The sequence below is a fragment of the Theropithecus gelada genome, chromosome 2 (genome assembly GCF_003255815.1).
Source record: "Theropithecus gelada isolate Dixy chromosome 2, Tgel_1.0, whole genome shotgun sequence".
Classification (NCBI taxonomy): Eukaryota; Metazoa; Chordata; class Mammalia; order Primates; family Cercopithecidae; genus Theropithecus; species Theropithecus gelada.
The window spans coordinates 127,102,118-127,246,296 of NC_037669.1; positions in this window are offsets into that span (position 1 = coordinate 127,102,118).

A 144,179-nucleotide genomic window follows, 5' to 3' on the forward strand; every position below is an offset into this window, starting at 1 on the left:
AATGGCCATACTGCCCAAGATAATTTTATAGATTCAATGCCATCCCCATTAAGTTGCCAATGACTTTCTTCAAAGAATTGGAAAAAAACTACTTTAAAGTTCATACGGAACCAAAAAAGAGCCCGCATTGCCAAGACAATCTTTTTTTTTTTTTTTTTTTTTTTTTGAGACGGAGTCTCGCTCTGTCGCCCAGGCTGGAGTGCAGTGGCCGGATCTCAGCTCACTGCAAGCTCCGCCTCCCGGGTTCCCACCATTCTCCTGCCTCAGCCTCCCGAGTAGCTGGGACTACAGGCGCCCGCCACCTCGCCCGGCTAGTTTTTTGTATTTTTTTAGTAGAGACGGGGTTTCACCGTGTTAGCCAGGATGGTCTCGATCTCCCGACCTCGTGATCTGCCCGTCTCGGCCTCCCAAAGTGCTGGGATTACAGGCTTGAGCCACCGCGCCCGGCCATTGCCAAGACAATCTTAAGCCAAAAGAACAAAGCTGGAGGCATCATGCTACCTGACTTCAAACTATACTACAAGGCTACAGTAACCAAAACAGCATGGTACTGGTACCAAAACAGAGATATAGACAAATGAAACCAACAGAACCCTCTGAAATAATACCACACATCTACAACCATCTGATCTTTGACAAACCTGACAAAAACAAGAAATGGGGAAAGGATACCATATTTAATAAATGGTGCTGGGAAAACTGGCTAGCCATATGTAGAAAGCAGAAACTGGATCCTTTCCTTACACCTTGTATGAAAATTAATTCAAGATGGATTAGAGACTTAAATGTTAGACCTAAAATCACAAAAACCCTAGAAGAAAACCTAGGCAATACCATTCAGGACATAGGCATGGGCAAGGACTTCATGTCTAAAACACCAAAAGCAATGGCAACAAAAGCCAAAAGTGACAAATGGGATCTAATTAACCTAAAGAGCTTCTGCACAGCAAAAGAAACTACCATCAGAGTGAACAGGCAACCTACAGAATGGGAGAAAATTTTTGCAATCTACTCATCTGACAAAGGGCTAATATCCAGAACCTACAAAGAACTCAAACAAATTTACAAGAAAAAAACAAACAACCCCATCAAAAAGTGGGCAAAGAATATGAACAGACACTTCTCAAAAGAAGACCTTTATGCAGCCAACAGACACATGAGAAAATGTTCATCATCACTGGCCATCAGAGAAATGCAAATCAAAACCACAATGAGATACCATCTCACACCAGTTAGAATGGCAATCATTAAAAAGTCAGGAAACAACAGGTGCTGGAGAGGATGTGGAGAAATAAGAACACTTTTACACTGTTGGTGGGACTGTAGACTAGTTCAACCATTGTGGAAGACAATGTGGCAATTCATCAAGGATCTAGAACTAGAAATACCATTTGACCCAGTCATTCCATTACTGGGTATATACCCAAGAGAATTTAAATCATGCTGCTATAAAGACACATGCAGACATATGTTTATTGAGGCACTATTCATAATAGCAAAGACTTGGAACCAACCCAAATGTCCATCAGTGACAGACCGGATAAAGAAAATGTGGCACACACACACCATGGAATACTATGCAGTCATAAAAAAGGATGAGTTCATGTCCTTTGTAGGGACATGAATACAACTGGAAACCATCATTCTCAGCAAAGTATCCCAAGAACAGAAAACCAAACACTGCATGTTCTCACTTATAGGTAGGAATTGAACAATGAGATCACTTGGACACAGGAAGGGGAACATTACACACCAGGGCCTGTCGTGGGTTGGGAGGAGTGGGGAGGGATAGCATTAGGAGATATACTTCATGTAAATGACGAGTTAATGGGTGCAGCACACCAACATGGCACATGTATACATATGTAACAAACCTGCACGTTGTGCACATGTGCCCTAGAACTTAAAGTATAATAAAAAATAAATAAATAAATAAATAAAAAGATATAAGCTTACAGATCATACATATATATATATATCCTTCCTCTCATCCCTCTCTTCAGAACACAATTTGGTCTTTAGTGGAGTTTGTTTCCTGAAAATGCAATTCATAAAACCCCAATAAACATCTTGTCTTATGGCTTTGCAGTTGATCTTTCACCTCTAATTTGTTGACTCCTTCAAATCAACTAGGTTTAGAGTAATTTCCAATATACATATGATGAGGCTTTTATTTTCTTACTTCAAAAATAAAAAAATAATTTTATTAGAACAAATGTTTTAAGCAATCCCACAGATACTCAGATCTTCTAGGAGAGGTTTATTAAAGATCTCTTATTCAGATTGTGTGAGATACTGTGGAAACGGATTTTGTGTTTCACTTTAAACCTGCAGCTCATCCTCCGTGAAATGTAAAATCACATCTCAGAAAGCAGATTGAGCATTCATGATAATTTTTCTCTATAAAATGAAATGGTGACTGAAAATTAACTGAAGAGTAAACATATAGAATGACACATAAGCTTAAAAACAATATAATACAGCCAAATTACATTTATTTAATTATATCATTGAAATTAGGTATAAGAGTAAGTAATTATATAAATTCTTTAAAATAATTTCATGAGCATATTCCTTCTTCGAAAAAATAAGAAAAGTACTCTGTAGTATTTTATTTTTATTTTTGAAGTCTTTTTACAAGATTATGCATTTTGGTAAGTGCCCATTATCTGCTATCAAGACACCATTCAAACCTAAGATGACACATGCAGATAGATTTAATTTTGTTATTAAAAGAAAACATTTGTGGTGAGACGCTGAGGTTATATTTCTTAAATTCTTAATTGTGACATCATGTATTTATATGTTTTGAAAATGCTAGCTGAAGGAGGACAAAACAATAATTTCTTAGGCTATTAAGGATGTGGATTCAAGGTCAGACAAAGCTTTCAATACTTAAGAATAAACCAAAGCTGGAGACTCAGGCTTTTAAGAGTCATTAAGTATTTAACAGTTATCAGCCAAAAGCTTCTGGCAATTTTTTTTGCTACAAAGAACTTTGCTTTAGTGGCTCCAAACAAAAACAATTTTGGAGTTTTGATTGATTTATTAGGGTGACTTTGGTTTATTTAGAGAAAAATACAGTAACACAATGTCTGTATCTAGGTTATTGTTTGAATTCATTTGATGATACAATTATATTATAGCTTAGCAGTGGAAAATAAACAAATAAATACAGTAAAAGGAAATGATATAGGGCAGAAACTGTATCATATTGTTTTGCATTACTACACTATAAATTTGATGTTAAGATAAATTAAAAGTCTATATTTTAAATCTGCCTCTGAAACAAAAGTTGATCTGTGAGGTTAACACCAAATATGAGCAAGCACTGGAATAACGATACATCTTTTATCAATCACAAAGTATTCAACATTAGGCCAGGCGCGGTGGCTCAAGCCTGTAATCCCAGCACTTTGAGAGGCCGAGATGGGCAGATCACAAGGTCAGGAGATCGAGACCATCCTGGCTAACACGGTGAAACCCCGTCTCTACTAAAAAATGCAAAATACTAGCCGGGCGGGTTGGCGGGCGCCTGTAGTCCCAGCTACTCGGGAGGCTGAGGTAGGAGAATGGCGTAAACCTGGGAGGCGGAGCTTGCAGTGAGCTGAGATCCGGCCACTGCACCCCAGCCTGGGCGACAGAGCAAGACTCCGTCTCAAAAAAAAAAAAAAAAAAAAAGTATTCAACATTATACGAAAGTATCTCCAGTAAAGTGAATGCTTGCTCAATTGAAGGGTCCACTTACTTGGAAGTCTTTATCACAACAGAAAATGTCCACAGAAATGAACAATTTGCTCTTGTTCGAAATGGTGCATTTAGGAAAAGGTTTACTGGAGATCACTAGAGACTTTTGAGAATTTTGCATGTTAACCAGTCATCTTCTGGGAATAATGACCTAAATATTGATATGAACAAAATTCATGTGTCAATAAAATCTAATTGTAACTTCGATTACATACATATAACACTATGCTTAAGTAATAGCCTGACACTTGACTTCAGATTAAAGTGTCATTCTTATAATATCACCTATGTGGTGTATTTTTGCATTTAAATTTCTGCCTGTTAAGCTTGACAGATGTAACTTTATTATATTAATATATAATAAGCATGTTAATATATAATAATATGTGAATATATAATAATATATGTTTGTATACAATATATAATATAGTTTTACATAAAATTATGTATTTTAATTAAAGTATATCTTAAACTTTTATTCTTACTCTAATGAAAGAAAGAATTTCTTCATACTACAAACGAAAACAATAAATTTTTGTGATTGGTTGGTTTTACTCTTTTATTTTAATTGAACCACACTATTTAAAAATATTTCTTAGCACTGAGAATTTCAATTTTACTTTGAACTGAATTATTTTAATAAATAATAAAATACACAATTTTTAAAAATACTGACATATGCTATTTCTTCACTAAGAATTGTGAGCACAAAACAATATAAACTAAGTAGTTCAAACTCATATTTACAAAAATATTAGTTAAAAGGATGACTGTTACAGGCTAATTAATATAAATATTGTTAATGATTAAACTATTTTGTTCCTTAGAGAAAATGGTGCCACAGTCTGAACAGTTCTTTTCTTTTTTTATTATTTTTTAATACTTAACATCATCTTTGGTAATATGAGCCTACAACAGTAAGTCTGAACTGTAGTCAAAATAGAATTTTATTGATGGAAGTTCATTATGTACTCTACATCCACATTAAAGGAAGACAGATAGGAGGCATTATCAAAAGTAGAGAGAGGTTTTTTTCCCTCATTGCTGACATTTATACTATACAAATGATAAAGTAAAAGTGTCCTGTGACCTTTGGTCTCTCTCTTTTCAAAATTAAAAAGAATTGCATAGGATATCACAGGACCTACCGGGCTAGATTGAGGTCCATTTCTCTGCTTCAGGGGATGGATACCTGAAAGTTTGGCATACGGTAGGAATTTAACGAACGATTTAAAAAGTTAAGAGTAGGAAGAGATGTTCAGAAATTTAAAACACAATGCATCTGAAATTGAACTAATTACACGTGTCCCAAATTCTACTATCTTTTGAGTCATAAGTCAAATGTCCTGGAATCTCTAGTTGACAGACTTTTTTTTATTATTTTTTCTTCTAACACATATAAGCTCTCTGTGGACTTGCCAAAAAAAAAAAAAAAATCTGACCTGAACAGTAGTTAAGTGGAAAAAAAATAAAAATAAATAAACCTCAAAAACTACTGCAATAAAAGAAAAGAGACATCAGTATAGATCTAGCTCAATTCTGAATACCACATGAAAAAGTGACTTATAGCCCAGAAACACAGTTGGAGGGGGTCAAATAGTGGATGGAAAATTACTGAGAGAAATTTCAAGGATAAAAGGGGGTTCCTGGCTAAGCTGACTTAACAGGATTTTTGCTGAGGGCAGGCTAGAATGATGAGATATCTTGTTGATGATGGGGTATGAGAAATTTGATTGGATATGGGGAGTGATCAGGTATTGAGGGTGGGAGTCCTGGCTAAACCAACTGAATTGTTTTTTGCTAAAACGAGGGATGTAAAGATAAACATGGAAGTTCATGGGTCAAGGCCTACATGATCGGAGGATTCAAATAAAACTGAAGTTTGGCCAAAGAGCTGACCTTTGTCATACCCAGGGTGCTTATTATTAATAATGCTCTTATAGTACTGATCTCAATGCCATTATTATATGACTCTTTTCCTCATCACAGTGAAAGGTTACTATAGATCAGCAGTTCTAAATAGGGGGTGATTTTGCTCCCCATTGGACATCTGGCTGTACCTGAAGACATTTTTGTTATCACAACTGGGTGAATGTTACTGATATCATAGTAACATTCTGACATAGTAGAGACAACAATGTCACTAAACATCCTGCAATGCATAGGACAGTGCCTCACAAGAAAGAATTATCTATTTTAAAAAGTCAGTAGTGGTCAAACGGAAAAACTTTGCACCAGATCAAGAACAGTATCCCACTGCCACGTTCCTAAACTTTTGTCTGTGTGTGTGCTTCATATGAAGAGTACTTTCCAAATTTTGTAATCAGTGCATGAAGAGGCTAGGTAGTCTGTTAGAGGTAGCACATGACTTTTAAATACTGTAATGTATTTTATACAATAAAATTGTTTTATTAACCCACTAGATTTTTGTTATTTTATTATAAAAATATTGTAATAAAATATTCTTTATAAAACATTTTATATATTTATCAGTTATAGTACATGGCATAGGCTACAATAGAGCATCCAAATGTAGAGGCTTTAACAAGGAAGACATTTATTTCTTTCTCATTATAAAGTTCAGAAGCAAGTGATTCAGTAAATAGGATGGCTTCACATCATCCATACAAGTTTTCCTAAATCTAAGGTAGTGTCTCTAGAGCTCTTCACTTCCAACCAGCTATCAGGGAAAATATATGCATTTCCAATGGAAAACATCTTCTAATGCCTATTGGTCAGAATCTAGGACCAACTGATTACACTAAGGCTGAGAACTGTGGTCTCTTGATGGAAGACTCTGTGTGGAGCTGAAGTACAGAAAGTCTACAGTACTTATAAAGAATGGAGAATGGACATAGTTCAGAACTAGAAATCTCTGATGAGTGAAGTAAGGTAAAGTTTGAAAAATATGAAAAAAAAAACAATAACTCAGTTTTCAGAGTAGTGACTTCCAGTTTTCTAATGCTATTTTAACAAAATGTAACAGTATTATATGCAGACATTGTTTAATATTTTATTATGAATGTGCTTTTATGTAAGTGAATGCTCTTAAAATATAAAGAGCTTTGATTACTACAAAGTGTTTCATCATAAAGTTACCATATTATTTCTTAACCATTAATTTTTATAGACATTTTAATAGCTTCTTATGTTTCACTGTTGCAAAAATTATTAATGAACATCTTACACAGATATGGGTTCACCTCTATAATTATTTTCTTAAGGGTGATTCCTAAAAAATGGATTTGTGGATTAAATGTTATGAGTAAATGTTTTGTAAAACTCTAAGACACATTGGTTAATTGTGTTTCACAGTGGCTATAGCAATTTACACCCCATCAACATGTGAGGCTGTATATTTGACTCAATCTTTGCCAACAGTTACATTACTGCAAAAGTATAATCGTTGATATTGTCTTTTCTTCTGTGAAAATAAAATAAAGACTTGAGATTCCATTTTACTATGCCAAAATGAAAGTAAAGCTTAAAGCTGAGTTTTGCAATAATCTGCCTTTCCTTTTGTTCCTAGGAAGAAAGGTATAGATAAGGGATTAAATATCTTCACAGGCAGCTACTCTATGTTCATCATATTTTATGTAAAATGCTGATTCACTGAGTACAAGATGAATATATAATTGACTATTCCCCTACCTATTCCTTTTCTGTGACAATATGTGAATTCAGTAATGTGACCACACCCTCCCTTTGTCCCCTCCTGCATGCTCCTTTCCTGTAAATATTGAAGCCCTCAAAATTATCTTTAGATAAAGGCACTGATCTGTCTCCAAGGCACATCCTTACCCATGGCAAAATAAACTTCTAAATTGATTGAGACCTGTCTCAAACACTTTCTGGTTTATAAATTGGTGACCACAAAGGAACTCTGAGTGGAGGTGGTCCTGACCTTTGACAAATCTGGTATCAGTGCTTGACACTACCTTGAGTTATCTTGATTGCTCAAACCAATAGAACAATTTTCTAAGGCCTGGGAGCTCCTGCCTCCAGAGAATCCATGATCTCCCCAAATTTGTTTGACATCTTAAGTTTTATTTTCCTGTTCAACTCTTTTTCTGGAGTTTTAGTCACTTCCAACAAGGAAGGTGAGTTTTACTGCTTCTGCAATGATGGAGAGAAAGCAGGCAACTCCTTCCTGTAGTTTTACCTCATTTCCAACAGGGAAGGCAAGTCTGAGTTTTTTCCTGCTTCTAAGTTGGTGCAGAGCAGTCTTCAGCCTGGGCCCCATTCCTAGGTAAGTTGCTGAATTGGGGTTTATTCTTGGAAATTAACTTTAATGATTAAAAGTTAAGATTAACAACTAGCTGGTCTTAATTTCTACTTACCATTAAAGCATACAGTAATTGTATAAACTGTGTAATTGTTTGTTTTACTCAACTTTTCTTTATTTGTTTGTTTCTGTTTTGCTTGTTGTTTTTGTTGTTTCAGTCTTTTTTTTGTTGGGTTTAACCAATTCTACCTGACTTGATCAAATCTGAAGGAAAGTTCCAAATTACGAGGAACAAGGCCTCTCAATTTTACTAATTTCTTGCAGAGAGAGAGAGAAAGAGATAAATTTTGACTACCTGAGGGATTTTATTTAAATAACAAGGCCACCTTCTGTTAGCCAAGCAAACTGACAGAGTAATGGCAGTTGTTCCATGCTAGAATTCAGCAGCTAAGATTCTGCCCTTTTTTCACCATGGCAGCCTGGATTTGGATCCTAAGCCAAGTTCTTTCTGCTTGATATTTGTATTACTTTTGAAACATCAGCAGTTTGCACCAGCTACAAAATAGTAACGAGATTTAAAAAAAATTTTTTAAGAACTCAATAGTTAAATGTCGGCTTAATTAAAAAAATACATGTTCATGTACATACATGTGTGTATATACGTATGCACCTAAATACATACATATGTGTGTATATGTACATATGTGTGTGTGTATATATGTGTGTTTGTGTGTGTGTGTATATATATGTATGTATAAAAACCAAGATCCTGGGAGAGAAAATAAGCATAAATATATGTTTCAAATATATATGTGGTAAATAAATATATGTTAAAATACACATATACACATATACACAAAAATATGCATATATGAGATATATACACACACATGAAGATATATAACCCATATATTTAACCATTTATTTAATAAATAAATTTACATATCTATATGTATATGTACTATATATATTTAAAAGAAATTTATGCTTATTTTTCTTTCCTGGGATTTTAGTTTTTGAGAATTTTTTTTTTCCTTCTCAGTCAACTGAATTCTGTTTAATATGCCCATAAAAAGACTTCAGCTGGCAGAACATCACAAGTGGCTGACTGATGCAAGCAGTCAGGGAAACAAGCTGCTGAGCATTGGAGATATGAGCTGCTGAGTGTCAGAGACTATGGATAGACAGGTAGACACAGCTAACTTCAAACAGTGCAGCTTCAGGGAAAGAATACCTTCCTTCATAATCTCCTTTCCAACTGAAATCCTGCTGAGAGCCACTTTTATTGCCCAATAAAATCCTCCACACATATTACCCTTCAATTCATTCATGTGACCTGATTTTTCATGGATGCCGGACAAGAACCCAGGTACTGAGAGGGCAGGGTCTTAGATGCTGCTCCCACCAGAGAGGAGTGACTAGCCAGTTCCAGCATTCATTCCCTCTGGTTCCTGCACTTGCTTGCACACTCCCTTTTGTGAGGAGTGGCCAAGAGTGGGCTGAGTGAAACGAGTAACTCCAGTTCGCACTCATGAAGGGGGTTAGGGTCAAGAGAACAATCGTGTCTCACCTAGGGGCCCATATGGGATATCAGAAAGGATAAGTTAAAATGTGGAACTGTTGAATCTGTCTCTTCCAAGAAACTGCCACCTCTCTCTTTCTTTTGGTTCTGTTTTCCTTCATGGAAGTCTAGCTGGTCTGAACCGGGGGAGGGATACAGTGATTAAAGAAACCCATTTGCACAGAGCAAGAGGCTCTTTCTTCTCCCAGGTCCCACCCCACCCGCCCACCTTAGGCACTTTAAGCTTTCTTTTCTTTTCTAAGCAAGAGGATTTTCTTCCTACCTCAGCAATCTGCTTATGATAGGGAGGTAACAGAGAAGCAACCCCTGCTGGCTGTTAGTCATAACTTTGGAAAAGCCCATCTGGGACTTAGTCTAAATGAATTCCTGCAGCCCCTGAAATGCCTTTTTCTGTTTCAAAGGTAGTTCCAACCTTTAGGTTGAGGGCCTGTAAAGGAAAACCAGATCTGAGGGATCCAACGCTAGGCAACAAGCACAGTGTAAATGGGCAAGGCCAATTCCTGCCAATTAAACCCCTGCGTCATACAAGAAGGACATGTTTCATGGCATAAATGAGGCCCAGGGAACTCAAAGGTTGTCAACAGTAGGGGAAGTAGAGGCATAGGTGAGTGCAGATAATTCCTATTCTCTAGGCCCTCCCTGCCTCATGGGTGCAAGCTGCATTAGTACCCGTGGGTGGCACCTGCTAAGGTGGCCAAGACTGCAGGACAAAAAGACAGAAGGGAGAGGGAGGACTCCCACTTCCTCTCTCCCTCACAGTCCAGGTTATTACTCAAAGAAAGGAGGAAGTTGAGGAACACCTAATTCCCTGTCTTTCAGAATGGGCAACCCACAAACGTCACCACGTCCAGTTTATACTCAGAAATGGACCCTGGGACCAGATAGTACTTTACAGAATCTCCTGCAAGTGGTCACCTTAGTTTTTCTGACACAAAAGGGAACAGAAGCTTTAATAGCTAGGATGTAAGCCCATAAACCCCAGAATTTCTAAGGTTTGCCTGTTAACTGCTACAGATGTGGCAAGAACAGTAATCTGTATCACGAAGTTTTAATATAAGGTTTAACACAAGGTTTAATTTCCTTCCCCGTGGTGAGACAATTTGGGGTACAGTGTTATTAGTATATTTTGTTTCTTTTCTATAATCTTTGCCGCAAGATTCTTCCTTTGTCTAATACACATATTTGACACATGCACACTTAATCTTGTAAAGCTTGATTTTTTTCTCTCACCTAGAAGCCATCAAACTCCAAATGAACAGGCAGCCGGAGCCTCAGATGATGGCTACCTTTTACTGGGGACCCTTGGGTAGAGACCTCTGGGAGGAATCTAACTGTCATTTTTTCCCACACAACTCCCCCTCAGCAGGAAGTAACTAAGACCGGTTGTGGTTCATATTCTAATCGCAGTTAGATATGCCTCTTCAGAGGGGAGAAATAATACAGAATGGCTGGGCTCCCAGCTAAACTCCACCATTAAGTCTGTAACCACGGCCCTAAGAGAAAAGAGCTGACCCCGACTTTTCCACCCAAACACTGCTTTTTTGGCCTGCCATGCCTCTATCTTGTGCCCATAAAAAGAGTTCAGCTGGCAGAGCAACAGAAGCAGCTGATGCAAGCGGTTGGGGATACAAGTGGCTGTCAGAGACTATGGACAAATTCTGCTAACTTCAGATGTTGTGGCTTCAGGGAAAGATCACGTTTTACCCACACCATCTCCTTTCCAACTCCCATCCTGCTGAGAGCCACTAGTATCTCCCAATAAAATCCTCTGCATACCCTGCCCTCAATCCATTCATGTGACCTGATTTTCTCGATGCTGGACAAGATCTGAGGTGCTGAGAAGACAGGGGCTTGGACACTGCTGCGGGGCCAGCACAGAGCCTGCCCTCTCCAAAGAGGAGCCATCACCTGGTTCCAGCTTTTGTTCCCTCCAGTTCCCGCACAGGCTTGCTTGCACGCTTCCTCTTACGAGTAGTGGCCAGTGGCAGGCTGAGTGAAAGGAGCCACTCAAGTTTCTGCCTACAAAGGAGTTCAAGGTCAAGGTAACAATCCCATCTCAATACTGTGTATTTATATTTTATGTAAATGTTTCACTGACAAAAATATATAGAAGAACTCTAGTAAATTGACGTGAAGGAAACCAAAAGAAGCATTTAAATCAAATACTTCATCAGAAAAATGGAGACATTAAGCGCAAATACTTTTTAATTTCATGTGACATAAGTAAATCTTTAATAAATAAATTGCTTTTAAGATTATTGGTAAAATTAGAAATGTTTTCAGAATTTCAACATATATTGTTAAGATTTATTGGTCAAGCAGTTTTATGTTTATCTCTGCTACATATTACAAGGTGTCAACATTTTTCATGAGGTTATAAAACTATAAATACTGCCAAAAGAGACTTATCATTGAGTAATTTATTGATAAATAATTTATTTATTTAATAGTTTGGTTTAATGAAAACAGCTTAATTCTGAAGTAGTAGCAAAGAAAACTCATTTATTTAACCTTAAGGTTCTTACTAAGGTAAACTCCTGAAATTCCAGTCTATAAAAATAGAAAAGAGGGGAATAACTTTAAATGATAACTATCACAGTTTTCATAAGTAATCTAGGTCAACTTCTTAAAAAATAAATAGGTAAATATAATGAAATAATCCTAGTAAATGAACTTTTTTATAATTTAGAATAACATTATATTATACTAAATAATAGATATTTGTGAAATATTTGGGTCATTCCAATTATTTATACAATTTATTATAGGAAAACATTTTTCTACAAAAACTATTTTTTAAAGGAAAATAATTTTTGCTGAATTTAAAGGTTATTTATGAAACAAGATAAAAGAAACCAGTAAATAAGAGAGTCGTAAATAAAGTTGTGAATATAAAGATGTATATTTGGTAAGAAAGATTAAAAAGAAAATAATTTTATAGGAGAATCTTGATAGTAAATATTTGTTTGAAAATAAAATGACTGGCTATTTAGGAAAGAGAGAGGTTTAGGGTAAAACAGAAGTCCAAGCACGTGATAAACGGTGTGTCTAAGTTGTATTTTGAAGGCAATGGCATAAACCTTAATTACTTTTGCACCAACCGAATAATAAGGCTTGTAAAAAGAGAATTTATGAGAACAACAAAATCTTTACGTGTTAAAGTTGGCTACTACTAAAATAAAATTATTTATAATAGTCTTTCTAGTTATTGGTCTTTAATATTAAAAATAATACACTAATGCACTAAATAATTCATTAGAACAAGAAAATCTTAAGGTATTGATTTACTCTTAGTAAAATTACAAAGAGATTTTTAACATTTTTAACCCAAAAGTTCAATTTTTAATTACGTTTCAGTGTTTTTAGCTTTCTCTCCTCTTTGAAAACAATGCCTGAGATAACTCTTTTCCAACTTTTTCATCAGATACAGTAATTTTTTTCCCCACAGGTTCTAATTGTGGCTGTGGCCTGATGCTAAAAATGTTTATCTTCAAGATCTAAAGAGAATGTTTTATTCCTATACAATATTCTGTGCTCTTGGCTTTAAATTATTCCTTGAGGCTGGGTGTGGTGGTTCACGCCTGTAATCCCAGCACTTTGGGCAGCTGAGGCAGGCAGATCATTCGAGGCCAGGAATTTGACACCAGCCTAGGCAACATGTTAAAATCCCATCTTTACTGAAAATACAAAAATTAGCTAGGTATGGTGGTGCTTGCATGTATTCCCACGTACTCGAGAGGCTGAGGAGAATCGCTTTAACCCAGGAGGTGGAGGTTTCAGTGAGCAGAGATCACACTACTGCACTTCAGCCTGGGTGACAGAGCCAGATTCTGTCTCAAAAATAAATAAATAAATAAATATTCCTTGAAACTGAAAATTTTCACTCATAACCAAGGACACACTCTTCTTATGCCTAAATAGGTTCCCCATAGGGAAAAACAATCACACTATCATACTACAGAGGCCTTTTTCGTTTTCTTTTTTGGTAACTAGCCTAAAAACAATTTTACTTTTTATTAAAATAATCCTAATGACATTGTTACCAACTTTTGGTTTGCTTAAGAAAAGCAAGATTTTTTTTTTTAATTAAGCTTTTTTTTACATCTCTGTGACTTTCTTTATTGCTTTTAAAGTGCTTATGCTGTTAAGTTGCAGGACTTTGACTCCTATGTCTTAAAAGGACACCAACTCCTGCTAAATATTAAACACTGTCAGCAGTTAAAGCCTCATCTTCAAACCCAGGTGAAGATGACAATCAAAATAAACTGCTTTCATGAGACACAGGGCCAAAAATTGAAATTTTTGAACTCTTCCAGGCCCAGGGATTATCATGGAAGAGACAGACACAGGAGACTGTAAGGGCTGATTTTAAGACAGAAAATTGGTTTGGATTTTCTCTATAAATTAAACATTAATATCAAAGGCATACTGAAACAAGACAAACATCTGGGCCCCTGTGTCAGATTAACAGGATTTTCTTGGAGCATTAACCAACTTAAAAAATATCATAAAAGGTTATAGAGACATTCATGGAAATTATATCTTATGGTCAAGGTAATTAAAATTTAATAGCTTTGTTTATAACATTTGAGAGACAAAATTATTTGGCCTCATGCTGTCTTTATTAGGACTTACTGTTTGAAAAATTAAGTCTACTCTCAAAGAATAAAGGTTTTTTTTTCCTTATTTTTTTTGTTGTTAACTCTTTGGGTTATCACTTTGGCTAAATGAATGACTTATTTTACAATGGCCTGTGATCCTATTTTGTGATATCAGTGTTTTAAAATTTTTATACCTGATAAACTTTTAAATGAAATTCCAAAGTTTGTCCTTTAGACTTCATTACTTTTTTTTAATATCATGTTCCCTTAAGTCCAAAAGAGACATATTTGGTTTACTTGGTATAATAAAATCATGCAGGAGGCATTTTCAAATATGAAATGTTGTTTAATCTTCTTTGAATTAAAGTTATATGAATGTGTTAGTGGTATGTGTTTCAAAATTATATGTGATTTCTATCATTGTGATAAATCTTAGTATATTTTATCAGAAATAATTATGATTGCCATGTAAAATTGTTATATGCCACAGAAGTAATCAGATTTCTTTGATAACTATGTCTTCAACCATGGATGTTCTATAATTTTTATGATCCACAATTATTGTATCACTTTGATCCTTTTATAGGGCAGCTTATAATCAGCTATAGATATTATGGGTTTATACTCTTAAACCTGTAATACTCTTAATACAGGTTTCTGTACTCTTAAATACAGGTTTCTGATCACTTTAGAGACCGACTGTGCCATTAAAATAGAAAAAAAATAACTTTCAGGACTCTCATGGAAAGTCGATGTATTCATGAGGATTGTTGATCCAATACTGGGCAGAACAGAAATAAATTGCATGGGCTCAACTAATAGAACACTAAAATAATCTTTTCAGACTTTTTAGTTAAAAAATTTGCTAATTCCTTTTGTTTTGTTTTTCAGAGTCAGGAAAACTTTTTATTCTTTTAAACTATTTGCAATTTTTGACAATTGAGTAAAGTATACTCTAATGAGCAAATTTTAAAATATAATTATTTTCTCCCTACCAAATTTCTTCAAAATTCAGAGAGTGCGAATATTCTTAATTTTGGACAATATAGTTATTTGCATAAGTTTAATAAGAATCTGTTTTATAGACTGGGTGAGATGGCCCATGCCTGTAATACCAGCACTTTGGGAGGCCAAGATTGGTGGATTGCCTGAGGCCAGGAGTTCAACACCAGACTGGCCAACATGTCAAAACTGGTCTCTACTGAAAATATAAAAATTAGCCATGCCTGACGGTGTGTGCCTGTAATCGCAGCAACTTGGTATGCTGAAGCATGAGAATTGCTTGAACCCAGAAGGCAGAGGTTGCAGCAAGCTGATATCACACCATTGCACTCTGCTTGGTGACAGAGCAAGATTCCTTCTCAAAAACAAAACAAAACAAAACAAAAATATGTTTTCCTTTATAATAAAGCATAATTGGAGTCACTGGTTATATTATTAAGGCTTTGAGTAAAATGGAATACTTTTAGATTGCCTTGAGAAAATGAGTCTGACCTATAGAGCTAATAAAGGTTCTCTGGAAAAACTGGCCTTATACATTTTCCTTTATAGGTTCCTGACCTGTAGTAAGTAAAGAATGTCACTTTCTGGCATACCTAGGAATCCCAAGTTTTCCCCAGATCTCAAAAAGAGAGGAATTCACCCAATTCATATAGGTATCTGCATGCACAGATAAATCATTGGTCGGGCTTGAGACTTAAAAAGGTCCAGTCTCAGATTCCTTATGGAAAAGCTTCCTGCAAAGCCGATTTAAAGAGAGAGAGAAAGAGCCTATATGGCAAATATTGTTCTTGCTGAATCTTATGCAAATAATCAAACCAAGTGACAGAGCAGGTGCACCATCATCTTGGAAAAACACCGCCGTTTTAAGTTCCAACTCCCTTTCTAACCTCATGCATGTCAAATGAATCACTTCTAACAACAAGCAGCCAGAAAGAGCAGACAGGAAATCACAGATAAAACAACTCGGGTAGGAAGGAGGGGGCAAAGTCTCTTGGATAACCACCAAATTTCACAGTCAAACAGTGGGCCCCAGTAAAACAGTGGACCCTAATAAGCACATTCCTTTCCCTTTAGGTGCATTAACATAGGGAAGCTAAAAGCCTACTCAGAGAGTGTGCCTGCAGCTGCAGGAAAATGTATGAGAACTAACACACAACTCTCCCTCCCAGATAAGCAAGACAGAGACACAAAAATATTGCAAGCCTGTGGTAATCTCTTCTGAATTGAACCCTTAAATACTCTTAGTCTGTAAGAGAGAATGCTCCTGACCTAATTCAGCAGAAAGTCCCTCTCAAGTTTATTCTTTTTCTATTATTTTTTCTAATTTTTTTTATTGTACTTTAAGTTCTGGGGTACATGTGCAGAACATGCAGGTTTGTAACATAGGTATACACTTGCCACGGTGGTTTGCTGCACCCATCAACCCGTCATCTACATTAGGTATTTCTCCTAATGCTGTCTCTCCCATAGTTCCCCACATCCCGACAGGCCCCGGTGTGTCCATGCGTTCTTATTGTTCAACTCCCACTTATGAGTGAGAACATATGGTGTTTGGTTTTCTGTTCTTGTGTTGGTTTGCTGAGAGTGATGGTTTCCAGCTTCACCTGTGTCCCTACAAAGGACATGAACTCATACTTTTTTATGGTTGCATAGTATTCCATGGTGTATATGTGCCACAGTTTCTTTATCCAGCCAATCATTGATGGGCTTTTGGGTTGGTTCCAAGTCTTTGCTATTGTGAATAGTGATGCGATAAACATACGTGTGCATGTGTCTTTATAGTAGAATAATTTTTAATCCTTTGAGTATATACTCAATAATGGGATTGCTGGGTAAAATGGTATTTCTGGTTCTAGGTCCTTGAGGAATTGCCATACTGTCTTCCACAAGGGGTGAACTAATTTACATTCCCACAAGCAGTATAAAAGCATTTCTATTTCTCCACATCCTCTCCAGCATATGTTGTTTCCTGACTTTTTAATGATTGCCATTCTAACTGGTGTGAGATGGTATCTCACTGTGGTTTCGATTTGCATTTCTCTAATGACCAGTGATGACGAGCATTTTTTCATGTTTGTTGACTGTGTAAATGTCTTCTTTTGAGAAGTGTCTATTCGTATCCTTTGCCCACTTTTTGATGGAATTTTTTTTCCTTTTAAATTTGTTTAAGTTCTTTAAAATAAACCAGTCTTGGACAGTTGAGCCACTTTTCATGTCTCTTTCCTCTTTCTTTAACTCTTATACCACGTACAATTAGAATAAAAGTTATTGTACAAATGAATTTGTCCTATTATGAATTTGTCTTTAATAAAATTGGGAATTGAAAAGAGAAAAGTAGTGTTTCAAAATAAACTATAGTTCACCTGTTATTGGATTCTAGTCTCATTCAATGTTGTTTAATTCTTATTATTTTCTGCAGTTTAGACTGAATCCTAAAACATCCTGGCCATAAATAATGTTTTTAATTGTTTCCTTCTTTTTCTTTTTTCCATTTTTTCTGAATTTGAAATACTAAATCTAGACAATTTAAATGTCAGAAGAAAATGACAGTTCTATATATATATAAGCCATTTTCATACATGACAACTGGTTTATGGACTTCACAGTAATATGGCTTATATTAGCTTTCAGGATTGTTCTTCCTTTTTTGTTTGTTATTTCTCCTTTAATCTCCGCCTATTTTTTTTTTCTTCCCCCTATTTTAACTTCATAGGACCTTGTTTTTCTCACAACCTCCTAAAAATGAGTTTTCCTAACAATGTGGGATGTATTCATCCAAGAATAAACTGTCCTAGACATGAGAGATCAAACAAAAATCAAGATCAGAGACTCATTTTCTTCTAAAATGATTTCTACAAAAAATTTTCAAAAGAAATAATAAATTGCCTTTCCTTTTGTTCCCAAGCAGATAGCTTTCTCCACAGGTATCCATCTCCATAAGTAGCTACTCTATGTTCACCTTAAGTGATGATTTGCTGAGCATGAGAAGAATACATAATTGACTATTCCCCTACCTGCCCCTTTTCTCTTGTGACATGTGGATTTGATAATGTGACCACATCATCTCTCTTTCCCTTCCAGCTTGCTTTTCCCCTTAAATATTCAAGCTCTCAGAATAATCTTTGGAAAAGTCACAGAAGTGTCCCCTGGGCATGTCCTTAACCTTGACAAAATAAACTTCTAGATTCATTGAGACCTGTCTCAGATAGTTTGGGGTTTGCACTTCTCTTTAAATTACACTTTTAAGTTTTAAAGTTAGTATTTTAAGTATATTTATTGTTTTTTACTACTCTTTCTAAAATAATTATTCTTATCATTGTAGGTATTTTTTTTTCTCACTGCATGAATAAAAATATTGTTTACTTAAAAACTTGTATAATTACATTTATAATTTTAAAAGGCTGAAGGTCAATCAGTAGACCTTAAGAGTAAGACTGTAATTTTAAACTAGGTGCCACTTCCATCAATTTTTATTTTTTTTTCTTTTTCCCTAATTTCTAAATATCCAGTAAATGAGGGAATATATTTAGCAATGGTTTCTGATTTTACCACTCTCTCATTTTGGTTCCTCTGTGCAGCCTGCCTCCCCCATTCCCCATAGAGGGTTATTCTAATTAGTTTAATATAAAGAAACTCCATCGGGAAACCAGGAGTCAAGAGACAGAGAAGCTAAAGTAATTCTGTGTAAGAATTGATGATACCGTGGTGGTACTAAAATTGTGGTATCAAATCAAAGCAAGAGAAAAGTAGCATCATTTCAGAAACATATCACTAGAAACCCCATGGATATGCTCAATTTGCATTCTTGAGTTATTAGGTAGGTAGGGTTTGAATACCACAAGATTGCTTCACATATTTTAGAGTAAAAAAGAAACATGTCCTTACGTCATTAATCAACAGAAAAAAAGATGTTGCAGTTTGAATTAGAGTCATTTATGTTTGTTGTTTGTGCCAAATTTTTTCTCATTCCTAATATATAAAATAAATTCATTTAATATTTTAATTGGCTTATAGCATAGTAATACATTCTGTATGTGTACTAAATGCCACAGTAGAGTCACATTTTCAAATAAGAACTAGTACACAGATTACTATGAATACTATATACCATTCTGTACTTATTTATACTCATTTATTATTTTGGGCTCTTTAAGAAGTAATGTTTGCTTAACTGCGTGGCAATTTCCTAACAAAAAGAAGTTTATGGAAACTTTAATGCATACAAAGTCTGACCCAGTTCAGGCACATTCAGAATAAAAATAGTCAAACGTAGATAAACTAGTTATTTAAGATATTTAAAAATAGTATTTAAAAGCAAGTAATCATCACTCGTGATAAAATAAATTTTTATTTACCATATTATGAAATTAATAGTACTCATATTATATATACTTTGGGTCACCTTTTCTTTCTTTAAATTTTTTTGGTTTTTTTTTTAAGAACAGTTTTAGGTTCACAGCAAAATTGAGAGGAAGGTACAGAGATATCTCATTTAACTTCTGCTTTCTCTCATGCGTAGCTTCCTCTATTATTTACATCCTCCAAAAGAGGATTTAACTTTGGAACATTTGAGTAACATTTTGAGTTGTAACAATTTTTACAACTAATAGCCTACGTTGAAAGATTTTTGTCATTCAAACTCTGTAGCTTACATTAGGATTCACTCTTGGTACTGTACATTCTATGGGTTTGAACAAATATATAATGACCTGTGTCTACCATTATGATATCATGAGGAGTATTTTCTCTGCTCTATAAACCCTCTGTGTTCAGCCTATTTGCCTTTCCTCCTCTGTTAATCCCTCGCAACTACTGATTTTTTAAAACTCCCTTAAACTCACCAAGAAGAAAACAAACAACCTAATGTAAAATTGGGTGAAAGACTTTAACAGACACCTAACCAAAGAGGATATACAGATGGGAAATAAGCACACGAAAATATCATCTAGAAAATGCAAACTGAAATAACAATGTGATACCACTACATATTAGAATGACCAACACCTAACAACACCAAATGGTGGTGAAGATGTGAACAACAGAAACTGATTTATTGCTGGTGGGAATGCAAAATGTTACAGGCATTTTGGAAGCGAGTTTGACAGTTTCTTACAAAATTAAATATACCATAAAATCTAGCAATTGCACTCCTTGATATTTACTCAATAGAATTGATAACTTATGACCAAACAAGTATGCATATGACTGTTTATGGCAACTTTAGTCATAATTGCTAAAACTTGGAAGAAACTATGATGCCTTTAAGTAGGAGAATGTATAAACTGTGATGTATCCATACAAAGGAATATGATTCATTGCTAAAAATGAATGAGCTACCAATCCATGGAAAGACATGTGGAAAACTTAAATGCTTATTCCTAAGTGAAGGAATCTGAAAAGACTAAATACTATATAAGTCTAATTATGTGACAATTTTAGAAAGACAAAACTATGAAGACATTTTTATGTTGAGAAAAAGAAAGTGACTTTCCAGTATTCACTCATTTCCATTGATATTCTGTAAAAAGTCATTTTAATATATAATGTGCAGGTTGATTTCTAGATTCTCTATCCTCTTTCATTCATTTATTTATCTATCTTTTGTAATATCTCAACTAGTGTAACATACCAGTGAGTCCTGAAATCACAGTCTATTTTCTAGAATTTTATTATGTTTTTCCAAAAAAGTTTTGTTGTATATTTTAGGTCTTTTCTGTTTTATATAAATTTTTAAAATTAGCCTCTCAAATTCTATAAAAAGTCCTGACAGAATTTTGACAGTGGCTGAATTTCTTCTGTAGATTACATTGAAGTGAATTGACACCTTAAAATAGTGAGTCTGTTATGTTTTGTAAGAGACTTAGCACAACTTTTATTAAAAGTATTTCTAAGTGTTTTATATTTTTCAAATTATATATATATATTTGCTTTTATTAAGAAACACATTGATTTACACTTTCTATATAACTTTATCTTCTTTCACATTTACAGAAAAGTTGCAAGGATTACACAAAGAAGTCTTCATTTGGATTCACCAATTCCTTACATTTCCTCCCATATGCTTTATGGCACTGATCTTTTTTTTCTGAACCATTTGAGTGTATTCATGTATTGTCAGTTTATCCTAAATTAGTAGTGTGCATTTTCTTAATACAACAACATTATCTTACATTACCACAGTGCAATTATCAAAACTGGGAATTATATCATAGATAAAATACTAATATCTAACTTCGGTCCATATTCACATTTTGTCAATTGTCTCACTGATGTCCTTAATGGCTCCTTGTTTTCCTAGTCTAGAATAATGCATTTCATTTAATTGACAATTCTTTTCAGTCTCATTTAACCTAGAAAATTATCTGTGTTTTCTCGCCCTTGACATTTAAACAGTACAGTCAAGTTAATTTGTTGAATGACTTTTAATTTTGTTTTCTGTGATAATTTCTTATAATTGAATCCAGGTTATAAATTTTTGGCAGAAATACTACAGAAATAATATTGTGTTCTTCTTAGGGCACAATATCAGGAAACACATGATATTGGCTTGTTCCTATATTGGTATAGATAAAATTAGATCACTTGCATAAGATCGTGTCTGCCAAATCTCCTCACTGTAAAGTTAATATTATTTTTCTTAGTAATTGGTGTGTTTTGTAAGAGATATTTCAAGAATATAAGTATGAAATATTTTAAAACCTAAATATAACATACATGAAAGTGATTATAAATATCTGGTTATTCATCAAATGTTCACTAAGTAGTTTTAGCATCCACAGGTACCTTTCTAACTCCATTATTCTCTCCATCATTACCATTAGACGTTACACAGCAAGAAGTAGTTTTACATTCTTTTTATTTATGCATTTATTAATTGATAATCAAAAGGACTCAGGGAATCCTATTTTATCTAATGGATTATATTTTGTGATGATTGCTATTTATTTTAATCCCCTTATTGCCCCAGATTTGACCAGTAGGAATCCTTCAAACTGGTCATCATATTATTTTTATATGTCTCTTAATTCTTTGAATACTCATTTCCTTTTTGTTATAGCATGATTCTCTAAGCTCATTTCATAGTTTCCCTGACCCAGCTCTGCAATCAGCCTTTTCTCTGATTATTTTATTGTAGTAAGATATGGAATTTAAAAATCAAAATATAGGTCTATGTGTACTCATTGCTACTGCTATATGTGTGCTACTAGTTCTTTGCTGTCAAATATAATAGGTACATCAACATGTGGCTATTTTAATTTAAATATAAATCAATTACAATAAATGCTATTTAAAATCAGTTTGTCAGTCATACTAGCCACATTCAAAGTGCTTAATAGCCAGATGTGGCTAATAATAGGATAAACAGCACAGATAGGAAACATTCTGTCATCGCAGAAAATTTTATTAGATAATTCTGTTCTAGACTCACTCAGTAAAAAAGCTGGAAGATATATGCACAAACATATATAAACTAAACATATATAAGGATTGAGCATTCCTACTCCAAAAATTCAAAATCCAAAATGCTCCAAAATCTGAAACTTTTTGAGTGCCAACATTATGCAATAAATTAAAAATTCCACATTTACACCTTTATTTCTGATGGCTCAACATATACAACTTTGCTTCATGCACACAATTATTTAACATATTGTATAACATTATCTTGAGACTATGTGTATAAGGTGTATACGAAGTTTAAATAAGTTTCATGTTTAGACTTGGGTCCCACCTACAAGATATCTCATAATGTATAGGCAAATATTTCAAAATACAAAAATACCTGAAATCTGAAACACTTCTAGTCCCAAGCATTCTGGATAAGGGATACTATCCTGTTTATAATATACAGACATACATGTATGTGTGTGTGTATTTATCTCTCTCTCTCTATATATATATATATGTATGATTTCAGAGATCTTGTTATAACCTCAATTACATAAAACTTTCTAATTTTCCGCTTTTAAGTTTTAATTTAGAAATCCAGTAGTGAAAATCGTGTCTCCTATTATCGTCAACATATTTCATATTTGTTCAAACATGGAAGAGACAGAAAATAGTTCAGAATTTCTAACCTGTACATAGCAAAGACAAAACTGGGTAAGAGGAATTCAATGTATTTTTTTAAAGTTTTGAGGCAAAATTTCCATACGCTGGAGTTCTAGTTCTGATCTAGAGAGGGTAAGCTTACCATAGCCTGTCTTACCTGCTGATCAGTTTGGTGTTAAAATAACAGAGTTGTAACTAAAAATTCTGGTAAGAAAATAATCTGAGGACTCAGAAATTAAATAAAAGAAGGCAGCTTGTAAAGGGAAGACAGCACTTGAAGAAGTAATCTGTAGAGAGTTAACTTTATTTTTAGTTATTTTCTCATGACTTTGCGCCATGTGTGTGTCCTAGTGGCAAAGTTGTAAAGTGAGATATAAAGGTGGCTAAAACTCTGGCAGAAACTCTTTCTGCTTGTGGGCCTTAATCATAGAGCTACATGACAGCAGCAGCGTGGGTGATGAAAACTCCGAGATGATCATCATGTTTTAGTTAGAGGAACTGAAAAATGGTAGCCCTGTGGGCCATAGCACATGGGAGGGCATCTCAGGTAGTAGAAAGCTGGAAAAGGGAATCCTCTAATGCAGCAGTCCCTCAAGTTTTGGGCACTAGGGATGGAGTCGGAGGATGTTTTCTGGGTGAAACTGTTCCACTTCGGATCACCAGGCCTTAGAGCTTCTCATAAGAACTGCACAGCCTAGATCCCTCGCATGCGCGATTCACAGCAGGGTTTTCGCTCCTGTGAAAATCTAATGCTGCAGCTGATCTGAGAGGAGAAGCTCAGGCGGTAATGCTCACTCACCTGCTGCTCACCTCCTGCTGTGTGTCCTGGTTCTTAACAGGCCAGAGCTGCTACTGGTCTGTGGGCTAGGGGTTGGGGACCCCTTTTCTAATGAATTCTTACAAATCTCAAGCTTATTCCTGAGGTATGCCTATGTAGGACCGAACTAAATTAACATAGTAAAAGCACTGAAAATTGGATTCAGATGTAAATTACAGTCCAATTCTCAGAGTTGGCCTCGAGTGGCACATGCATCAGGCAGATGCAAAGTAATGCAATAAAAATGTGAAAGAATTACCTAGAAGACAAGATAGAACTTGCAATCTAACACCAATCATATTCATTACCTGCTAAGGTGAACAATAAATAAAAATTTTCTACAGGACTGCATAAAGACCCGTAGTCTATACAACTTAATATCCAAATTGTCCAGGATACAATCCAAAATTACACAACATACGCTAATTTGAGACATGTAGACATTTCTCGAGGGAAAAAAATAATCAATAGTTGACAATGCTGAGATGATGCATCTGTTTAAATTATCAAAGAGTTTAAATTAACTTTTATAAACATGTTTCCTGAGGTAAAAGTTCACACATTGAAATAAATAGCAAGGTAAAACTTTTCAGCAAAGAAATGTAAACTATTAAAGATAAATTTAAAAAAGGACAAAACAATACAATTTCTGAAATTAAAAAAAATTTTTTGGTAAGGCTCAATAGCACAATGGAGGTAGTAGAGAGGACAGGCATTGAATTTGAATAAGTCAATAATAAGTTATAAAACTGAGAAAAAATAAATAGAACACCAAAGACTTTGAAACAACTGTTAAAAAGGTTTAATATCCATGTCATTGGAGTATTTAAGGAACATTAACGTCAACCATACTCAAAATAGATAAAACTTGAAAACAACACAAATGTCTAACAGGACAATGGTTAAAAGAAGCATATACTATTTATTTAATGGAATACTTCTAACCCATAAAACAAACAAACAAACAAAAAACACTATGGAAATGCCAACTAATATTAGAGAATTTTAAATACATTATGTTAAACGATACAAGCCAGAAACAAAAGATTACATTATGGCTGGGCGCAGTGGCTCACGCCTGTAATCCCAGCACTTTGGGAGGTTGAGGTGGGCAGATCATGAGGCCAGGAGGTCAAGATCATCCTGGCTAACACGATGAAATCCTCTCTCTACTAAAAATACAAAACTTTAACCGGGTGTGGTGGCGGGCGCCTGTAGTACCAGCTACTCAGGAGACTGAGGCAGGGGAATGGCGTGAACCCGGGAGGCGGAGATTGCAGTGAGCCAAGATAGCGCTACTGCACTCCAGCCTGGGTGACAGAGAGAGACACGGTCTCAAAAAAAGAAAACAAATAAAATTAAAAAAAAGTTATATGAGAGTAAACAATATCAAAACTCATGATATTGAACACTTAAGAGGTATGTTACAGTGTGGTGCTTATATACCAACACAAAATTTAGGAGATAAACTGTTATTTATTTCACCTCGGTAATTGAAATAGTATACACTTGTTCAGTAATACATGATGATAAGCAGATTTTAGTGTTTCTTATTAGCCACGTGTATATTTTCCTTTGTGAAGAGGCAGTTCTCCCACACTCCACCATTTTTTTTCAACCATTAGTTTTAATCTTTTCATTGATTTGTAGGAGGTCTTTGTGTATTCTTGATATGCATACTTTATCAGATGTATGTTTTGTAAATACTTTCTCCTAATCCTTTATAGGGTAATGATTTTCCTAATAGTGAACTGATGTACATGAAGTTTTTAGTTTGCTAATATTTTGTTTTTATTTATAGATGTTGCTCTTTGCCTTGTGTCTCTAAAATATTTGCCTACCTCAAGATCTCAAAGATCTCCTTTATATTCTTTGAGTAGATTTATGATTTTACCTTTTAAATTTGGCCAAATGTAACCTCTAATTATTTTTTTCTATGATTAGGCCAGGAATTGTGGTTTCTTTTCCATGGATATCCTTTTGTTCCTAAAATATTTGATGAAAACTTTATCTCCTCATTTAATTTATAGTATAACTGTAGCGTCATTAAATTTTTATTTTTAGAATTTGCTTTGTGATGGTGGTAGAATGTTTATTTTAAAAATTATGGTTTTCATGGATAGAAAGATTATCAGTCATCCTTTTCTATCTTTATAACTTCTATATTTACATTTTTTAGCTTGTTATAACAGCTAGGACCTTCTTTTAAAAATTTTGAATAGACATGGTGAGAGCACATATGCATGACTTCTTGATCTTGGGAAGACAATATTTAACTTTTTGCTATTAATTTTGATATCTATTGTAGGTTTTTGGTAGATATTCATTATGTGATTTAGGATATAGCTTTCTTATTTCTTGATTTTCCCAGGGTTTTAAAAAAAAAATGTGTGTTAAGATTTTTCAGATTTTTTTTTTCAATCTATTGAGATATTACTGTTTTTGGCTGTTTTTTTCTCCTTTATCTGATGAATTGCATTCATTGTCTTTCAAATATTGGTCTGATCTTGCACTCTGAAGCACCCAGGTATTCAAACCCCATGATAATATGAAAGATTGAATAAATTATTAAATTTCTATACCTTTCTTGAATACTATTTTCTTTGTGATATATCACACTTAATCATGATGTGTTATACATTTGTATATTGCTTATTTAGATTTGTTAATATTTTATAAAGAATTTATGCTTTAACGTTCATGAGGTTATTGATCTGTGGTTTCATATAATATCGTTGTCAAGTTTTATTTAGATGGTTAATTTGGCCATGAAATGAGATGCTTAGTATTATTTCTTCTTTTATTATCTGGAATAATTTTATAAAAATTGGTACTTTGAAAATGTTTGATGTAATCATCAAATAAGCATGAGAGCCTTTAGTTTTCTGCGTGGGGTGCTGTCTGATAATTTAATTTGCTTTAGATATAGGACTTTTCTGATTGTCTAGTTTATCTTCTGTGTGATTTAGTAAATGGTGTTTTTGAAGTAATTTGTCTATTTAAACATAGTTGTTGAATTTATCGGTATAAAGGTGTTCATAATATCACACAGTTATCCTTTTTAATGTGCTCTGGAATCCTCTCTTTATTCATGATGTTGATAACTTGCATTTTCTTTTTCCTTACTTAGCCTCATCAGCTGTTTAGTATTTTAATGATTATTTTGGAGAAAAATGTTGGGCTTTATTAGTTTGCTCTATAGTTGGTTTTTAAAAAAACTTCAGTAATTGCTGCTGTTATCTTTACTATTTTCTAAATTCAACTTATTCAGGTTTGAATTTGTTTGTCTTCCTACATCTTCTCATGATAGAATCTGCGTCAAGTGTGAGTCTTATCTATTGGCTACTGTTTTCTTCTTCTTTTTGGGCCATATTTTCTTGTTTCTTTCATATATTATGTATTTTTTCTTGTTCCGTTACAGACATAATGTAGAAAAGAACAGTGGAGTCTGAAATAATATTGTTTGTGTTTTCCATATAGTGTAAGGCCTTTTGCTTTGGGGGTTATTGGCATAAACAAGAGTCCAGCTTATTTGGAGGCAGGACTGCATCTTTCCTCATATTGAGTTAATCTCTGGTTAAACTAACTCCCGGTCAACCCCTTTGATTTCAACAGATTTTAAGCCGGAAGGTGGTTGGGCAGTATTTCCATGAGCTTTTGATTTGCAGATAGCTTCAACTCTGAAGGGCCCAGGAATTCAAACCCCAAGATAATATGAAAGATTGAATAGATTATTAAATTTCTATTCCTTTCTTGAACACTGATTTGTCCATTTTTGAGCTGGGGAGGGTGAAAAATTGGGAAGTTTGTTTTTCTTACATTGAGAGTTCTATTCGATTTTAATCTGCCCTAACTGTCGACACTGTTAGTAGAATTTTCTGATTTCTTCTCACTCATGCAAAATCCATTTCCCTATTGCAGACACACTCCTCAAACTGTCTACAACCTGGATATGATTTACCCTAGCTTTTGCTAATGTGACTCCACAGTTAATTAGAAAGCTTTGAACTTTTCTTAAATTCAACTAATTAAGGCTTCTTTGCATCCACCAATTTCAGTAGTTTTATAGAAAAATATGACTGAATGGTTTTCTTGTGTGCTTATCCATAGAAGCAAAGCAATTTCAAATCTTCTTCCATACTTACCCTCATTTGAAGTTCAAAGCTACTTTTGCAAGTTAAACTGAAAGATCTCTATTAAACATTAAACTAATACTTAATTTGAACACAAAATATTACTATTATATTTTTATAATTATCAAGTTTCATGGCCTCTAAGTAGAAGTATTGCTATGTGCATATATTAAACACTTTCATATTTCATATGAAATTTCATATGAAATTTTATATTTCATATGAGGTATCTGGAAAATATCTCAAGTTTATATCATAATTTTTAACATTGTTTTTTATGGCAGAATTGAACCAAAATTATTTATCAAAAGCTAGTCTTAGTAGCATTGAAAATGGTGTAAGTACTCTTGTTAGTGACTGTATTTTCTAATAATGTAATTTAAACTTACCAATATCAGATTGTCTCTTTTGATAGACACACAATAAAAATATATTAGAAGCACACAATTATGTTTTAAACGTCTAAATAAGAACTATTGCCACTAAATTCAATAAAATTAAGAAGTCTATTTACATAATGGAATTTTCTGCTATAATGAAGTAAAGGAGATTCAAATATTGAAGTTACTTTCTAAGACTTAGAGATGCTGCCTTGACTAATTATATATACTAAATTACTTGTTAATTTAAATTTAAATTGACTTTTACTCAAATTTTATGTAAAGAGATAACTGAAAAGAACCTCACTACAACTTACCCAACATTTAAAACTCCACACTTTAAAAGTGACATTTGTCAGGCTAATTTCAATAAACAATAAAATATGATTTACAGTAAAAGTCATAAAACATTGTTAGCTAGTGATGTACTGGATTGAGTATCATTAAGCCTCCAGAGCATTTCTTAAATTCAATTAAATTGAGTTTACTGAATGAACATTTACTTCTCCCTCATGTACTTTTATTCATAAATTCTCAATACTTTTATTTAACATAATGTTCAACATAATCCATAAAAAACTTATGAATTATTCATGAAATACTACTACAAATATTTACATTTTAACCATTGTAGTAATACCAACATATATAACAAGAGAGTTAATCATTTTTGTACTCCCATCTTCGGTCTTCCTGTACTGTCATATCAAATATAACATTTTTAACAATCTGGCATATACACTTCTGTGTACAACCAAAGCCTTATATATATGATTACTTATATTTGTTCTTACTCAAATATAAGGTTTTAAAAAAAATCTAGTTAGTAGTACATTCACTGCTTAACTATAATATTATAAATCTGCAACTTGCTATTTTTATTTAAAAATATACCTGGGACATCTCCAAATAATTTATACATGGATCTAGCTCATTCTTTTTACATTTCTAATTGGTATGCATATATGCTATTCATAGATAATATTTATTAACCTATTAATTTAATTTTAAACTGACACACGGATACTCCATATAAATTGTGTGCATACACATAATAATACAAATTGTTATTACCTTAAAAAACAAGGTGAGATGTTACATACTTCACTATGCTTTAGATTTTTCTCTCAATAAAGGAGCATATTCATTTATCTAATCAATGAGTATATAATTCATTGACATGTTAAGTGACTAGATGATGTTCTATGCGTGTCTGTAACATAATTGATTAAAACATTAGTGATCTGCTAATTGATTAATAGATCTAGTAATCTGCACTTACTTTGTTCCCAGTATATGGTCACTATAAATAGCATTGTAATAACTTATTTGCATATATTTATTCACATAACAGCATTTTTAATAACATGAGATTCAGTTCCAGGAGTGAATTTTCTGGGTCAAAGAGTATATGGAAATTTAATTCTGAATAAATGTTACTCTATTGTTACCTGTAGAGTTAGCACCAGTAATATGTGACAACATACCACTTGTTTATCCATTCCAATATCTTAATTATTTCTCATATCAAATAGGCACATGAAATATTGTCTAATTATGCGTGAGTGAATTCTCTTAATAATACTAGCAAATATAAAATTCTCCATAGTGTTTCTTAAACATTTGAATTTAATTTTCTGAAAATTTCATATTTGCATATTTGGCTATTCTTCTATTTACTTTTTCTTTATAATTATGGATGTTGATACTAAATTCTGAGTTTATAGTAAAAATATTCTTTATAACTTGATAATATATCTATTATTTTGAGTCATATATTATTAATTAGTTCAAGTTTATTATTTTCCTAAAAATGGTATTTGCTTTCATAGTTATTACATCATTATTTACCATCCTTGAGATCACATTTCTGTTTTTCCAAATTGTTATTGTTCCTATTGTATTTATTTTTATTCTTTCATATTATGATAATTTCTGTTAATGAATTTTCATCTGATTATTGATATAGTCAGATTTCAATAAATTTTACACAAATATCTTTGTATTTTGCATTTCTAAATATTCTACAATTTCACTTTTGATTCTCATTTTGATAAAATAATTGTGTCATGCACACACATACAGCATCAAATATACTTGCCTGTAATTAACATGTGAATTTTTATTATGAATTTTTAATATTGTGTTTATTAGTTTCAAATTATATTGCATTTTGTCAGATAAATAACATGTAATCTTTGTCTTTTCGAAGATTATAATTTTGTCTCAGCAGAATGTTTGTGTTTAAAACAACAGAGATTCTTTACTTTCAGGGTATAAATTTCAACATATATTAGACTTAATTTATTACCTGTGATATTTACATACTGAACAGACTTAATATTATTTTTTCTTTCTAATGTTATGATCTCAGACAACTGATAGGTAAAGTTCTGTCAAAATGTTCTTATTCTTATGGGTTAGCTCTGTCTGATTTATATATTTTAATGCCACATATTTGGTATGAAAACATGCCATAGATCGATCACCTTTATGCTTTTTAAAATTTTCCTGCTTTGATGTTTTTCAGTGTTAACAACTCTTGCCTTTGGTATTGCTTATTTTCATTCATTAAATATTCATTCATTTATTAATGCCAGTAATTTAAAGTGGCTTTACTTTAGATGAATTTCTAGCAGTATTTAGCATTATTTTCTCATTAAGTCAGGGAATATTTTTGCCCCCACGTAACTTTAACTGATGACCAGCTTTAATATGACTGATTGGTTTATATCAATTTAGGTGCATATTTTATTACATATTCAGCTTTATTTTTGCTATCATTTCTTCTTTATTGGTATATGCTCTCTTATTTTTGTGATTTTAAAATTTATGTTATTTAAAGTATGCTCTTTTGTATTTGTTTTATCATAATTAAAAATATAACATAATTTCTGTAAAATACTCTTTCACAATTTATTTTCATTTGGTGGTACCTAGTACACTTACACTTAATCATATCTGTTCCATTGTCTATTGTTATGTGTATTATTTTATATGTTCAAGCTTTGCATCTATATTCTTAACTGTAATCATAATTATCAAAGATTATTATACTTATTTCTTCATTTACAGAATGCTTTGCATGTTTATCAACTTAGTAACTACTACACATATATATTAAAATCTGTATTTTTTAATTTTTTTTTACATTTGAAGTACAAAATATTTAATTGTAACATTCTTAGGTTTCCTTTTTTTCCCAATAATAATTTTTTTCTATTAAATATTTATACATGAAAATTTGAAACTTGATTTTCTCACCTATAAATGTCATTTTTTTCTTACTGCATGAATTTCCATACATTTCTTTCTTTACTTTGCATTTTAATTTGGAATTTTAAAGAATACAAATATATTGAAAGTATTTTTTCTATCATGAAGTTCAGTACTTTTCTGAAAATTGCAAACAAGAATAACTTTAAAAAAAAAAAAAAAAAACCTTTTAAGTTCAGGGATAAATGTGCAGGTTTGCTCCACAGCTAAACTTGTGTGATGGGAATTTGTTGTACAGATTATTTCATCACCCATGTGTGCCTAGTACCCATTAGTTATTTTCCTGATTGTCTCCCTCCTCCCACCGTCCACCTTCTCACAGGTCTCAGTGTGCATTGTTCCCCTCTATATCTCCATGTATTCTCATGTAGCTCCCACATATAAGTTAGAACATGTGGTATTTGGTTTTCTGTGGCTGCATTAGTTTGCTAAGGAAAATGCCCTCCAACTCTATCCATGTCTCTGCAAAAGGCATGATCTCATTTTTTAAAATAAATTATTTTTTAATTCAATAACTTTGTGAGAACACGTGGTGCTTGGTTATAAAAGTTATTTAGTGGTGATTTCTGAGATTTTGGTGCATCCATCACCCAAGCAGTGTACACTGTACCCCACTGTGTAGTCTTTTATTCCTCAACCCCCCTCCCAACCATTCCCCCGAGTCCCCGACGTCCATTGTATCATTCTTATAAGTTTCAGTTCTCATAGATTAGCTACCACTTATGAGTGAGAACATACAATTTTTGGTTTTACATTTCTGAGTTACTTCACTTAGAATAATAATCTCGAATTCCATCTAGGTTGCTGTGGATAGCATTATTTTATTCTATTTTATAGTTGAGTAGTATTCCATGGTATGTACATGTGTGTGTGTGTGTATGTATGTGTGTGTATATATATATGTGTGTGCGTGTGTGTGTGTGTATATATATATATCATAATTTTGTATCTACTCATTGATTTATGGGCATTTGGGCTGGTTCCATATTTCTGCAGTTGCAATTGTGCTGTTATAAACATGCACGTGTAAGTATCTTTCTTTGTATAATGTCTTATTTTCCTCTAGGTAGATATCCAGTAGTGGGATTGCTGGATCTAATGGTAGATCTATTTTTAGTTCCTTAAGGAATCTCCACACTGTTTTTCATAGTAGATGTACTAGTTTGCATTCTCACCAGTAGTGTAAAAGTGTCCCCTTTCACCACATCCATGGCAACATCTACTATTTCTTGATTTTTTAATTATGGCCATTCTTGCAGGAATAAGGTGGTCTTACAGAGTGAATTTGATTAGCATTTCCTTGATCATTAGTGATGTTGAGCATTTTTTCCATATGCCCATCAGACATTTGCACATCTTCTTTTGGAAATTGCCTATTCATGTCCTCAGCCCACTTTTTGATGGGATTGTTTGTTTTCTTTCTTGCTGATTTGTTTGAGTTCTTTGTATATTCTTGGTATTAGTCTTTGTCAGATATATAGGTTGTGAATGTTTTCTCCCACTGCGTGGGTTGTTTGTTAACTCTGTTGATTATTTCTTTGGCTGTGCAGAAGCTTTGTAGTTTAAGTTCCACCTATTTCTCTTTGTTTTTGTTGCATTTGCTTTTGGATTCTTGGTTATGAAGTCTTTGCCTAAGTCAATGTCTAGAAGGGTTTTTCTGATGTTATCTTCTAAAATTTTTATGGTTTCAGGTCTTAGATTTGTTTTCTAGGTATTTTTAGTTGATTTTTGTATAAGGTGAAATATGAGGATCCAGTTTTAATCTCCTGTGTGTGGCTTGCCAATTATCCCAGCACCATTTATTGAATAGAGTATCCTTCCCCACTTCATGTTTCTGTTTGATTTGTTTAAGTTCAGTTGACTGTAAGTATTTGGCTTTATTTCTGGGTCCTCTATTCTGTTCCATTGGTCTATGTGCCTATTTTTACCCCAGTACATACTGTTTTGGAGAATATGGCCTTATAGTTTGAAGCTGGGTAATGCGATGTCACCAAATTTGTTCTGCTTGCTTAGTCTTGTTTCGGCTATGTGAGCTCTCTTTTTGGTTTTAAATGAGTTTTAGGAATTTTTTTTCTAGTTACGTGATGAATATTGGTGGTATTTTGATAGGACTTGCACTGAGTTTGTAGATTGTTTTTGACAGTATGGTCTTTTCACAATATTGATTTTACCCTTTCATGAGCATGGAATGTGTTTCCATTTCTTTTGTCGTCTATGATTTCTTTCATCAGTGTTGTTTAGTTTTCTTTGTAGAGGTATTTAACCTTCTTGGTTATATATATATATATATATATATATATATATATATATATATATATATATATATTTTTAAGTATTTTATTTTGTTATTACTATTTTTTTGCAGCTGTTGTAAAAGGGGTTGAGTTCTTGATTTGATTCTCAGCTTGGTCACTATTGTTGTATAGCAGAGCTACTGATTTGTACATTAATTTTGTGTCCTGAAATTTGCTGAATTCATTTACCAGTTCTAGGAACTTTTTGGATGAGTCTTTAGAGTTTTCTTTGTATACAATCATATCATCAGCAAACAGGGACAGTTTGACTTCCTTTTTACCAATTTGGATGTCCTTTATTTACTTATCTTCTCTAGTTGCTCTCGTTATGACTTGCAGCACTATGTTGAATAGAAGTGGTGAAAGTAGGCACCTTTGTCTTGTTCCAGTTCTAAGCAGGCGTGCTTTCAACTTTTCCGCATTCAGTATAATGTTAGTTGTGGATTTGTCATAGATGGCTTTTATTACTTTAAATTATCTCCCTTCTATGCTGATTTTGGTGAGAGTTTTAATTATAATGTGATGCTAAATTTTGTCAAATGCTTTTTCTGCATCTGTTGAGATGATCATGTGGTTTTTGTTTTCAATTTTCTTTATGTGGTGTATCACATTTATTAACTTGTGGATGTTAAACCATCTCTTCATCCCTCATATGAAACCCACTTGATCATGGTGTATTATCTTTTACAAATGCTGTTGGATTTGGTTCGCTAGTATTTTGTTGAGAATTATTGTATCTGTGTTCATCAGGAATATTGGTCTGTAATTTTCTTTTTTTGTTATGTCCTTCTCTGGTTTTGGTAATAGGGTAATACTGGATTTATGGAATGATTTAGGGAGAATTCCCTCTTTCTCTATATTGTGAAATAGTGTTAATAATATTGGTACCAATTCTTTGAATTTCTGATATAGTTCACCTGTGTATCTATCTGGTCCTGGACTTTTTTTTTGTTGGCAATTTTTTTATGACTGTTTCAAACTTGATGCTTGTTATTGGTGTGTCCAGAGTTTCTATATTGTCCTGGTTTCATCTAGAAAGGTTGTATATTTCCAGGAATTTATCCATCACCTCTAAATTTTCTAGTTTATGTGCGTAAAGTTGTTCTTAGTAGCCTTGAATAATCTTCTGTATTTTTGTGGTATCAGTAGTGATATAGTTTGGGTGTTTCTCTACCCAAATATCATCTTGAATTGTAGCTCCCATAATCCTCACACGTTGTAGGAGAAACCTGATGGATGTAACTGAATCATGGGAGTGGATTTTTCCCATTCCAATCTCATGATAGTGAATAAGTCTCAGGATAACTGATGGTATTATTAAAGGACAGTTCCCTTGCACATGCCCTCTTGCCTGCCACCATGTAAGATGTGCCTTTGCTACTCCTTTGTCTTCTGCCACGATTATGAGGCCTCCCCAGCCATGTGGAGCTGTGAGTCTATTAAACCTATTTTTCTTTATAAATTACCCAGTCTCGGGTATTTCTTCATAGCAGTATGAAAATGGACAAATAGAATAAAATGGTAGTGTAGAGTGGGGTACTGCTCTTAAGATACCCCAAAATGTGAAATTGACTTAGGAACTGGGTAACATGCAGAGGGTGGAACCTTTTGGAGGGCTCAGAAGAAGACAGGAAGATATGGGAAAGTTTGGAGCTTCCTAGAGACTTGCTGAATGGTTTCGTCCAAAAACGTCCAGGCTGAGGTGATCTCAGAAAGAAATGAGGAACTTTTGGGAATAAAGGTAACCCTTGTTATACTTTAGCAAAGAGACTGGAGGCAGTTTGCCCCTGTCCTAGACATCTGTGGAACTTTCAACTTGAGAGAAATGATTTAGGGTATCTGGCAAAATAAATTTCTAAGGAGCAAAGTGTTCAAGAGGTGACCTGGGTGTAAAATTTTCAGAATGATGATGCGATAGAAAAGAAAGATCCATTTTCTGAGGAGAAATTCAAGCAGGCTGCACAAATTTGCATTAAGTAACAAGGAGCCAGATGTTAATTACTGAGACAGTACGGGAAATTATCTCCAGGGCATGTCAGAGATCTTCACAGTTGTCCTTTCCATCACAGGCTGAGAGGGTTAGGAGGAAAACATGGTTTCATGGGCCAGCCCCAGGGCCTTGCTGCTTTGTGCAGCCTTGGCACTTGGTGTCCTACATCCTGGTTGTGGTTAAAAGGAGCCAACCTTCAGCTCACATAATTGCTTCAGAGGGTGCAAGCTCCAAGCCTTAGTGGTTTACAGATGGTGTGGGGCACCTGTGGGTGCATAGAAATGAAGAATTGAGGATTGAGAACCTCTGACGAGATTTCGGAGGATATATGGATACACCTAGATGTCCAAGCAGAGGTGTGCTACAGGGGTGGATCTCTCATGGAGAACCTCTGCTGGCTTTATGAAAGGGCAGTTCCCCTGCACACATCCTCTTGTCTTCTGCCATGTAAGACACAACTTTGCTCCTCCTTCATTGTCTCCCATGACTGTGAGACCTCTTTAGCCATGTGGAACTGTGAGTCCATTAAACCTCTTTCTTTATAAATCACCAAGTCTTAGGTATTTCCTCATAGCAGTGTGAAAATGGACTAATACAAGTTGTAATGTCTTCTTTTTTGTTTCTAAATGAGCTTATTTGGATCTTCTATTCTTTCTTTGGTTAACCTTGCTAATGTTCTATGAATTTTATTTATCTTTTCAAATACACAGCTTTTGTTTTATTTATGTTTCCCTTCTTTTTGTTTCTTTCAGTTCTGGTCTGATCTTGGTTACTTATTTTCTTCTGTTGGGTTTGGGTTTGGATTGTTCTTGTTTTTCCAGGTTTGTGAGGTGTGATCTTAGATTGCCTATTTGTGCTCTTTCAGGCTTTTTGATGTAGTCATTTAATGCTATAAACTTTCCTCTTAGCACTGGTTTTCCTGTTTCCCAGAGATTTTAATAGGTTGTGTCAATATTATCATTCAGTTCAAATAATTTTTAAATTTCCATCTCCATTTCATTGTTGACCCAATGATCATTCAGGAGCAGGTTATTTAATGTCCAAGTATTTGCATGATTTTGAGGGTTCCTTTTAGAGTAGATTTTCAATTTTTTTCCACTGTAGTCTGAGAGAGTACTTGAAATAAATTCAATTTTCTTAAATTTACTGAGACTTGATTTGTGATCTATAATATGGTCTATCTTTGAAAATATTTCACATTCTGATGAATACAATACATACTCTGCAGTTGTTAAGTAGAATGCTCTGTAAATATCTGTTAAGTCCATTTGTTGCTAGGGTATAGTTTAAGTCCATTCTTTCTTTGTTCACTTTCTGTCTTGATGAGTTGTCTAGTGCTGTTTGCTGTTAGTGGAGTATTGAAGTCTTCCATTATTGTTGTGTTGCCATCTAATTCATTTATTAGATTTAGTAGTAATAGTTTTATAAATCTGGAAGCTCCTGTGTTTGTTTTGTGTGTGTGTGTGTGTGTGTGTGTGTGTGTGTGTGTGTGTGTATATATATATATATTTCAGATTGTAATATTTTCCTGTTGGACCAGTGGTTTTATCATTACATAATGTCTCTCTTTGTCTTTTTAAATTGATATTGCTTTAAAGTTTGCTTCGCCTAATATAAGAATAGCTATTCCTGCTAGCTTTTGGTTTCCATTTGCATGGAATACCTTTTTTCACCTCTTTACCTTAAGTTTATTTGTGTCCCTATGTAATAGGTGAGTCTGCTGAAGACAGCAGAAACTTTGCTGTTGAATTTTTATTTATGTTGCCATTCTGTCTTTATTAATTGGAGTATTTAGGCCATTTACATTCAACATTAGTATTGAGATCTCAGGTACTATTCTGTTTATTGTGCCATATGGTACCTGAATAACATTTTTTCTTTACATTGAGCTTTTGTTTTATAGGTCCTGTGAGATTTATTCTTTAAGGAGGCTCTATTTTGGTGTATTTTGATAATTTGTTTCAAGATTGAGAGCTTGCTTTAGCAGTTCTTATAGTGCTGGCTTTGCAGTGGCAAATTCTCTCAATCTTTGTCTGGAAAAGACTGTGTCTTTCCTTCATTTAGGAAGCTTAGTTTTGCTGTATACAAAATTTATGACTGAGTATTGTTTTGTTAAAGGAGACTAAAAATAGAATCCCAGTTTTTCCTGGCTTGTAGGGTTTCTGCTGAGAAATCTGCTGTTACTCTGATAGGTTTTCTTTTATAGGTTACCTGATGCTATTTTCTCACAGCTCTTAAGATTCTTTCCTTCATCTCGACTTTGACTATGTGCTTAGGTGAGAATCTTTTTGCGATGAATTTTCCAGGTGTTCTTTGGGCTTCTTGTATTTGGATGTTTAGATCTCTGGCAAGGCCTGGGATGTTTTCCTAGATTATTTCCTCAAACATGTTTTTCAAACATTTAGATTTCTCTTCTTCCTTGGGAACACAAATTATTCTTAGCTTTGGACATTTAACGTAGTCCCAAACTTCTTGGAGACTTTGTTTCATTCTTTTTAAAAGTATTTTTTCTATGATTTTGATGAGTTGGATTAATTTGAAAGCTTTGTCTTTGAGCTCTGACATATTTCTTCAACTCGCTCTATTCTATTGTTCAGGCTTTCCAACGCATTTTGCATTATGCAAAGTGTGTCCTTGATTTCCATAAGTTGTGATTGTCTTTTATGCTATTTATTTTACTGAATATTTTTCTATTCATATCCTGTATCATGTTTTTGATTTCTTTAAATTGGACTTTTACTTTCTCTGGTGCCTTTTTGATTAGCTTAATAATCGACTTTCTTAATTCTTTTTCTGGGAATTCAGAGATTTTGTCTTGGTTTGGATCTATTGCTGGTGATCTGGTGTGATCTTTCCAGGGTGTTAACCTTGCTTTGTCATGTTTCCAGAATTGTTTTTCTGGTTCCTTCTTATTTGGGTAGACTATGTAAGAGGGAAGATCTGGGACTGAAGGGCTGCTGTTCAGATTTTTTTGTCCCACAGTGTGCTCCCCTGATGTGGTGTTCTCTCTCTTCCTCTAGGGATGGGGCTTCCCGGGAGCCAAACTTCAGTGATTGGTTTTGCTCTTCTAGGCCTAGCCATCCAGCGGGGTTACTAGGCTTCAGGCTAGTATTGGGGAGTGTCTGCAAAGAGTCCTATGATGTGATTTGTCTTCAGGTCTTTCAGCCACAGATACCAGCACCTGCTCCAGTGGAGGTAGTAGGGGAGTGAAGTGTGAAGTGGACTCTGTGAAGATCCTTCTTTGTATATTTGCCTAGTGCACTGGCTTGTGTTTATTGGCCTCCAGCCAAGAGGTGGTACTTTCAAGAACTCATTACCTGTAGTACTATACGGAGGATGCAAACTTGCTCGTTGCTCTAATCCTTGCTCAGTTAAGTATTCAGGTTTCTCAGGCAATGGGCAGAGCTATACCGCCCCCAAGAAATTGTGTCCTTTTCAGGGGTGACACTGTGCTAGCAGCCTTCACTCTCAGCGCCTCCTTGGCCTCCGCGTCCACTCTGGTGGCACTTGAGGAATCCTTCAGCCCGCCACTGCACTGTGGGAGTCCCTCTCTGGGCTGGCCGAAGCCAGAGCCAGCTCCCTCTGCTTGAGGGGAGGTGTAGAGGGAGAGGCGCGGGCGGGAACCACGGCTGCACACAGTGCTCACAGGCGAGCGCCAGTTCCAGGTGCCTGCATGGGCTTGGCGGGGCGGGCCCCCGACTGGGAGCCGCCTGGCGGGCCCCGCGGGCCCAGGGCAGTGAGGGGCTTAGCACCGGGACCAGCAGCTGCGGAGGTTGCACTGGGTGCCCCAGCATTGCAGGTCTGCATGCACCATGCCGGAATTCTAGCTGGGCCTCAGCCGCCTCCCTGTGGGGCAGGGCTGGGGACCTGCAGCCCGCCGTGTCTGAGTCCCCACTCTGCCGTGGGCTCCAGCACAGCCCAGGCCTCCCTGATGGGCGCCACACCCTGCTCCATGGCGCCCGGTCCCATCTACCACCCAAGGGCTGAGGAGTGCAGGCGCTGCTCGGGACTGGCAGGCTGCTCTGCCTGCAGCCCCAGTGTGGGATCCACTAGGTGAAGCTAGCTGGGCTCCTGAGTCTAGTGGGGACTTGGAGAACCTTTATCTCTAGCTAAGGGATGGTAAACGCACCAATCAGCACTCTGTCTAGCTCAGGGTTTGTAAAAACACCAATGGGTACTCTGTATCTAGCTAACCTAGTGGGGACTTGGAGAACTTTTCTGTCTAGCACTCTGTGTCTAGCTCAAGGTTTGTAAATACACCAATCAGTACTCTGTATCTAGATAACCTAGTGGGGACTTGGAGAACTTTTCTGTCTAGCACTCCATGTCTAGCTCAAGGATTGTAAATGCACCAATCAGCACTCTCTGTCTAGCTCAGGGTTTGGATATACACTAATGGGTACTCTGTATCTAGCTAACCTAATGGGGGCTTGGAGAACTTCTGTCTAGCACTCTGTATAGCTCAGGGATTGTAAACACACCAATCAGCACCCTGTCAAAACGGTCCAATCAGCTCTCTGTAAAATGGACCAATCAGCAGGATGTGGGTGGTGCCAGATAAGGGAATAAAAGCAGGCTGCTGGAGCCAACCAGCGGCAACTCACTGGGGTCACAGTCCACACTGTGGAATCTTTGTTGTGGGGTCCTATTCCACAGTGTGGAACCTTTGTTCTTTGGCTGTTTGCAATAAATCTTGCTGCCACTCACTCTTTGGGTCCATGCCACCTTTAAGAGCTGTAACACTCACCGTCAAGGTCTGCAGCTTCACTCCTGAAGCCAGCAAGACCACAAGCCCACCAGAAGGAAGAAGCTCCAGACGCATCTGAACATCTGAAGGAACAAACTCCAGACACACCATCTTTAAGAACGTGTAACACTCACCGGGAGGGTCTGCTGCTTCATTCTTGAAGTCAGTGAGACCAAGAACCCACCAATTCTGGACACACTTTGTCTTTGGCAATCAGGTAGGTAGAGAAAGACCACCAGGTGGGGACAGGGAGAGGTGTGTCTGAGCTCAGACTCTTTGGGTGTGGCTTGCGGTACCTGCTATTAGGAGATTTGGGTGTGGTTTTCAGGCCAATGGAGTTATGTTTCCAGGAGGATTATGGCTGCCTCTGCTGAGTCATATGGGCTAGCAGGGAAGTGGGAGAAAGCCAGCAGTCACAAGTCTCACCCTACTGCCATGCAGTCCAAAGTCCTAAAAGGTGGTCTGACTCCCACCATTCACCTCCGACTGAGTCTATTTCCAGCCAGCTGGTGACGAGCACGGAGAACTTTCCCAAGACCACCAGTCTCCCCTCTGGGAAAGCAAGCAGACTCACATTTTTTTTTTTTTTTTTGCATCTCAAGGAGCCTGCAGTGGTAATCCAGTTGCTTCAAAGGATCTGTGGATTCTCTCAACTTTCGTGGTATGCTTCTGTGGTAGTTCTTGGAACAAAAGTTCATGATGTGAGTCTCCACATGCTGCTCTGTCTGAGTGGAAGCTGCAGCCTAGTCCTGGCTCCTATACCAATCTCACTATTTTAACAACTGCATAGTATTTCATGGTTTAGATGTACCATATACAGAATGGGAGAAAATTTTGGCAAATACTATGCATCTAACAAAAATCTAATATAAAGTATCTATAAGAAACTTAAATTTCCAAGAAAAAAATCTCTATAACAAGTGGGCAAAGAACACAAACAGACACTTTTCAAAAGCCTATATACATGTGGCCAACAATCTTTTGAGAAAAAGCTCAACATCACTGATCATTAGAGAAATGTAAATCAAAACCACAATCAGATACCATCTCACACTGGTCAGAATAGCTACTATTAAAAAGTCAAAAAATAGCAGATTCTGTCAAGATTGTAGAGAGAGAGGAACAATTATTATGCTGATGGTGGAAGTGTAAATTAATTCCCCAACACCCGTTGTGGAAGATAGTATGGTGATTCCTCAAAGACCGAAAAGCAGAAATATTTGACTCAACAATCCTATTACTGGGTGTGTACTCAAAGGAATATAAATTCTTATATTATAAAAACATGTTTTCATGTATATTACAGCATTATGTACAACAGCAAATGCATGGAATCAACCTAAATTCCCATCAATTATAGACTAGAATACAATTTTCTTTTTTTTTTTTTTCCCCGAGATGGAATCTCACTCTGTCAACAGGCTGGAATGCAGTGGCATGATCTCAGCTCACTGCAATCTCCACCTTCTGGTTCAAACAATTCTCCTGGCTCAGCCTCCTGAGTAGCTGAGACTACAAGCACACACCACCACATCCAGCTAATTTTTAATTTTTAGTAGCGACGAGGTTTCACCCTGTTGGCCAAGATGGTCTCAATCTCTTGACCTCGTGATTTGCCTGCCTCGGCCTCCCAAAGTGCTGGGATTGCAGGCATGAGCCACCGCGCCTGGCCAACAACTTTTAAGCACATGTTATTTCTGAAGATCATCAACCTGAACGCCTATAAATTACAGACTAGAATAACAATTATAAAAAATATATTATTTCCACAGGTCATGACTAATATCAACTGGAAAGTTAACAATATCTGGTTTTAAAAAGTTACATATTATGTCACTTAAGAGAGAATACAGCTACTAATAAGTACAAACAGCCTACAGATATTTAAATATATGTTTAATTTTTTCTTATAATGTATGTATCTGGAGGTAAGTGACTTAGTAGCTTAAAAAATTAGATTTGGTACCCAGATATTCTCTTATCCTTTATGTATGTTATATTATAGCTTTAAGATGGTAGCTGATGTTTTAGGTATAATATTTGAATTATGAAAGAAAGAATGGGAACACAAGGTCTGTCCTTTTTATTATAAGAAAGAAAAAACAGGAGAAGACAAAGGCAGTATACTTCTGACTTCCTCCATTGGGAACTGTATCAATTGGCAACCTTTACACACAAGGGAGGCCAAGACCGTGACATTTTTATTCTCCAGACTCAATTGTAAAGGTCAAGAAAGGACTATGCTGAAAATACATATTTGTCTAGCCAAAGAAAATTGTCTTCCTCATTATTATTCTAATTTGGAAAATGTGAATTGCTCTTTCTTAGCATTCTCTAGCATCTTTCTCAATTCCACAATTCCTCATCATTGATGATAATAACAATGATGACTCTGTTGAGTGTTTATTTCATATCATGTGCTAAGAACAATTTATTATTATTTAAACCACACAAATTCTTATTAATTAAATGTTGGTATTCCAATTTTGAATGCTAACTAAATGAGGCCCAGACACGTTAAATTCTTTAATCATTATACTGAATTAATACATAGAAAGAACTGTAATTTAATTACCAGTTCATATGTAAGATTTTAAAGACCAGAGTACTGATTTTATGGTGTTAATCAAATAAAGTATTTTTTGAAAGGATGGTATTTGACACCCAGACATGTTAAATACCTCACCTAGCTGATGAAATTAATAAGTGAGAGTCAACTGGCTCCATTATTAGTCGATCTTTTCCAAAAAATAAATATCCATAATACATATTGTGAAAAAGTTTTACAGTTCAGCATTGAATTAATGTATACAGTTTGGTCATTTATATCATTTTTATCAACAGAATTTTACTTAGTGACACATACCAGGTCCAGTACTTTTGAATAAATATGTGATTGCTGAAGAAACAAAGTGGCTGAGCCATTAGTACTCAATGTTAAAAGAAAAGCTATATCCAATTTTGGTTTGTCTTTGCTTTTCTATATTGTAAGTTTACTGATATCAGAAACTACCACCAGCAGTAAAACATTGTACCTTGGGTCCAACATAGAAATCGAATTTGGTCAAACAAAGGCCTTCCCCTCCTTCCTTATGTAATATTACCCATGGCAGTAGTAATACTTCCAATAATTCTGAATTTATTTCCTGTTTGCTTTAGTGATAATTCTAGTTTAAAATATAAATAATATACACTTCCAATATTAACTTTTATCACGTTCAAATTTCGTAATATCTTCTCCATTGTTGGAAGGATTCTGAATTTGAGATTCATCTTTGCACGTATTTGCATTTTGTATATATGTATGCATTTTGTATGTATGTAATTGCATTTGTCTGGAGGCTTGCTAATGCACAGCATAAATGAGTTTATCTTACACAATGCAATCAAAACCCTGCATTGGTATGGATTCTTGTTGTTACACTGACATGGCAGCACAAATGAATATTTCTCAAGGAAAATATTTGTATATCTCAGGTCTTTCCTTGGTATGATGCCAAAGTTACACAAATATTTTTATTATAGTTACATTCTGGTAAGAGACTTTTTCTGTTGTTTGTTGCACTATAAAAACAACAAAAGAAAAATGTTAAAGAAAACAACTTCTTTTAAAAATTATCTTTCAAAGGTAAGTTTCTAGGTTAAAAAAAAAATTAAAGTAGGCAATAATTATGTGCTTCTACAATGACAGTGCTGTGAACCTTAATGGGTAGAGAATAAGAGAAAATGAGCAATCTGAGAGTGTACCATTTCAATTAGGCATCTACAGTACAGATTGATAAACTTGTTCTGTAAGTGGCCAAATAGTAAATATTTTAATCCATGCAGGCCATACAGTCTCTGCAATAATTACTCAGTTCTGCTTATGTGGTGCAAAAGCAGTCATTGATAATTGGCAAAACTGTATTCCATATAACTTTCTTTATAAAAATAGGCTGTGGATGGATTCTTCTCATAGCCCTTAATTTGCTACCATTGATGTAGATCATCTGCTTCCACCCTTCTTAGAACCTTCTCTAAGAAGGTTCTGAGGTTATTGGCTACACAGCAACCTGGAACAGAACATGATCAGGTCACCTTGTTCCTGTCCTGGAATGCATCTTGTCTGTAGCAATGCTTATTAATTAACTGAAAGCTCATAGCTTCTCTGTCTGAACTCATATGTGCACCTGTTTCTCTTTGCTAGTATTTTTGAAATTGCCTTTTCAGAGGGAAATTTGTACTGAAAGGTAAAAGGGAGGTATCATGAAGTTGAAAAGGCACTCCTTCTCGAAGTTATTCCATTTAATATCAATTTGGGTTCATAAGGAAACATATACCTTTCTTGTTCTACACTGTTCTGAACAAATTAAAAAGGGCCTTTATGTTGTCTGATTTTTCATTTCTTTTAAGTGAAAGGGTGAGATTAATATTCAGGTACTTTGAAGTATTTTTATGAGGATTTAATAAGATAACATCTAAAAGTTCCAAACACAGTTTTTGGCTCTGTCTTCTCTTTTTAATATATAAATTTCTATTTTCTGTCTGTTTCTCACTTTTTTCGTCTTAAGCATTTTCTTTTCCCACGACATTGAAGCTATTTCAAATTTGGTCTGCTCAATCATGTTTTCATTCTTTCTTTTTTAAAATGTGTCATTTGATTATGTATTCATTTAATACACATTTTGAGTGCTTACTATGCTCACATATGTAACAATATTTTATATTCTCAATTATGTGTCACATCTGATTCTCCACATTAGCATGTGTTTAGATATTTACTTAAAAATGGTATAATTTTCTCAACCAATGTCATCCTTTGACATGATGCTTGAAAAATGATCCCCGTGAATTTTTAGTTATCAATTGTATCATGAAATAATGCATATAAATACACAATTTAAAATCAAAGGACACGAAATGTAAAGAAAAATTGAAATTCTTTTTTATTTTCCTAATTTCTTTAAAATAACAAAACTCAGTGAATTGTTTTCCTTCGAGGTAGCAGATTAGATTTAAAATTAAACTCTGTTGACTATAAGTGGTAATATTTCCACATTATCACAGTGCTTGCCATTGCACTGACTGTTTCTGTTCCTTTAAAAATATTTCTCTCAACGAATGTCTAAAATAACTGACATTAATGCTGAAAATATGTGAGTTAAAATACAGTTCATTTTCTACCTTTATTAGTAATAGATATTGTCGTTCTTACCCCATATTTATGTAAGTTGCTAAATTTTATCTGATTTTTCTCAAGACTAATAGTGTTTGTGAGTTGTTGGTGGTGATAATAGAGATTAACTATGTATGGCCTTTTGTTTCTAAGCCTTAATTTCTCATTTCGAAATCACTTTCTCTGAGATTTCCATTTTAAAGAAATGAAGAAAATTATTATCAAAGAATAGACATTTTCAATGACTTTAATCCTCAGTGTGACACATAACTTTGCTGAAAAACTAAATTAAATGATCAGTAACTCACTTTTTTTTTTTTTCTAAAGAGTCAGAGTTAAAATTTCAGTGTATTGAAGTCCTCTTTAAGGTTTGAAGGATGCATGCAATTATGGCAATGAAACAATCAAGTCCCTGTTTCTAAGAAAGAGCATGAGAGATATCTCACACCAGAATAAGTTGACCTCTCCAGAATAAAAAAATGAGAACTTTTTTCTCATATTTTCCAAAGTAGTTAGCAAGATTGGCAAATCTCATGAATTTGATTTAAACCAAATGATACAGTAAATTCTACTTCAATCAATTTTCATATTTTCTTTAGTAGAATGGGATATTTTGCTTCTATGCTCTAGTGTGTAATATAATGGAGAGCAGCATATGGCACCTTTTTAGAAACATTCTCTAGTGAACTTCAATAATAGTCAACAGAGTGGGCAGAGGTTATTTACAGCAATAGCAAACATTAGGGACTTTCTCTTATAAATGCATGGTAGCATATAGAGAATTTGAAACCTATTTACTGCTTCATTTTATTATTCTCTTTATAAAACATTGTTTATTATGCTAACAGTTGTCAAATTTTTGGTTTTGTTTTGTTTTCAAGTAAGAGGAATGATTAAAAAGCCATGTGGTAAATCACTTGTTGATGGTACACAATGAAAGTTTATTTTTTCATTCCCACTTGACCTGACTGTCCTTAAAAGCATTCAAAAATATAGAGAATAGAATTAAGGTGTGTGATGTTTAATACTGAGTGTTAACTCAATTGGATTGAAGGATGCAAAGTATTGATACTGGTTGTGTCTGTGAGGGTTTTGCCAAAGGAGATTAACATTTGAAGCCAGTGGGCTGGGAAAGGTAGACCGACCCCTAATGCGATTGGGCACCATCTAATTAGCTGCCAGTGCTGCTAGAATATAAAGCAGGCAGAAAAACATGAAAAGACTATACTGGCCTAGCCTCCCCACCTACTTCTTTCTCCCTTGCTGGATGCTTTCTGCCCTCAAACATCGGATTCCAAGTTCTTCAGTTTTGAGACTCCAGCTGGCTTTCTTTGCTTCTCAGCTTGCAGACGGTCTATTGTGGGACCTTGTGATAGTGTGATTTAATGCTTAGTAAACTCCCCTTTATATATACATATACATATATATATATATATATATAAAGCATTAAATCACGTAAATGTTCCACGTAAATATAAATATATATATATATATACACACACATATTTCCTGTTAGTTCTGACCCTCTAAAGAACCCTGATTAATACAAGGTGAGTTGAAAGAGAACAGTATTTATCCAACAATTCAATCTTAATTATCTAATGATTCAATTTCAAGTATACTCTATCAATCAATATTATATTTATAGACTATTCCAACCTACTACATTGTCTACATACTGCATGCAAGGTAAATTGGATGTCAGTGGTTGTGGTGGGAAACAAGACCTTCCTTAATGACTTAAAATGTAGTGGTGGGAAAATAAATTCATAAGTAACATTGGTGCACCCAAATTTCATGGGAACTCAGGGGGGAGAAAGAGTTTGGAAACTGGGATCCAGAGATGTTTATGCTTGGCTTATAAATACATTGTGAAGGCAATCACAGATCAAGAACATTCTTATTGTCAGCTTTGAAAGGATAAGAGACCTGTATTGGGACAGTATTTATCACAGCATCATCATCCACATTATCTTCACTCTATTTGTTTTCAACAGTGAGATTAAGGACCAAATATGTCAAACCTTAGACATACTGTAATTAAATTTAATTTGAAGAGTTTATATCTAAGTTCAGATTTATTAATTTACAGAGCCATAGTTATCTCCTTTACTGTCTTTATAATGCAGCAATGCATAAGTGGAATATGTGCTGGCTAAATTTTCTCAATAACCAATACAATATAGAAGGTGTTAATTCCATAAATAAATAGATACGTAATACCATAGGGATTTTAGGGGTGGTAAAGTATGCCACGTAAATGTTCCTTCATGACCTAGTAATGATTATTATGACTAAAATATCGATGTTTCTGGGTAATATGTAATTTTGTAATAAATTAAAAAGTTCGGTATTATCTCTACAGATTATAAAAAATAAATCCAAATTAATGCATTAACATATAATTTTTGTTAAAAAACCCTGATAATATAGAAAATAAGTCACTTTTTTTTTTTTTTTTTTTGAGTTGGAGTCTCACTCTTCTGCCCAGGCCGGAGTGTAGTGGTGAGATCTCTGTTCACTGCAACCTCTGCATCCTGGATTCAAGTAATACTCCTACCTCAGCCTCCTGAGTAGGTGGGATTACAGGCACGCACCACCATGCCTGGCTAATTTTGGTATTTTTGGTAGAGTTGGGTTTTTGCCAGTGTTGGCCATGCTAATCTTGAACTCCTGGCCTCAAGTGACCCACCCACCTCGAACTCCCAAAGTGCTAGGATTACAGACATGAGTCAATGCACCGGGCCCACATTTCTATTAACAGTAAATGCTAACAATTTATTTTATATTTAGATTAAGGCACAACTAATCTTTTAATTTTTTACTAATTTGTATAACCATTAGTGGTGGAAAATTATAATTATGATGATGCCTCTAGCTGTTTAGAAACTCATTATCTGATAAAATATAATCAAGAAATCTATAAATATCAAAGTCAATGTTCTTTGATGAATCTGGTAGACTCACAAAACTGATAGAAAACATTTTAAATAATTAATTTGCAATGTTAGTTCTAACAATACAATCCTTCAGTTTAACATCTAGTTTGTGCTCACCTTGAAGTTATCTTTTTGTGCAGCATATAATAGTGCAAAATTATTTAAAAGTTTTAAATTTTTCAGAACACAAGTATTTTAATATTGGAATGCATTTTTAATTAAAATCATTTTTAAAATCAGAATGATTATTATTTTAAAAGCAGATAAAGGATAAAGAAAATAATCATATTAATCTTACCATCTGCATATGTACATAAACACATATAAACACCACATTTGAATAATTATATATCTATTTTTTAAAATATCTTTATTGAGATATACTTCATAGACCTTAAAATCACCCCTTAGGATGTACAATTAAATGTTACTTTATATATTCACAAACTTGTACAATCATAATCAAAATTTAAATTCAGACTATTTTCATACCTTCAAAAATAAACTCTATATTACCATCATTCCTTACTTTTTAAACATTAATTATCTTTCAGGATGTTATAAGTATATTTATGTGTCATTGACATATGCATATATACATTTAATAATTTCAATTGATACATATTTTTCGACTATATACTTTATACTCCATGTTATATTTAATCAGTTCTCTTTCTTCTATAAATAATGCTCCAATAAATAACTTTACATTTGCACTTTTGATCATTTGTGCAAAAACTTCCATGCAGAAATTCATATTTGTGGAATTTCTAGGTCATTGATACCCATTTTTAAAACTTTGTATGTCACTGTGATTTCTCCATAATGTCTACAGAAATATGTAATTTCCCCAATATTTAAGTAAATGAAATGTTCTCCTTGAAATAATGGGCATTATATTCTGGGCTTTCCTAGCTTAGTTTTCTTTTTTTCCTTACAAACACCTGTTGAATCAACCTAAATTTATTTTAATGCTTTTCTTGAGATAAGAGTGGAAACTTAAGGATTTTCCCCAAATTTTCAGCCAGTAGTCACACTACCAATTACTGGATAGTCAATCCTTTGTCAATTGATGAAAATCTATTTTGTTTTTAAAGACATATTTAGGTCTAATTGTTAACTGTATAAATCTTCCATTAACTTATTTATGTTTTCACTTCCTCATTTTTTTAAAAATAAATGTGGATTTATTATGCACTTTAAAATCCAACAGAGTCTCAATTTTCTTGCTATCTCTTTATACGTTTTCCCCAGAACATTTCTTGTCTTTAAAAATAAATATTACACTAAATTAATGGATTGTTTTAAGGAGGATTGACATGTTGAAGTTAATATTCAAAATTTCATTCACAAAAATTATACTACCCACTTTAATCTTTTAAGGTGTATATTTTTCTTAGGAAATCTCTGAAAGATGATTCTAGATTAAAGTACATGAAAATATGTGTTATAGAATAATTTCTGTATATGTATTAGAGAATAATTTCTGCTGAGTGGTAATCAGTTTCCTAAGTCTTAGGTGTGTCTTTTGAAAGTAACCAAAATTAAATTTAAATTGTATTTGTTTTCTATGACTGCTATAACAAATTACCACAGACTTAATTACTTAAAACAACACAAGTTTATTATCTTATAGTTCTGGAGGCCAGAAATAGGAAATAAGTTTTACTGGAATACAATGAAGGTGTCAGCAAGGCTGCATTTTTTTTTTTTTTTTTTTCTTTTCAAGATGGGGTCTCACTCTCTTGCCCTGGCTGGAGTGCAATGACTCATCAGAGCTCAATGTAGCCTCAACCTCTGGGGCTCAAGTGATCCTCCCACCTCAGCCTCCCTAGTAACTGGGACTACAGCCATGTGCCACCGCACCCAGCTAATTTTTTTTTTTTTTTTTTTTTTTTTTAACAGATGGATTTTTTCCATGTTGGCCAGGCTGGTCTCAAACTCCTGGACACAAGCGATCTACCTGCCTCTGTCTCTCAGATACTGGGATTACAGGCATGAGTTATCACTCCTGACCAAGGCTGCATTTCTTCTTGAGTCTTTAGGGAATATTTCCTTTCTTTCCTTTTCTAGTTTCTAGAGGACACCCACATTCTTAGTTTCATGGTCCCATTCCCTTATTTTCAAAGCAACAATGTTAGGTCAGTCTTTCTTTTTGCTTTCATTTCTATGGGTCTCTCTTACACATTTTTGCAGCTGCCTCTTACACTAAAGAACCCTTGTAGTTACCTTGAGTCTACAAGGATGATCCAGGATAGTCTCCGCATCTCATAATCAGCTGAATATCAACCTAATTCCATTTTTTTTCATCTTTATACTTAATTTTACTTTGCTATGTCATCTACTGTATTCACAGATTTTTGGTATTAGCATGTAGATGTTTTGGGAATCCATTATTCTGCCTAGCACCAAGATATATATTTTACCTTCATATCTTTCCATAGAGAAGAAGATAAATATTTTGAAAAATGAGTTTCTACATTGGCAATAAAAGGTAAATTATATGACGCAATAGTACTATCACAAATATACATCAAATGATAATCTACTAAATAAATTTTAACTCCACATAAATAATTGGTCTTTGTTAATCTACATGAAATTGAGATATTGATTATAATGGTTATGTTTTCATTCAGTATAAATGGTCCAATCACCACTTAAAACTAATCTAATAAGAATAAAAATGTTATTATATATATTTTAATATTTTTGTAATTTAAGTAATGTGTCCTCTGGCTTACAAAAACACACCATAAATAATGGTGTGAAGCAGTATTCTGTTTAGAAATTGTTGACAAGTAAAGGAAACTACTGAAAAAACTGAATATGAGTTTATGTAAAATAAGTCAAATATTTAAAGAAAAAACAACAGATACAAGGAAAAATAAAATTAAGCAAAATTTGTCTAACATCTATCATCAATCATCAACATCATCATCATCATCTAGCTATATTACTCATATGTTCTGCCTTAATCATCCTACAGTTATGAAATACATCCACGCTAACTATGCATATGTAAATGTAATATTTTCAGTCCCATATCCTTCAATTAAGTTTGAGTTTACATCTGGTGGCTATTTTTTGAAGTCTAAAATATTTTACATAGAAGTATCTCTCTCATTCTGTTTTCTACATTTGCTACCATTTGAAAACAGTGCATAACAATTGCACCATAGCCATGCCAATATCTATATCAAAATAATCTCTCTAGAGTCTTTCCAAACTTCTATTATTCCCACAGCTTTAGAAATTTTTCGCCTGCAAAAGGAGTAATATCCTTCTCTTGAACTGTGCTACAATTTGTGTAGAATTTCAGTCTACATTGAAATGTTTCTTCATTTCCAGAAGTTCATTTATTCACTGAGTATCTCATCACATATTTTCTTGATAAGTAGCTACTAATTTGTATCTCTCATTATTTTGAATATAGGGACAAAAACTTAGTCAAAAGTGCCAGAGAGGGAAGGGATTCCATCCCCAAACATCTGAATGTTCTTTTTCATTTAACCTATGTTCATAGTGAATACTTCTTTATTCATTCACAGTACACAAACATCAGTGCTGGCAGTGAATGAGGAAGAGGTTTAATATTCCAGTTCAGACAGCAAACAACTTTCTGATCCATATATCCTCTTGTATGCAATCCCACATATACATTTAAGTAGGAATGGGGAACCCCTAAACTTACTACCAGGTATTTAGTTTGGATATTGGCATTAAAGATCATATTTTCCCTTGTGTTTTTATAATTGCCAAAAATGTATGTATTACTCATATAATTAATAACACAAACATGCCATAACTCTACTATAAGTAGTTTTGCTTAAAGTCATATCTTAGAGCAGTGGTCCCCAACCTTTATGGCACCAAGGACTGGCTTTGTGGAAGACAATTTTTCCACAGACTGTGGAGTATTGGGGGATGGTTTTGGTATGAAACTGTTCCACCTCAGATTATCAGGCATTAGATTCTCATAAGGAGTGCAATGTCGATCCCTCGCATGAGCAGTTCACAATAGGGTTCACACTCCTCTGAGAATCTAATGCCTCCAGTGATCTAACAGGAGGCAGAGCTCAGGTGGTAATGCTCCTGGCCTGCTGCTCACTTCCTGCCATGCTCCCGGTTTTTAAAAGGCCATGGACCAGTCCAGTCGATGGCCCAGAAGTTGGCGACCTCTGTCTTAGAGAACAGACTGTACAAATTACTGAGAATGAAAGGCACAGAACTTTGAAATTGGTCAGATTTAAAAAAATCTAAAGCCGATGCAGGCCAGGTGAGCCCCAAAGTGGTGTTCTTGACTTTGACTAGGAAAGAATTCAAGCGAAAGTCAGAGGTAGAAGAAAACAGCTTTATTGAAGAGGCAATGTTACAGCTCTGGAGGTGTGAACAGTTCCATGACTGCTCCTGCAGAGCAGGGCTACACCCTAGGCAGAGAGTAGCAGCTTAGGACAGTATTTTAGTCACATTTATACCCATTTTTACTACCATGCAGATTAAAGGGTGGTTTACGTAGAAATTTTGGGGTCATCAGATCATTGCCATAGAAATGGGCAGTAACTCCCAGGTGTTTTCAAGGCAATGGTGCATTGCCATGGCACATTGGTGGGTGTGTTTGATTGGAAGGTTGCTTCCAACTGGGTCCTGTTTTAGCTAGTCCTCAATCTGGTCCAGTTTCTGAACCCTGCCTCTGGAGTTAAGTTCTGCCTCCTACCTCAAAACAACCACTTTGTTTTCTTGTTTTCTCACACCTATAAGTCACAGTATCGTTTGATAATTTGAATATTTATGTTCATACATTTCTTTATATTTATTTGCCATTGAATGGTAAATGTACACAATGAATAATCATCCCTGATGGTGTTATGGAGACTGAGTCATACAATAAGTTATTAATGTCATCCCAGTTCCAATACAGTCCTCTTGGAGACCTATTTTAAAAGATCTTTCTTACTAAGTCCTGAAAGCTTCTCAGACTACCATGCCTAATTTTCTTATTGACCACATAATGAATGTCTGGCAAGGTAGCAATATATTTGATATGGTGATGAGTATCTGTTTTCATCAGTGTTTACAAGGACAGCTTAGTCTTATTGGGCTGATAATTTGCCAGATCAATCCATATTCTACAAGCTGCTTAAAATATTTTTGATATAGATGAGGTGCACTTCCAAATCCATTAGCTTTTGAGAGCTGTATGCATTTGTGTACATATACATACAAACATCTCCAAGAAAAACCAGTTTCCAACCCATCCCTTGGTAACCCTTCCCTTCCCTTCTACCTTCTTCCCCAATTAACTAGTTAAAGTAGATTCAATATATCTAACAATGCACAACTTTATAAATATTTACTAAAGGTAGTTGAATTTTAATTTGCTAATGGATGGCTGTATTATATTCTCCATTGGACTCATTTCTGAAACTTATTATTAACCATTACTGTAATAATGGGTTTAATGTGGAATGTAAAGGACAGAGAAGGAAAGGAGGAATAGGAGGAATGCAGATGGAAAGAGACAAGATGTACTTTTAACTTGAAAATGTAAATTCACTTCAGATTGCCACTATTTCAGATATTATCTATTAGGGAAATAAAGGAGACAATAGATAATACACAAGAGAGACTGGAGCTGTGTTTTTGGTTTTTATACTGGTAATACTACTACTTTATATAGTGTGGTTTTATAGATCCTTAAATGAGAGAGGAAGTGTGTAAGTATGGACTTGACATGCTAGCTCTTTCTCTAATAAGCTGAACTGTTTATATCATTCCAAAAATAGATGTGGGATGTTAAAAGAAATATAGAATAAGAAGGCACTAACCAAAAAAAAAAAAAAAAATCACATTTTAGGAGCTAAAAATATACCTAAGGGTTAATTATTGACTTCAGAGATTTCTCCAAAAGCTATATTACCTTAACATTTTTATTGTAGAAATATTACACATCTCAGTTTCCTTAATTATAAAATGAGAATAATAATATTTTGTCCCAAAGTTTTTGAAAAATGATTGAATAGCAATTCAGTAATTGTTGAGTAACATCTGCTCAAGTTAAGCACTTAACAAATAGTAGCTATTACATTTGAGTCTAACTCAAATAGTATTAGCTATTGAGTTAAAAATATTGATATGGTTCCAATTATTTTACAAAGTTCCATGCATTATATATATTTTTTAAAAGTCAGTAGGAATTTTTAGAAAGAACTTTAGCAAAAGTATAGGAATATGTGTGGCTATGTCTATTTTAATAGGTAAATATGCTACCACAGTACTTCTAAAATTTCGCAATAATGAAAATTAAATATTTCATTTTAAACATATGTTTTTCACATGTATAACAAAAAATTATTAGCTGGACGCAGTGGCTCACGCCTGTGATCCCAGCACATTGGGAGGCCGAGGTGGGTGGATTATTTGAAGTCAGGAGGTCAAGACCAGTCTGACCAACATGGTGAAGTCCTGTCCCTACTAAAAATACAAAAAAACTAGCCGGGCATGGTGATGCACACCTGCAGTCTCAGCTACTCGGGAGGCTGAGTCAGGAGAATCACTTGAACGTGGGAGGCGGAGGTTGCAGTGAGCCGCGATCGCGCCAGTACCATCAAGACTGGGTGACAGAGTCAGACTCAAGTTTCAAAAATAAATGTAAATAAAAAATAAATACATAAAATTGTTATATTTATGGGTTTTGATATATTAATATTTATATATTATAGCTTGCATAATTGAATATGTTTTCAAAACTCTTATATAAGTAATAATAATTATGTCAACTATTAAGTCAGAGCACAATCTTCTGCCCTGTAGTGGTTTGTTTTGAGAGGAATCCATTGCTCCGGTGACATTACTGTTGAGATCACCAGATAAAAGGAAGTATTAGAGGTAGTCATGGCAGATTTAATATTATACAGCAAAACATTCTTTCTTGCCTGTTCACTCAACTAATTCTGAATCTTAGAAGAGGTGACATTTCTAAACCCAGGACTGTTTTTGGACCACCTGTCACTTCTCTAATAGCAGTAATAATAATAATTTCAATAGAAGAGCTATCATTTACTACTGCTTGCAGTGTTAATCTCTTTTACATATCACTTTTCATTTAATCCTCACAGTATGTTGAGTTACATATGATCATCACTATTTTGCTAATGAGGACCTTAAGGCTTATAAAAATTAAGCAACTGACCCAAGGTCCCATAGCAAGTAATTGGCAAAGTGAGAGCTCAAATTTAAGTTTATTCTCAATAAAGTCTGTGCTCTTTCCCACTGTGTTATGCTACAGTGGCTGCAACATGCACTGAGTCTTTGGAACTATTACTGTTACTTCCTTTCTCCTCTAATAGTAACAAGACCAAAGATACTGATTAAAACAAGGACAAGGTTAGTGTAGGACATTTTTATTTATTTATTTATTTATTTATTTATTTATTTATTTATTTATTGAGACGGAGTCTCGCTCTGTCACTCAGGTTGGAGTGCAGTGGTACATCTCCGCTCACTGCAAGCTCAGCCTCCCGGGTTCACGCCATTCTCCTGCCTCAGCCTCCCGAGTAGCTGGGACTACAGGTGCCTGCCACCACGCCCGGCTACAGTTTTGCATTTTTTTTAGTAGAGACGGGATTTCACCGCGTTAGCCAGGCTGGTCTCGATCTCCTGACCTCATGATCCGCCCGCCTCGGCCTCCCAAAGTGCTGGGATTACAGGCGTGAGCCACTGTGCCTGGCCTATTTATTTATTTATTTGTCTATTTGTGTGTTTATTTTATGCTGCTGATTTTTCTCTTCTGTTTCATTTCACAAGAAAAATTCTGATTTGTGTTAAAAATAATTTGCATGTTTTAATTCAGCTAGCTTGTATTCATGCTACTAAAATAAAAACAATGTATTAGATTACAAAAGATAAATATCAAACTTGTAACGCATTATAAAATGACTTAAAATAAAAGTAATGAAATGGGTAACACAATCAAAAACTTAATACAATGTTCAGAAATATTTATTAATACAAACAAACAAGAGAACAAAAAATTGAATTTACCTATGGACCCATAACATGCTGTTCTGTTTAAAAACAATTTGGAATTAATTGCAAAATATCTTAACAAATAAGTTATTTTTATATTCTTGAAGATGAAACAGTGGAAACTGAATATTAGATAATGCTATTACTAAGAAAAATGTTATGTCATAAAATAATAAAAAATAGATATTGTACAATCAATTTCCATCTGCTATCACTTATTTTACAAAAAGCTTTTTAGTATCTGTTTACACAACATATTTCAAACCAAAAATAATCAACATATTTACAAACCTTTGTTACTGGTGCTTATAATAATATGTATGGAAAAATCTTTTTTCCTTTAATTTTAACCATATGTTCAAATTCTTTTTAATTTTATATGTCAGATATTTTTAAATTCATTTTTCCTACATCTGTCCAGGGCACAGAAATGTAAAGGTTTAAACATTTGTGTGTGTGTGTGTGTGTGTGTGTATGTGTGTGTGAGGATTAACATTTATTCAGACTACTTAGTAATTTTTAAATACTTTTTTCAATAAAAAGAAAGATATATGGCTATTAGATTACTCAATAATTTTAAGATAAAGCAAATTCTGTCAACTTATTTTGCATCAACCAAAGAGTTAAGTTCTGAAGCTCATCACTACTTTTATCTAGTTTTCTCTGTGTTCTCTTAGGTTTTATTTTAAGACAAAACAAAGATTATCTTATTTATATGTTGTAACCAAATTTACTTTCATTTTATTTTTATTTCAAAATTCCATTTCCAATTTGGTAATTAACCTGAAAAATGCAATGTAATTTAAGGTATTAGAACCGAAATGTCAGAATTTGATTATACATAGCACAGATTTTTTTGTGTGTATACAGATTGTCATATAATTCTATGCATAAGAAAAGAAATTAGAATATTATGAACTATTAAATATTTTATACTTTGGGTTGGACATTGTATGTTCAGCATTGCAGACATAAATTTCACTACGATTAAGGTCAAAATTTGATGTAACCCTTTGATTCCTCTTTGAATTCTTATAGGAGAATCAGGATTAAGTTAATTCACATAAAGTATTAGTTATTTTTAAAAATTTATTCTTTTAAAATATATTATTAATGGAGAAGAAAAATAGTAATTATTTCTATAATTTTTAATAAATATTATTATATGTATAAAGTTTGATATATTAAAACTATGCATTAAAATGTTAATCAACATTTAGAAAATACTTATTAGTTGTATGCTATTAAAGTCAGCAGATTTAGATCATTTATATGGCCTCTTACTTGCAAACATTTGGGGAAATTCTAAGCACAGAATGATGTTTTCTCATTTAGATATGTTATTATTCTTCTGCAGCAGAAGTAGAGGTAGTTAGGAAAGCGGCAATATAAACAGTTACAACTGAGTTGATAGAAGTAAATTATCATGGGAAAAGATATATATCTCCAATTCTGGAAAGCAATTGACCCAACTTTGCTATACTAGAAAGTTCACAGATCATTTAACCCATAGAATAAACTCGGTGGCATTGGAGGTTTATTTGAATAGATTCTGGTATTGAATGACATAATGAAACATGTAAGCGATGATACTGCCAATCAGGTAAGTCAGTGCCCAGTGGAACTGGAAGCAGAGACACTCCGCGGTTAGAAGGTGATATGGTTTGGCTCTGCACTCCCACCCAAATCTCATCTTGAATTTTTATAATCACCTGTCAAGGGTGGGATCAGGTGGAAGTAATTGAATCATAGGGGAGCGGTATTCCTTGTGCTGTTCTCGTGGTAATGAGTGAGTCTCAAAGATCTGATGGTTTTATAAGCGTCAGGCACTGCCCCTGCTGCCACGCATTCTCTCTCCAGCTCCCCCTGTGAAGAGGTGCCTTCCGCCATGATCGTAAGTTTCCTGAGACCTCCCCGGCCGTGCAGAACTGTGAGTCTATTCAACTTCTTTTCTTTATAAATTACCCAGTCTCAGGTATTTCTTCATAGCAGCATGAGAACAGACTAATACAGAAGGAAATGAAAAAACCTCATTGAAATAATGTGATGACCTGATGGGATATGGCAGGAGAGTTAGAAATCATGGTGCCTGGAAGATTCAGTGCTACCCACTGGATGAGGAAATATTTCTCAAGATATGTAGTAGTGCGCAATGGGAGCAGAAGCATCCAGTGGAAATGCAAACATAGTTGTGTGGGCATTAGCAATACTCAGTCAACCTTTATTGAGTTATGCTGTGTAACCAACAACTTGTAGAATCTCAGTGTGTTTACAAAGTAAACATTTATTTCTCATTCACATTACATGTAGACTGTGGGCTGATTTGTGATTCTGCTCCAAACTATATCTTCTCATTCTGCAATCCAGGTTGAGAAAGCACTGTCTTTTGAGACTTGCTGTTTGAGTGATAGGTGGCAGAAGCATAAGAAACAGAGCTGACACAGACAATCATGACACTTCTTCTCAGACCTGGCAAAAGTCACATCCAAAAATAAATGAATACATAAATAAGTTAAAAGGGCAAGCCTTCCAGTGGTCTGGGAAAGCTTAGAAAAATGTAAAGTAAGAAAGGCCGGGGCAGGGCACCTTGACTCACTCCTGTAATCCCAGCACTTTGGGAGGTCAGCGGAGGCAGATTGACCTCAGGATTTTGAGACCAGCCTGGGCAACATGGTGAAACCCTGTCTCTACTAAAAATACAAAATTAGCCAAGTGTCATGACACAGACCTGTAGTCCCAGCTATTTGGGAGGCTGAGGCAGAAGAATCTCTTGAACTGGGGAGACGGAGGTTGCAGTGAGCCGAGATTGTGCCACTGCACTCCAGCCTTGGCAACAGTGAGACTCTGTCTCCAAAAAAGAAAAAGAAAAGAAAAAGACCGGGTATAATCCTCTTACAGAAGAGAAAACACATAGTTGTGAACAAAAATACTATTTAGCCATAGGAGTCTTTTTTTTCCCCTCATATGTCTCCTAAAAGAATTTTGAAAATGTTTCCTCAAAAATTTAGGTTGACATTTTAAATATTTTACTATAAAAGCTTAGCTACTCAGGTAAAATTTAAATAAAATAACAAATTTAATTAAAATTTTTAAATAAAATAAAATTTAATTCAGAATAAAGTCAGCATTGTCAAACTAAACTGTCTCTAATCTTTCATACACAGACTTACAGATCTTTAACACAGAATAAAGTCAATTAAACTCTGGAGTTTAGAATTCAAACAAGGACAATAAAGTCTTTTATAAGCACTGACAATTATACAGGTGATCAAAACCTCAATAATGTTGTGACTGCAAAATAATTATACAAAGAGCCCTCTAAAATAAAAGCATATGAACATTTTTCAATCACTACTGAGGTATCACTGAATCATATAGTGTCACTGAAGAAGCTAATGAAGTCTATGCTGGTATTTCTGATTTCCCAATGTAAAAAGCAAATGAGAGAAAATATTTTTTTACCATATAGCATGTGCAAGAAATAATCTTCACTTACAAGTAACAACATGAGATAACTACAACTTATACTTTATCCACTTTAAAAATCAATATTTTAAAGATAGTTCAATATGTAGGTATAAGTTTTACTTTATGAAAGAAATATTTTTATCTGAAAGAATATAGGTAAATAAATATTAATATAGTAAAGATGTTTTTATTTTTTATTTAAAGGAAAACTATTATGCATCACTATATAACATGAACTTTTCATCTATAATGTATAAAACTTTGAATGCATTTGTTTATGTGTATAGTTATTCATATTGCTTAAATAAATATAATAATGCCCTTATTTGTCAACCTTGCACCGTATACCTAAAGAACAAGGTCATTTAACTGTATCTGAGTTCACTGACTGATCTTTCTTGCTTTAAGCCACCATTTGCAATAGCTACAATGATGAGATTTCTTAGAGTAGGTAGGATATTTATATACTTTCAGAGCAAGGTTTAAGTATAGAAATCTCAAGAGCTGAATGGTTTTTTTCTCATCTATTTTCCCAACATATTACATAAAATGTTAAAATTAGAAAATTTGAGAGACTAATAGAATGAATTCCTATAAATGTATCACATCCTATACATTTAAAAATCATTGGTATTTTGCACATTTGTTCTGGGTTGAACATTTCTCAAATATTTATATTTTATTTGTATGGTAAGAAAAAACTGATAAAATACTGTGCCTTTGACTCCCTGTAATTTATGAATTTATTTTATATATTGCATTTTTATCAGTCCTGGGAACATAAGCACAATTACGGGAATTGTAGTGATGTTAGCAATGATCTATTTTAACTAAAGTTATTTACTAAAATATATATTTTTATTTTTATTAATTTGTTCTGTTTCTGTTCAAAGTGTATTTGTCAAATTTGATCTTTCATTTTACTTACTTTGTAAACAAAGATACTCCAACCAGAAAGTGGCATTTAGGCATCTAAATATGTATTTCTAAAGGTATCATTTGGTCTATCATGGAAGAGATCATAAGGAGCATCTGTGTCATCAAACACCTCTCTTCTAAGTGGAATGCATATTTAATTATATTTTTATCATAAAACACCTATATCACAATTGAACATGTTTGACTATTGTTTCATTGTGATTCTTCAATTTTTTTTTATATTTTTATTCTTCTAAGTGGTCATATTTGTTCATTGGCTCTATCACATTATCTATTCTACAGAAGCGCTATTTCAGATAACTTTAAAGTGGGATATTTTCTTTTTTCTTTAATTAAATTTTCCATCAATTAAGTTGGCTATAACAATTGATTAATAATAAAGCTTATAATCCAATCAATTTACAATTGCATGACAGCTGCATGTCTCACTTGATAGTTTGCTATCAAAAATAAAGCAAAAAATTTGCTTTAAGGCATGAATCATATACATACTTAGGGCATGAGTAAAATATTGATTTTTTTTTCAGAAACACCATATTCACAGTGTTAGCTTCTCACTGTGAAAAATATTCAACTTAACTTGCAAGTGTCTCACGTTTTTTTATTTCTCAGAGATTGAATTAGTTTTCAAAAAGTCATTAAATATAAATCTATCTTTAAGTAAACTTTACATGACAATTTACATGATAAAATTTACATTTCAAGCAGAAATTAATAAATTTGAATCATTTCATTTCATTTCCATGAAAATTGCCAGTTATTTATAGGATAAATTTTATCACTTTAGCAATTCACATATTTAATTATCACATAAATGAATACTATATATTTAATTTAATGTTTGATCGCATTTCTCTATAGCTAAAAGGAACACTGACATGTAAATGCTTCTACAAAGATTTTTTTTTAATATGAATTAATTCAAAAAACATTTTCCTGAAAGCAAACTCTATTTGACTAGAGCAAACCTCTATTTGTGGGAATTGTTATTAGTACTCTTATAATCAAGAACAACCTTCAACGAGATAGCAGAGCAGCATGAATTCAAAGCAAGGATTCAAGAAATGGAAACGTTCTCATCATTAGGGCAAGAGGGTTCAATTTTAATCCCAGGAAGAACACAGTTACACAACTGAAATTTCCTTTTTATAATTTATCTTCTGAAGAGGCAAGTGTCTTCTCTGAGAAAATTCTCTCAGGGCATGAAGCTTAAAGTTTTTTAGAAAGTCAAATATGACAAATAAAATATTATATTCTTTTATCATATCTACAATTTATATAAATAAACTCTGCATGGTGGCCCTATTTTTCTTGTCCTAATGTTCCTGGCTTTCACATTATTTTGATGAAATGCTCTGCATATTTTAGAACGATCATAAAATATGTTCCAATTTTATGGTGAAGAAAATTACATCTATTGAATGTTTGTAAATTCAAGAATGCAAAAATGGAGACTATTAGAGCAATAGAGTATATATTAGTACATAATGGTAATTTACTTATTGAATAAATATTTTTTACCATTGATGTCAATGTAAAGTTTCAGTAAAAGAGTGCCAGTGTATACACATGTGTGCATATCAGAATTGCATGTATTATTCATTATCAGACTAAATTACTTGATATATTAAGAAAAGAGATCAGCTACATTATTTATACAGAATATTTTTCAGCAGGTTCAATTGTCAAATAGCTCTTCAGAAACTCACTATGTCCTTAAACTATTTTATCTAAAACCGAAGACACTAAATTAAAAAAATAAATAAATAAAATAAATGGAAGAAAGAGATTTCAGGATAAAGCTTTCAAAAGAGAATTTTTGTTAAAAGGAGATTGTGAAGCTTAACAATAATAGCAATTGAACTCTTAATATATGCCACACACGTTATGTGAGTTTTACATATATTTCTCATTTTTACAATTTATAAAATGTTCCATTCAATCCCCTCAAGAAAAATCTATGAGATAGGTAATATTATCTCCATTTTTCTGATGAACAAGAATAAACCTTCAAAAGTTATGCATCTTGCCTAAGATCACATAGCAGCAACTGTCAAAGGCAGAATCCTCCCAAGTCTGTGCAACAGCAAAATGTGTGCTTTTATTCAACATTTCTGCACTACTGTATGCCTAACTGCTGTTATTAGTTAGGTTTTCCAAAGAAACAGACCTAATTACATACATATATATCAACATATAGATGTATGACATTTATTGTAAGGAAATTGCCTCACACAATTATGAAGGCTGTGGAAAGTTTTAAGATATGCCATCTGTGAGCTGGAGACCCAGAAGAACTAGTGGTATAGTTCTAGTCTGAGGCCAAAGGCCTGAGAATCAGAAGAACTGAGGGGATAAGTTCCAGTCTGAGAGCAGAAGACCCAGTCTTCTAGCTGTCAGGTTGGCACTTAAAATTAATCATCACAAGTACAACCCTAGTCAACTGGTGGCCCATATGTACCTTAATCTCCAAAAGAAGATGATAGTAAAGTAATAATTCTGTCTAACATGATATAACTATTCCACATAACATTCCAAATGCACTAACCTGTTCCCCTGAAGAGGAGGTAAAGTACTTTGGCACTGTTTATTATTCTCCTTGATATCCCATAACTTAGTCTATAATATAAACTCAATACATATAAAATTACGTGATAAGGGACTAAGATTGTGTGTGTGTGTGTGTACACACATACATATATACTTGCAGTATACACACACAGGTATGGATTAAAAAACTAAACAGGAAATACTTATGAGAATTACAATATTCATTTCTGTAACTGGTGGTCATATTGTTGTAGCGGTATTCACAGCTACCTACTTTCATTACTCATTCTGTATCTCCTTTGCCTTCAGCAAACACCTCATATGTTTGGGATTGTTTACCTGGTGAAGTAAAACAAATCTTGATTCCTAATGGGTCTAGGCAATTAGTAGTTCTGCTTGGAATAAGTTGTTATAGTTTTCTATTTGACCATAACCACAGGGCATGGTAATATTAACAGACTCCCCAGGGGATCTCCTGTATTCCAAACATATGCTTTCTTACCTCCATTTTCAAACAATAGTCCAACGTCCCCTTCGTGGTCGTGATCAATAACACCAGCCAGCACAAAATTTCTTCTCATTTCCTGTTATTATTTTGTTTTTGTTTTCATTTTCCCCTGGCTTTATCAAGGTATAATTGAAAAATAAATCCTGTACATATTAATTGTATGCAATATGATTTATTGATTGATGTGTACATTGTATATTGATTAAAACAAGCTAACTAACATATCCATCACCTCACATACTTTTTTGTAGTGAGAACATTTAAAATTTTCAAGTATAAATTATACATTTTAAAATATGCATTAATGTTAATATTAAAGTCATCATACAGTATAATAGGTCTCCATAACTTATTTCTCCTAACTGAAAGTTTGCATCCTTTGACAAATACTGCTCCCTGACTTTTAGCCCCTGGCAAACATCCTTCTATTGTCTACTTCTATGAGTTTGCCTTTTAGATTTGACATGTTATGAGACTTGTGGTATTTGCCTTCCTGTGCCTAGCTTAAATTGCTTAACATGTCCTTGAGATTCATATAGGTTGTTTCAAATGACAGGATTATTTTTTATTTTTTTAAGGCTAAATGATATTCCATTTTATATATATATAGTATATATAAAATATATGTATGTCTATATAAAATATGTTATATATTATGTATATATATCAATTTTTATATATGCATATACACACACATATATATAATATTTTAATATATTTGTGGAGAGACACAACTTTATTTCATATTTTAGCAATTGTAAATAATGCTGCAATGAATATGGGAGTAGTGGCATCTCTTTCCACATACCGATGTTATTTTCTTTGGGTATATACAGGGCAAATCTCAGCGATATTACAGATCTGGTTCCAGACCACAAAACAATGTGAACATTGCCTTTTCCAGTCCATATAAAAGTTACATTCAGACAATACTATGGTCCATGAAGTGCTCAGTAGCATTATATATTTTTCACTTTGTTTATATTACTTAATTTGAAAACACTTATTGCTAAAAAAATGCTAAGGATCATCTATGCCTTCAGTGAGTTGGAATCTTTTAACTGATGGAGGGTCTGGCCTTGATGTTGCAGCTCATTGATCAATGTGGTGGTTTCTGAAGGTTGGGGTGGCTGCGGTAACTTATTAAAATAAGACAACAATGAAATTTTTAAATATTGAATGACTCTTCTTTTCATAAAACATTTCTCTGTATCATGAGAGGATGCTTGCTAGCATTTTACATACATACAACTTCTTTCAAAATTGAATTCAGATCTCTCAAACCCTGTCACTGCTTGACCAACTGAGTTTACGTATATGTTAAATTTGATTTTCCAGCATTTTTTTGAGCATTGTTTGCATCAATGTTCATCAGAGATATTGACCTGTAGTTTTCTTTTCTTTTCTTTTCTTTTTTTTTTCTTTTTTGACATATCTTTGTCTTGTTTTGGTTATGAGGGTAAAACTGGGCTCTTAGGATGAGTTTGAAGTATTCCTTCCTGCTCTGGTTTTTGGAATAGCTTGAGTGGAATTGATGTTAGTTCTTTAAATGTTATGTATAATTCATGAGTGAAGCCATCGTGTCCTGGGTTTTTCTTTGCTGAGATACTATTTATTATAGCTTTAATCTCATTGTTATTGGACTATTAAAATTTTGGATGTCTTCATGGTTAAATTTTGGTAGGTTTTATATGTCTAGAAATTTATGCATTTCTTTTAGGTTTTCCAATTTATTGGTATATCACTGCTCTTGGCAGCCTCTAATGATCCTTTAACCTTCTGTTGGTATTAGTTGTAATGTCTCCTTTTCATCTCTGATTTTATTTATTTGGATCTTTTCTCTTTATTTTCTTATTTAGTCTGGCTACAGGTTTGTTCATTTTGTTTATCTCTTCCAAAAGCCAACATTTTATTTCATAGATATTTTGTATTGTGTTTTTCATCATCTATTTATTTATGCTCTGTTGTTTATTTTTTTGTTTTTTCCTCTTCTACTGTTGAGTTTTGTTTGCTCTTTTTTTAGTTTTTAAGCTTTGTGATTAGGTTATTTATTTGAAGTTCTTTTTTTATGTAGGCACTTACAGCTATAAATTTTCCTGTTTGTACTGCTTTCACTGTATCCTATATGTTTTGGTATGCTGTGTTTTGTTTCATTTGTTTGAATAATTTTTTAAATTTTTTTCTAAATTTCTTCATTGACCTACTGGTCATTCAGGAGAATATTATTTAATTTCCATGTGTTTATGGTTCCCAAAATTCCCCTTGTTGATTTCTAGTTTTTTTCTATTGTGCTCAGAGAAAATACTTCATGTAATTTCAGTTATTTAAAAATGTTTAATGTTTAAGTTTTTTCTTTTTTTTCCTGCCTAACACACAGTCTATTCTTGAGAATGATCCATGTGCAGAGGAGAAGAATGTGTAATCTGTAGCAACTGGATGGGATGATCTGAAATATCTATTAGATCCATTTGGCCTACAGCACTCAATGTTTCTTTGTTGGTTTTCTGTGTGAATAATCTGTCCCATGCTGAAAATGGTATGTTGAAGTCTCCAGGTATTGTATTGAGGTTTATCTCTCTCTTTAACTCTAATAATATTTGCTTTATATATCCAAGTGCTCCAGTAGCTGAGTGAATATATATTTAGAATTGTTATATCCTCTTGCTGAATCAATACCTTCATCATTATATAATGCTTTTCTGGTTCTTCTCTTGAAATTTATTTTGTGTGATATAAGTAGAGCCACTAATATTCTTTTTTGTTTTCCATTGGTGCAGAATATCTTTTTCCGGCCCTTTATTTTCAGTCTATGTGTGTCCTTATAACAAAAGTGTTTTTTCTTGTAGGCAAAAGATCACTGGGTCATTTTTGTTATCCATTCACCACTCTATATCTTTTGATTGAAGAGTTTAGTATGTTTACATACAATGTTATTATTGATAAGTAAGAACTGACTCTTGCCATTTTGTTATTTGTTTTCTCCTTTTTACGTCTTCTTTCTTTTCTTCCTATCTTCCTTTTAGTGAAGGTGGTTTTCTCTTATGTGGTATGTTTTAACTACTAGCTTTTTACTTTTTGTGTATCTGTTGTATGTTTTCAGATTTGAGGTTACCATAAGGCTTACAAATAATAACTTATTAATCATTTTTTAAACAGGTGAACACAATACAAACTGTATAAACAAGCAAATAAATAAGCAAGGAGAAAACTGATAAAAATTCCACATTAACTTCATCCTCATGCTTTCATGCTTTTTACCTTTTTGTTGTTTTCATTTATGTCTTATTGTACTGTCTATGTCTTCAAAAGTTATTATTTTTTATCAGATCATCTTTTATTTTTACTTATGATAGGAGTAGTTTACACACTATAATTACATTATTACATTATTCTGTTTTTCTGTGTACTCGATGTTATCAGTGAGTTTTTAGGGTTTTTTTTTTTTTTTTTTTTTTTACTTCCAGATGATTTCTTATTGTTTATTAGCATACTTCTTTTTTTTTTTTTCAGATTGAAGAACTCTCATTATCATTTCTTGCAGAACTTTTGTGGTGTTGATGAAATCCCTCAATTTTTGTTTGTCTGGGAAAGTCCTTATTTCCCTTTATGTTTGAAGGATATGCTTGCTGGATATACTATTCTAGGATAAAGACTTTTTTTTTCTTCAACACTTTAAATATTTCATGTTATCATCTCTTAACCTGTAAGGTTGCCACTGAGAAGTCTGCTGCCAGCTGTATTGGAGCTCCTTTGTATGTTGTTTCTTTTGCCCTACTGTTTTCAGGATGTATTCTTTATCCTTGATCTTTGGGAGTTTGATTATTAAATATCTTGAGGCAATCTAATATGGGTTAAATCTGCTTGATATTCTGTAACTTTCTTGTACTTGAATATTTATTTTTTTTCCTCTAGGTTTTGGAAATTCTCTATTTTCCCCTTGAATAAACTGTCTAACCTAGTTTCCTTCTCTCTCTCTCTCTCTCTCTCTCTCTCTCTCCCTCCCCCCTGACCTATTTTAGACCAATAACTCTAGATTTACCCTTCTGAGACTGTTTTATGGATCTTATAGGCATGTTTTATTCTTTGCTATTCCTTTTTCTCTTGTCTTCTCTGACAATGCATTTTCAAATAGCCTATTTTCAACCTCACTAATTCTTTCTTCTGCTCAATCAATTCTGCTGTTAAGAGACTCTGATGTGTTCTTCAGTATGTCAATTGAATTTTCAGCTCCAGAATTTCTGCTTGATTGTTCTCAATTATTTCAATAACGTGTTAAATTTATCTGAAAAAAATTTTGATTTCCATCTACATGTTATCTTGAATTTCTTTGAGTTTTTTCAAGATAACTATTATAAATCCTCTTTCTGAAAGGTCTCATATCTCTGTTTTTCTGATATCGACTACTTGTGCCTTACTTACTTTGTTTGGTGAAGGTACTTTTTTATTGTGTTGATGCTTGTAGATGTTCTTCAGTGTCTGGGCATTAAAGAGTTAGGTATTTTTTTGTAGTCTTAAAAATCTGGGCTTCTTTGTACCCTTCCTTCTTGGGAAGGCCTTCAAGTATTCAAAGGGACTTGGGTGCAGTGATTTAAGTCTTTGGTTACTGCAGCTGTATCTGCATTAAGGAACATTCCAAGACTAATAATGCTGTGACTCTTGCAGACTCATAGAGGTACCACCTTGGTGGTCTTGGGTGAGGCCTGGGAGCATTCCCTAGATTACTAGGCAGATATTTTTATTCTTTTTCCAGACATTCCCCCAATCAGATTGAGTCTCTCTGTGCTGAGCTTTCTGGAGCTGGAGGAGCTGTGAAACAAGCACTCCTCTGGCTACCACCACTAAAACTGCACTGGATGAGACCTGAAGCCATCACAGCATTGGGTTTTGCCCAGGACCCAGGGTGACCACTGCCTGACTACTACATATGTTCACTTATTTCCCAGGGGATCTACCATCAACTGCTGGTGAATTCATCCACGTTCAGTTCCTTTCCTTTAGAATGGCAAGTTCCCCTGGTCCTGAGTGGGTCCAGGTATGCCATCCAGGAGCCAGGGCCTGAAGTCAAGAGCCTTAGGAATCTACCTATTTAACTGTGGTGCCCTATTTAAGTGTGGCTGAGCTGGCACCTAGCTGTGAGACAAAGACCTTCCTACTCTTCCTTCTCTTTTCCTCAAGCAGAAGAGTCTTTCCCTTTGGTCACTACTGCCCCAGGCCCCCGGAAATACTGACTGGCTACCATTAATCTTCACTCAAGGCCCCAAGGGTTCTTCAGTCAGCTTGTGGTGAGTGCTGCCAGGGCTGTGTCTCTCCCTTCAGGGCAATGGGGTCCTGTCCTGCCCAGGGCAGGTCCATATATTCTGCCCCATACCCAGATCCTGGAACTGGGGATCCCAGTAGCCAGCTTGGTAGTCTACCTCACTGTGGCCCAGCTAGTACCCAAGTCATAAGACAAAGTCCCCTTTTCTCATCCCTCTCCTTTCCTCAAGCAGAAGGAGTTTCTCCCCACAACCACCACAGCTGGGAATGTGCTGGGTCACACTTAAAGCTAGCATGGCTCTGAATCTCACCTTGGACTTGCAGCAAGTATTGTCTAACTACCACTACTGATTATTCAGGGCTAAAAGGTTCTTTATTTAGCAGTGATGTATCCTGTCAGGACTGAGTCTTTCCCTTCATGGAATTAGGTTCCCTTCTGGCACAGAATGTATCTAGAAATGTCATCCAAGACCTAGGATCTGGAATGGGGTGCTTTGGACTCTGCCTGGTGCCCTAGTCTACTGTGGATGAGTTGGTAACAAGCTGCAAGGCAAAGTTCTATTTATTCTGCTGTCTATTCTCCTTGATCATAACAAAGGTGTCTTTCCTGGAGCTGTGAGCTGTGCTGCCTGGCGTTTGGGAAACACCGATGAGAGCACGCCCTTGGCCTCCCCAGTTACTATCTCAATAGCTCACCTGCTCCTTAAATCAACTGGCTCTAAGCAAGCACAGAACAAGGACTTGCCCAGGAATTGCAGTCCTGTGGCCTAGATTGCTGATATAGTTTGAATATGTGTCCCCTCTAAATCTTATGTTGAAATGTTATCCCCAATGTTGCAGGTGTGTCCTCGTTTGAGACGATTGGATCACAGAAGTGAATCCCTTCTGGGTTTTTACTAATGTTGTAGCAGTTATTAAGGAATTATTTTAGGCAGATAAGAGAGGAAAAGGGGTCCTTGGGAAGTTTTCATTTTTTAAAGAATCTTCATAAAAGTTTCTTGTAAATTCCCAGCTCTTAAAGCCCACAGGCAACCTTTGATATGCAAATACAGGCCATTAGCAACTGAATCCACCCAAACATGGTGATTCCTATGGCCTTCTTGCCCTTTCCCCACATGTTCCTGGCAACATGGCCACCCCCACATATCCCTACATGTGTAGAACATCATGGCACCCTGCATTTGCATATTAAAAGGTTGGGGTGAGAGAGCCAACTTTTTCATGGGCTAAGTGAATGACATGCCTGGTGTAACCATCTCTAAGCCCTGTGTAAATCAGATACTGCCTCCTCCAGGCTCTGAATATATACCTGGCTGGTGTGCACCATACTTGGGGACCTCCTCTTTCTGCTTTGGAGTACCCCTTCTTCTGTCTTTGTATGGGGCAGCCTCTTCCTTCTGCTTTCTGATTTCTTTCTTGCCTATTAAACTCTCTGCTCGTTAAAACCAGTCCACATGTGTCCGTGTTGTTTTATCTAAACCGGCATGAGGACCACAATCCCTCATGTTCTCCACTCATTGGAGCCATATCACTATCCTCATGATAGTAAGTGAGTTCTTTCAAGATCTTGTTCAAATGTGTTGGCACCTCTCCTGCCTTTACTCCTGCTCCCACCATGTGAGATTTTTGCTCCCTTTTTGCCTTCTGTCGTGATTGTGAACTTTGTGAGAACTCCGGAGAAGCAGATGCTGACACTGTATTTCCTCTGCTGAATCATAAGGCAGTTAAATCTCTTGTCTTGTAAATTACCCATTCTCAGGTATTTTTTATAGCAATGCAAGAATGGGCGAATACCACTGCCTTTCATGTTTATTTAGGACCCCAGAGCATTTTAGCCTGTGGAGGTGGGGCTTGCTGGAACTCCAGTTCTGACTGCTGGGATAGACAATTTATCTCTGTCTAGGGCTGGTCTAAATACTTTCTCCATGTGTGCTGGCTAAGTTCTGCCCCATGTTGCTTTCTGCTATGACAGGGCAACATTGAGTTCTGATGCACTCTCTCTCCCCCAATTGCAAGATTCTCTATATGTGCCATGTGGCCACTGCCTGTGGGTTGGGCAGAGGTGGTGTAGGTGATTTAAGATTGTCTTGTCTTTTATTTTTAGAGTCCTTTTTCTTAAGATGTTGAAACCAGGTACTGTGATAGCTCACCTAATTTTTCATTCTTTTGAAGGTGCTCTTTTGTGTGGAGAATTGTTCAGTTTTGTGTTCCTCCAGGGGTGAAGACTGCTGGAGGTTTCTGTTTAGCCATTATGCTCTGCCTGTTTTTGATCATATGGTTTTATTCTTTACTCTGTTAATGTGGTGTGTCATACTTATTGATTACTGAATGTTGAACATTGTTGCCTATAGGGATAAACCATTTTTGATTATGATAAATGACCCTTTTTATGTGATATTGAATTTTGTCTGCTAGTATTTTGTTGAGTATTTTGCATCTATGTTCATCAAGGAAATTGGTCTGTCATTTTCTTTACTTGTAGTGTCCTTGTCTTACTTTGGTATAAGGGTAATGTTTGCCCAGTAAAATAAGCTTGGATGTATCCTCTCCTCTTCGATTTTTGAAGAGTTTGGGAAGATTTGCTGCTATCCACTTTCAGCCTCTGTATGTCCTTAAAGCTAAAGTGAGTCTCTTGTGGGCAATATATGTTCAGATTAAAAGAAAAAGATCAATTTACCCACTCTGTGCTTTTTGATGGAATAATTTAATCTATTTATATTTAAAGAAGTTACTGATAAGTAAGGACTTACTAATACTCCTCTTTTGTTAATTTTCTGTCCTCTTCTTTTTTTCTTTGCTTTTTCATTATTTTGTGGTGATATACTTTTTTAATTTCTTTTTAGTTTTTGTGTATCTATTGTATTTGCTTTTGGTGATTTTCATGAAGCTTACGTAAAACATCCATGATTATAACATTCTATTTTAACCTGATAACTAAACTTCAATTGCATACAAACCTACAAATTTTAACTTATTTTGCTCCACATTTTATGTTATTTGACAATTTACCACTTTTATATATTGTGAACCCACTAACAAATGATAATATCAAGCTCTACTTAGTTTTAACATATTTGTATTTTAAGTCTTATACTATAGTTAAGCATGATTTGTGCACCATCATTAGAATATCCTGAATCTAATGATAATTTTTCCTTTACAGTCACTCGTATATATTTGTGTGTTTTCATGTTGTTAGTTAGCATCCTTTTATTTTAACTCAAAGAACTCTATCATTTAATATAAGCCAAATCTAGTGGAGATGAACAGCCATTGCTTTTGTTTTCTCTGTGAAAATCTTTATATATCCTTTATTTTTGAGGAATACCCTTGCCAGGTATAGAAATCTTAGTTGACAAGTATTTATTTATTTATTTATTTATTTATTTATTTATCAGCTCTTTGAATATATCATCACACTCTTCTTGGCCTGCAGTATTTCTGCTGGGAAATTATTTAGCTTTATAGCAGACTTGTATATGGTGAATTGTTTTTTCCTTGCTTCTTTCAAAATTCTGTCCTTGTCTTTGAGTTTTGAAAATTTGATTCTAAAGTATTTCAGTAAAAATCTCCTTGTATTTCATCTATATGGAGATTTTTGAGTTATAGATCTAGATGTTCAATTTTCTCTCCATGTCTGGGGTATTTTCTGTCATCATCTTCTTAAAATAGGCTTTCTGCCCCATTTCTTTATTTAATATATTCTAGTAGTCTTATTGTGCTTATTTTTGTTCTATTGACAATGTCGCATAACTCCCATTTATTTTATTCACTTTTATTCATTCTTATTGTTGTTATTGTTCCTCTGACTAGAACATTTTAAATGCCTGATTCTGAGCTTATTGATATTTTCTTCTGTTTCATCAAGTCTGGTACTGAAGCTCTCTATTGAGCATTTTATTTCTGTCATTGTGTTTTTTATCTCCAGATGTTTTGTCTGGTTCTTTTTCACGGTTTCTCCCTTTTTTGGACTGTCAGTTGTGCTTGTGTTTTGTTCTCATAATATTGTTCATTTGTCTATCTGTGGTCTTGTAGCTCAGTGAGCTTCTTTAAGATGTTCATATTGAATTATTGATCAGGAAGTTCACAGATCTCCATTTTAAGGCCTGTTACTGGAGCTTTATTTTATTCCTTGAGTGGTATTATGTTTTTATAATGATTTATGATTCTTGTGGCCATGCATTGATACTTGTGCATTGGAAAAAGTAGGTGATTATTAGAGTCTTTATATATTTGTTTCAGGAGTAAAAGCTCTTCACTAGTTAGCCTGTCCACAGCTTTAGAATATGCTATCAGGAAAGTCTGGAGTTGGGCTTGCTGTTGCTGCCCTTGGAAACTCTGGCCTGCTGTCTGACATGTGGATTTACAGGGGCCTGACAGGTACCTGTTTTTTTAGGGGAATGCCTGGAACTTAGATTCTCTAGGGCAGACCTAGAAGTTGGATACGCTGGAAAGAGAACCTGTATCCTGGGTTTGTAGGGGCAGGCCTGATAATGGAATTAACTGGGGTAGACTGTCTACTGGGTTCATGAGAGCATGCTGTGGCCTGTGTCCATGGAGCCTAGCTTAAAACTCGAGTCTATGGTAGCTCTCCTGGAGCTGAGTGGGCCTTGAGCCTAATTTTATGGGGGCTAGCTTGGCACTGAGGTAGACCAGAAGTGTTGATCTCTGGGAGCCAAGCATGGGTGCTGTGTCCACATAGACTGACTTGGATCCTGGATTTGTAAGAGTGGTTTTAGACCCTGTGTCCACAGGGGTCAACCTAGCACTGGCATGTACTAGAACAAGCTTGGAACTTGGGTCTGTTAGAGTTGGCCTAGACCATGAGTTCACCTGAAGCTGGGTCAATGGGGACCAGCCTAGGATCTAAGGCTAGCCTGGCACTGGGGCAAGCCAGGAGCCTGAATCCTTGGGTGCTGGCCTGACGCCTGAGTCTGAGGGAGCAAATGTGGAGGCTAAGTCTGTCTGTGAGTGCTGGTTATACACATGGGTGCTAGCCTGGAGTCTGGGATCTTGGGTCCAGTCTAGTGCTGGGCAGGCTTGGAGTCTTAGTGCTCAGAGGTAAACTTGGAGATTACATCAGTGGGAAACAGTCCAGCATCTTGATTATGAATGATGGCTATGAGAGAATCAACATCATGTATTGTACACTAACTGAGAACATACATAGTTTTATGGAGAACTTTGTATCAGCCCCACAAAGCATCATCATCAAGTTAGTAATGTAACTGAGTCTTCAAAGAGCATTCTATCATATCTTCAAGCCAGCTACTTCAGAATGGTTAGGAATATAAGACCAATAAATACTAGGAGCATAAGCTTAAGACGTTTATAAAATTAAAATCATTCCTTGATAAGATGCAATGCTTTGTTGAATACCATGTTGATGGAGAAGGCATTCTATAACCTCATTGATGGCAGTTTTGGCAGAAGTGTTGTGTGCAGGAAAGCTAAATTTATATCCAGAGTAAGTGTCTATTCCATTAAGAACAAAACACTGTGCATTCCATGATGAAAGAGGTCCAGTGTAATCAACCTTCCACCAGTTAGTTGGCTGATCACCCTGGGAAATGGTACCATACTAGGGACTCAGTGTTGGCCTTTACTGGTGACTGGTCTTTACTGAGATGGAGCACACAGCAGTGGCTCGAGCTAACTCAGTCTTTGTGGATAGAAATACATATTGCTGAACCAATGCCTAACAGGTCATTCGTTCTACTTGATTACAAAATTCTCCTCTGCTGAGTTCCTTCTTTGGTGTGCATTTATATAGGACAAAATTATTTTCATTTTTTTGCCTTTTCAAAGAGATCTGTCTACATATCTCATCCCTAAATGGCCTTGCCACTATTTATTGAACTGCATTATTTCCAAGTCCTTGACCATCCAGCCAAACTTTTGGTCACAATCCACATATTCCACATATGGCCCCTTCTCTTTCCCAACAAGGTGAACAACCAAGTGAACTTCTCAAGTCTCTACCAGCTGGGCAGATTTTCCTGCAACATTGTTCTTTTGGGAATGTCGCAGAAAGACCCTGCATTGCCTCAGCTGTCCACTTCTGGGTGGTGCCAACATATAACTTACAACCATCTGTAAACTAGGCTTAATGCCTGGCCTGAGATGTCCTCTTGTTTCCATAGTGCAGGATGAGACAGAAAAGGCAATGTAGGAGGAGTGGAGACTACGAACATTTAGCCACTTTTTCATGTGACTCATTTGTTCCTTCAGAACTTTGAAAAATATATATTTTTAATTTTTGTGGATACATAATGTGCATATATATATTTGAGGTATACAAGAGATTTTGATGCAACTGTGAAATGCATAATAATCACATGAGAGTAAATGGAGTATTCATGACCTCCAGCATTTATCCTTTGTGTTACAAACTATCCCATTATACTCTTGGTTATTTTAAAAAACACAATTAAATGATTATTGATTATAGTCACCTTGTTGTATTATCAAATACTAGATATCATTTTTTTCTTTCCATTGTTTGTGTCCATTAACCATTATCACTTTCTCCTACCCTCTCACTACCCTTCCCAGCTCTGGTAACCTTCTGAGGCCAATTACGTATATACAACTTCCATTTGATGATTTGGTAATGCTGTGCACACCCAACTTTATGACTTAGTGGCTCAGATAACATCCAGTTCATGATTGGCAAATAATTTGCATACTAATTTGGTGGCCCATGTTTAAGCATTCAGTCTCTACTTAGGCTTAGGGGAAAGCCAAGAAGTGGAGAATAGTTACCTACTCTTTCTGGGGAGGATGGCAGAGATTGGTAAAAAAAATCCTAAGGATGTGCTATACAATTCATTTACAGGGGCAGGTCAAAGGCATCAAAAGCATCCTTACTTGCCGTAGCTACTTCAAGTACCTTAAATCTTCTAGATCATAATGTAAAAGTGACAAAGCAGCTTGCAAACCTTCCTGGACCTACCACAGGGTTTTCAAGGGTCATTTAATAAATGGGACAGTGTAACACCCCCAAATGAGATATATGTTGCATCCAAAATCCATAGTGACCCACTAAGTGTTGTGACTTCTTTTTATTTATAGGAGGGGCCACATGCAAGAACTTATTTTTTACTTTAGAATAGATAACTTAACATGCCCCATGGCCAGTACTAAAGTCTGTATTCATCTGTTCAGGTTGCTATAACAAGATACCACACACTGTGAGGCCTAAACAATAGCCATTTATTTTCCATAGTTCTGGAGACTGGGATGTTCAAGAACAAGGTGCCAGCAAATTTAGATCATGGTGAGGACCTCCTCTTGCTGTGTTCTTAGATGACCTTTCCTCAGTGCATGCTATGGAAAGAGAATCAGAGAGGAAGCAAACTCTCTGATGTCTCTTCTTATAAGGGCACTAATCCCACAATAAGTGTCCCATCCTCATCAACTCTTAAACCAAATTACCTCCTAATGCCCCCATCTTCGAATATCTTCACATTAGGGCTTAGAGCTTTCACATAAGAATTTTAGGAGGACATAATTAAGTCCATCACATTATTCCCTTTACCCACCAAATTCATGTTCTTATCCCATGCCAAAGACATCTTTTCATTCCAACAACTCCAGAAGTCTTAACATGTACCAGCTCTCTATTCTAAAGTCTAAAGTCCAAAGTCTCATAGAACTTTCACCTGTATCAGATCATGGGTACAAACTGGCAGTACTATTCTTTCTAAGGTGGAATTCCTCTACAGTTGTGAACCTCTGAAACCAGACAAGTGTGTACTTTCAAAATTCAGTAATGGGATAGGCATAAGGTATATATTTCCATTCCAAAAGTGAAAAATAGAAAAGAAGAAAGGTCCCTGAACAATTCCTAAACCTAGCAAGACAAATTACACTGGATCTTAAGGTTTGAGAGTAACCCTATTTGGCTCAATGACCCCCACCTTTCAGGCCCATTGGGGTGGCAATATCATCCTCATAGCTCAACTGGGTGGCCCTGCTGCTTTGGCATCTCTTTGCAAGGGCCTTTTTTTATATAGCTTTTGCAAAGTTGGCCCTATTCCTAAGGCCTGAGAACCAGAAGAGCTAATGATTTATTTTTTAGTCAGGGAGGCAGAAAGGACTGATGTCCCAGCTCACATAGTCGGGCAGAGAGAGTAAATTCTCCCTTTCTTCACTTTTTTGTTCAATTGAGTCCCTCAAGAAATTTGATGATGTCCTTTCACATTGGGAAGCAACATTTGCTTTATACAATTAACCGATTCAAGTGCTACTTTCTTCTGAAAAAAACCTCACAGACACATCTAAAACTAATCTTTAACCAAATATCTGGGAATCTAAAGACTCAATCAGCTTGAAACATAATATTAACCATCCCAACTGCCAACTACTAAAACTACGGAGAAATAAAGTTTGTAATTTTGTAGTCCTTAAGGAGCATATAAGCTTTTGATGTCAGGGGTAAAAAAAAAAAAGAAGAAGAAGAAAAAAAACATTTAAAGAATATAGGTCACCAGAAAAATATTACATCAAAATGATATCACACATAGGTTCTGGCATACTTCTGCAACTATGGGCACTAGCTTAAGCATTAGTAGCAGGGAAATCATATCTGTTTGTGCCTTTATATTCTCATTGTAAAAGAAAGGGGATAGAGAAACAACACACTTGTGATGTTTGTGTATCATATTTCTATAAATTTTAAAATCTAGCCTATTTGTGACTAAAACTACTGACATAAAGGCATCCAGTTAACTTATTTTAAAACTAGGTAGTTTTTTTATTAACTAAAATAATACAAATATATGAATTCCATTGAAACATTTCGATTATATACAGGTGTATAAAAGAGGAATAGCCATTAAACTCTAAACAGAAAATTTATAAATGAGATTTGACAGATTCCTATATCTAAATCTTATGTTTATTTAAAGCATAGGTGTTGGGCCAGCAGTGACAGAGAGCTGCTAGTGAACAGGATCTTTGATTCCCACAGTGTTAGTGATATCACAACTGGCCATAGATGTTTATTAAAAAATTCACTGGAGAACTTAAAAACTTGGTTAGCAGACCTCTGGCTGCAGTGGCTCACATCTGTAATCTCAGCACTTTGGGAGGCTGAGACAGGAGGACTGCTTCAGTCCATGAGTTTGAAACCAGCCTGAACAAGAGACCCCATCTGTACAAGATATTTAAAAATTAGCAAGCTATGGCAGTGCGTGCTTCTAGTACCAGCTATGTGGGAGATTAAGGGAGGCAACCTGCTTGAGCCCAGGAGGTGGAAGCTGTAGTGAGCTGTGATCACACTAGCCTGGGCCACAGAGCAAGACCCTATCTCAAATAAACAAGTAAGTAAATAAATAAATAAAACCTATTTAGCGCAGATATTAATTTCAGGGTGTTTTCTCTCTTTAAAGTAAATATGCATTTTGTAATCTAGAAAGAGTATTTTAATATATTATTTTTCTTATTATATTTGCCAATTATTAAGTCTGTTAATAGTATTACTTAAAAAGTTTGAATCCTAAACAACTTTAGAAACTTCACACACAAAAAATAAAATACCACAAATCTTCATATCTGGAATACTGGTCATTTCTACCACTACTAGAAATATTTTTGAATTATGTCAACATAAGAACAAATATTTCTGTGGTCTTACTGTTTTCAGGGTAACATCCCTCTCCTTATCTAGGAAGTATATTTTCACAGTGTGTGTTTTTAAAACAACTTCAAATCATTTATGTGTGTCTTCCATTTAACTATTCAAAGATTGAAAACTAATGTTACTGTTAGAGTCTCAATAGTGGACAATGCCATTTTAACTGCCATTATCGTTTCCTAAGGTGATCTGAATGATGATTAAAACTAAAAAGATAAAGCAGTCATACACTATTAATACCAAACTTAAAAGGCATTATATATAATGGAATAATTTAATACATAGCTGATGGCTTTTTTATCCTAAGTAATACTCAGCATGGCAATATTTGAGAGCTAAAAGAAGCAGCAGTCTATTGCATTAGAGTCGGTTTAGGAAGCTTTAAGGGCATAGACTCTTAGGAGTTAAGATGAGATCTTAAGCAACATTTTATCCAGGCTCTAATTTTATGGATACAAAAGGAAGAAAAGATGGTTTAAGATACTGGCTATTTAGGTTCAAAGCCAGGGCTAACTCACAGGTCATCTTATACCAGTGTTCTTAAATCATTTGTCAACATTCAAATAAAAGTTAAAAAGTTTGTTTCATTGGGTATATACTATTTTGGATAATATGTGTTCTGGAATTCATATCACAATTATTTTTCAAAAAAAAAACTTTTCATGAAATAGTTATTTTATTTTGAACTTTTTCACATCCAAATTTTAAGTTTAATAATTGTGTGTGTGTATATATATGTGTGTGTATATATATATATGTATGTATTTTTTTTTCTGGGACAGGGTCTTGCTGTTAAGTAGAATATGACAATGTTTCAGTTTACATGTCAATAGAAGATAAAATAATCATTTAAATTTATTGCAGACTATTTATACAGGTCCAATGAGAAGATAAAATAATCATTTTTATTTATTGCACACAGTTCATATAGGTCTAATGAAGCAGAAGTTTAGCAATAATAATATTGAAGACTGAGAGTCATGAAAATTTGTAGAGGAGCTACCTAATATTTCACACTCATTCTTTATTATTAAGGTGTTATATTATTGCTTACCATATGGCTAAGTAAGCTGCTATGGATTTGTGTTATAAGAACATGTATTAAATATATTTTGATTGTCCTCTAATTTCATGTTTTATATCTAGAGTATTATTATACTGATTTTTTCCATTGTAAGGTCCATTAAAATGAGTCTTAAAAATAAGTGAAAGAAGTATTCAGAAATATGTATGAGAACATTAGGTGTGTTTCTGTGTATATATACCCATTCCCTCATTCCCTTATTTTTTGTCTGACCCTTCATAAAGAACTAGAACATTCTGTTTGTATATTGAAAAGTAACACACACACACACCCCTATACATATTTATATGTATGCTTAAATTTTTGTGTATTTTTATATTTATATGCATATATTTTGATATCTGTAAATATGTACATATATTATGTGGAGTCATGCACAAAATCATTACATGTATATTAAAAACTATGTTTGAATTTTCTTTTTATTGTACTTTAAGCTCTAGGGTACATGTGCACAACGTGCAGGTTTGTTACATATGTATACATGTACCATGTTGGTGTGCTGCACCCATCAACTCGTCAGTACCCATAAACTCATCATTTACATCAGGTATAACTCCCAATGCCATCCCTCCCCCCTTCCCCCTCCCCACAATAGGCCCCGGTGTGTGATGTTCCCCTTCCCATGTCCAAGTGATCTCATTGTTCAATTCCCACCTATGATTGAGAACATGCGGTGTTTGGTTTTCTGTTCTTGCGATAGTTTGCTGAGAATGATGGTTTCCAGCTGCATCCATGTCCCTACAAAGGACACAAACTCATTCTTTTTTATGGTTGCATAGTATTCCATGGTGTATATGTGCCACATTTTCTTAATCCAGTCTGTCACTGATGGACATTTGGGTTGATTCCAAGTCTTTGCTATTGTGAATAGTGCCGCAATAAACATACGTGTGCATGTGTCTTTATAGCAGCATGATTTACAATCCTTTGGGTATATACCCAGTAATGGGATGGCTGGGTCATATGGTACTTCTAGTTCTAGATCCTTGAGGAATCGCCATACTGTTTTCCACAATGGTTGAACTAGTTTACAGTCCCACCAACAGTGTAAAAGTGTTCCTATTTCTCCACATCCTCTCCAGCACCTGTTGTTTCCTGACTTTTTAATGATTGCCATTCTAACTGGTGAATTTTTAATAAAACTTTTACTAGGTGACAAATAAATGAAGCACTATACATTAAAAATTTAAATCTGTGAAAAAGTATATTAATAATTATAATTACTATAATACATACTGTTGAGTTGACATTTTCTTTGGCAAGGAAATTCCTACAGAAATGTAAATGAAGATAGAAACTAATTTATAATTTAATAAATAATATAATTAACTTGCATTAAATGATCTTGGAATGCTTTATTGATGACATAGCCTTAATAAAATGGGATTTTGGAAATGTTGAATTTGATATGCACAAAGAATATATTAGAGTGATTATAAAAATGAAAATAATACAATATTTTTCCAATCTTCTTTCAATTCTAACACTATCCTATCATCATGATAAACTCAGTAACAAGCAGAAAACAGTTCTGATACTAATTCAGAGACTTCCTCCTATTTTTTAAATATTCTCAGATTCACAACAGTAACGCATTTAATATTGTGCTTTGAAGATCTTGAAGTACAAAAATTTTACTTATTTATAACCCTGTATTTTCAGAGGTTTCTCATGGAAAGAGGAGAGTACAAATCAGTTTAATAAAAATGACAGAACAGAAGTAAAGCTATTATGCAGTGGTTCTTGAGCTTCAGTGTGCATAAAAATCTCCTCAAATACTTTTTAAAAATGAAAGTTTCAGATGACCCCCACAGAGTTTTTGATTCAGTTAACTTTTGGAGTTCCTGAAAGCAGCAAAAATCTGCATTTACTAGGTAACACAAGTCATTCCACCGTAGGGAATCAGGGGCTATACTTTTGGAGAGTCTATCCTCTGCAAATCTAAAATGATTCTTTTTTTTCAAACTTAATACTTAAAGGCAGCTTTATAGCACAGAATGGAGAGAAATGCAGAACAGGAACTAGGGTAAATAGGCTTGATAAGAATTATCCTGTATTATCCTATACATAATATAAATCTTAATCATTAATTTACTAAACATTGTTCAATGCTTCATTATGTGCAGATAATCTTTTAGATATAGCTAATAGATGCTGAGAAGAAAACTGAAACTGCAAGAGAAAAGAGAGGGATAGGAGGTACTGGTGAGATAGAATCTCTCAGAAGGCTTCACAGAAAATCAGATTTTATAGTATGGCCTGAATGTTATATGAAAAACTATGAGGAAATCTGGAGAAGAGCATTTCTGGCAAAGGAAGGTGCAAGAACAAAAGGCCTGATGCAGTGGCAGTGTTTAAAAGATACCAGGAAGGCCAAGGTGTTGGAAGGGAATAAACAAGGCAGGGAAAGCAAGAGGTTATTCAGCTGCAGTGGCCAAAACCTATACTGTTAATGGGACCTCCTTTTTTTTTTTTTTTTCCTGAGTGATATGGAAAACCACTCTACTTCTATTTTGCGAAATAAGTTATTTATCCTTCTCCAGACAGTCCTAAGCAGTGGTGAGTCATCCATTCACCCATAAGGATTTTTCAAGGAATATGGGCCACTCCCCAACTCTATCAAAGTTCAGCAGAACGTAAGAGTACTGAAACAAGCAAGCAATCCCATGGAAAAATCAAATCAGATACAAAAAGAGGAGAATCAAAAGAATTCAAAGGTGTTGATAATTTAAGTGAGAAACTAAAGTCAAGATCCCTAATAAAACATCTAAAGAGAAAATGACATATGGTTTTATGAAACCTGTTAATCTATTCCAAAACTCTTTCCTAACGCAAAGGCAGAAGATGACTCTTTCCAGGATCATATGGTGAACATCACGAGTTATACATGTGAAGATGACTTTGGCTACTCTGTGGAGAGAAGTTTCTAGTGTTGCTACAGGTAAAAACAGAAACACCTGCTAAGAGGCAAGAGCTGAAGTTTACTTGGATAAGATGGAAGTTATAACAATGTTAAATTTCTGAGTACGTTTTGAAGTTAGAGTCCACAGAATTGGTTGGCAGATTAAATTTGAAAGAAAACAGTCTGTAACTTTCTCTCTCTAGATACACTTTAGGCAGAAAAACAAATCATAAATCTGGAAAACTGGTGATGCTTGACTGCAAATATCTTGCCTATCTTCATCAAGATTATCTCAGGAACTGCTTGCCCTCTGAAACTGCAGATTGACTTCTCATTGCTGAGGCTGCAGTGAGATAGGTGGAAGACGGAGATTAACACAGAGTGGTCACACTATTTTTTTTTTTTCTGGTACATAAGCCAAAAATTGTATTCATACTTTCTTAAAAAATACATCTATAAACATTTGTTTGGGTTAATACACTTAAATTGCTGTGTCTTTTAGAGATACTATTATTTAATACTTTAATTGTGTTTTTTTCAAAAATGCATTAATTCATTTCAAATTATTAGTTGATTAAAGTGGAGTCCACTAAAGTGAAAAGCAAACTCCCTTACAACTTTCAAAACTTGCAGAAATTGCTGAAATAAGTTATTCATTTTTTTATTCTTCTCAGTAAATGTTTTGAAAGTCATGTAGGAATGTTAAATCTCCTTATATAGGCTCTCTCTCAGCAAGTGATGTTAAAGTATCCATTATTTCATTTTATGCTCTCTTGCACCTAATAAAAATATGATATGTTAAATTGCAGTAGGCTATTTTACATACACACATAATTGTATTCAACTTTTGGCTATAAGAATTTAATCTCTACTATTGAACTATATGAAAAATTATAAAATAAATAAAGCTTTCATGGATTTTTGCTTGAAAATTGATCCTAATACGATAAAAATTCAAACTTCCTGAATCAGCTTAAATATAATTTTCTTTGTCTGTATTACCCATACCATCTACCTATAAATTTAAAAGAAATATTGTAACTAACGTTATTATGAATGCAATTTTTACATCTTTACAAATACACACATTCAGGCAAATGAATGCACCATAAAATCTTGGTGTGTTAAAATTAACAACTTTTATAAACCCAAAGAACAAGGCTAAAACTTGTTTAAACCCAAATATATGGTTAGATGTGGTGTTAAAAAATAATTTTTTTCACTCTTTTTATAAAAGATCTAATCTTTTGGTAGGATGAGGTCTTATATATGACAAATAAAGGATTTAATTTTCTATATTTTTGGTTACTTTTCAATACCTTGTCATGGAAAATAAATAGTATTAGAAAACTTACTGAAAATAAAGCTAATAATAAAGCTTCTGCTAAGATTAACTTCTATACAGTTCAGTTTATTATTATTATTTACATATGTTAATATCAACTAAATGCCACCTGACAATAACTTTTTCACAAATTATACTTGTTTACATCAATTTTACAATAAATCTAGGTTTTTAAAAAAAATATCTAATTGCAGCTTCTTAGAAGACAACAATGGCATTATTCTGTTTTAGACTTTTTCTTTCAATATGACTGAGGATAGTTTTTCATTTAGATTATTTGTAAACCACATTTCTACTCTGATTCACTATTAAACTATCATCAGAACTAACTTTATCTCTTGAATAAAGAAGAGAAAGATATCCTTAGTCAAAGTTTTTGGAACCCTTCTTTAAATCAAATCTAATCTTAGATTCTGTAAGGCCTGGTGATACATTTAATTATATTGCAGGTTTATATAGTTCTTAATTTCATGAACTCATGAAAGAACATCTGGTTTGCTATACTGAAATCATATTTTTATTTCTCACTTCTGTAATGGGATTGATTTAATGGTGGCAGTTTTTACTCTTATGCTGATGGACTCTTTTACCTTGTCATTTGATACACCATATGGTGTGTAGGTGACAATAATGCAATATTTAAAATATAAATTGTGACAACCATGTTGATTTAATTTCAGGCATATAAAACAAAGTCAGCACTGAAGCTTTTTTAGAGCTCATTTTTGTGAACTTGATCTTTTTATGGACATTGTTACTCTTTACTTTCAGCTATCTAACCGTCTCTTTGTCCACCAATTTGGTAGAGGATCATGTTTAGTGAAAGCTTCAATCTTATCTTTTATATATGGAAATATCACAGACATTACACATTTATAACTTTTTTAAAGTTTTAGCGTGCAACAAAAAGTTAAATTAGGAAGAATAATTTTAAACTCTTCATAAAAATCTTTACAGTTTTTTTATTGTTTGGCATTTCATAAACTCCAGAACTTAAAATTTTGCTTCACATCAAATAAGTGTTACAGCTTCAATCTGGCATAATATATTCATTACTATAACAACACATGAAACATTCTGATTTCCAATTGAATTTAGAACAGATAATTCTACAAGCAATCATATAAAATACATGTTTCATTAGTGAAATAAAATAATTTGTGGATTATATTATTTTCACATTTAAAAAAGTGATAATGAAAGCTCAGCTTCTGAATGTGTAAACATTTTATTTATAAGCATAACATGGATCACATTATTATAAGTTGTTTCTATATATAATTTCAAAATAATTACCTGTAATTTTATTATTTTGTTAACTTGCTTAAAAATGTATTTTATAATTTCCTGAGATTTCTCGTAGGTTACACTTTGTCCTGTTAGAAATTAATAATTTTTATTGACATGAATTGTGGCAGTTAGTTTTATGTTAACATGTCTATACATGGATGTCTATAGTGATATCCAACTATTTGATCAAAGTTTATTCTAGATTTGTATAATGTCTATGGGCCTCATCCAAAGAGTTTGAACCCTTAATAGAAAAAAAAAGTGACCTCACCTAATGAAGAGAAATTCTGCCAGCAGACTACCTTCAGACTAACACTACAAGATCAACTATTTCTTGGTTCTCCAATCTGCCTGACACTGCAGATTTTGGATTTATCAAGCTCACAATCATGTGAGTCAATTCTTTAACCTAAATCTATCTCTTACTCTCGCTCTCCATACATAGAGGTATAGATATATGTATTTTTGCATATCTCCTATTGGCTATGTTTATCTTTAAACCTATACTTTCCCCAAGTCACTTTTTAAATGTATGTCATAGAAGCTGCTATGTAGCATTTGCATTCTTTTTTCTTTACAGAAATTCTATAGTATCCATTTTGTATTTGAACATTTATCAAAAAGTGTTTTTAGTTAGAAGAATTATTTTTATTTTTTGAATTTTTATTTCTAATTATTACATGGATACATAATAGTTGAACATATTTATAGAGTACAGGTAATATATAATACAACTGAACAATGTACACTTGTCAAATTGGGGTAATTAGGATATTTATCACCTGAAATATTATTTCTTTTTGTTAGAAACATTTCAATTCTATTCTTTATTTATTTTGAAATACCCAATAAATTATTGTTAACTATAGTTACCCTATTGTGCTACCAAACACTAGGTTTTATTCCTTCTATCTAACTGTATTTTTCTACCCCTTAAATATCCCTTCTTTACCCCGCCCCATTCCCACTACCCTTCCCATCCTCTGATAACCATCATTCCACTCTATCTCCATGATTTCATTTTTTTTTTTTCTTACATTTGAGTAAGAACATGCAATATCTGTCTTTCGGTGCTTGGTTTATTTCACTTAACATAATGACCTTCAGTACCATCCCAGTTGCTGAAAATGACAGTATTTCATTCTTTTTTATGCCTGAAGAATATTCCATTGTGTATTCATACCACCCTGTATTTTTATTTATGTATTTTTCATTATACTTTAAATTCTGGGATACATGTGCAAAACATGCAGGTTTGTTACATAGGTATACATGTGCCATGGTAATTTGCAGCACCCATCAACCCATTACCTAGGTTTTAAGCCCCGCATGCATTAGGTATTTCTCCTAATGCTCATTCTCCCTTTACCCCCAACCCCCTGACAGACCCTGCTGTGTGATGTTCCCCTTCCTGTGTCCATGTGTTCTCCTTGTTCAACTCCCACCTATGAGTGAGAACATGTGGTATTTGGTTATCTGTTCTTACGTTAGTTTGCTGAGAATGATGGTTTCCAGCTTCATCCATGTCCCACAAAGAGCATGAGCTCATTCATTTTTATGGCTGCATAATATTCTATGGTTTATATGTGCCACATTTTTTTTAACCCACTCTAACATTGATGGGCATTTGAGTTGGTTCCAAGTCTTGCTATTGTAAGTAGTGCTTCAATAAACATACATGTGCATGTGTCCTTATAGTAGAATGATCTATAATCCTTTGATATATACCCAGTAATGGGATAGATGGGTCAAATAGTATTTCTGGTTTTAAATCCTTGAAGAATCACCACACTGTCTTCCACAATGGTTGAACTAATTTACACTCCCACTAGCAGTGTTAAAGTGTCCCTATTTCTCCAGCATCTGTTGTATCCTCTCCAGCATCTGTTGTTTCCTGACTTTTTAGTGACGACCATTCTAACTGGTGTGAGATCGTATTTCATTGTGGTTTCGATTTGCATTTCTCTAATGATCAGTGATAAAGAACTTTTTTTTTCATATGTTTTTTGGCCACATAAATGTAGTCTTTTGAGAAGTGTCTATTCATATACTTTGATGGAGTTTTGTTTTGTTTTGTTTTGTTTTGTTTTTCTTGTAAATTTGTTCAAGATCCTTGTAGATTCTGGATATCAGCCCTTTGTCAGATGGATAGACTACAAATTTTTTTTCCTATTCTGTAGGTTGCCTGTTTACTCTGATGATAGTTTATTTTGCTGTGCAGAAGTTCTTTAGTTTAATTAGATCCCATTTGTTAATTTTGGCTTTTGTTGCCAGTGCTTTTGGTGTTTTAGTCATGAAGTCTTTGCCCATGTCTATGTCCTGAATGGTATTGCCTAAGTTTTCCTCTAGGTTTTATATGGTTTTAAGTCTTGTGTTTAAGTCTTTCATACATCTTGAGTTAATTTTTGTGAAAGGTTTAAGGAAGGGGTCCAGTTTCAGTTTTCTGCATATGGCTAGCCAGTTTTCCCAAGAGCATTTATTAAATAGGGAATCCTTTCCCCATTGCTTGTTTTTGTCTGGTATGTCAAAGATCAGATGGTTGTAGATGTGTGGTGTCATTTCTGAGGCCTCCGTTCTGTACCACTGGTCTATGTATCTGTTTTGGTAGTAGTACTATTCTGTTTGGGCTACTGTAACCTTGTAGTATTGTTGGGAGTCAGGTAGCATGATGCCTCCAGCTTTGTTCTTTTTGTTTAGGATTGTCTTGGGTATACGGGCTCTTTTTTGGTTCCATATGAAATTTAAAGTAGTTTTTTTGTTGTTGTTTTGTTTTTTTGTTTGTTTGTTTTTATTTCTGTAGAGAAAGTCAATGGTAGCTTGATGGGGATAACATTGAATCTATAAATAACTTTGAGTACTATGGCCATTTTTCACAATATTGATTCTTCCTATCCATGAGCATGGAATGTTCTTCCATTTGTTTGTGTCCTCTCTTACTTCCTTGAGCAGTGGTTTGTAGTTCTCCTTGAAGAGGTCCTTCACATGGCTTGTAAGTTTTATTCTTAGTCATTTTATTTTCTTTGTAGCAATTGTGAATGGGTGTTCATTCGTGATTTGATTTTCCATTACTGGTGTGTAGCGATGCTTCCGATTTTTGCACATTGGTTGTGTATCCTGAGACTTTGCTGAAGTTGCTCATTAGCTTGAGGATGTTTTTGGGCTGACACAATGGAGTTTTCTAAATATACAATCATGTCATCTGCAAACAGAGACAATTTGACTTCCGCTCTTCCTATTCGAATACCCTTTATTTCTTTCTCTTGCCTGATTGTCCTGTCCAGAGCTTCCAATACTATGTTGCACAGGAGTGGTGAGAGAGGGCATCCTTGTCTTGTGCCAGTTTTCAAAAGGAATGCTTCCAGCGTTTGCCCATTCAGTATGATAGTGGCTGTGGGTTTGTCGTAAATAGCTCTTATTATTTTGAAATATTTTCCATCAATACCTAGTTTATTGAGCGTTTTTAGCATGAAGGGGTGTTGAATTTTATCAAAGGCCTTTTCTGCATCTATTGAGATAATCATGTGGTTTTTGTCATTGGTTTTGTTTATGTGATGGATTACGTTTATTGATTTGTATATGTTGAACCAGCCTTGCATCCTAGGGAAGAAGCTGACTTAATAATGGTGGATAAGATTTTGATATGCTGCTGGATCGTTTTCCCAGTATTTTATTGAGGATTTTCACATCAGTGTTCATTAGGGATATTGCCCTGATATTTTGTTCTTGTTGTTGTGTCTCTGCCAGGTTTTCGTATCAGTATGATTCTGACCTCATAAAATGAGTTATGGAAGATTCCCTCTTTTGCTATTGTTTGGAATATTTTCACAAGGAATGGTACCAGCTCCTCTTTGTAACTCTGGTAGAATTCGGCTGTGAATCCATCTGGTCCTGGGCGTTTTTTGGTTGGTAGGCTACCAAATACTGCCCAAATTTCAGAACTTGTTATTGGTCTATTCAGGGATTTGACTTCTTTCTTGTTTACTGTTGGGAGGGTATACGTGTTCAGGAATTTATTCATTTCTTCTAGAATTTCTAGTTTATTTGAATAGAGGTGTTTATAGTATTCTCTGATGGTAGTTTGTATTTCTGTGGGATCAGTGGTGATATCCGTCATCACTTTTTATTGTATCTATTTGATTCTTCTCTCTTTTCTTCTTTATTCATCTGGCTAGAGGTCTATCTATTTTGTTAATCTTTTCAGAAAACCAGTTCCTGAATTCATTGATTTTTTTTCTTTGAAGAGTTTTTTTGTGTCTCTATCTCCTTCATTTCATCTCTGATCTTAGTTATTTCTTGTCTTCTGTTACCTTTGAATTTGCTTACTTTTGCCTCTCTAGTTCTTTTAATTGTGATATTAGGGTATCAATTTTATGTCTTTCTCTTTTTCTCCTGTTGACATTTAGATTTGTAAATTTCCCTCTTAACACTGCTTTAGCTGTGTTTCAGAGATTCTGGTACATTTTGTCTTTGTTCTCATGGTTTCACAGAACTTATTTATTTCTGCCTTAGTTTCGTTATTTACCCAGTAGTCATTCAGGAGCAGGTTGTTCAGTTTCCATCTAGTTGTGTGGTTTTGAGTGAATTTCTTAATCCTGAGTTCTAATTTGATTGCACTGTGGTCTGGGCAACTGTTTGTTATGGTTTCTGTTCCTTTGCATTTGCTGAGAAGTGTTTTACTTCCAATTATTTATTCAATTTTAGATAAGTGCTATGTGGTGCTGAGAAGAATGTATATTCTGTTGATTTGGGGTGGAAAGTTCTGTAGATGTCTGTTAGGTCCACTTGATCCACTACCCTTCCCATCCTCTGGTTACCATGTTTCCACTCTATCTCCATGAGTTCATTTTTTTTTTTTTGTCTTACATATGAGTAAGAACATGCAATATTTGTCTTTCTGTGCTTGATTTGTTTCATATAACATAATGACCTCCAGTTTCATCCATGTTGGAACAAATGAAAAAGTATTTCATTTTTTTTATGGCTGAATAATTTTCCATTGTGTATTCATACCCCCTTTTAAAAACCATTCATCCATTACTGGACACTTAGGTTGAGTTCATATTTTGGCTATTGTGAATATTGCTGCAGTAAACATGAGAGATCAGATACCTCTTTGATACACTGAGTTTCTTTATTTTGGACATACACCCAGCAATGAAATTGCTGGATCATGGCATACATTTCTAAAAAGAAAAGATAAAAATGGCCAAAGGTATGTGCAATAATACTCAAATCACTAATCATCAGAAAAACGTAAATCAAAACTGCAGTGAGCTATCATCACATTCAATTTAAAATGACTTTATCAAAAATAAGAATAATAACAGAAGGTAAAGATGGTGTGGATAAAGCAGAATCCTTGTACACTGTTTGCGAGAATGTAAGTTGGTGCAGCCACTATGGAAAAGTATATGGAGTGTCTTCAAAAACCTAGATATCGGCAAATTGTTTCTGAACTTCCATGTTTTTGTTCTGAAATTTTCAGTTTCAGAACATTAGAATCAAGGAGTATCCAGGTACATTTCAGAAGGTTTCTTATAGGTTTCTTACAGAAGATCACTTGGTGAAAATCTTTTTTTTTTTTTTTTAAGTGTGTGTGTGTGTGTGTGTGTGTGTGTGAGAGAGAGAGAGAGAGAGAGAGATGGAGTGTTGCTCTGTTGCCCAGGCTGGAGTTCAGTGGTGCTATCTCAGTTTACTGCAGGCTTGCCTCCCAGGTTCACGCTATTCTCCTGCCACAGCCTCCCAAGTAGCTGGGACTACAGGCGCCCACCACCACACCCGACTAATTTTTTGTACTTTCAGTACACATGGGGTTTTGCCATGTTGGCCAGGATGGTCTCAATCTCCTGACCTCGTGACCCATCCACTTTGGCCTCCCAAAGTGCTGGGATTACAGGCATGAGGCACCGCGCCTGGCCCATTTGAGGAAAACCTTTAATATGAATTTGAAGGATATATATTTATAAGCATATCAAATGATTTAACATTTTTGAAAGGGAACATAATAAATATGTAATATCCATGGAAAAGGAAATATTAACATATATATACACATACATATACACAAACACATACATATTTAAAATGTATTGTTGAGCCTCAATACATCTATTTTTAAAAGTATGAAATAGAAACTTGTTTGGTAAGCAAAATATCAAAATTCAGCCAGACTGAACCAGTATCTATTTCTCTTGTTATTGCAATATCATCCACCTTTTGGTTTTTCTTCTTTCTGTCTTGACCAGCAGGTTTCTTTGCATCAAGACCCACAGTGACAGCACTGTAATATTTTCCTCACCAGGGTCCAGGAGTATTAGTCATTAAGTCCAAATGCAGTCACTTTATAGGAAATTCCTCCTGAGGCCCATTGCTTGGAAGATTGATCTCTCTCCTTCTATATAGAGGTAATGAAATTCTCCTTTTACAGTACTGCATTACCTAACAGATATGTATTGTTAAAAATCAAACCAAGCTCTCATAAAGCATTAAGTCTGATAACTTACTTCCTATACAGTCTCAAACTGGCTGGATGCCCTGCTCTGGATAACTCTCTGAGAAGGAAAACATTACTTAGTATTCAACAGAGTTGCTCAGAATTAAAGTACCAAAGTCAGTAGATGTACTTGGAGTGATCATGGGAAATATTCAACTCAAAACTTTTAGATGGATATGTGATATAGTCAAAATTATCTTTTTTCTTCCTGTTCTCTTTATTGCCTCTGTACCTTCTGGAGCTGGGGGACCTTCTCCAAGCCTAAAGATCCTCCCTAGATACAGAAAACACACAACGATTTCCCTCTATTGCTTTGATTATAATGCACACTGAGATTATTTAGGGTTGTCAACTAGACAAAAAAAATCACAATATCTATACATTTACAATGCAGGTTTTATTTTTTATAAGTAAATAAATCTTGACAGGCTGGGAGTGTGCCTCCGGCAAAAATGGAAAGCAGGCACTACAAGTGAAACACAGATGAGACAGGAGTTCATGCTGAACAGGTTGGCCAAGTATACCTATTTAACAGGGTATGGAAGGAGCTATGAATATTCAGGAAAGGGGTCCTAAAGCATGTGTACTGAATAAACATCCATGTTGCATATATGTGAACCATGTTGACTTTTGGGTGGAGACTTAACATTTAAATGCATTACAATTAGGCCCTATAATGTTAAAAGTGACACAGGGACATGAAGGCACTTAAGTGCACAGCCTCTGTAAACTAACCGGAATCTGTCCATGGTTAGTGATTTTCTTATCCTGGGAAAGTTACTGAAATCAGTCTGTTGTCCAACCAAAGCTGTAATTATGGCTTGTGGAATAGGGGATGTCAGTTAGTCAGCACCTGGCAGTGGATGAGCTGCAAATTGTTTTAATATTGCTTATCTCAGGACAGTGCTGCTTTGGCCGCTACAGAAGAAGAAAAACTGTAACAGAACATAGTTTATTCTTTAAGTGTAGGGGTGCATAACTTAACCTTTGTCTGCCATGACTTCAGGCCTTGTGTATGATTTGGTATCTTGTGGCCACAAAAATTCTGTTTTGTCAATCTTGTGATTTCTATTTTAACACTGTGGTGATCAGTTGTATGTCTAAGCTGTGAAAGAATGGGAATATAATGAGACCTGTCTTATCTCCCATCCATTATGGCTGGTAGTTCTGTTTTGAAGATTTCTATGTGGTCCCTTAGCTAAGAAGATATCTATTTAGTCAGCTGGGGAAGTTTAGTATTTTATTTTTAGTTTATAGGATTCAGTTTAGTATTTTATTTTTAGTTTATAGGATTCAGGAAACTTAAAATCCTTTGCTGGTAGGGTTAGAGTGTCTATGTTTGTAAAAACGTAACTCACTGAGATTTCATACTCTTGATAAAGACTCATTAGTTTAGAATTTGTTTCTGCTTGCTTCTAACATCAAAATGTACTTGTTTACTAACTTATAACCTCTGGATTCTTCTATTTGCTAGAGCCCAGTTTCAATAAAGATAAATCTATACTCATGTTCTTCTCCTCTAAAATAATGTCTTCAAAGCTCATTTTCTTGAAAATATACTTAAGGAGTGACTTTAATTGACAGAAATGTAGGCCCTGTGGAAATATAGTTAGACAGATTATTTAAGCTAGTCAATTATTTAAAGGTTCCTGTAAATACATACAGCACATGGACAGCTATCATTTTGCCTTACACCAGCGTTAAGCATCATCCATGTGGAACAAATTAGTTTCTCTCCATCAGTGGCATTCAGGAGAAACTCTTGTGTTAAAAAATAGTTATAATGATACATAAATAGCTTCCAATACTATCTTTCAGCTTAAAATGCCAGAGTAAAAGTATTTGAGTATGCATGTTTTTAAGAAAGATCATTTTGGAAAGTGATTTTTCTGCATAGTACTCAATTACAAAGGCATTGATGAGATGAAAATATATGTGACAAAGTTTCTGATATAAGAAGCTTAGCTTGCACAGCTTAATAAATAAAATAAATAAGTATTTACTAGACAAACTTAGGTAACCTGAAAGAGTTTTAAAATTAGAAAATCTCAGGATGAGAAAAACATCTAAACTCATTTCAAAATGTATAATATCTGATTACATCAAATATTTACAAAAAAATAAATTGATAGCCCAAATTGATTTATCTATAGTACCAATGTAGATTGGGAATATTACAATTTTCATGTAATTTTATTTCTGTGTTAAGAATCTACATGTTTAACTTCAAGCCCCAGAGTAAACTAAAAAGCAAATGGATAAGGGTTTGCTCATTCTAAAGAGAAACAAAGTTTTAAAAACGAAGATGAGTCATGCATTTGCATATTACTAAACACATTGTAACATTTCAATCATGTGTAAAGGATGAGGTTTTATTTAGGAGTGACAAAGTGTACATAAAAGTATAATGAATATTGTGAGAATTGAAATAATTATCAAGATAACAATACAAATAACATGTTTTGAAATGTTCAAGGATGAATATGGAAAGACATCTTGGAAAAGGAAATGTTTGAGAATCAAATTAGAAAGGCATATAAATGGAGACTTTTAAATGGAGAATGACACTTAGAGCTGAAGGAAAAACATTGCAGAAATACAGAAGTGAAACATCTTACCTCTTACAACTTCAGATATACAGATTGGCTTGGCACTGGGTAAATAAAAGTTAAAGGAGACAAATAGTTGACAGGGAAAATATTTAATTTTGATTAGGATGTTGGCTCATGATGCTAAACCAATCACGGAATGTTTAAAATTCTACTCTCTCTATTATGTAGATGTACCATGTAGTTAAGTCATATATTTGGAAAGTAACTTGGGTTCCTTAGGGTTGAGTCTTAATTTAGCTACTTAGTATATGTGTAGATAACCATATATCTTGATTTGCCAAGTTAATTCTGCTATATACTTATAGAGTCAGATAGATGTTATTAATAGCTTCCCCTTCTCTATCTAACCATGTCCTACCTACCTTGGATGATGTAGTCACCACAGGAATTGTTTAACTTTTATAAGTTTCAGTTTTCTTCATTTTAAATATGGATAATTACCATAACTTCGACAAGGCATTGTGTTGGACAGTAAATGAGATAGTCCCTAGAGAGTACTTAATTCAGTAGTGTGCACAGAACAAGCAATTGATACCTGTTAGTTATTATAATTTAATCATTATTTAAAAGATAATGCCAAAATATTTGGTTGACTCAAAATATTAAATTGACCTAAAACCAGTTGAGATGCTAATCATTCAGATTATTGTTAATGTACCAATTTACTACAATATTGACCAAATTGTTATATATAAATCAGTAGTTGTAATTTTTTCTCTCACTCATACACAGGCATACACACACACACACACACACACACACACACACATACAGTCTTTAAAAAATCTCCTAATTACATTATGCATTATTTTTCTAACAAAAACTATTTATAGTCATTTCCCAGTTTGATTACTTAAATATGGATTGCTTCACAGAAAAAAATGTAATTGAAGAAGTATAAACAGGTGACCAAGATGACAGTAATACAGCATCTCTAATACATTTATGGGGCACAAACTAAATAATTTGATAAAAGCAATATGTAACCTGAAGTGGTTGTTAAATGTATTAATTTTTTCAGTCTTTTTGCCAATGATATTATGCACAGATTTTCTTAACCCAAACCTGTAAAAATATCAGTTTTTGCATGATACTTCATATGTTTTAGTACAAAGATGCCTTTTAGTTTTGTGAAGAAAATAATATATTTTCAGTTGAGGAATAAAGCTCTTTACCAGGTAATACAAACCTAAGAATAGAGTAATAAAAACATTTTAAAATATCTTTATATAAAGATATAAATATGCCTTTATATAAAAGGATTTAAAGGTTTTAATGTTCTAAGTCTGTTTATTCTGATATTTTTAGAATTTTAATTTAATATTTTCTCCCAAAGCATCCAAATATTCAAAAAATTCTGATATTTGTAGCAACTAAGATTCATACCACACACAATACTACTTCATAGATCCAGCTGAATTTTAATGTTTCTGAAGAAAATTCAGATAATAGTCGTAACAGATTGATGCTGGACAGACTGACTTTTGTTGCATTTTAAAATTCATTCCATTAACATTGCTCTATGACACTTCCCAAGATATGGAAGATACATAAATTTTCTTTTCTAGGGGTCAGCAAAGGTCATGACTAAGACAAACATGAAGTGCCTCTTCATTTCATGGAGGATCCCTAGTATCTCACATACAGCAGCCAATGCATAAATTTTTCAAGGTGAAGTTTGATAACGATTTCACTAGATGGTGCTGGTATAGGCATGGCATCATTCAGAACATAAGTGGAAATGTGTAGCTTGTGTTTACTGAGCTCTGTAGAGTAAGTTTGTTTTCCTTTTCTCCATCTGATTTGCTCAAGTAACTAAAATAAAAAGAGAATCTTTTAGAAATGTAACCATAGATAACATTAGGGACAATAAAACAAACTAGGCTACATAAAAGACAGTCATGGCCATTATTCCCTATATCAAGGTGTTTTGTGTTCAGAGAGAGTGTAAAAATGTGGACCAGACTTAATTATCCATGAATGTTAACTTGCTCCAACAGACCTGAGTTATGTCAGAACTGAGTGTGTTTCAGATTATGATGCTTTCAGCTATTTTTTGTAAGCACATGAACAAATTCATGAATAGCATTTAAGTTTTGTAGAATAGATTATGAATGGAAGTTGGCGATAAAATAGAGAGAAGGGACTCGAACACGAAGAAACTTCGTGGAAGCCTTTTTGAATATGATGATCCATTGTCAATTGTTTTGCATGTTAAGACTTGAAGTTGATTCTTTAGGTCTTGACATCTCTATTCTAACCCAATACAGTTCATCCTGCTTTAATGAGGTGCAATTTTTTATTCAAACTATGTTGATAATTAAAGGGAGCATCACATGCTCAAGAATTACAAGTCCTTATTTGAGGAAGTTTGTTAGCAATGTTGAACTTTTGTTGTATTAGATTCTTATTGCTAGCGTAACAGATTACCACAAATTTAGTGATTTAAAATAATAAATATCTTGTCTTCAGGTCTAGAGATAGGGATTCTGACACAGATGTCACCGGGCTAAGATCAAGGTGTTTTCAGGCCAATATTTCTTCTGGAGCTTCTAAGGGAGAAAGCATTTTCTTGAGTTTTCCAGCTGTTAATGGCCGCCTGCATTTCTTGGAGCGTGGCCACTTCCTCCATTTTGAAAGCTATCAATGGACAGTTGAGAATCTTTCTCATGTCACATCATTCTGACTCTGACCCTTTGACTCCTTCTTTCACATTTAAAGGGTCATTGTGATTACATTATATCAGCTTGGATAATCCAGGATACTCTCCTTATTTTATGACTGATTAGCAATCTTAATTCCATTTGGTGAGTTTAATTCTCTCTTGCCATGTAACATAACATATTCAAAGGTTTCTGGGATAAGAACATGGATCCATTTTTGCCTTCTACAGTTGCAAGCAATTCTCCAGGACTTTTTTTTTCTTAGTATAATTTTACCCATAATGTGACCAGGTTGACAACCCAGCTCTTTTGGTTGCACATTCTGAAGACACTTAGAGATATTAAAATGATTCTCTTCCTTGGAAGGTCTTTAATCTTGGAAAACATCTTACAGAAACACACACATAGCCTAGTGAGGCTTGGGATATAATCATCACTATTTGTTCTGTAATTTGGCTTTGATACATCTTAGTGCACACAGATAAGGCATTTTAAAGGTAGGGATGGGAATGTCTAATGGAGAAACAAGAATTGAAAATAGATTCAAACACTAAAGATGGGCACAAGTCAATGAATTTTGGAAAGATCTGTAGGACACAGGATATTCACCATATATGAGATTACAGGGATTTGTAGTTCAGCAGGCAATCTTAGGATACGTAACTGTAAGAAACTGAGTGTGTCTATAAAACAAGTATCACAGAGTTCAGAAGTCAAGAACCAACATTAAAAAATTCTAATGAAACAGACAATGCCATCAAGAATGTTTATTTACTCTTAGCAGGGTATATGGATCACAGGTTTATAGGACATAGTCTGGTACTTAGTTAGGGAAATATTTTAGGACAAGTTGCAATTTCCAAAATAACTGAGTTACTGAGAGGCAATATAAATGGAGACTGTAATAGAAGAATTTCTATTTGCTAGATGTGAGAACATAATTTAGGAAACTGGAAAAGGTAAAATCCCAAATATTAAAAGTGAGACCCCAAGTAACAATCCTAGTAGTACCTCTCACTATTACCTCCTGAGTACTGTGTAAAAATTAATGAATATCCTCCTGCTTAAGTGAAATCCATCTGAGACATGGAACTTAAAATTAGCTGATTCAAGTAGGCTAAGTAGGGGATTGTGAATATTTGAAAGAGGAAATGTGGGAATGAGAGGCAGTATCAAAGTATTTTAAAGATCTATTTTACAATCAGGGAAGCATATCTTATAGTATTGTTATTTAATTTGTGAATTTTGTTTACAAATTATAAGTTTCACAGCAATAAGCAAGTCTTTGTCATTTTAATTCTCTCTCCTAAGACAACGTCTAGGATAATGTTTATTCATGGAAACAGATGACTTCTCTTTCAGGTTGTCTATCTTGGCAATTTTACCTCTCCTAAAACACTTTGTTTATTTGTTTGTTTGCTTGATGTATTAATGGTTTATAAATATATGCTGGCCTTAATTTGACTGTGGATTTCTGAAGACAATTGCTGGCCTTTAAATATAACAATTGTGTTGCATAAAGGAGAGACTATAGCAAACATGTAAAGACATTATTGGAGATAAAAATAAATTTCAGCATTTAATTATTTGTAATAATTAAGACACCTATTACTTCTGCTATTCCTGATGTTTATTCTTTTAATTAAATTCTCATCATTCAAAAAACAATTACTATTGATATGTTCTAACCCTGTGCTTATTGCTGTAACTCATGAGCAGTTTAATATTACTGTTTCACCTTACATCATTTCTTATAGTTGTTTACCAAGTCCATTTTATATTTGTATTTCTTAAATAAAATTATACTTGTTTTACTGAATTTTTTATGTGTTATAACACAATTTGAAAAACAAATAAATATTCTAGCTCATGTCAACATAGGTTTAACTATTAAAAAATTCCTCCTTTGTATCATTCTCTGTAATGATATGGGCCTTTTATCCATTCTGATATCATGATAGACAATAGATAGATGATGAATAGGTAGATAGATAGATTCATTAGTTCATTCATTGATTACATAAATGTACCAAAAATCCCCAGAGTACAAATCAACATTTATGCATATGAATAGGTCAATTCTAGCTCTTTAGGATTTACAATCTAAACAATATTAGAAAGTATATAGACATAAAATGATTACATAAAAAGAAAACTACATTAGAAAATACCAATATATTTTAAAATATAAAAACTTTTCCTGTTTACCACACACTTCCTTTTGCTTTAAAATATTTTATCTTCATTATTTTCTAATATGTTATTATTATTGCTTTTTGAGATGAGATAATGATATCAGTTAGTAAATAGCAGAGATAAAATTCAGATTATCCTCTACAATGTTTGTGCTCTTTTCTAAGTACCACTGAATTAGCTGTGTATAAGACAAACAAAAGGCAGTTTAGAAGGATTAGTGGAAGTAAATTTGTTTATTTACTGATGTGGTAGAGAAGATTTTCACAAAGACATGTAACTTGACTAGGGTATAAAAGGTTGATGCAATTTAGATGCTGAGAATGAGAAAGATAGTCATTATAGGTACAAAACAGAATAAGCAAGGGCATGGAAATAGAAGTTAGCCTAGAATGTTACCAGAACAGTAACAGCGAGTGCAAAAGTCTGCTTGAATCATTCTACTTCACTTTTTTTTTTTTTTTTTTTTTCATCTCAAATTCAATGCTAAACCTTTATCCAATCAGCCTATCAGGTCAGGAATTACTTTCAGGACAGACAAATTACTTTTACCCAGCATATAGTTCCAAAATCTAATGCCAGAGTGGTTTGCTTTTCTTCATTTGTAAACAATTTGGTGTCTGAAGTTAGAAATATTGGATCCACACTTTATATAGGAATATATTAGATTTTTAAATTACATGGCATTGTATATGTCACACTCCAGCAGGCTCATTCCTTAAAGGATAAAGTTAGTCATGAATAAAATTCTTGTACTAGAAACACAGATGCCTGATGAATATACAAGGGTAAGTAAGTGAAATAAGTGTTGCTGAAATGAGGAAGGAGCTGAGATTAGACAGCCTACCAAGGAGACAAAAAGGCTTCTCAAAACTCATTATTTAAAATAGAAGTGCACAAATGGTCACCTTTTATTGTATAGTCTAGCTTTTCATTTCATTTGCTACAAGGGTGGCCAAGAGGCAAAATGCCTGTTTTGACATATACCACTCAAGTGTGAAAGTAACCTTTTGCTTTAATAATTTATTCAAGCTCTAGCATGGTGTTTTAATTGGCCAATGCTGCCTTAAATCCTACAGTCTGCCAAAGAATGTCATACTTGTAAAACATAGTTTTGTTTTAATTTCTTTCATTTTAATATAGCATTAATATTAAATCTGTTTTACATCACAGTTGCAATTAATGAGTATAATCAGTGTAAAAATTTGAGTGGTAGTTGTAGCTGCTGTATGCTAGGGCTGTAAACATTTTGAATATTATAAAAATATTTTTCTAGAATTAAAAAGGAGATATGAATGCCAAATACAGTTGATATTGAGAAGTTGATTTTTAAAAATATTTCTGGCACCTATAGTTTTTTTTTTTAATGTTGATGTAACTAATTTTTCTTTTCCCTCATTTTGTAATTTTTACATTCAATTTCTAGCAATATAATTAGGTACAGAAAATTTTTTTGTTTTTCTGACTTCAAATAAAATCAATTATGGTAATAATAAGAGAACAAACAATTGAGACATGTAGATATTCTAATCATTTTCTTTTAAAAGTAGTAATATGGACTATAAATTATTTAAAATTACATTAACTTTAAGGACTCATTTTAGTTCAACATTGGGAAAGATGAGAGAAATAGTAACACATGTCCTCAGAAGATTTTGTGACATAAAATTCAGCTCTAGGTAAACTTTGTCATACACTGATATTTTAACACCTGAGGCAATTATGTGTTATTTTTACTTACTTTGAAATTTAATAAGTTATCTTACACTTTAGAATCACTCTTTCTGCATAGGAAAGAGTATTTAATATTTTAAAAGTAAAGACTTAAAAACTACTGGAGAAACAAACATTTGTTTTATATGAAAGTATGAATATTGTACAGATATCAAAGACACTTCTCAAATCTGAGTATTGACAATTTTAAAGTATTGACAATCTTCAAGTCCCCCAGCCTTTTAAAATATTCAGTTATCTTTATTTTTAAGAGTAAATCAACCTGTTCTTGTGTCTATGTAAATTATTGAAATTAAATTTATTGTTTTCCAAATTTTTAAAATTTCAACTTTTGTATTTTTGTCTAATGTGAAAACTGAAAATAATTTAGCATAAGGCTGTCATCCCCTAAAAATTAGCTCATTTTTCATCCTCACCTTGTGCTGTCATCCACCAAAAGACTGAGTGAAAAAGAAAACCTTCCGCAGTGCAAGTTATCCCCAGTGCAAGTTCCATTTACACTCATAGCTGTCTAAATGTTACTATTTGAGATTATCCTTTGAGTTTCAATGCTGTGGTCATATATATAGTGTTAAGAACCAGATTCCAAATCAGGTCTACAATATACAACATGATTCAAGTCATCTGTAACAGATGCATTTGGTAGTTGTTAAACGTATTTAGGTATTGGATTAAATTGGGAAAAGTGTTAATTATTTCATCTTTATTTTTCAGGTATGAGGAATCAAACAATGATATTTTAAATTTCATCTTTCTTTCCATCTAGCATTACTCAATTTGAATTTGTAGGATGCCTCACTATTATATTATAAAAATATGGTATATATTACTAAGGCAGTTTTCATTATATTTAAAAATATGTAAATATGAAATAATTAAATTCCATTAAAACATTTAATATATTGAAAATTACAATTATGTATAAAGTGAAAGTTTATTGGGGTGGTGGGTACCTATAGTCTCAGCTACTCTAGAGGCTGGGGCAGGAGGATGGCTTGAGCCCCAGATTCTGAGTCCAGCCTGGGCAACATAGTGAGACCATGTCTCTTAAAAAAATGCATATATAAAAGTTGATTTAATTGTTATTTTTGCATATCATATTTGGAAAATTTTACAAGGTTTAATGTAAATATAAACTATTAATATTTATTTTGGTTAAAACAATATAATGAAACACTTGAAAAATATACAGTATGAAAATCATACCAGATTACCATAGGCAATATGACATTTGTTGAATGTGTTTAAAGTTTTTATTTTTTAAAATTTCTTTTGTCATTTTTGTAAGTTGCATTAGAGTATTTGTAAAATTTTAGGGAATTTTTAAATCATAGTTTTTAGACTGAATATTTTTAATCAGATACATTTAGAAGAAAATTTCTGTGAAGCATTCTATTATTAAAAATAAAAATGAGTATTTTTATTAATAGAATAATAAACTTAAAATTATTCAGTTTTATAATTTGGTTTATGGTTTGTATGAAGATACATAATAATTTTATATATTGTTGAAATATTAATTTTTTCTTATTTTTATAATTATGTGTAATACCAAAATTACCATTTTTGAATGTAAACTTTTGCCTATAATTCCAATTATTTCAATGAAATAAATTTAAGAAAGAGAATAATAGAATATTAGTAACTCTTTTAAAAATTGAAAATCTATTATGACGGTTAGTTTTATGTGTCTACTTGGTTGGGTCACAAATTTCTGGGTGTGTCTGTGTAAAGTACAGTTTGCTCAAACAATTGGGTAAGGCATTACCCAATCAATTGAAGGCCTGAATATAACAAAAAGGTGGAGGGAGGTTGAATTCTCACTCTGCCTAACTGTTTCATCTGAGTTATTAGTCTCCTTCCTTCAGGGGTCTTTTTTCCTCAGTCCTTTAGACTGCAATCTGCACCATTTGCTTTCTGGCTCTCAGGCCTTTGAACTATACAAACAGTTTTCATGTGATTCCAACTTGGAGATATAAGGGCAGATAATGGACTTCTTAACCTCCACGATCACCTCCAAAATCACATGAACCAATTTCATAAAATAAATCTCATTCTATCTATCTGTCCATCATCTACCTTTCAGTTCTGTATATTTTCTATGGGTCATGTTTCTTTGGAGAACACTGATTACTATCTTAGATACCTAAAGTAAATATTTAAAGATATTTCTTCATTAATTTAAGATGGAAATTACATTACAGAAATAATGATTATTTCTGTTGTTTTTCTTGCTTTCCTCATGATCTATTCTCCTTAGTATTATGTCATCATTTTCTTTATTCTTGTTTGTAATGGCATGTGCTAATACTTATTACAAAATTCTATTTTTCATTAATATTTTGAGATTACTATCTTTTTTCTATTAATTTTACTAACATTTTTCAGGTTAAAAGAAAACTCTCAGAATTATCTTAGTAAAATTAACTGGAAATTCTAAGTAAAATTTGGAAGATACAGATTTTATTCTAATGTTGTTTTTCATTCACATATATGCCTTTCATGCATTTGTCATTTCTATTTTTATTTTCAATGTTATATTGTTTTAAGTGATATATCTATAACTTGTCAGAAACTTTGTCAAATGCTAGGTAAACACACCCACACACAAATATACTCATCTTTATTGTTGAGAAATTTTCATTCCTGAATGAATAATTTATAGATAATATTTATGTAAACAAATACAATATTATGTGCTATATGTAATAAAAACTGTATATGAAAAATACAGAAATGGTATTCTAGGCTAAGGCACTATGATAGATTCTAAAATCAAAGTTTAAATTTAATTTTTTCTGTACCACATCCTAACTTAGTATATTAGTCAAATTATTTAACCTTTCAAACCTCGGTTTTCACAACTTAACTTTAGGACAATAGCATAGTGTATGTGTTGATTAACATGGTGTTATGAATACAGACTTTCATCGTAGCAATGAGAGTGGTGGTGATGATGATAATTTAGATACCTTAGAGAACGATTTCAAATGTCATATAGATGGTACTAAAGGATAAGGATTAGTTTTGAAATATAGGAAGTATTCTGGAATACATAAAAAGATTCTGCTAGGAGACAATGTAAAGCTGAGTCAAAAACTAAAAATTTATACAAACTACAGGAGGGGAGGTTGGTAGATATGAAATGGCAATTGGATATACTAAAAAGGCAGGGAAATTTCAGATTTTTGTTTTAGAAAGTTTACTGATGGGCATATATTGAATATGGATAAAAAAGAAGCAACTTTGCAGATAAGGACTTCCGTTAGGAGATTACAATATTGTAGTAACCAACAAAAGAGATGACGGTGTCCTAAACCAAAGTGCTGTCAGCTAAAATAGAAGGAACAGATGGAATTTCGATGAGTTTAAGAAGGCAAATTCTCAAAATATTGAAGATGAGAAAGAATAGAGTTGGAACTCATTCTTAACATTATTCCTATGATAAGTAGGTAAAAGTTGGTGCATTCAACCAAGAAACAAAACAAAACAAAAGCACTGGTTGTAGGAAGGAAATGATTTCAGTTTCCAATATGCTGAGCTCTAGATGTTTATTGGATATTAGGATGGAGTCATCTGTTAAGCCATCTGAATCTCAGGAAGAAAGTCACTTGGGTGGCGGTATATACATGGGGTTTGTTAGTACACAGGTAATGTCTAAAGATAAACAGAAAAGCAACTAAGGAAATTGTCTATTCGTGTCCTTAGCCCACTTTTTGATAGGATTGTTGTGTTTTTTTTTTTCTTGTAAATTTGAGTTCATTGTAGATTATGGATATTAGTCCTTTGTCAGATGTATAGATTGTGAAGATTTTCTCCCACTTTGTGTGTTGTCTGTTTACTCTGCTGACTGTTCCTTTTATCATTCAAAAACTCTTTAGTTTAATTAAGTTCTAGCTATTTATCTTTGTTTTTATTGCATTTTATTTTGGGTTCTTGGTCATGAAATCCTTGCCTAAGCCAATGCCTAGAAGGGTTTTTCCTGTGTTACCTTCTAGAATGTTCATAGTTTCAGGTCTTAGATTCAAGTCATTAATCCATCTTGAGTTAATTTTTATATAAGATGAGAGATGAGGATCTAGTTTCATTCTCCTACATGTAGCTTGCCAGTTATTACAGCACCATTTGTTGGATAGGACATTTTTCTCCACTTTGTTTTTGTTTGCTTTGTAAAAGATCAATTGGCTGTAAGTATTTGACTTTATTTCTGGGTCCTCTATTCTCAAAAGAAGATATACAAAACAAATGGCCAACAAACATATGAAAAAGTGTTCAACATCACTAACGGTCAGGGAAATGCAAATCAAAACCACAATGTGATACCACTTTACTCCTGGAAGAATGGCAATGTTCAAAAAATCAAAAAATAATAGATGTTGGCATGGATGCAGTGAACAAGGAACACTTCTACACTGCTAGTGGGAATGTAAACTAGTACAACCACTATGGAAAACAGTGTGGAGATATCTTAAAGAACTAAAAGGACTGCAATTTGATCCAGCAATCCCACTACTAGGTATCTACCCAGAGGAAAAAACGTCATTATATGAAAAAGATACTTGCACACCCATGTTTATAGCAGCACAATTTGCCATTGCAAAAAGGTGGTACCAACCCAAATGTCCATCAATCAGTGAGTGGATAAAGAAACTGTGAGATATATATATATATATATATATATATATATATATATATATATCAAAAAAATAAAAAATGGGTGTAGTGTATACTGCTCCAGTGATGAGTGCACCAAATACCACCTGTTCCCCAGTAACTTACATAAATTAAAAAAAAAAAATGCAACTAAGGAAATTGTTTAAAATAAAAGACAATTCAACATAAGGGAGAAGAACCTCACTAAAGATGGCTGAGAGAAATTGCAAATTTAAAAAACAGGACTTTGGATTTTGTAACTAGGAGTTACTAACAAAAGCAGTTTAAGTGGAGTTGTGATAGATGAGGGCAGATCTAATATAGTGAATAATTAATGTGAGGTAGAATTGAAGAAACAAAATGTAGACTATGTTTTTGGAGGGTAGGGGAACTTTGATGTTTAAAACAAACAAACAAAAAAATTTTTTTTCTACCCTAACATTTTTTTTCACACCCTAACATTTTCTATAATGTTAAAGAAGCTTAAACATGTTTAAAGAAATCTGAGAGGAAGGTGGCATAGGAGAGAGAGAGAGAATGAGTGATTAAAAATACTACACTGGAGCTGTGATCCTCAAAGGGTGTGAGGCTATGAGGCTGCCTACAGTAGTTTCACAGGGGGTGGGCTTGTTGAAAATGTACATTAGTAGGTTCCACTGCAGAGCTGAAAGTATGTGTATTGACATTTAAAATCTACTGCTCTAGAGAAAGACATTTATATTGTCTAAAAAGACATGAGAAGATTGGCTCCAGGATATAGATAAAAGAGCTAACATCCACTAAAAAAATAATAAAACAAAAGCAAAAAAAAATTCCCTCTTCTTCTTAGGAATAAAGAAACAAATTAAGAGTCTGTGCTTAAGAAGAAATGTTTTAGCTGAATAATATCTTCAGGAATTTTAGCGTTATGATTTTTATTTTAAGTGATAACTTCTAATATATAAAAATAATAGGAAAAATGTTATGGGTTAAAACAGTTTGCACTAAGAATTCAGATATTGAAAATGACAAATTTAAATGATGCTGAGCTTCATCGTTTTTATTTTCCTCCACAAATACATACTGCTTAGAATGTTATAGGAGCAGAGAATATAGACAGGTAGAATAATCCAGAAGAGATACTTGCATGCTACACTGGAATGTGAGGGATGTAGTTTTGATTAGCTGATTTGGCAGACTATGTAATTTAAATGTGATCATGAAGAAAATAACAATTAGAAGCAGGAATATTGACCAGAACAATAGAGATGAGTTAAATGACTGAAGTGCCAATTAGATCAAAATGTGTCAGTTAGTGAGAGAACACTGTGAGCAAACTGTTGTTAAGAGACTTGAATTTTGGAGATTATGGAAAATAAGTTTCATTAGTTTAATCATAGTTCGGTTTCATGGAAGCAATAGATATGATACTTCAATTTGGTTTAATGTTAGAAACAGGATTTGATCTAAGTTAATGGAAAATTAGTAAATTCCATATCACCTATTAATGAGAAGAATATAATATCAGTCACCATCGACGTTTTGAGAAATGTTGGGTGAAGTATGAATAAATTCTACATAAATGACAAAAATGATAATAAATGCATGATAATACTAAGATAAAATTAGATGCCCAAATGATAGCATATTAAAAATCAGTTTCAGATATATGCAAAACTTAAACGTGAAGAAGGTAAATTATTTACAGTAAAAAATATAAAAAATTAAAGATCATCAGCTAGAGAAGAATGTTTATAAAATAGCCAAATATGCAAAACATGGGGAAAATGATTGGCAAAGTTCATTAAGAAAGAAATTGTCTTTCTTAATGAAAATGTCATTGAAGTTAAAAGCCACTTTTTAGAGTACATATAGCTAACAAAGGTTATTTGGGGCAGATAAAGTACCCTAATATACTTATACTGTTCAGCAATTCAAGTCCTAGCGCATGTCTTAAGACTGTTCCTCTTGAGATCCTTTTATTTATTTATTTATTTATTTTTTGGAGACGGAGTCTCCTTTTTTGCCCAGCCTGGCATGATCTTGGGCTCACTGCAACCTCCACCTCCCGGGTTCAAGCAATTCTCGGCCTCAGCCTCCCGAATAGCTGGGATTACAAGTGCCCGCAACCACACCCGGCTAATTTTTTTGTATTTTTTTAGTAGAGTTAGGGTTTCGCCATCTTGGCCAAGCTGGTCTGGAATTCCTGACCTCCTGATTTACCTGCCTTGGCCTCCTAGAGTGCTGAGATTACAAGCGTGAGCCACCGCGCCCGGCTGAGATTGCTTTTAAGTTTCCATGAGTAGTGGTATTGTTTTGAATGCCATGGCAGATGAGAGAATAGAGCTTTTCCAACTTTAAGAATGTATAACAACTATCTCCAGAACTTGTTTAAAATGTCAGTTACCAATCAAAGAGATTCTATGTTATGAATTCTGAATTGTGCTTAAAAAATTTACATTTGAGAATCAAGTGAATATCAGTGTTTGAAAATAGAATATAACCGTGATATCTAATTTCATTTTCATTATCAAAGGCAGTCAGGAAGCCTTGTATCTCTCAACAACTTTTAAAAGTCATGAATACATATTCCAGATATGCTAAAAATCAGTATACATATTGTGTTTGTATATATACTATACACGTACACACATATAAGTGTATGTGTGTGTGTATGTTTATATATATACATATATACACATATACATATATACATATATACACATATATATGCACACACATATATACACACACATACATATATATATGTGTATATATATATTTTTCCCCACAGGACGTCTGTTTCAGTGCAGTGGTTGCCTCTGGAGACAGGTGGGGCAAATGTGTAGGGGCACATAGAGAACACTTCATTCCCTAGAAAGTATTTTTTTAATTTTATTTGCTATTTAAAAAAGTAATATTTTTATGCTTTTGTACATAATTAAATTAAAGGAAAACCTAACTGAATATATACACTGATCTGTATGTTTTCAAGACAGTAGCAGTCACAAGACATAGCTATCAAGACATCAAGATTAAAAAGCAACCCATCAAAACTTTTTTTGGTTTAAAATCAACTGAATCCCATTTTTGCTAGTTAAAATTGTATGCAATTTTATTAAGGAATACTGGGTAACTTTCGTAATTTCTGATGGGTCATAGCACCAAGTTGTGCATCCAGGAACCACCTTCCAAATCATAATACAGCTGTCAAGCCCCAAATAGCTTGAATGGCCAACAAGATCATCCCTTATCACTGTGCCTCATCACTCCAGAAATTTGCCTTCCTGTAGTTGTTGCCAGAGGCAGATGTTAGCCATCTCACTTGTTTCATCAACTTTTAACTTAAGGACTGGGTGGATTATTTTATTGGTGCTATTATTTCATTTTATGTACGCCGCAAAACCATGTACCAATTGCAAAAAAAAAAAAAAGTAATAATCAACATTTTTAAGCTTCAATAATTGGAAGCTATCTCTCTGAGAATCATAATGTAAGGATTTTCCCAAAGACAGAAAAGGTGTTCATTTTCTAGGCAACCAGAAAGAATAACAAATCTTTACTATAAGCTGTATTCATGACACAGACACCATCTAGATTTTCAAAAAGAAACTGTCACAGAACGTTTTTTCTTTCCACGTGCGTGTTTATAAACCTGAGTTTGTCAATCTCAGCAATATAGATATTTTGCACCAGATAATTCATTATTGTGAGCACTGTCTTGTTCATTTTAGAATGTTGAGAAGCATCTCTGGCCAGTAACAGTTCCCTGTCCCTCTCAGATGAGACAGCCAAAAATATTTCTATTTATTGACAAATGTCGTTTGGGAGGACTAAATTGTCTCAGTTAAGAACTGATGCTATAAAGTGATGTTCACCAGCTCAGCTTCACCATAACAGACATCATGGAGGATATAACATGTAATCCCAGTCCACAGTACATACATGTAAACCTATTTTAATACTCACATCGGTTGTATAGTTTTTAACCCAATCCAATTATGTTCAAGTAGAATTTAAACTTCATCAGTTAAGGGCATCCATCATTTTATGACATGGTCATGAAATAAGTGCAAGCCAATAAATTAATAAATGTAACATCTTCTTAAGGGTTTAGAATTATACTGCTTGAGCACAAACACTGTTTCTTATTTATTATCTCTGTGACAGGGCACAGATTACTGTACCTCAATTTTTTTCTTGGTAAAATGGAGATTTAAAAAGTAAATATATCAAACACTTAGTGTGAGAATTAACTTACGTAATCTACACATGAACTAAATATATTTTTTTACTTCAGTGACGGCCGGAAAATCTTTGTCTCCAAAACCGATGCCTTTTCTGAACTGCAGAGTCATATAGCCACCTCTTTACATAATGTATCCTGAAATTTGACTTTGCCAAAAGAGAACATCTGATATTTTCCCTCCGCACTTGCTCCCTTCCAAGTTGCTCCTATCTTAAAACAGATACTGCTATACCGAGTTGCTCAAGCCAAGAATCTGAATTATCCTTGAGTCGTTTTTTGCTTTACTTCTCACCTATAATCATCACTACTTTCTATGAACTGTGATTCCAAAATATGACCTGTAGAAACCCATGTCTCTTCTTTTCTTACCACTATCTTTGCCTGAAATATCCCTTATAAACTGATGCAAATTTCTTTACCTGGCTCTGTGCTTCCATTCCTATTTCTTTATAATCCATTTTCCAGAATCAAACCAGAGTAATTTTTGAAAATGTAAATACGAATTTGTAATTTTCCTACCTAAAACATTTCAGTGTTTCTTTGTAGTATTTAAAATAAAGCTAAGCTTATCCCTTTGCTAATAAATGTGTTCACATATTTGCTATCTCTCTGGCCATTACCTACTTCTTTTTCTTAGTCTTGATCAATGTATTTCAGCAAATCATCCTTTCTGTTTACGAACAGTCCTGCTGCACTGCACAACTCCAGGGGACATCAGTCATCCTACTTAAAATGCACCTTTGAGTCTTTTTGACAGCTGCTCTTGCATCTTCTTAAAAGAGGTTTTTGTTAAAGCTGGCTTATACCTGTCAATCAGATCTGAGCTAAATTGTTACTATATCAGACTTTTCATGATCATCCAAATATAAATACCTTCACAGTGACAATAACATAATTGTACAGAATTTTAATTTTATGCATATACTGTATGTTTTATGTATATGTGTATATAAATGATTAAATTATTTGCTTGTCTGCATCTCTGAAGTAGAATTCAAGCTCCACTAACAAAAGAAATTTGTCTGGCTTTTTTTACATATATCATAGGTAAGTAGCATAGTGGCTGGTATACAGTGAAACTTAATATTTGTTGAAGAAATGAACAAAGATTAAAGTCTTTTGAGGAATGGAGGAGATTGTTCATAATTATAAAATTCTATGATATATCCTATCCAAAGAAGAATTTTACCTAGAGGGCAACCAAGTAGTAATCAAGCCTTCTGATTTTTACAGACCAAGAGAATAAAAGATACTAATAAACCTATAGTTTCCGATATTTAATTTGCAGAATAAAGACATAAAAACAAACAAAATAAGTTCCATTTATTATTTGTTATTACCAAAAATGTAGGAAGGACATAATCTCCAACACAGGATAGTCTTTTAACTTGAATTAAATGCCATAGAAACAATTATTCACATTGTGTGTGTTTTTTCACAATGTTTTCTCTGTAAACTAGTGAAAGCTTATTTACAAACCAATGGTCCAAGTTTGGGAAGTATTGGTTGAAAGCAGAGAATATAATTCCTTAATTTATGCTGAGATTTGTCAATTCCATGTGCCTTTTACAGAGCTGGCACAGGTAGTTTTGCCATCTCTGACTCAGAGAACTGGAGTCTTTGTAAAGTCTTATATTTTCTGTCTTTGAACTTTGCCTCTCTTACTTTGAATACCTCTGGTTTATGAAGTATTCCATGTCTTGCCTGATCCAATTATGTCCTATACAAACTGCCTTTCCCAACCTGTTTTACATAATTTCAACAACCACTAGAAATACTAGCTACTGATATCTGTTTGACAGTAGTCTGGATCCAGCAATGAAAGTAGAGATGCTCTTTGAAAAAGGTGACCGCGAGCCTAGCTCTTGAAGGTAATTGAGAAATAATCTGATTTTAGGAAAGAGGTAGATAGCTATATTCAGTGAGGAGACAGAAGGTAATGGTTATGTGCAAGACATAGAGGTGGAACTTAATGAGTCATGTATAGGAAATGATATAGAGATTTAATTGCCAGGGGAGAAAAAGACTTCAGATGACATTTCAATCTTTTCTTTTTCTTACTTATTTTCTTTGCCTTGATTTTTTTTAAGAAGATTGAGCTGGAGAAGAAATATATGGGCCTACAGTTCTGATTTGTTTTGAGACACAATACTCCAAAATCAATCTCTACATGCAGAAGCTTCTTCATGTCCTCACAAAGGAAACAGTTTTATACAATCTATGTTTTATACATCACTCAAATACGGGACAATCATTTTGGTTTTTTTCTAAGCTTGCTACAGCAGGTTTCTGTATTCTTATTAAAGCAAAGAGGATTTGAATGATTCATCTCTCACCATTTAGATGGCATACACACACAGATGTGGCAGCTAGGCTCCTGCTCTCCAGGCTGAAGGTGAAATGATGTATTTGGTTTATGATGGATATCACTTATAACTGTTGCTGCTGTAGATGTCACTGTCTCCTTAGCCTCTTATATACTCAGGAAAATGTTTTCCTGGATTGTTTATCTGAATATGATTTATAAAAGACCCAGTAAGCAAATCAAATAGTACTTTCTGATTTTTTAATTCCAGCAATATTCTTTCAGGAAAGAATGTATCTTTTCTATAATGGTATACTTTTATTTAAACATTGAAAAAAGATAAAATAACTTTCCAGTAATTTCTCTTCCCCCAATATGCTCAGTCATGAGTTAGTTCATGAGTTAGGACTGACTTAAAATATTGTCATGATTGCCCTTTGGTTTTCTACATCATTTTAAAGTCCAAGTTTCTTGCATGTAACAGCTTTTGATTAAAACTGACATATTTGGCCAGGCGCGGTAGCTCATGCCTGTAATCCCAACACTTTGGGAGGCCGAGGCAGTTGGATCATCTGAGGTTAGGAGCTCAAGAGCAGTCTGGCCAAGATGGTAAAACCACATCTATACTAAAAATACAAAAATTAGCTGAGTGTGGTGTTAGGCGCCTGTAATCCCAGCTACTTGAGAGGCTGAGGCAGGGAATTGCTTGGACCTAGGAGACGGAAGTTGCAGTGAGTTGAGATTGCACCACTGCACTCCAGCCTGAATGACAGAGCAAGGTTCCATCTAAAAAAATAAAAAAAATAAAAAAAATAAAAATAAAAAACCTGACATATTTTTTGACTTCTTTAGTAAAAATCTCTTATAAGCACAATGAGGAACATTTTTGTCAATCCCATCAATTTACTTTGTCCAGATAACACACAAATATTCTTTTTTTCATGGTTGCACTGAATTCTCTATTTTACAAAGGAGTTTGCTGTATTCATATAAATTGAATTTTACCCTTTAGGTAAATATATTGTCATTGAAGCTAATCCTGCTTCCCACATGATTTACTCTCTTGTGCTCTTGTTATTTACTTTTGTGGCTGGCACATTTTTTCTTTATACTAATACCAAAACAAAAGTGGCAACATATACATGTAAAAATAAAATTAAAAGAAATAAAACATAAGTAACTAGAAATGAAATTAACATCATGTCTGATGTCGTTCTTCTAACTAATGAATATTTCATGCATTCTCCCATCTCTGTCACCCACATCTGATATTATAAGCTTTACATTCTCTAAGCTTTCTTAATGTCATTTTACCTACCATATCTTTCCAATGCCTATCCAGGTTGGAGACTTCAACATCCACTTTGATTAATTTTATATAGATTAACCTCTTAGTTGTTTCATTCTTCTGAACTCATTCATTTCATTCTTCTGAACTCTGAACTTATTTCAGCAGGATGACAACCAATGTTACATAGTCCATGTTTTAAACTTCAGTCTCATTAGAAATAGACATAATCAGTATCAAATTATAATCTCTGTTAGATAACAAGTTGCTGTTTTCTACCCTTATATCCTATACTCACTTCCTTCTCCCCTAAGCCCTAGAGTCAATCAAATGAAAAGTCCTGTCATACCCGTCTTCTAAAATCCCTCAAACAGCCTCTGTTTACAATACTCCCTGGAATTTTGATTACTCACTTCCATTCCCAGAACAGTCACATCTTGATTATAGTCTTTTCTTCTCCAAATCTTTCACCGCTTTGAGTTCAGTCATCTGTAAAATGCTAAGCTAATAGTGGCAGCTCTCTGATTAAAACCCTTGGATAGCTATCCATTATCTTTGTCTAAATTATTTTTAAATATCTTAAATGACTGTCATTTTTTTATTTTAATTTCCTTTATCAAAACATAAGATTTCCTTATTGTTTCATGATTAATATGAACTTAGCTTTCCTGTGTGAGCTTAGATGGAAAATTATATGAGAACATACTCTAGCTTACTAACGCTAGAATAAATGACACTCAGATGTTCTTATAAACCTATGTGTCTTATTTTATTATAGAAACTATAAATAATTTTTACACTAAGGTACTCTATTTTGGGTAGTTATATTTTTCTTTTAATCTTCATTTATTCACATATTAAAATATAGTTTCATTTTACTTAATGCATTCTTTAGCTCTCCAGTTTAAAAACACATTTTAGAAGCCTTCTCTAATCTCCTCAGACTATACCAGATTCATTTTGTAAATACTTTCATAGATATCAGAATTTATTCTCAAAATACAATTTACGATTATGTATTAATGTAAATGTGTGATTAATGTTTGCCTCCTTGATTAAACACTTAAGTTCATCAGGGTAGGAACTGAATCAGTTTTGCCAATTATTGCATGCTCAATATGTAACATTGAGTCTTACAATAATAATAGGTATGTATTAACTATTTTGTTATAAATGCATACATCATTTTATTGGATTTCAAATTTAAGTATTGATGAACTGCTTAATTCACTAAAAATATGTAAAAAATCCTTTTGTGTGATGATTCTGCTTATAAATAAGATACAATAGGTCATGGCTAGCTCAAACTCCTATGACAATTTGTTTTTGACCCTAAAAATGGCAGTTTCATATGGTTCAGCCATTAAAAAAAAAAAAAAAAACAATTATAAAATTCTCTTTTAATGATATCAGTGAGCTGTGAATGCTATGAGGATTACATAAGTAAATGTTCCAGACAACAGAACTTTTTCATATCAGTTATAAAATTCTATTTTAATGATATCAGAGAGCTGTGTATGCTATGAGGATTAGATGAGTAAATGTTCCAGACAATAGAACTTTTCTAAAAGAAGTTAATGTACTTCTCTGGGTGTTCATTAATTCTCAGCATAGGCTAAACATTGGAATTTTTCAGACAGAAAATATGTGTTAGGAGAAGAAGAGATGAATCATTAACACAGAACTTAATGGTCATGTGAGCCTGATGGGAACAATTGGAAACTAGAAAGAAAGGAACTAACTCATCATAGTCAGTTTTTTCCATTGAACATTTGTTGAGCTCTGATGTTCAGGAGACTGGGGAACTAGATTGAAAGTTTGTAAAAGTACAGTAGATCTCTCACATCTTAATAGGGCTTAGGAAAGTAAGACTTGTTTTGGAGAGTATTTGTCTCAAGCACAACAATTTTCTTTCCCTTGAGATATATGCTAGATTTTGAACTTCTTGGAACAGAAGGAGATCTTGGTTTGTAACCTGTGAAGGACAGAGCTATATCTGTCATGATATTTTAGGGATAGGGAGATAGTGACTCATTTCGCTGGGAGAGTAATGCCTTAACAATAAGGGTAAAATTGAGATGGGCTGACTTTCACTAAAAGTGCAATATCGCCTAATCCAACACACTTCCTGATTGCTTTAGATAATAAGATTAAAAAGACACTATGTCTGGTGAAAGATTAGATCTTCTGGAATTTTTTTTCACTATTTTCAACATATAATAATTTTTAAATGATATGGCATATGAAAAAAGAAAAACAATACCTAACAACCAAAAGCAAAAGCAGATAGTGGTTGTAGAACATACAGATAGTCCAGTTACTGAAATCAACAAATAATATATTTGAAGTAACTATGATAAATGTATTAAAGAAAGTAGAGGAAATATTTAGGACAAAAGTAGACACCAGGATATAGACTTACAAAAGATAATAGAAATTATTTTAAAAATAAGAAAATGAACATTTCAGACTGAAAAAATGTAAAATTAAGAACTCAGTGGATTGATTTAACAACAAATGTAAGATTAGTAAGGTCTAAAACAGGACAATAAAAAAATAAAACACAAAAGTATTTTAATAAATGAAAAGAATAGACCGTAAGAGATATGTGGGTTACACCAAATGATGTAACTTGTGTTTGATTTGGAATAAGACAAGAGAAATGATTTGTCAAAAACAATATTTGAAGAGATAATGGTTGAGAATTTTTAAAACGGATGAAATGTATCAACACTCAGATTCAAGAAATTAGCAAAACCCAAACTCAATAAAAGTCACACCTAGGCACATAATAGTCAACCTGTTAGCAATCTAGGGAAAGGGTTCAAAAGATGCTGGAACAAAAAGACATACAAAGAGCCAAAAATATGATACCTCACTGATTACTAAACAGAAACACTGGAAGCCAGGAGGCAACGTAAGTAATCTTTACAGCAGTGACAGGAAGTCTGCACAAACTTCTAATTTTCTAGTCAGTAAAAACATCCTTTAAAAGTGAAAATGAATAAAAAAAATTAGACTCAGAGGATACATTTACAGGTTCGTTATATGTGTATATTGTGTGATGTTGAGGTTTGGGTTTCTAAGGACCCCATCACCCAAGTAGCCAGATTGGTAGTTTTTCAAGCCTTTTCCCCCACTCTCTATCCCACTTTTGGAATTGCTAGTGTTTATTTTTCCCACTTTTGTTTCTGTAGTTGTCTGTAATACAGAATGTTTAGCTATCATTTTTGAATGAGAGCATATGGCATTTAGTTTTCCATTTCTGTGTCAATTCAGCCTCCAACTTGCATCTATGTAGCTACAAAGGACATAATTTCTTTTTGTTTTGTTTTATTTTATTTTATTTTATTTTAATTGAGACGGAGTTTTGCTCTTGTTGCCCAGGCTGGAGCGCAGTGGTGCAATCTTGGCTCACTGCAACCTCCATCTCCCAGGTTCAAGTTATTCTCTCGCCTCAGTCTCCTGAGTAGCTGGGATTACAGGCCTCCACCACTATGCCCAGCTAATTTGTGTATTTTTATTAGAGACAAGGTTTCACCATGTTGGCCAGGTTGGTCTTGAACTCCTGACCTCAGGTGATCCACCCACCTTGGCCTCCCAAAGTGCTGGGATTACAGGCGTGAGCACTGCACCTGGTCAATTTCATTCTTTTTTATGGCTGTGTAGTATTCCATACTGTATATTCACCACACTTTTTTTTCTTTATCCCATCCACTGCTGATGGGCACCTGGGTTGATTCCATCTCTTTGCTATTGTGAACAGTGCTGTGATAAGCATATGAGTGCTTATGTCTTTTTTGAATGATTTATTTTCCTTTGGGTATATACACAGTAATAGGATTGTTGGGTCAAATGATAGTTTTGTTTTTGGTTCTTTGAGAAATCTTCCAGCTATTTTCCACAGTGACAGAACTAATTTACATATATATATGCATATGTATGTATTATAATACAACGCAAAATACCCATTAATCCTTAACATATCTTATGGCGCAATAGCACTGCTGCATTGCCCAGATATTTATTTTCCGGTGTTACTCCAATATTTTAAAACCAAATGTGTAGGATGATGGGGAATCTATATCATTATACTAAAACAAGAATGGAAAGGATGTAAAATATATGAGATATTTTAAATATACAATAATTTATAGAACTACTTAACATCTTAGTATATCTTAGTATAACAGATCTATTTTTGACACTTTATTTTTGTTGAAATTGAATTTTAACAGGACTGTACTTTTACAATTGTGGATACTGGTCATTGTAGTTTTTAAAATAATCTCTGAAAAAAGTTATTATCCTTGAAAATTGATCTATAACTATGTTTCATAACCTCTTCGAGTCTCCTATTAGTTTGCAAATCTCATATACCAACAAAATACACTGAACATACCACATCATGTTCTCTGAGCCCCTGCAATTCGTCTATTAGATCAAAGAACCCTATGAATTAAACTAGCCATATCATACTTAATAATTACTTGATTTTGGACTTAATTTTGCTTAATGATTCTTATTCATATAGTTAGCCATAATTAATGTCCCCTGATATGTTAAATTATTATTTAACTCATCTTTTACTTCTTTCACTAAATTTCAGTGTTATCCATGTTTTCTGCTTCTCTATCATCTATCTGCTTCTCCTTTTAAAATGATCAATTCCCTTTTGGCCTCAAAATTTCATTAGGCTACCATTCCACTGTGACTGGAACATTGGCTGACTTAATGATTCATAAAATGAATCTACTGGTTAATCGCTGATAATGGCAATCTATATCAGAAAATATTTAGCAGACTCAAATTGTGTAAAAAATTACATTTTTGCCTTAAAGATAATTTACTAGAAGTTTTAGCAATATTGTTTTCTCCGTAAAAACAAGGCTTATATTACCTAGAAAGCATCTTTATCTTGAAATGTTCTCTTATCTTTCAATTTTGAGATGAAATTTATTTGACAAGTAATTGTTTGCCAAATATTATAGGACAATCATGTATGATAGGACAACAATGAACAGCAAAATAAAGGTTTTCCACTCATAAACCTAATAATCTAGTTGAATGTGACAGACTTTGCTGTTTTTACCTAGTTACTAGGATTCTTACTTAAGTAATGAGTAAGAATTTGTGCATTTGTATTTCAGATTAAATTGTTTACCTCCTTTCAAAATAAATCATTCCACTTTAAAGTCTTTAATTCCATGTAATAGTCTTTTCTCCCCTTTATTAGGATTTTATACCATTTATGTCTGTTGATACAACTAATAATTTGCTTTCTAGATATTGTGATCTTTCAATGTATGTTAAAATCTGTTTTAGGGTTGAGGTCCCAGCAGACCAGATCAAACCGAAATGGAGTCACTCATACTAAATGTGACATAATCAAACTAAGACTTTAAGGAAACATAGATCCTAAAACAGACCAGATTTTGTTTTTTCTCTTATAAACAAGACATTCCAGTATAAGGAGGGACACTTTACTGTAACCCTTAAAATAATAATAATAAAAATAACTTAAAGTCCTTATTCCCAATTTGCAAAATGCAGTGTTCTATTGTTTGCCAATGGGTGTCAAGACCAAATAAGTACTTATGATGGTGATATGGACATCAATGACTAAAGTTTTTGTCACTCTCTCAAAATTGACACGATGATCAAAAGTGGGGAATTTTTAAATCAAGTTTAGCTTAAAGCTGCCTTCTTAAATGTTTTAAGTTCATCCTAAAAGTTTTTTATACATCCTGAACTGTAACAAGTGGAGGTCTAAACAGACTGTAAACTATACTTGTGCCAGTCACCAAGTTTTGGCCAATCAAATGTAGCAAATGGTTTGCATACAAATAAGGCAAACATTTATCTGTAACCAATCCAGCTGTTTCTTTACCTGACTTCTGTTTTCTGTATGTCACTTCCTTTTTCTGTCCATAAATCTTCTTCCACCACGTGACTGCCCTGGAGTCTTAGAGTCTATTCTGGCTCAGGAGGCTGCCCGATTCACAATTCATTCATTGCTCAATTCAACTTCTTTAAATTTAGTTCATCTGAAGTTTTTCTTTTTTCTTTTTTTTTTTTTTTTTTTTTTTTTTGAGATGGAGTCTCACTCTTGTCACCCAGGCTGGAGTGCAGTGGAGCTATCTCTGCTCACTGTAACCTCTACCTCACGGGTTCTAGCGATTCTCCTGCCTCAGCCTCCTGAGTGGCTGGGATTATAGGCATCTGCCACCATGCCTAGATAATTTTGTATTTTTAGTAGGTTTCACTATGTTAGCCAGGCTGGTCTTGAATTCCTGACCTCAGGTGATCTGCCAGCTTCAGCCTCCCAAAATGCTGGGATTACAGGTGTGAGCCACCACCGTGCCTGACCTAAAGTTTTTCTTTTATCAAATACATCCCATTCTAAAAATAAAAATAAAAATTAAAAAATAAAAAAAAAAGCTTTACAAATTGCTTATATTTTCCCACCACTTTTTCTCAGATTATTAATGTGACATTTGTATAGATTCCTTCTTTGTAACATAAAATATGAATATTTATTATTATAACTTCAGTTACCCCTTCCTGACAGATATTTTGTATCTTTAAAAAATAATTTTTGCAATTTAGTTTTCATCAACTCACTAAGAGCTCCATCTGCTTTCCTGGTTACATTGTGCCTATTTCAAAAAAAATATATTCTATTTGAAAATACATTTTAAAATACATTCCCTATATACTACTTTTGGTGTTGGATTCTTCAAAATGACACACAGAAACACTGGCCCTAATTATATATAGTTATGACTATATGCCAATGTTATTTTAAAGGACATGCACGGTGGTTAGAGTAACATTTGTGGAAACATTTTATTGTTTTTAAGATTATAATGTGAATATGTTATTTGTCCAGTATTGTGCTAAGTATGAAGAAATATCAGATATTTCTTTCCAGATAAATTAGATATTGTGAAACATAAGAAATATTTGACAATATATAGACAAGGTTTATTTTTTAAAAGTTCCATAGTAGGCTTTATTTTTCTGGGTAACATGGATTCATTTATAAATCTTACAAGCATCATGGACACCTGGCATTTTGAAATGTCTTTCAGATTGATTTTTTTAAATTACCAGTATGGCTACTATTGTCTAGAACATATGAATTATAAAGCCTATTCTATTAGTTCTCTCAAGTTCTATTATTTTCTAACTCACTGAAAAGAAATCTGTCCCCAAATCTACATTCATTATGCTCTAATATTTTTGAAATAAATATTGCACCAAATATACACAAAACCCTCTGGTTTTCCTATCTATTGTTATTTAGTGCTACTGTACCACCCTACTCTCTCTATTGTCTCTGTAACATTTTTCTTCTGTTGTATCTAATTCTTAATTTTTATTCTAATTGTACTCATTATTACACTTATCTACAGTGATCATTTCTGTCTTGTCAACTAACCTCAAATGCCTACACTATTTATGAGTTCTTGGTTCTTTTTCACTATTTTACGATATATTTATGTTTCAAGGCTGAGAACACATTCTATGACAAATCATTAAAATATTGAAAGAACATATTTGACTAACGATTCAAGATAATAGAAAATACATCAACAGAAGCACACAATAACTGCCAACTCAGTAATTTCTAAATGATTCAGGACAGGGAGAGGTTACTTTCCGCCTCCCCGGCCCCCCCAAAAAAGAAGGTGTCATTTTTTACAATCATGGGTGATACAGTCCTTGATTTAGCACTTCTTGGCCCAATGGGCATTTTTTGGGGGGAGGGGCTAGTTAATCATGAGTGGGAATGAGCATATGTCACTTAGTGAAGGCTTCAAGACTTTGTTCTGCTTAGATATTTCTGTAATAAACTACTCCAAAATGTATCAGCTTAAAAGCTTTTATTATAATTCCCAATTTGCAGGTCAAGAATTCAAACAGATCGGGTGGGAAATCCTTCAGTAGCTTTTAGCTGGCAATAGGTATGGTTGGAGGGTGCAACATGGCTTCATTTACATATCTGGCTACTTGGCAGAGATGGTTGAAGGGCTCAAATGTAATACATGGCAAAGCTGTTACTCAAAGCTCCTATAGATGACCTTTACAGCATAGCATTATCACAACAGCTGGAATTCTTATATGGTGTATCAGAGGTTCCTGAGGGATGGTTCTAAGATATCAAGCTTTAGGACATCTTCTAATCTGGACTTGGAACTCATACATGTTCAGTTTTGCAATATTCTGTTTATCAGGTAAGTGACTAAAGCCAACCCAAATTCAAAGAAGGGCAGCTAAACTCCATCTTTTAATTAAAGTAATAAGAAAAAGATTTCAACTATCTTTAATCTGCCACAGAGTGATTGCATGAATCATCATATTTCATTTATTCAGCTCTTGCAATAATGAAAGCACATGCTAAGAGTAAGCTTTCATTTGCCTAGGTTCCTGAGTGTCTACGTTGAGAAGATAGCTGTAGCGACTGAGATTGGAAATGTACTATGAATGAGAAACTTCCATGTTGTTAAGTCACAAATTTGAGAGGTAATTGGCAACTGCAGTATAGTTAGGTCATCGTAAATGCTAGTGAGTACTGTTAATGGATCTGGACAGCTAGACAGTAAAAAAAAAGGTCAGGCTTTGAAGTCACTCAGAGCTGGGCTCAGTCACATCTTTACTGAATGACCTTTGGTGAGTGAGCACTGGAAGAAAATAATAGAGGGTGTCTTTAGGAGGAAACAGGATATTAAGTAAACCATTGACAGAAATAGAAGCTTCTGAAAGTTGATAATTAGTGATAAATATCTGGAATGCAAAATGAGGTCAGTTTTTTTCAATTTGAAAACATCGAACTTTAGCTCCAAACAATAAATAATTCATTAGTCTATTCATTATAGGAATGTAAGAGGACTTGAAGTAATGTTCTAGTTGACCATCAGCTAAGTAACTTACAGGGTGAAGACTAAAGACAAGTAACTCAGTTATTTGCGTGGCAATTACACGTGCAATAGAAAATGCCTCCTTTCTCTCCTTTCGATAACCAATAAACACATAGAGAATTATTTATCATTTAATGCATGTTTGTTTCTACTCACAGTTTTATCTTCTGTGCATATTTACATATACTTTCAAAATGTGCATTGCCTTGGACTTCTTTTTATTCTCCACAGATCTAACACAAGGTAGGCACATACTAGGTCACCTAGAAAAACAATCTGAATAGCATAAATTACAGAATGTTATATTATTTTATCTGGAATAGATAAAATTATCTATCAAAATAGATGGTGACTAATATCTAGGATCTGTTAGAATCACTTCTCTGGAAAATTGTGAATAAACTTTTGTTCTCTTTTAAGAACAGAAATGCATGAGATATTAAAACATGAAGTTTTAGGCTAAAACAGAAAAACGTTTAGACTTTTTTAGAAAAGAAAATACAGTATTTTAGTTTTGTTTAAATGGACTTTCAGAATATGCAGAGACATACAAAGAGAACTTAAGAATTGAGGCAATTTTGTGGTTTGAGGCTTGAATTATCTGGATAATTGCTTCAATTTTCCACCTCACTACACATGGGAACACACACTGAACACACACATCCTCACACACTGGAAAAAAATAGTTTTTCTTTTTTATTCATGGGGGAAAAATAAACTAAACGGTAAAATCTTATTATTAGCATTATGAATACAATTTAATCTGCATGTTTTATTGATAAGTTTTAGACAGATGTTCTAAACTATTCAAATTCAGAATTTTGAATTCAAGGCAATATTTGCTCTTAAAAAAACAAATGGTTTTAAGCCCTGCAATCTTCATCTCTGAATTGAAATGGAAATGGAGCACTGCAATCTGCAGGGAGGTGAAGAAATGCTCATAGTTCATTAAATAATGTTAGTAGTAATGAGGTTTACACAAATCAAACAGTGTGTTAGGTAATTGTAATGTTGCTTTGTGGTGAACCACCTGTCAGGAAGTACTTCCAGCCGAAGGCTCAATCTGCTCTTATGCCTCCAGACGATTTCTAATTAGTGTAAACTTCATCTGTGGCAGGCTACTAGAAAATAGAGAAAACGTTATTTGTACACCTCTTTCTTTCTCTGGGATGAAGGAAAATAATTGCTTTATTTCAAGTATGTACTTTAATTTTTTAAGAAGGCATTTCATATGCAGGCTCTACAAAAGAAAATGTATGCGTATACTCAGTCACTAGAAACACAGACACTCACTTTAAAAAAAAGAATGTTTCAGAATCGATTGGCACCACCGAATACTTTCTTTACCTTGACCCAGAGGGAAAAAGAAGAAGTTTTAAATCAGAGAGATAGAAGTAAAGGAGGTGGTGGAGTAGGGGGAAGGGAGAGAAGGAGAGAGGGAGGAAGAGAGGAAGGTATGGGGATGGGAGAAGGAAGAAAAGGGGGAGGGAAGGAGACTAGTAAGAATAAGAATGAAGATGAGATTTCAATCTATATCTCTATTATTTCTAATATTTTGAATATCCTCAATATCAAATACATCTATTTGATATTAATCAAATAGAAATACTTGATATTAATCAAATAGAAAAGTTCATGTAAAGCTTCCATAAATTGACTTTTATATATATATATGTATGTGTAGAAAAAAGTGTAAATGAGGGAGTATATTCCCAAGAAACAACAAACAAAATACCCACAGTTAGAATTTACAAAATTTATATTAAATGATTTATATTACATAAAAGAATCACCAAATTTTATATTGTATTTCCAAACTAGATACTCTTAGAAAAACCAACATCTTTTCCACCAAAAACCTTTAGGACAATAAATAGGATTAGACACTTAGGCTGATTATTCTACAGTTACTGCAGTCACACAGATCTCATAATTTGAACCTTAAAGGAAAAGAAGCTTAGTGATTAAATGCTTGGCCTTTGCTATTAAGGCTTGATTTCACATCAGAGCCTTGAAATTTATCAGCTATGGTCCTTTAGGTAAGGTCATGGAACTTTCTCGGGATAGACTTTCTAATTTGAATAGTAAGAATGATAATCACTAATTCATAGATTGTGTGGATTAAAAGAGGTTGAATAAAATGCATTATTCCATTTTTCCACCCTCAAGATGATCTTACTTTTAGTTAATCAGCATCCTCAAGTTTCCAAGGTCCTTGTTTTTAGGTTTATATATTTTATTCCACTCCATCAATATTAAAACACATTGGAATTTTCAGACTTACTTTTCTAATCAATTCAAGTTTCTTGTCTAGCTTTGTCAACAGATGTGGGACTTCAGTATGTGGTTTTTCTACACTGAAAGTAGCAGCCATTGCCCCTAGACACCCTTTCTTATATTTTCTGTTTTTCCTCTCTTCTAATTTGTCATCACCTTGTAGGCCCCAACTTACATGACTTACCTCCTCCTTTCTCTCTCCATCATGGTTTATCATGCAAATCTGGGGTTAAGTCTATCACTAAGTGTATAATGATTATTCCATAGCACCATATGGAGTATCATTTGGACTTAGTAAGAATAGAAAGAAGATTTCAATAACTCTATAAATCTAGCCTTAGAATAAAGCATCTAATAATTCATTTGATCATTTTGCACTGATATTAGCCTCTTAATACAATTTCATTCAGTGAGTTAAGATGAAACACCAGTTATATTTCTTTGGAATTGGTAGGTCCCAGTATTTAGCATCAATGAATGAAATTTTTCTTAGCTGTATATGTAAGTCAATCAACTGCATGCCATCTCATATATATTCAAAATATGCTGATGCTGATGCAGAAGAGGAAGAAGAGGATCAAGAGCAAGAGTAGGATCAGGAGGAGGAGGAGCAGGAGGAGGAAGAATATGGAGAGGAGAAAATTTTTTCTCTGTAAGACACTGATGACCCTTAATTCTTTTCAACTATGAAGAGAAAAATATCCAGTAATGAGAATATAGTTTTGAGGAACACTATGATTTTCCTATTATTTGAACATAGTGATGCTCCACTTACACTTGAAAAGAGGAAGATTTGTGCAGATGAACCTTCACTTTATGCCAGACACTTTCCGCTGTTTCTCCCAACAATCACAGGAAATTCCAGGTTATCAATGCTATTTGCAACCTATGGGGCCCGTCCAACAGGAGCTCCCTTCCCCATGGTGATTCCACAAGATTGGCCTATAGTCATTTTTGAGTTAAGAGACTGCTTTTATACTATTCCCCTTGCAGAACAGGACAGAGAAAAGTTTGCCTTCACAATACCAGCTATCAATAATGAAAGGTCAGCTCACCAATTTCATTAGAAAGTACTTCCTCAAGGAATGCTGAACTGTTCTACCTTGTGTCAGTCTCATGTAAATCAGGCTTTGCTCCCCAGTAGAAAAGAATTTCCTAATTGCAAGATTATTCATTTTATGGATGATATTTTACTAGCAACCCCAATGGAGCCAGTACTTTTAAGTTTATATGTCTCTGTCATAAAGAATACACAGTTAAGAGGTTTAACCATAGTACCTGAAAAAGAACAATTGTCCTCTCCTTGTAAATATCTTGGATACATTCTAACTTCCTGGTCAGTGAGACCTCAAAAGTTTTAATTAAGTACTAGAAACTTATACACCTTAAATGATTATCATGATTATCAAAAATTACTGGGTGATATTAATTGGCTTTGCTCCATCCTTGGCATAACTACTGATAGGTTGCAAAATCAGTTTTCTATCCTAACGAGCAATACAACCCTAGACTGTCCCAGGTGTTTAACTCCTGCAGCAAAAAAAAAAAAAAAAAAAAAAAGGAAATTGAGAAAATAGAGCATGCTGTGTCTCAGAGGCAACTAAATGGCACAGATCCACAATATTCAGTACAATTATTTGTTTTTCCTACTAAACATTCCCCAACAGGATTAATAGGACAGATGGCCCCAGGGATGTGCTTTCTAGAATGGGTATTTTTCTCACACACCAGGACTAAAACACTATCTCCTTATATTCAGCTAGTTAGTAAAGTCATCTGCAGATGAAGTAATCAGTCTGCAGATGATGCAATCAGTTGCTGGGTTATGACCCTGAGGTCTTAAGAATTCCTTTGAGTAAAAAGCAATTTGAAGCAGTACTGCCCCTATCTCTAGACTTTCAGAAAACACCCTCTGATTATGCAGGCCATATAGAGCATGCCCATCCTGCTGACAAAGTATTTCAGTTCTTATGTCATATTGGTGTAGTTGTGCCTACAAAACTAGTTCACTCTCCCATACCTAATGCTTTAATGCTTTTTGCTGAGAGCTCTGGTAAAAATGGAAAAGAGGCTATTTGGTAGAGAATGCATAATTCCCTCACTCATTCTGGATTTACTAGCACTCAGAGAGCTTAATATTGGAACCTTAATATTGGAGACTTAATATTGGAGCCTTAATATTGGCCCTGGAGACCTTTCCCACTCAACCTATCAACATTGTTACTGACTATGCTTACTCTGTTTGTTTATTGCAGAACCTTGAAACAGCCCTCATTAAATCTACTCTCGAGTCCACCCTGTGTGCGTTTTTTCTTCAACTTCAGCAATTTCTGGGTCAATGTACACATTCTATTTTTATCACACATATTCAAGCCCACAGTTCATTGCCTGTCCCATTGGCTTATGGCAATCATCAAGCAGACCTGCAAGTTATGATGTCACTACTTTACCAAGCAACCTAATTGCATCAATTTTTCCATCAAAATTGGAGAAACTTAACAATTTAAACTGACCCAAAGACTAGCTAAACAAATTATCTGCAATGTCCAGATTGCCAGCTCACAGACACGTCCCCTCCTTCAACAGCTGTTAAACCCTAGAGGACTAGAACCTAATCAGTTATGGTAAACAGATGTTACACATGTCTGTGAATTTGGAAAACTGAGATATGTACCTGTATCCATTGATGCCAATTCTCACCTAATTAGCACACACGTTCTTTCTGGAGAGTCCAACTGATATGTTATTAAACATCTTCTCTTTTGCGTTTATGGTGTGGCCCACAAAAATTAAAACTGATAATGATCTGGCTTATGCCAGCTCACAATTTCAACAATTTTGTCACATGTGGAACATCCAACATTCCACAGGCATCCCAGATAACCCCCAAGGACAGGCCATTGTAGAACATGTCTGTTCCACTCTTAAAAATATGCTCAGAAACCAAAAAGGGGGGAATATGAGTAAGGACCCTGCAATATTACTAGCACAAGCCTTATTTACTATTAATTTCTTAAATTTAAATAATAAATTTCAATCGGTTATAGGAAAAGCACTTTGCTAAAATCTTTCAAGACATAAAACCCACAGTTTTATGAAAAGATGTAAATAATAATGTATGGTCAAGTCCGAATGAATTGCTAACATGGGGAAGAGGATATGTTTGTGTTCATACCACCTTAGGTCTTCTCTGGATTCCAGCATGATGCATCAAACCATACCATGGCAAGACTAGGATCCAACCCGGTACCAGAAATGTAGGAAATTACCCTGGAGAACCCACAGCCCTGAACGATGCATCTTCCTCGGACAACACAAGCCCCGCACGTTACCTGGGGGATGTTGAAGAAGACAACTCAGGAGACTGAGAGCATTCTGCTCCAGACACAGACAGCATTCACTCCAGATAATTTGTTCCTTGCTATGCTCTCTGTTGTACATTGCTACTCACATAGGGTATTGATCCTTTTGATGCTGTGGTTTTGCCTGCAACACATACCTGCTACACTCTATTGGGCTCATCTGTTAGATCTGCCCTTCTTTTGCCCTGTTACTTGAGCAGACGTCCCCTTCCCAGCCTATAATAACGTAACTGCTTGGTTAGGAAGGATTGACTTACCCCCAGTGGGGTCCCTCATTAATGGCACACATTCGACTAAGGTGTCAGTTAACATTATATGTCATTCCACTAATCTCCTACTGTGTATAAGTTATAAAAGTTCTAACACTTATGTGTACCTGCCTAAACAAAACTGTGGCTGCATCATTAAAAAGGAAATCCCTTAACATTCTTGATTGCAGGTAGCCTCAAACCGGTCAACACAACCAACACCACTTTCCCCAACATTCCTTCCTCTGCTAAAGAGTGTAGCAGGGAAAGTAATGGATTCCACTTTGGCTGGGAGGTCTGTCATGAGGGACAAGCTCATAGCCTCCAGTTAGGCAATTATAATATCTTAGACTGAAGACCCCACTGCCATTTACAGGGCAACCATACTCATGTCTGCATCCATTGTGACATCAATCACAGTTTCATAGCCACGCCCCATTCCCTATAATTTGGGCTGATGGGGGAATGGGATATCCCAGACCCCAAGTAGAGTCCATGCTACCCCGAGACACTTTATGGTACCTGGGACATCTTAGCACCTCCCTCAGCACCTGGCATGGGACATATCATAATTCCAGCCAGTGACAACTATACTATGACCGTTATTCATAATCACATAGTTCAGTGCCTGATTTGCACTACCCATCCATATATTTTCCTTATGGGAACAAATATTTCCAAGTACACCCCACAACTCCACATTTGTGACCCGAGTGCAAGGACAAGCTTGGTTCGCCTCATGTATCCCTAGTTACGATATATCTAATTTAAGTATTGCTAGTGTCATGGTATTAAGGAGACAATCTGAGGCATTCCTATCAGTCAATTTGACATGCGATTGGCAAGGCTCCTCTGCTCTTGCACCTTAGAACATGCCCTGTTCCAGGTCAGACACAAAAGATTCATAGGCATACTAATAGCCTTAATAGTCTCAGCCATAGTCATCATAGCAACTGCTAGTGTTGCTGGGCCTCTACTACTGAATCAGTACAAACAGCTACCTTTGTAGATAACTTGGCTAGAGAGGTGTCTAGTGAACTTCTCTTTATAGCAGGGTATAGATAAAAAATTATTGCATGCCTACAAGTCCTTGAGGCTGCCTTAGGATATGTAGGGGAGCAGCAAGGTGCACTGGCATTCCATCAGCAATTAAACTGTGACCGGGAACATAAGCATATCTGTGTCACCTCTCTACCTTGGAATCAATCAATACGTAGTTGGGATGAGGTGAAACAACACCTTTAGGGAACCTTAATCACAGACATAAAGCAACTTAAAATTTTAAAATCCCTAAATAGATCTAATGCCCAACGAACAACCATATGGAAGAATGTGGGAGGATGTCTCTCCTGGATAGACCCCCTACTCCTGGGGGTCATTCCTTGATTGAAAAAGAATGTTACTGGTTATACTCATGTTTGTCTTATGTTATTTAGTAATTCTAGGATGCAAAGCAAGAACATGAGTTGTAACCGCAGTGGCTGACAAACCTGTTGCTGCACACATCTGTACTCTTCAATCAATAAGACTTGATGCAAAAAACAGAAAAGGGGGAGATTAGGAGATTGGTTAGGGTGGTGGGAAAAGTTATAAGAAAAAGTTATAGGGAAAGAGGCAAATCTTATTGGGAGGCCAGGAGGTTTGGCAAAAGCTTCGGGAGAGAATTGTGGCTGAAGGCAGCCAAATTCTCTTATCTGGAGGCTGAGGGCAAAGGTCAGATAACAAGGGAATGTAAAGGAACTTATCTAGATAAATTTGTTTACTCCTGTCTCCAGAAACCAACTTTGATCATTCCTGTGCTCTCTCTATTTGGGGGGTCGACAATGTTTATTACCCACAAATTGTGTTTACTTCAAGCCTTTGTCATTGAATCTGTACTAAATAAATGCTAGTGGGACTCGGTTATGGGGGTGGCACTCTTGTTGGCAGTGCAAAGCCATTGTGGGACCCTAACCACACTGTCAGGCAAAATAGCTGTGTCAGCATAGTTCTTTCATACATTGCTTGGCCGAGTCTGTGGGACAGACTCAGCAGACACTTAGGTTGATTCCATAGCGTGGCTATTGTGAATATTGCAACAATAAACACGGGAGTGCAAACATTCCATTGGTACACTGATTTCTTTTCTTTGAGTATATACTCAGCAGTGGAATTGCTACACAACATCATAGTTCTATTTTTAGTTTTTTGGGGGAACTTTTATACTGTTTTCCAAAGTGGCTGTATTAGTTTACATTTCTATTGATAGTATACAAGAGTTCTATTTTCTCCCCATCCTCTCCAGCATCTATTATGTTTTTTTTTTGTTGTTTTTTTGTTTTTTTTTTTTTGATGCTGTTTTTGTTTTGTTTGTTTGGTAATAGCCATTCTAACTGAGGTGAGGTGATATTCACCGTAGGTTTTATTTCTATTTCCCTGATGTTAGTGATGGACATTTTTTCTTGCATGCTCTGGTCATCTTTATGTCTCCTTTTGAGAAATGCCTAGATATTTTGCCCATTTTAATTGAATTTTTTTTTGCTATATGTTGTTGGAGATTTTTATATACTCTGGTTATTAATCTTTCATTTGATGAATAGTCTGTAAGTATGTGCACTCATTATGTAGGATGACTCTACATTTTGCAGTTTTTTGTTTGTTTGTTTGTTTGGCTATGCAGACACTTTTTAACTTAATCCTATTTGTCTATTTTTACATTTGTTGCATGTAATTTACCCAAAAAATATTCACTCACCCGAGTGTCCTGAAGTATTTTCCCAGTATTTTCTTATAGTAGTTTCATATTTGCAGGTCCAATATTTGAGTCTGTAATCCATTTTGATTTGATTTTTTGTGTAAAGTAAGAAATAGGGTCTAGCTTCATTCTTCTGAAAATTAATGTCTGGTTTCCTTGGCACCATTTATTGATGAAACTATCCTTTCAATCAGTATGTTTTTGATACTTTTGTTGAAAATGAGTTGAATATGTATATGTAGATTTATTTCTGGAGTTTCCATTTTGTTCCATTGATCTATTTGTCCATTTTTATGCAAGTACCATGCTGTTTTGGTTAGTATGGCTTTGTAACATATTTTGAAGTCAGGTAATGCAATACCTCAAGCTTTGTTCTTTTTGCACATTATTACCTTGGCCATTTGGATTCCTTTAAGGTTCCATAGAAATTTTTGGATTGTTTTTTTCTATTTCTATAAAATATGTCACTGGTATTTTGAGAGAGATTTCATTGACTCTGTAGATTTCTTTGGACAGAATAGAGACTTTAATAGTATTAACTTTCCAATTCATTAGCATGGGCTATCTTTTGTGTGTGAGTGTGTGTGTTTCAATTAATCTTATCAGTGTTTTACAGTTTCCTTTTACAAATATTTTGCTTGTTTGTTTAAATTTATTCATAGATCATATTTTTTTAGACATTGTAAATATGATTGTGTTTTAAATTTTTTTCAGATTATTCACAGATAGCATATACAAATGTTACTATCTTTTGCATTTTGATTTTGTATTGTAAAATTAACAAAGTTCATTTATCAGTTCTAAGAGATTTTTGGTGGAGTCTAGGTTTTTCCAAATATAATATGGTGTTATGAGTAAACAGAAATAATCTTAATTTTTTCTTTATAATTTGAATGCCCTTTATTTCTTTCACTTGCCTCACTGTCCTGGCCAGGACTTCCAAGATTATGTTGAATTAAAGTGGTGAAAGTGGGAATTCATTTCATTTTTCTTTTTCTTTTTTAAGATATAAGAGGAAATGCTTTAATTTTTTTCTCCATTCAGTAAGATGGTAGCAGCAGGTATTTTGCGTTTATCATTTTGAGGTGTGTTCCTTGTATATTACAGCTCTTTTAATCATGAAGAAATGTTTAATTCTCTTAAATGCTTTTACAGCATCTATTGAAATCATGTAGTTTGGTCTCTTGGTTCTATTAATGTGATGTATTACATTTATTGATTTGCATATATTAAATCATCGTTGCTTCCTTTGGGTGAATCTCAATCTTGTTAAATGGTCTTTTAATGTTTTTGAAGAGTTTGGGTAGAATTAGTATTAGTTCTTTTTAAATGTTTGATAGAATTCAGCATTGAAGCCATCAGGTTCTATTTTTTTCATGTTGTTAGGAAACTTTTATTACTGCTTCTATTTTGTAACTCATTGTTCTGTTTGAGTTTTCTATTTCTCCATGGTTTTATCTTAGTATGTTTTATGTGTCTAAAACTTTATCCAGAGGGAGCAAGATGGCCGAATAGGAACAGCTCAGTCTCTAACTCCGAGCGCAAGTGACACAGAAGACAGGTGATTTCTGCATTTTCAACTGAAGTACTGTGTTCATCTCACTAGGGAGTGCCGGACAATCGGTGCTGGTCAGCTGCTGCAACCCAACCAGCGAGAGCTGAAGCAGGGCAAGGCATCGCCTCACATGGGAAGCGCAAGGGGGAAGGGGATCCCTTTTCCTAGCCAGGGGAAATGAGACACACAACACCTGGAAAATCGGGTAACTCCCACCCCAATACTGCGCTTTACCAAGGGTCTTAGCAAACGGGCACACCAGGCGATTATATCCCACACCTGGCTGGGAGGGTCCCACACCCACGGAGCCTCCCTCATTGCTAGCACAGCAGTCTGCAATCTAACTGCAAGGCAGCAGTGAGGCTGGGGGAGGGGTGCCCACCTTGCTGAGGCTTAAGTTGGTAAACAAAGCCACTGGGAAGCTTGAACTGGGTGGAGCTCACAGCAGCTCAAGGAGGCCTGCCTGTCTCTGTAGACTCCACCTCTAAGGGCAGAGCAGAACTAAACAACAACAACAACAACAACAAAGCAGCAGAAACCTCTGCAGACCCAAACGACTCTGACAGCTTTGAAGAGAGCAGTGGATCTCCCAACACGGAGGTTGAGATCTGAGAATGGAAAGACTGCCTGCTCAAGTGGGTCCCTGATGCCTGAGTAGCCTAACTGGGAGACATCCCCCAACAGGGGCAGTCTGACACCCCACACCTCACAGGGCGGAGTACACCCCTGAGAGGAAGCTTCCAAAGCAAGAATCAGACAGGTACACTTGCTGTTCAGCAATATTCTATCTTCCGCAGCCTCTGCTGCTGATACCCAGGCAAACAGGGTCTGGAGTGGACCTCAAGCAATCTCCAACAGAACTAAAGCTGAGGTCCTGACTGTTAGAAGGGAAACTAACAAACAGGAAGGACACCCACACCAAAACCCCATCAGTATGTCACCATCATCAAAGACCAGAGGCAGATAAAACCACAAAGATGGGGAAAAAGCAGAGCAGAAAAGCTGGAAATTCAAAAAATAAGAGCACATTGCCCCCTGCAAAGGAACTCAGCTCATCGCCAGCAACAGATCAAAGCTGGATGGAGAATGACTTTGATGAGACGAGAGAAGAAGGCTTCAGTCCATCAAACTTCTCAGAGCTAAAGGAGAAATTACGTACCCAGCGCAAAGAAACTAAAAATCTTGAAAAAGAAGTGGAAGAATTGATAACTAGAATAACTAATGCAGAAAAGGCCATAAACGAACTGACAGAGATGAAAACCATGACACAAGAAATACATGACAAATGCACAAGCTTCAGTAACCGACTCGATCAACTGGAAGAAAGAGTATCAGCGACTGAGGATCAAATGAATGAAATGAAGAGAGAAGAGAAATCTAAAGAAAAAAGAAGAAAAAGAAATGAACAAAGTCTACAGGAAGTATGGGATTATGTAAAAAGACCAAATCTACGTCTGATTGGGGAGCCTGAAAGTAAGGGGGAAAATGGAACCAAGTTGGAAAACACACTTCAGGATATCATCCAGGAGAATATCCCCAACCTAGTAGGGCAGGCCAACATTCAAATTCAGGAAATACAGAGAACATCACAAAGATACTCCTCGAGAAGAGCAACTCCAAGACACATAATTGCCAGATTCACCAAAGTTGAAATGAAGGAAAAAATCTTAAGGGCAGCCAGAGAGAAAGGTTGGGTTACCCACAAAGGGAAGCCCATCAGACTAACAGCAGATCTCTCGGCAGAAACTCTACAAGCCAGAAGAGAGTGGGGGCCAATATTCAACATTCTTAAAGAAAACAATTTTAAACCCAGAATTTCATATCCAGCCAAACTAAGTTTCATAAGTGAAGGAGAAATAAAATCCTTTACAGATAAACAAATGCTTAGAGCTTTTGTCACCACCAGGCCTGCCTTACAAGAGTCCCTGAAGGAAGCACTAAACATGGAAAGGAACAACCGGTATCAGCCATTGAAAAAACATGCCAAAATGTAAAGACCACCGAGTCTAGGAAGAAATTGCATCAATTAACGAGCAAAATAACCAGTTAATATCATAATGGCAGGATCAAGTTCACACATAACAATCTTAACCTTAAATGTAAATGGACTAAATGCTCCAGTGAAAAGACACAGACTGGCAAACTGGATAAAGAGTCAAGACCCATCAGTCTGCTGTATTCAGGAGACCCATCTCACATGTAGAGACATACACAGGCTCAAAATAAAGGGATGGAGGAAGATCTACCAAGAAAATGGAGACCAAAAAAAAGCAGCGGTTGCAATGCTAGTCTCTGATAAAACAGACTTTAAACCTTCAAAGATCAAAAGAGACAAAGAAGGCCATTACATAATGGTAAAGGGATCAATTCAACAGGAAGAGCTAACTATCCTAAATATATATGCACCCAATACAGGAGTACCCCGATTCATAAAGCAAGTCCTTAGAGACTTACAAAGAGACTTAGACTCCCATACAATAATAATGGGAGACTTCAACACCCCACTGTCAACATTAGACAGATCAACAAGACAGAAAGTTAACAAGGATATCCAGGAATTGAACTCATCTCTGCAGCAAGCAGACCTAATAGACATCTACAGAACTCTCCACCCCAAATCAACAGAATATACATTCTTCTCAGCACCACATCACACTTATTCCAAAATTGACCACATAATTGGAAGTAAAGCACTCCTCAGCAAATGCACAAGAACAGAAATTATAACAAACGGTCTCTCAGACCACAGTGCAATCAAACTAGAACTCAGGACTAAGAAATTCAATCAAAACTGCTCAACTACATGGAAACTGAACAACCTGCTCCTGAATGACTACTGGGTACATCATGAAATGAAGGCAGAAATAAAGATGTTCCTTGAAACCAGTGAGAACAAAGATACAACATCGCAGAATCTCTGGGACACATTTAAAGCAGTGTGTAGAGGGAAATTTATAGCACTAAATGCCCACAAGAGAAAGCTGGAAAGATCTAAAATTGACACTCTAACATCACAATTAAAAGAATGAGAGAAGCAAGAGCAAACACATTCAAAAACTAGCAGAAGGCAAGAAATAACTAAGATCAGAGCAGAACTGAAGGAGATAGAGACACAAAAAACCCTCCAAAGAATCAATGAATCCAGGAGTTGGTTTTTTGTACAGATCAACAAAATTGATAGACGCTAGCAAGACTAATAAAGAAGAAAAGAGAAGAATCAAATAGACGCAATAAAAAATGATAAAGGGGATATCACCACCGACCCCAGAGAAATACAAGCTACCATCAGAAGATACTATAAACACCTCTATGCAAATAAACTAGAAAATATAGAAGAAATGGATAATTTCCTGGACACGTACACTCTCCCAAGACTAAACCAGGAAGAAGCTGAATCCCTGAATAGACCAATAGCAGGCTCTGAAATTGAGGCAATAATTAATAGCCTACCAACCAAAAAAAGTCCAGGACCAGATGGATTCACAGCTGAATTCTACCAGAGGTACAAGAAGGAGGTGGTACCATTCCTTCTGAAACTATTCCAATCAATAGAAAAAGAGGGAATCCTCCCTCACTCATTTTATGAGGCCAACATCATCCTGATAACAAAGCCTGGCAGAGATATGACCAAAAAAGAGAATTTTAGACCAATATCCCTGATGAACATCGATGCAAAAATCCTCAGTAAAATACTGGCAAACCAGATCCAGCAGCACATCAAAAAGCTTATCCACGATGATCAAGTGGGCTTCATCCCTGGGATGCAAGGCTGGTTCAACATACACAAATCAATAAATGTAATCCAGCATATAAACAGAACCAAAGACAAAAACCACATGATTATCTCAATAGATGCAGAAAAGGCCTTTGACAAAATTCAACAGCCCTTCATGCTAAAAACGCTCAATAAATTCGGTATTGATGGAATGTATCTCAAAACAATAAGAGCTATTGATGACAAACCCACAGCCAATATCATACTGAATGGGCAAGAACTGGAAAAATTCCCTTTGAAAACTGGCACAAGACAGGGATGCCCTCTCTCACTACTCTATTCAACATAGTGTTGGAAGTTCTGGCTAGGGCAATCAGGCAAGAGAAAGAAATCAAGAGTATTCAGTTAGGAAAAGAAGGAGTCAAATTGTCCCTATTTGCAGATGACATACTTGTATATTTAGAAAACCCCATTGTCTCAGCCCAAAATCTCCTTAAAATGATAAGGAACTTCAGCAAATTCTCAGGATACAAAATTAATGTGTAAAAATCACAAGCATTCTTATACACCAGTAACAGACAGAGAGCCAAATCATGAATGAACTTCCATTCACAATTGCTTCAAAGAGAATAAATTACCTAGGAATCCAACTTACAAGGGATATAAAGGACCTCTTCAAGGAGAACTACAAACCACTGCTCAGTGAAATAAAAGAGGACACAAACAAATGGAAGAAAATACCATGCTCATGGATAGGAAGAATCAATATCGTGAAAATGACCATACTGCCCAAGCTAATTCATAGATTCAATGCCATCCCCATCAAGCTACCAATGAGTTTCTTCACAGAATTGGAAAAAACTGCTTTAAAGTTCATATGGAACCAAAAAAGAGCCTGCATCTCCAAGACAATCCTAAGTCAAAAGAACAAAGCTAAAGGCATCACGCTACCTGACTTCAAACTATACTACAAGGCTACAGTAACCAAAATAGCATGGTACTGGTACCAAAACAGAGATATAGACCAATGGAACAGAACAGAGTCCTCAGAAATAATACCACACATCTACAGCCATCTGATCTTTGACAAACCTGAGAAAAACAAGAAATGGGGAAAGGATTCCCTATTTAATAAATGGTGCTGGGAAAATTGGCTAGCCATAAGTAGAAAGCTGAAACTGGATCCTTTCCTTACTCCTTATACGGAAATTAATTCAAGATGGATTAGAGACTTAACTCTTAGACCTAATACCATAGAAACCCTATAAGAAAACCTAAGTAATATCATTCAGGACATAGGCATGGGCAAGGACTTCATGTCTAAAACACCAAAGCAACGGCAACAAAAGCCAAAATTGACAAATGGGATCTAACTAAACTAAAGAGCTTCTGCACAGCAAAAGAAACTACCATCAGAGTGAACAGGCAACCTACAGAATGGGAGAACATTTTTGCAATCTACTCATCTGACAAAGGGCTAATATCCAGAACCTACAAAGAACTCCAACAAATTTACAAGAAAAAAACAAACAACCCCATCAAAAAGTGGACAAAGGATATGAACAGACATTTCTCAAAAGAAGACATTCATACAGCCAACAGACACATGAAAAAATGCTCATCATCACTGGCCATCAGAGAACTGCAAATCAAAACCACAATGAGATACCATCTCACACTAGTTAGAATGGCAATCCTTAAAAAGTCAGGAAACAACAGTGCTGGAGAGGATGTGGAGAAATAGGAACACTTTTACACTGTTGGTGGGATTGTAAACTAGTTCAACCATTATGGAAAACAGTATGGCGATTCCTCAAGGATCTAGAACTAGATGTACCATATGACCCAGCCATCCCATTACTGGGTATATACCCAAAGGATTCTAAATCATTCTGCTATAAAGACCCATGCACACATATGTTTATTGCTGCACTATTCACAATAGCAAAGACTTGGAATCAACCCAAATGTCCATCAGTGGCAGACTGGATTAAGAAAATATGACACATATACACCATGGAATACTATGCAGCCATCAAAAAGGATGAGTTTGTGTCCTTTGTAGGGACATGGATGCAGCTGGAAACCATCATTCTCAGCAAACTATCACAAGAACAGAAAACCAAACACCGCATGTTCTCACTCATAGGTGAGAACTGAACAATGAGATCACTTGGATTTGGGAAGGGGAACATCACACACCAGGGCCTATCATGGGGAGGGGGAAGAGGGGAGGGATTGCATTGGGAATTATACCTGATGTAAATGACGAGTTGATGGGTGCTGACGAGTTGATGCAGCACAGCAACATGGCACAAGTATACATATGTAACAAACCTGCACGTTATGCACATGTACCCTAGAACTTAAAGTATAATAAAAATAAATAAAAAATAAATAAATAAACTTTATCCATTTCTTCAAGATTTCACAATTTGTTGAATACATTTGTTCATCATAGTATCTGTGATTTTATTTTCTTTGTATTTCTGGGGTATCAGTTTCTATGTCTCTTTTTATCTTACTGATTTTATTAATTTGTGTCTTCTCTTTTATTCTTAGGTTTTTATTAATTTGTGTCTTTCTAATTTTGTGTCTTTTATTAAGTCTGATAATTTATTCTGATAATTAATTTGTACTTTTACCTTTCTGATTTTATTGTGTCTTCTCTTTTATTCAAAGGTTTCTTCATTTTGTTTATCTTTCAAGCAATAAACTTTGTTTTAATGATCTTTTAAATTTTTAGTCTTGATATTATATATGTTTACTCTGATCTTTATTATTTCTTTCCTTCAATTAATTTTAGCATTATTTTGTTCTTGCTTTTATAGTTCCTTGAGGTGCACCATTAAGTTGTTTATTTGAAAGTTTTCTACTTTTATGATGGAGGCATTTATTGCTATAAATTTCCCTATTAGTACTCCTTTTGTGGTATCCCATACATTTTTGGTATGTTGTATTTCCATTTTCATTTTTTTAAGACATTTTTAAGTTTCTCTTTTAATTTCTTGATTGACCCATTCATTATTCAGGTGCATGTTGTTTAATTTGCATGTGTTTGTGTAGTTTCTAAAGCTTCTCTTACTATTGATTGTTGATTTCATCCCATTGTTGTTAGATAAATTACTTCATATTACTTTAAGCTCTTTGAATTAATTGAAATTTGTTGTGTGATCTTACAGTCTATCCTGAAGAGTGTTCCATGTGCTTATGAAAAGTATTTTTGTATTCTGTAGCAGTTTAATTAAATGTTCTATAAATCTTAGTTACATGCATTTGGTGTAGAGTGTGGCTTAACTACAATATTTGTTGCTGAATTTCTATCTAGATGAGCTTTCTATTACTGAAAGTGGGGTGTTGAAATTCCCTACTTTTATTTTATTGCAGTATATCTTTCCCTTTAGATCTATTAATATTTGTTTTGAATATTTGGGTGTATTTGCATGTAATATCATTTTTTACCTCTTAAGTTTTAGTCTATGTGTATCTGTATAAGTGAAGTAAATTCATTACAGGCAAAATACAACTGTGTCATTGTTTTTTTTTTTTTTTTTTAATGTCTCTCTTCTAATTGGAGAATTTAGGCCATTTACATTTAATGTTATTATTGATATGTAAAAACTTACTACTCTCATTTTGTTGCTTGTTTTCTGGTTGTTTTGTAACTCATCTCTTTTATTTTTTTCTTATATTCCTTTGTGGTTAAGTTATTTTCTCTGTGGTATGTTTTAAGTTATTGCTTTTATATTTTTGTGTATCTGTTATAATTTTTACCTTTGTTTCAACTATGAGTCTTACTAAAAGCACACATTTTGATGTTTTGTTGTCTTTTTTTTTTTAGATTTTTATATTGCCTATCTCTTAACAAGTTGATATATTTATTATTGTTTTTATTTGTCTTTTAGTCTTCATACTAGGTATGTTAGTGGATTGTATACCACATGTAATGTTATAGATTATTCTGAAGTTGTCTATGTCTTAACTTTTACTAGTACATTTTTTGTTTTTTGCATATTAGTTTTTGTTGTTGTTGTTTTTCAGATTGAAGAAATCCCTTTAGCATTTCTTGTAAGATGAGTCGAGTCTACTGGTGATAAATTTCCTCAGAATTTTATTTTTTTCCGGGGTCTGGGAAAATTTTTGTTTATCATGTTTAAAGGATAGCTTTTTTTTGTACTGTATTCTCATTTGGAAGTCACTTTTCTTTATCACTTTGAATATATTTAATTCATCCTGGCCTGTATTGTTTCTACTGAGAAGTCTGTTGCCAGAAGCATCAGCAGTCCTTTAACGTTGTTTTCCTCTTTTCTCTTGTTGATTTTAGGATCCTATTTTTGTCCTTGATCTTTGAGAGCTTGATTATTATACAACTGGGAGTAGCAGTCTTATGTGGATTGTATCTGCTTAGTGATCTCTGACCTTCCTTTTCTTGGATATTTCTATCTTTCTGTATTTTCAAAAAGCTTCTTGTTAGTATTTCTTTTAATAAACTTTGTACTTCTTACTCTTTTTCAACTCTCTCTTAAATGCCAATGACTCTTGATTGACTTTTGTGAAGTTATTTTCTAGATTTCATAGGTGTTCCTCAACACTTTTTATTTATTTTATTTTATTTTCTTTTCCTGGACTGTGTATTTTTAAAGAAACTGTTGTTGAGCTGATTATTGTTCTGCTTGATCCTTTCTGCTCTTGAGAGTATTTCATACATTTTGCAGTTTGGAAATGTATTTCTCAGTTCCAGAATTTTTTTTTTTAATTTTATAACTTTAAAATAAAATGTTAAGAATTTAAAAATTGTTTTTAAAAATTATTTCGATCTCTTATACATTTTTTGATAAGCTTCTGTATTTATTTCTGTGTTATCTTGAACTTCAGTGAGTTTCCTCAGAACTGTTGTTTGCTATATTTTTCGAGTTTAAACATCTTCATCTCATTAGGGCCAGTCATTGGCTCCTTGCTTTGTCTGTTTGAGATTATGTTTCCCTGATTGCTGTTGTTTCTGGTGAGCATACATGTATGGTTTTGCATTTAAAGATTATTCCAGTCTTTGCTGATTGTCTTTGGTCTTTCCAGGGTATGTTTGCTTGGAGGTTCTTTGTAATGTGCCTGTTGAGTACACTTTATTCTAGATTGCTGCCTTCTTTCTGGTGTATTAAGATGGCATTTGTCTCAGCTTTTGCATAGGTTTAGAGCACTGCTTATATTTGATGTGACGGTCCCAAAGAGGATACCCAAACTGTGTGGCAATCATGTCTAAAAGTTTGTGTTCAAAAGATTCATGGAATATGCCTTCTACAATGTGGTGCTAATAAATAGCTACTCAGATTTGGTATCTTCTTTGGCTGAGAAAAAGAGCAGAACTTTGCAGGCTGGGATTGCTAGCTCACCTGCTCTGTCTCTCACTCTGCCTCCCAGTAGTTTTTTCTCCTACAGGCAGTTGTGATGCTTCCCATGGGTTGAGGCAGGAATGATTTTCTGGCAAGAAAACACAACATGGTGGGAAAGCTGACTGTCTGGCTTTATGTTATTTTTTCCAGTGTGGACACCATGAGTCTGATGGAAGTTTTCCACATGTAGTGCCTGGTATATTGTTGGAGGAACTTTATGCATTAAAAAGTCTTACTTTCTTACTGTCTGCTCAGAGGTTTTTGTTTTTGTTTTTGTTTTTTTTTTTACTTCTCTTTGGCCATAGGGATTGTCTCAGCCTCAAATTTAACTTCTAGGATATTGCTGGTGTGTTAGCCAGGGTTTTCTAGAGGGACAGACCTAATTGAACATACACACACACACACACACACACACACACATATATATATGAAAAGAAGTTTATTAAATATTAACTCACATGATCACAAGGTCCCACAATAAGCCATCTGCAGGCTGAGGAGTAAGGAGAGCCAGTCTCAGTTCCAAAACTGAAGAACTTAGAGTCCAATGTTTGAAGGCAGGAAGCATCTGCATGGGAGGAGGATGTAGGCTGGGAGACTAGAACAGTCTCTCTTTTTACATTTTTCCTCCTGTTTATATTCAAGCCGTGCTGGCAGCTGATTAGATTATTCCCACCCAGATTAAGGGTGGGTCTGCCTTTCCCAGCCCACTGATTCATATGTTAATCTCCTTTGGCAACACCCTCACAGACACACCCAGGAACAATACTTTGTATCCTTGAATCTAATCAGTTTGACTCATTATTAACCATCACAGCTGATGATAATCTCAGTGCTGGATATTTGTTTCTGGTTTTCTATGGAGAGGAGTGAAATCACATTGCTTCTCCTCTGCCATTTTAGTGACATCATTTTTCTTTTGTTTAATTATTTATCAAGTGTTAGTTTATCAAATTAATACAGAGTAAAATGGTTTAAATAATTATTTTACAAAATAGTGTTACATGTGTTTATTTTCACCTAAGTGCCTAAGATTTCAAATGTCAAAAACAAAACCTCTGTTTTATTGTTTTGCAGCAAATTTAGCAGTGATTTCTCATCTCTTTTAGAAAATGACCTTTAATCAATTACTAAACAACAAATAATTGGCCTTTGAATATTATAACCATAGAAAATTGGGGGCTCAGTATTATTTTGAAAACATTGATCATATATTTGAGATAACAAGAATGTTCTTACAAAATAATAAGAAACACTTTTACTTAAGAAAATTTTTACTGTTAGCCATTTTATTTAAAACCTATACAAAAAATAATGAATTATTAATATTACTAGAAAAAGGTTATAATCAGATGATATAATGTATGACCCAACTGTCAAAGAAGTCACAGTGACTCATTCAGAAATGCATCGTAGATTCCAATAATTTTTCCAATCAAAAATAAAAAATAAAGAACAACATGCCAGGTGTGGTGGCTGATGCCTGTAATCCTAGCACCTTGAGAGACCAGAGTCAGGGGGATCAGTTGAGCTCAGGAGTTCGAGACGAGCCTGAGAAACATGATGATTCCTCATCTCTACCAAAAATTTAAAAAACATTTAGCCTGGTGTGGTGATGTATGCCTGTTGTCTCAGCTACTTGGAAGGCTGAGGTAGGGGGATCACTTGAGCCTGGGAGGCTGAAGGATGCAATGAACCATATTCACACCACTGGAACACAGCCTGAGTGACAGAGACACTATCAAAAAAAAAAAAAAAGCTAAAGTATTGTTTCTGAGAATTAAAATTAAATCACTAATATCTAGTGGTGAAATACTAATATCTAGTGGTGAAATAGAAATTCATAAAAGTCATC